General features: G+C 42.0%; 9 protein-coding genes across 13 annotated transcripts; 5 read left to right on the top strand and 4 right to left on the bottom strand.

Moving 5' to 3' along the window:
* Positions 1–2455: 2455 nt before the first annotated feature.
* cdca5 (cell division cycle associated 5) lies at positions 2456–4225 on the bottom strand (the record flags this gene model as incomplete). Its single annotated transcript, XM_084562734.1, has 1 exon — positions 2456–4225. The coding sequence occupies one exon, from the start codon at positions 4223–4225 to the stop codon at positions 3452–3454; it is 774 nt and encodes a 257-aa protein (XP_084418860.1). The 3' UTR covers positions 2456–3451.
* A 200-nt stretch (positions 4226–4425) lies between these two features.
* psmb2 (proteasome 20S subunit beta 2) lies at positions 4426–15680 on the top strand. Its single transcript, XM_084562735.1, has 6 exons — positions 4426–4620; positions 5167–5289; positions 5409–5479; positions 14537–14699; positions 15023–15072; positions 15468–15680. Exons 1-6 carry the CDS (start codon positions 4530–4532, stop codon positions 15567–15569), a joined length of 600 nt encoding a protein of 199 aa, XP_084418861.1. The 5' UTR covers positions 4426–4529; the 3' UTR covers positions 15570–15680.
* Positions 15681–22619: 6939 nt separating this feature from the next.
* On the bottom strand, positions 22620–33851 carry tfap2e (transcription factor AP-2 epsilon; the record flags this gene model as incomplete). Its single annotated transcript, XM_084562901.1, has 7 exons — positions 32950–33851; positions 30336–30779; positions 28511–28565; positions 25984–26215; positions 24075–24193; positions 23495–23633; positions 22620–22881 (listed from the first exon to the last, which is right to left on the bottom strand). The coding sequence occupies exons 1-7, from the start codon at positions 32986–32988 to the stop codon at positions 22620–22622; spliced, it is 1290 nt and encodes a 429-aa protein (XP_084419027.1). The 5' UTR covers positions 32989–33851.
* Positions 33844–39300, bottom strand: ncdn (neurochondrin). Of its 2 annotated transcripts, XM_084562900.1 has the most exons (8): positions 39248–39300; positions 38806–39032; positions 37065–38088; positions 36587–36756; positions 36040–36278; positions 35733–35948; positions 35468–35610; positions 33844–34665 (listed from the first exon to the last, which is right to left on the bottom strand). In XM_084562900.1, the coding sequence occupies exons 2-8, from the start codon at positions 39016–39018 to the stop codon at positions 34244–34246; spliced, it is 2427 nt and encodes an 808-aa protein (XP_084419026.1). In that variant the 5' UTR covers positions 39019–39032; positions 39248–39300; the 3' UTR covers positions 33844–34243. The 2 variants fall into 2 exon arrangements, with proteins under 2 accessions (XP_084419026.1, XP_084419025.1); XM_084562899.1 differs by lacking the exon at positions 39248–39300 and having other exon boundaries at positions 38806–39096.
* Positions 39301–41728: 2428 nt separating this feature from the next.
* Positions 41729–61664, top strand: kiaa0319l (KIAA0319-like). 2 transcript variants are annotated; one of them, XM_084563606.1, is made up of 25 exons: positions 41729–42158; positions 43511–43586; positions 44037–44200; positions 44590–44703; positions 46322–46590; positions 46822–46908; positions 47364–47622; positions 48701–48799; positions 49152–49249; positions 49421–49508; positions 50290–50382; positions 50473–50605; positions 50824–50929; positions 51039–51161; positions 51262–51385; positions 52383–52515; positions 52664–52812; positions 53535–53686; positions 53829–53967; positions 54419–54578; positions 54686–54828; positions 55868–55990; positions 56994–57084; positions 57187–57278; positions 58481–61664. In XM_084563606.1, the coding sequence occupies exons 4-25, from the start codon at positions 44610–44612 to the stop codon at positions 58675–58677; spliced, it is 2952 nt and encodes a 983-aa protein (XP_084419732.1). In that variant the 5' UTR covers positions 41729–42158; positions 43511–43586; positions 44037–44200; positions 44590–44609; the 3' UTR covers positions 58678–61664. The 2 variants fall into 2 exon arrangements, with proteins under 2 accessions (XP_084419732.1, XP_084419731.1); XM_084563605.1 differs by lacking the exon at positions 43511–43586.
* Positions 61665–63552: 1888 nt separating this feature from the next.
* Positions 63553–78381, top strand: cap1 (CAP, adenylate cyclase-associated protein 1 (yeast)). The gene is made up of 13 exons (XM_084562895.1): positions 63553–63719; positions 70038–70142; positions 70287–70387; positions 70722–70799; positions 71180–71323; positions 72040–72125; positions 72654–72759; positions 73721–73907; positions 74145–74329; positions 74583–74706; positions 75765–75847; positions 76148–76291; positions 77006–78381. Exons 2-13 carry the CDS (start codon positions 70040–70042, stop codon positions 77087–77089), a joined length of 1425 nt encoding a protein of 474 aa, XP_084419021.1. The 5' UTR covers positions 63553–63719; positions 70038–70039; the 3' UTR covers positions 77090–78381.
* Positions 78382–78394: 13 nt separating this feature from the next.
* On the bottom strand, positions 78395–84586 carry ppt1 (palmitoyl-protein thioesterase 1 (ceroid-lipofuscinosis, neuronal 1, infantile)). Its single transcript, XM_084562898.1, has 10 exons — positions 84450–84586; positions 83698–83820; positions 82781–82890; positions 81998–82125; positions 81724–81794; positions 81071–81173; positions 80881–80971; positions 79997–80095; positions 79830–79901; positions 78395–78861 (listed from the first exon to the last, which is right to left on the bottom strand). The coding sequence occupies exons 2-10, from the start codon at positions 83810–83812 to the stop codon at positions 78739–78741; spliced, it is 912 nt and encodes a 303-aa protein (XP_084419024.1). The 5' UTR covers positions 83813–83820; positions 84450–84586; the 3' UTR covers positions 78395–78738.
* A 332-nt stretch (positions 84587–84918) lies between these two features.
* rragcb (Ras-related GTP binding Cb) lies at positions 84919–89204 on the top strand (the record flags this gene model as incomplete). 2 transcript variants are annotated; one of them, XM_084562897.1, is made up of 8 exons in its annotated part: positions 84919–85098; positions 85693–85896; positions 85991–86190; positions 86890–87004; positions 87097–87239; positions 87329–87477; positions 88079–88244; positions 88680–89204. In XM_084562897.1, the coding sequence occupies 7 exons, from the start codon at positions 84919–84921 to the stop codon at positions 88231–88233; spliced, it is 1146 nt and encodes a 381-aa protein (XP_084419023.1). In that variant the 3' UTR covers positions 88234–88244; positions 88680–89204. The 2 variants fall into 2 exon arrangements, with proteins under 2 accessions (XP_084419023.1, XP_084419022.1); XM_084562896.1 differs by having other exon boundaries at positions 88079–89203.
* A 2352-nt stretch (positions 89205–91556) lies between these two features.
* On the top strand, positions 91557–110489 carry fhl3b (four and a half LIM domains 3b). Of its 2 annotated transcripts, none has more exons than XM_084563408.1 (6): positions 91557–91679; positions 102880–103096; positions 104950–105124; positions 106036–106205; positions 106381–106567; positions 108090–110489. In XM_084563408.1, the coding sequence occupies exons 2-6, from the start codon at positions 102941–102943 to the stop codon at positions 108239–108241; spliced, it is 840 nt and encodes a 279-aa protein (XP_084419534.1). In that variant the 5' UTR covers positions 91557–91679; positions 102880–102940; the 3' UTR covers positions 108242–110489. The 2 variants fall into 2 exon arrangements, with proteins under 2 accessions (XP_084419534.1, XP_084419535.1); XM_084563409.1 differs by having other exon boundaries at positions 91623–91679; positions 102930–103096.
* Positions 110490–111931: the final 1442 nt, after the last annotated feature.

Genomic DNA, 111931 nt, shown 5'->3' with positions numbered 1-111931 from the left:
CTGCCAAACACACCGCAGCGCCAACACAAAGGAGCCCATGCTCTCACATGAGATTCCAGAGAACCCGTGGGAGACTGTAGGAACAGACCTATTCTCATGGAACTCAGAGAACTATATAGTGATCTGTGACTACCTCAGCAGGTACTTTGAGGTAGAACGCCTAACACACATCACCACCAATGCTGTCATTCACAGAATGAAAGCAGTATTTGCAAGGCATGGCATCCCAAAAAAAGTGATTAGTGACAACGGGCCATGCTACCGCTCACATGAGTTTAAACAATTTGCAGACTCATGGGGATTCCAGCATGTCACCTCAAGCCCACATCATCCGCAGAGCAACGGCCTTGCAGAAAAGACTGTTCAGACTGCAAAGCGGATCTTCACCAAGGCCAAGGAGGACAAGAGAGACCCGTACCTCAGCCTGCTGGAGTATAGAAACACTCCAGTTGATGGACTCAAATCACCAGCTCAAATCCTGATGAGTCGCAGGCTACGCTCCATCCTGCCCAACACAACTCAACAACTACGACCTCAGGTAACCCCCCAGGACACTGTACGAGCAAGGAGAGAGAGCTGCCAACAGCGCCAAAAAGAGCACTACAGCAGATCTACAAAACCCTTATCACCACTACATGCCGGGGCACCCATCCGTTTCCAGCAAGGAGATGGCACATGGAAACCAGCAACAGTCATCCAACCAGCTGAAACACCACGTAGCTACCACATCAGAACTGGCGATGGACAGACTTTCAGGCGCAACCGACGTCATCTGATCAACAACAACACACCTGTCATACAGCAGCCAGAGATCAGTGAGGACGACGCTGGACGAGACACGGAAAATGAACAGCAACAACCTGTGTCTGTGAGTGAGCCAGATCACTCGGGGCCTTATCGTACCAGATACGGCCGTGTGATTAAGCCAAGGAAAGCCTTTGACTTATAAACTAACTTATTTGAAAAAAAAAAAAAAAAAATGTATGTCATGTTGCTGTGAAATTGAATATTGCATTTTGAATGAAAATTGAATTTGAATATGCATTTAAACGAAAATGAATGAATTTTTAACTTGTGTTTTGAAAAAAAAAAAAAAAAATGTCCTTGAAAGAATAAGACACATTTATTTACAAATGTTCTATTGTGATGTTTAGGAACATTTACGTACTAAATAAACAGGAGAGTTTTAATCATTTTAAACTTAACTTATTAAACTTAAAAAAAAAAAAAAAAAATGTTTGCACTATGGAACACTTGAGATAGCAGCATAGGCTACTGTGTTGTTTGATGTAGTCAAAGTATTTATTATATTTGTTATTTGTGACTTGCATATGCACAGCTTATTTTTTTTGTTGAAGGGAGATGTAATATTCCATGATGTTCCATGCTATGCTTTTATTCTGAAACTCCAGTACCGGAGTAGAATGTTACAAATGTATGTCCATGGTTACTGTTGCCGGAGTGATGAAGGAAATAAAGAGTAGCGGAGCTACAGACAGCTACAAAGTTACGGTGCTGGTATCCGGTTTGTCGTACAGGATAGATTATTAACAGTGTGAGTAGTCTATCGCAACAAATACTATCAACAAATATTTAAAATCACATGAACTTCACTGTCATCAGATACTGCAGAGTTAGCAGTTACTACTACTCTGCTAAGCTACGCTAGGCTAGTTAGCGTTTAGCTAGTTTCAAGTTCATATGTTTGATATGAAAAGATTCTGGAGCTAAAATATTTTTGTTTAACAAACTCAGTTACTGTAGAGCGTCTAAATAATGTCTTAATTTCAAAAAGAAATATTAAAAAGTGAGTAAATTCGCTTTAGCTAATGCTACCTCACTAGCTATAGCAGTAGCTAGCAAGAGTGCAGTTACTGCTACTCTGCTAGGCTACGCTAGGCTAGTTAGCGTTTAGCTAGTTTCAAGTTAATTTGCTCCTTAAGAATAGATTCTGCAGATAAATTATTTTTTAACAAATTCAGTTACTATAGAGCATCTAAATAATGTCTTAATTTCAAAAAGAAGTATTAAAAAGTGAGTAAATTCGCTTTAGCTAATGCTATCTCACTAGCTATAGCTGTAGCTAACAAGAGTGCAGTTACAGCTGTTTCAGTATTAACTGCTGCATCAATCTTTGTCATTTTAATTAATTTAAAACTCACTCTGTTTTTTTGGGATAATATTGTTTATGGCGGTGAAGTAAAATGTCATATGTGTACTTATGCCATGTTTGTCTTTGCATTTCTTGTGACTCTTCTAATGCTATCAAGAAACTAAATCAAACCTACTGACTGTAAATAAAGGTGAAAAACTACTTTCACTCTTTCACCTATTCTGTGAAATACTCAACAAGTTTCTAAATATAAAAGGTAAACTCAACTGGCCAAAAGTGATGTCTTAACTGCGACACAATTTGATCAGATAAAGAATACGCTTACACATATGTAAGTGTAGGTTAGTCTGTAAGCCACTCTGTGAGATATTTCAACATTTGGTGATTTGATGACAGTGCTAAGATGCAAAACCTCCCATTTTGTTGTGTTAAAACCTGACGTCTGTAAAATCTGGAGCTGTAAATGTATTAACATGTCATCCTGTAAGTCAAATAAATCCATAAATCACACCTTGACAGGTTATATAAGAAGCCCTTAGTTAGTTGGAGCAGTCCCTCCCTGTCAGTGTAAACAAATTACACTTTAAGACACTCCAGAGTCAAATGTTTTACCTGTCCACCATTCTCATTAAATCGTCATTCAGTCTGCCTCAACATAACCACAGGAGACCACCACCACTGTGTTGACAACTGGCTGGCACCTAGTTAGGCCCTGTCCAATTTTAAAGCACGTTTCCGACGGCGTCGTTGCTTAACTAGTCTGTCACAGCACTTCAACAAGATCAGTCTCACTACGATAACTAATACTGAAAATAAGGACAATATCTGAAAATGAGCTGCATGGCGACTGCATTTTTTTTCAGCATTTATTTACATGTAAAATACAAACAGTTCTTTACTCTGTTTTAAAGAAACATTATGGAAAACTGATTGGTGATGTCTTATTCCTATTTTTTTGTCAGTCAAATGTGGATGTAAATACAGTCTGAATTAATGCCCACATCTGTTATTTTTCCAACCATTGTAATAACAAGAACAACGGAGAAAATTCTTTAAAAACGAATTATTTAACATGTTCAGTAAAGAAAATCTGTATAAACATTTCTGATATAAGAGGAAATAATCTGTGACTACACTGACTACATATTAAGAGCATTTAATCAACAACCACACAAGATGAAATCAAAGAATCAAACTTTACAACATAAAAAAGGCTGGAAATATACAAAGACTTTTGAGTGTGAAACACACATTTGCAGTGTTTTTTTTTCTTTTCTCCCAGAGTCAGTGATTTTCTGCATGTCAGTGACAAAAACAAACGTGCATCAGAGTCAATATTCACTCCACCACCAGCTCAAACTCCTCTGCCTCCTCAAACTCTGCGTTCATCACGGCTGCCAGGGCGTCCAGCTCCGTGTTGCCTATCTGCTGGACCTTCTTCCTCCTCCTCTTCTCCTTCACCACAGCCACTCCGGGGATGTTCATGTCCGGCTCGGGGAAAGCTGAGCCACCGTCGTCGGCCTCAAGCAAAGACACGAACGAGTTCAGGCCAGACAGTGAGTCAGAAACATCCGGGCCGGTCTTAGATGGCCCGACTTTCCGGACCTCCGGGGTGTTCAGCTTCTCAAAGCCGAATAGAGTCTCACGAGGGTCGGGGCGGTTGAATGAGTTCTCGCCGAGCCTGCTGTAGGACCTGCGGGCTTTCTGGGACCACACCAGGTCCTCTGGATCCGCTGCCGGCTGCTGGGAGCGAGAAGGGGGCGGCGGTGATGACGGGAGGATCGGTGATAGCATAGCGGCCTTCTTCTTCTTCTTCTCGGCCGAGGAGGAGCTCTTACGGCCCTGATCAGCACCAGAAGTGGACACCCTGGGCTTTTTCTGCTGGATGTTTTCCGGCTCGGATCGCCTCGGCGTGTTCTCCTTGTTGTGCTCCGATGGTGCGACCGTTTTCCTGGGCGCTATTTTCCTCACAGTTATGGAGCGTTTGTGAGCAACAGATGCTAGCGCCATTTTGTTGTCACTTTTAGCCTGTGGAGGAGAACTCAACCGCGCCGAGCGTCTCCGCTGCGAACCGTTAAGGTCTTCAGACTCCGCCATCGTGCTCTGAGGCATCCCCTCCGTCGTAGTGAAACTTTCCCGGTGAAACAACAAGTCCTCCGCCGATTTATTTCACAATTAACACCGCAGTATCACAACCATACGGGTCCCAACTGCAACGACACAACAGCAGCATTCCGTTCAAAATTGCCCGCCCGAGTCGCGTAGAAAAGACGACAGGGTGTTTTCCGGTGACGTCGACAGTGTGCGCCACCTCTCTCAAACTTTTGCTGTGTAATCCGTACAGGCGAGGTTGACAGACGAGTGCTATTTCGGAGTAAATTTTTTTAAATAGTTCAACTCATACGTGCTACACAGAATGGAATATTTAATCGGGATACAGGGGCAGGATTTTGTCCTCGTCGCCGCCGATAATGTTGCCGCTAGCAGCATCATTCAGATGAAACACGGTATGACAACGCATTAGCTTAACGTTAGCTTCTCTGCCGGTTGATTTAGCTACACCTGCTAACATCAATTTTTAGAGTTTTTATTAAAATATAACTCTGTTCGGGCTTAAAATAAACATTACTTGAAGCTTTTCATCTTGCAACATATTACCATGTAATATTTGTCTTCCCTTGTCACCACAGTAGTGCTGCACATTGTGAATGCAACATGAGCAAGCAAAGCTAATAGCAGCTAGCATAAGTTAAAGTGTTTGTGATATTATCTTTTTGCACAGTTTCTGTAATCAATAACATTGTGGAAAAACCACGTGTATCTTTTATACAGTCTGTAATACGCTCATCTGAGTTAACTAAATCAATTATACGTTTCTGGCATTGCTATAGTTAGCATGGTTAGCATAAGCTACCCCAGCATTCAAGCATCTCGTAGCGAAAGTGAAACTCTGCACCGCTTTAACTGTCCTCACCCCGGTTGTCAGTACATGGGCACTTAAACAGCTAGTGACACTGTTTTAATGAAGTAAAACGTGTCCTTCTTTGTTTCAGATTATGACAAGATGTTCAAGCTAAGCGAGAAGATTTTGCTGCTGTGCGTTGGAGAAGCAGGAGACACGGTGCAGTTTGCAGAGTACATCCAGAAGAACGTTCAACTCTACAAAATGAGAAACGGTGAGGATTGAAGAGTTGGTTATATTGCGTGACCTTGGAGATAAAGAAGCATGCACCCACATTTTTATTATTTTTTTGTTTTTTGTCTGATGACATTTTGTTTCCTCATCTTTTCTTAGGTTACGAGCTCAGTCCAGCAGCAGCAGCAAACTTCACGAGAAAGAACCTTGCAGATTACCTTCGGAGCAGGGTAACTATCCCGATTTTGATAAAGGTTTTCATTAAAGGGGAACAGGCTAAAATGTAGTCTGTGAAGATCCTCAGTCATGCAGGTCATGGCATATCCAAAAAGAAGAACCCGTCAGTTTGCCTGTTTTAGTCTTAGACACACGGTTCGATGTATATTTGCAGTTTTGAAAAGAGAAAAAGGGTTTACGTGTATTTAACGAGGTTACAAACCAGCATTTGTGGGCTCTTTGCAGGCTACTCATTGTGATTTTAAAGTGATGAATTAAAAATCAGCTACTTTCTGTCGTCTTTAGCAAAAAAAAAAAAAAAAAATAGAGCAGCCCACTTGTTTTTGTCCTGCTCTTCTCACATGCTGAAGAAATTACAGTGTGTGTAGATAAAGTACGTCACTGAAGGGACCGATTTTAGACCGGGAAATAGTAATTCTCCAGAGAAATCATATGCTTGCATTGACAAAGTGCAAAAGACCACTTAACAAGGAGACGCAAATGTTATTCCTCTTTATATTAACATCCTCTTTATTATATATTTTTTAGTTATTTTTTTAAAAAAAATGGTTGTTATAGGTACTTATTCCTGTTGGCACTGGCTTTATTAGAGTGCTATGTTTTTTTAGTGACACAGTAAACAGCTATGATCTTCCCATAAAAAAAGCTGTCATGACCTTTATATGCGAAGTATTGTTTTCTCATGCCCTGGGGAAATTTGGTCATTTGTAATGAAGTATGTTATTAGAGATGTGACTATAATCACAACTAAAATAATGGTTTGAGTTGAGGGGCAATTTTTCTTCTTTGAACTTCATACAAAGAAAAGGTTTTCATGAACCTGAAATAACCTGAGACTATGTTCCGTCAAAATATAGCAATAGTTTTTTGATTAATACTTAGTTGTGCAGCCTTTTGATATAAACACAGATTGTTTTACAACATAATTGCCACAAATTAGGACACATTTCACCATAATGCATTTAGTTTTTCTGGTAGCCAAAACGGGTTTTCTAGATTGAGGGGGAGAGCCTAAAAAATTTACACGTCTACTTTGAAACAACCGTTCAGTCAGCAAAATATCTTTTATGCACCTGGAAGTTGTGGATCTATACGTTGTTTTTAGTCTCCAACATCAGTATCTTTGTATATTCCCTCAGTTAACAAAACAGTAGCTAATTAATCCCATGTACCAGTGGTCATCCTTGGAATTAAGTTTATTCATCTGGGAGTAATGAGTGAACATACCTATAAATATTTTAATTTCTATTCTAAATTAATTACATCCCTCCGCCAGCACTTGCAATCTCATTTTGCTTTAGGGAACAAATGATAAAATCACCAACTAATTCCGGTGAGTTTAAAGTCAGAGTAGCCGTGTGAGGCGTCCAATTTAGAAATGTGTTTTAGTTTCTGCTTAAAATTCATGTTTTTCTGCTAAAACGGAAAATTAAAACATTCTAATGGACGCTTCGCTCGCCCGGATGACATGACACTGCTGTGATTGCTTGTATGAGGTAGGATTACTCTGAAGTTCAGGTGGGAATTAAGTCCCTCTTGAAATTATACATGTGTTCGTCTCATTATCACTCCGGCAGATACATTTTGACAGAGCCAGATGCATTTGTCACCTCGCTGTGATTGACTGAGGTTTCAAGACTTTATGACAACGGCGTAGTGCACAGGTCCAAGCTGTGGTTTTAACCTTCCGTACTTAAATACCAACATTTCCCCAAACTTAACATATCAATGTTTCTTCAACATATACAGAATGTCCCAAAAGTCTGGACCCATAGGGATTACTGTTATTTTTTGCTATGGGTCCAGACTTATGGGACACCCTACACTTCTGTCGCCTTAGTTTGTTTGTTTAGGCTTAAGTCTTCAGGTCTTAGGGTCAGTTTAGTTTCAGTTAAAACATTTTTTTATATAATAATATATGAACAAATGTTTAAACACATATTTTTAATTTCTCAGTCAAGTCAGTTTTGTTTTTTTTAAAGCCACAATGCCTTAAAAGAACTTCTGTTCTTAGACTTTTGATGAAGATGCAGGGAAAAAAAAGAAGAATTTTTGGGAAATACATTATTGGATCAGTGGCTATGTTTGCATGGACACAAGTATTCCCATAACCAGTCAGAACAAACACCTCATTCAGTGAAGACTGGCCTCAATCAGATTGTGTAAACCCGTGATAAACCGTTCAATAGGAAAATACTGGCTCCTAATAACCGTGCAAACACTTGATCTCTGGTTGGAATAAATCCATTCTTTCTGCACATGTTCGCCTTATCTGGGATAGTAACGTGTTAATGTGTTAACACTACCCCACTACCCCACTTTAAGTGTTAAAGAGGATAATCTTTGGAATTTTTAGCTTCAGAAATTACACAAATCTATTATCTAAGTGATTAACTTCCTCCTGATTTACAGTTAAGTCACGATCAGTTTGTTATAACTTGTCGTACACAGTTCATGTTCATGTTTTCCAGCACGTTTGCACGTGTTTTGGCGTGTACCTCACCTCGGCTCCAGACATCTCCGCATCTTGTGCGCTAATTTGTTAAGAGTAGTGCAGCCGCTGCCTGTCACAATAGCAGAAGGGTGAAAATAATTACAAAAAACAATTAGTGTGGCAGAGATGGGAATGTGGGACACATCGAACGGGGGATAGGAGTAGAGCGGGAGGAGCGGGGGTCCCGGGGGGGAAACAGCCAGGCCCAGCAGACAACACTCTACCCAGACTGTGAGAACGAGTAGGAGTGAACATACACACAAGTACAATATACATGCGCACAGAGGGACCTATAGGATCAGGATAGTTTTATTCAGTCAAGGTTGCTCATGTTTGTGGAGGATAACATTTATATTCATGCCCCGCCATAAGCTGCGAGTGTATCGTTATTTTTTTCCTTTCTTTTGTGCCTCGCGGTCATGAATTAGGTTTTATGAGTGCAGGATTTACTAATGCTGCGTTCTCAGGAGTGCGCAGAAACTCGAGCAGTAGCAGTTTCTCCTCTGCATCCCACACCTTCCTGCAGCTATGGTCTTCTCACATTCATCAACCTCCAGAGTACATGGACATTTGCAAATTATGTTGTATAAACAGGTTTTTTTATGGTGTGTGTTTCTCCCCCCCAGAACATGTTGAGTATGTAGAATATCTGATGTGTCGTGTTCGTTTTGAGAGAGTCTCGAATCATTTAATATCGAGTAGACGTGAAGGACACTTTGTTAGTTAATGCTGTGAATTGGACCTGCTATTTATCATTTGCATCACGACCAGGCTTAACCCAGTGATTATTTTCATTATTAATTCATTAAATGCTCATAAAAGTTTAGCAGAACCAGAGGTAACATCTTCAAAATGTCCAGCTATTCAATACAACCAGAATATTCAGTTTATAGTGATTTTTTAAAATGTAATTGACAAAAAATCTCTGAAATCTGCAACTTTTTGTCACAGTTTTGCTTAAAAATGATCGACCTTTAGTGGTATGATGGATAGACATCCAAAAAAAATGCTAGCATGCAAAATACACATTATAGGGACCCAGATAGGTCAGTTTATTAGGTACAGATTAAGCCGGTTCGTAGATTAGTTGAAATTAGCCAACAGCGCTGGGTTCTCATCTGTAAAACTCGCTGCAAATGCTTGAATCTATCATTATTAATCGAATTAAATCATCACAAATTAAAGTTTAGCCCAGACGGACAGATAAAGATCTGCTTATGCACGTCAAATGTTTTTTTTTCTTCCTTCTTCTTCTTTGTCTTCAATCCTTAAATTATCTTTTAACCCCACCAAAAAAACCAAGAAAGGAAAAAAAAAAAAGCACGTGATCAAACACAGCCATGTCCAGAGCCTTAGGTTATAAACCACAGATAAATGAATCAGTGGTTTATTGTTAATTCTGATGGCCTTATTCCTGCAGGATAAATTACAGATGAGTCCTTGAGTCTGAAAGATGTCAAACCCCAGCGGCTGCAGACCTCCGGGAGGTGTAGTTAGCCAAAGTCAGCAGAGCATGTCAGCGCACAGTTAAGCGAAACCCGGCTCGCTTCATACGACTGTGTGCCTTTACCAGCCTGCCGTCCAGAAAAACAACCCCTCTAACCTCTGGAGTACTGCATTCAGTCAAGCTTCAGAGACGAGACAAAGAAAAAAAAAAAAACTCGCTGTAAGAATAATCACCTGAGGCCTCAGGTCTGCTGCATGCATATCAGTAATGATGCACATGAAACTCGCCACAGAGCAAAACAACAGGTTTTAGGGGCGTAGAAGCTGCTCTGCTTATATTTCTTTTAGCTTCTTACTATTTTTTAAATATATATGTACATTAAAGATAAACACAGATTACATTAATAGGCCTTAAATTGACAGTTAAATGTAAAGAGATGCTGCAAAAAAATTGGTTTCTGTCAAGTTTTCGTCAGTCTGCAAAGTTCAAGCTGTTTATTTTGAAACTTTTACACGTAACGACGCAGCAACAGTTAGCCCCGTCGCCGCGGAGCGAGCGCTACAGCTTGCCCCATATGGGTTTGTGAAATATTTTTTAAGCACGGGCACACAACGGGCACAAATAATTACTGCCGCCATATTGCACGCGTCTCCCCCTGCTCCCGCACAGATGAACAATTAATACAGCAGATTGAGGAGAAATGCCAATAAAGGGAACACGCCCCGGGGCAGGGTGCAACAATAGGGGGATGGATGGATGGGTGGGTGGGAAGGAGAGAGGGAGGGGGTGAGATTGGAGGGAGTGCTGGAACGTGGAGAGTTTAGGGATGAGTTTTGTGATAATAGTTAATTCGTGTCAAATCTGAGGCTGTTTTTGCAGAGAATAGTTTGACGTTTAACGTTCAGGAGGCCAAGCTAGATGAGAAGCTAAAGGAAAAAGGAAACGCGTTTGAACCATTTGCCTAAAGGGGTCACACGCCGGGAAACGCTGGCCACAACTTTGGTTCCTGCCGCCAGATATCGCCATGCCTTGCTCCGTCTATACACAACCAATATTTATATTGGTTGGAAAATATGCAAGAGTGGTTACCGAGGCGACCAGAGTCTGGAACGTCCACTAGCGACCAACTGTCTGCCACAAAGAGATGAGCAGCGAATCGCGATAAATGTGGACAGGGCTTAAACTCTGATAACAAAAACCTGCACTAATTACCCGCTAATTAACACTAGAGCTGAGCCGGTTAAATCGTTCAGATAGGCGACAGATGACGTTGATCAGCTTCCAAAACACAAACAGTTTGGAGGGTTTTTGTTGGTAGTCAGACACAAACAAAAAAAAACTCAAAGAAATAATTAGCTGGTTGATCCTAAATGAAAATAAAGTGCTTATTTTGCTAAAATGTAAAAGTTAGACCTTTTAGTTGGACCCTTTCGTAAGACAGTCAGGCTAACCGTTGGGAACGTCCCGATCAAGTCTTTTTGCCCGTGATCCGACCCCAATCTTTTAATATTCAGTCCCAATCCGCTCTTAAAAAAGACTCTTAAAGGCTTTTTTTATCGTACTTGTATTCTCCTAGATCACATCTCCACCGTGCGACTGGATTAACTCCAATAAATATTTCTGTCCAAGTTAATGTAGCGTGGACAGGAGGGGTCGCGTTAACTGAATATTTTCCGTCATTGACCGTTTTTTTTTTTTTTTAAAATGAAGGAAAAATCTGAAGGCCATCCGTCATTTTGACAGATTGCAATTCACACTCCTGACCACTTGGTGGCGAGTGACCTTATTAATTGGTCCTTGTCTCTCATCGCAGTTTGTGTTCCAAACATCGCAGAGCTCGGCTAACCATAGACATATATAAAATATATATGTATATATATGTCTATGTAGCTAACGGCTACCAAAATAGAATTTGCATACCACCGAAGTACTTCAACCCTACGGTACCGTCTAAGAGCTGTTTACGCTAGCAGTCCCGTTCCGAGTACGGACAAGACGTGTCGGCAGCCGAAACTTTTTTTTGTTTCCAGTACTGTTCTGAAAAAAGTACTTAAAGTTAATGAAACTTTAATGAAAATTAAATGCTATTGCATATGTCTTATCATTTTTAAAAAATTAAAGTGACGGGTAAAAATAGATTATGACGGGATGTTTATGACCCTGTCAGTCAAAATGACAGACAACGAAAAAGTCTAGCGCAACCTCTGGTGGACAGGGTGGCTCGTACTTCCCTAATCCAGAAATATTCCGGTCATCCAACGGCGTAAACTCCCTAACCCTCTCTGGAATATTTTTCACCTTGACGCTTGTCTCGAAGAAACTTTTCTCTTCGTGTAAACTCAGCGTTCAGTTTGTTTGTTCTTCTTCTTCTTCTTCGTTTTGTTTTTTTGTGGCAGCTTTGACGCTAGAAACGCTAGTTTAGATTTAAAAGAAATAATGTCACTATATCATGTTTGATAGCCTGATACAGATGCTGATTGTTTACAGCCTTTATGCTAAGCTAAGCTAACCAGCTGCTAGTCCCAGCTCAATCATTCCAGCTCTTCCTGTTTTAATTGTAGCAAAGTACAGGTGAAGCTTTTGTTTCAGCGGTCTCCTTGTTTGGCTGTGAGCGGGAGTCACAGCGGTAGGTGGCGGGGGTGGCGAGGGTGGGGGCCTAAAACATATGATGCGTATTGTTTGCATGTAAACCTGGGTGTGAGTTCAGGTGGCGGGGTTAACAAGGTGCCTGGTTCCCTCTGAGGTGACATGGGAAAGGAAGGTTATTTTGATGCCAAGTCCGTATTATTGTTACATTGTAACCAGTGAGACAGCTGTCTGGTGGGTGGGGGTGACGCCACTGGGGTGTTTGCAGGCTCACAGAGGAGTCAAAGCACACACACACACACACACACACACACACGCATATATACACATTAAGATATTCATCCTGAGATTCACGCCCATTGTGCACTCTCACAAACACACTGCTTCTCTTTCTCACGTGTGTGTGTGTGTGTGTGTGTGTGTGTGTGTGTGTGTGTGTGTGTAGTCAAACCTGTCGTTAACACACACCGGCGCTAAAGCATACTCCTCGGGGGATCGTCATTGCCCTCGTGGCTAACACACACACACACACACACACACACACACACACACACACACACAAGAAGTCACAAGAAATAAGCAGGTTGGCTGAGAGATAAATTGAAACGAGAGAGGGCAGGTGTGTGGATCACAACTCGCCTGGCGTAATGTGAATCATATTTGCCTCCTTGCACCACACACACAGAAAGAGAGAGAGAGAGAGTGTGTGTGCAGTATTATATTATTATTATTACTATTCTGCTGCATTTTAATCAGAGACACTGTACCGCTTCTATTTAACCCAAGAATTTAGGCCACAAGTTGTTTTGAAAAATTTAAGGGGATTTTATATTTCAAATGAGAAACAGGAGCTGCTCGCAACAATGAGGATATAAAGTTTTAAAGGAAGAGAGGGGAGAAAGAGGCTGGGAGCGTAAAAGATGTAATTTGAAAAAGAGGGAATAGGGGGTGGAGGGGAGGGGGCAAGAGAAACGACTTTAGAAGTTTTTAATGAGCCCTGGCGCTACTCCAGGGCACAGGGTGAAGGCGGCGGAGGAGAGGGGAGGAGGGAGGAGGGAGGAGAGGGGGGGAGAAAAAGAAGGAATGAAGAGGGGAGGGCGCGATGGAGGCTGTGCGACAGGGGTGCTGACTCCCAGCAGATGTCACACTGCCAGTGACACCCCGATTCCTCCCCTCACCTCCTCTGTCCTGTGACGCCCTTTCACCTCTCCCTGCTCTCCGGTTTCGCCCCTCCTCTGCTCGCGTTGCCGACGTTCCGCCGACGTGTCGCAGACGCGTCGCCGACGTGCGCGTCTCTACGCCTCTGTGCTAAGCTGGAAAATCAGAGTCGATAATTAGGCGCAATTTGTGAGAAAGAGAAGTTGTACTTTTCAAGCGGTGACACGTCTCAATCTTGTCAATGGTGCGATCTGTTTAGAGAGCAGCGAGATGAGAGGAGTTATAGCTGCTGAAACCGTCTTTATACTCATTTAATGGTGAGTTTCAGCTTATCCGAGTCCCGACGAGATTTTTTTATTGCATTTATTTTGTTAATAAACTAAAATTTTGTGCACTCTGCAGCTGTATTAAGTTCAATAAGCTTAAAAATCAATCCGCTGTAAGTCAGTATACTTGACAGCTCTCAATGCAAAGATTTTCATTTTGTTTTACAACAATTGAGCATTATATTTTCTCAAAAATTTAAATATCTGTATAACTACTGGTGAAGTGGCTTAACTTGACATTTAAGTGGTCACAACAACTCCTAAAGACCTTATCTTCTTAGACCAGCGTTATTAAACCATAACAGAAATATCATGTCAGATCTGTACAGTTCCTCCACACGGCCGCCGTTTTTTTTTACAACATTCTCCTGATAGCGGGACATCCCTAACTGATGGAAACACCAGTAAATGTAAGATTAATACCTGGCCAAACCTCTGCAGCCATTTCTCCTCCTGGCAGGAGACGCCAGACGTGAAACGGCACGGTTTGGTGTTCAGGAAGTACATGAGAACACTTTTACAAGGCGACAAGGCAGCGTCCAGAAGCCACCGAGGCTAATAGGTTAGAAAGCTAATGAATGGCTTAAATGATGTGGGAAATTGAAAGACGCAATGACAGGATGAGACCCTTGGAACTAGTCCTGGATGCCAGCCCGACTAGCCCACAAAAGTTTTGCGGTAGAAAGTCTCTCCAATTTGCTCCGGACGAAATCGTTTGTACATACTACGTTGACTTGAGTTGAAACCATTTTTATAGACTCTGGTTGGTCTCTGGTTTCCAGATGCATATATTTTTCCATATACAGATGTAAATTAAATACGTTTTCAGCTCTTAAATGTCATTTCAAACACTAAATGACTCATTTATTAATGACAAATATAATTCCTTGCATTACACCTGATTAAACAAAAGTCTGCATCAGCATTTATAAGGATGTGTTTGCATCATTCAGTGGTAGAAATCTGAATATTAAACCTTCGCTCCCTCCTCCTCCTCCTCCTCCTCCTCCTCCTCCTCCTCCTCCTCCTCCTCCTCCAGACTCCCTACCACGTGAACCTGTTACTGGCGGGCTACGATGACACAGACGGCCCAGGTCTCTACTACATGGACTACCTGTCTTCCCTGGCCAAGGCCCCCTTCGCTGCCCACGGCTACGGGGCCTTCCTCACCCTCTCCATTCTCGACCGATACTACAAACCAGGTCAGTGCAGAGAATCCATGTCTCTCTCTTTTTTTTTTATTTGCCTGTGAGACTGACTGGATGTATGAGAGGGAGAAATAAAGTGTGGATCTGCACTGCAAAGGTTAAAGTACAGACCCAAGGCTCTGTGAGGGGTGGCGTTTTTTTTCTGCTAAGTTAAAGGTCTGCAATGTAAACTGTGACTCCATATCATCAACCTCACCTCAGTTTTAAGGGGTGCCAAGCTCACTTTTCTTGAAGCCACACGTCCTCTGTTAATAAAAGATGCTTTTAGACGTCTATTTAAGTCTTAATTTATTCCCGTCACGTTTTGTGTTTTCTAGATCTGACTCGAGACGAGGCCGTGGATCTGCTGAAGAAGTGCATCGAGGAGGTGAGTTCAAGCAGTTCCTCTTTAAATTAGAATAAATTAAATAATCTGATTTATATTATATTGGTCAGTCTGTGAAATTCGTAACTTCACCCTAACTTCTGATATTCCTCTGTGCCAGATTTTCACGAGCAGACAGCAGTGTAATAGTTTTCACACATGCTCCACAGGAAAAAGTCTTATTTTATTTATTGATTTTGCTTCACAGCTAAACTGAAAGTCTTGATCAGTGTTTACACGTGGAGTTAACACAAAAACAGCAGGAGATCTGTCTGTTTTATTTTTTTTACACTTTAAAAAGCACGCCAGAGGACAAAACACTCTTGTTTCTCCTTCTCAAATTTCTACTTTCTTCTTATTTGTTCCTTCATGCTAAATATATTTCTTCCCTCTTCCAGCTGAACAGACGCTTCATCCTGAACCTCCCTTCCTTCACCGTCCGTTTGATTGACAAGGAGGGCATCCATGACCTGGAGAAGCTCACCCTCGGCGCCAAGTGACCGCTCACTGCTTGACGCCCTCCTTGTTTCTTCTTCCTTTTTTTTTTTTTGTACCATTGACCTCCTTGCTCTTTCTGTTCCAATAAAAAGTGACACACAGTTGAGATATGAGCTCTTTGTCCCTGTGGTGCTTTCTTGTTCTCTGGTCTACTCATCTGCACATAGAAAGAGAACAGCCTCCTGGCTGTGTACTTTTGCACTTGTACTCAGTGAGAGGACATGCTGGTAATGTACTCTTGCTTATGCGTGTACACACATGCGAGAAAACATGCATGCAAATACAAAACATTAAGTTTAGCTTTAGGAATCTGCTCGCAAAATGCTGCAGCTTTTAAGCGACAAGCTGTGATTTACAGATTAGATTTAGTATGTGTGAATGTAACGAGCTCAAATCATCATTTATCAATCCCCGAAGTTAATAATAGACATGTATTCTGGTCGACCCTTGAACATGTGCACAAAAATTACCAGCTTTTCTTAACGCCTCTGATGCAATGTGGGTAAATTAATGAACATAAGTTGCACACAGTTGGCATCAACAGCAGAACTAATGAATCAGGTTGCACTGTACAGGTGTTCTGATTAGGATTCAGTCTGTGCACGCCAGCAGACTGCAGGTTAGCTCCAGGAAATATGTATATATTTTTAAGTAGTGCACTTTTTTTTTCTCGCACCTTCTGTTTATTTCACTGACGAATACATAAAAAAAAGAAACGCAGCAGAGCCTGAGTTAGAGACATTTTAGATCCAGCCCTTCACACCAACACAAACCTGGAAAAAGTTGAACCAAAGTAGCCTCAAGTTATGTTTTTATAATACTGTACAGATCTGCAGATATTCACACCTGCAAGAGAAACGCTGCTGGTTTTAAAGGATTTCAACTTCTTTAACTGTACATGTCTGATGAAGTAATATTTAGAATTATATTTAAAAAATGGAGGAACATGTTATACTTGCATGCAGGAAGGTGTTGGAGACTCCGTAGGGAGCTGCGTGAAATTTGATAAAGTCGGCTACAAGTCTGAAAATGAAACAAATCTTTGGGTGTCAAGTAAGACAGAAGTGAGTTAGCTGCTACTAGCTTGGCACACCTGAATCTGCACTGAGTAAATTCTGCATCTGTTTATATCCTTTAACGTTTCCATATGAGTCCTTACATTAACATTAGTACTGTGGCGCAACTGGTGCAACTTGCTAGTTTTCCCAGAGATCTGAAACCACATTTCAGTGGGTCGTCGTTACGTAAATGTAAATCAGCTTTATTGGTGAAGTCTATGCATGGCGTTTGTTTATCTGCATTTCTACTTGGAGTAGTGGGCAGCCATGCAAGGCAGCAGGGGAGCAGTTTAGGGGTTAAGTGCTTTGCTCAGTAGGCACTTCAAGGGCAAGGCCATGTAGGGAGATTTGAACCAGTTACCCTACAGGTCCCAGTTCCATTTCTCTAACCTCTGTGATCTGAGTGTGATCATTCTAAGTTGCATATACTGTATATATATAATTTATTTATATAAGTATGTGTATAATATATAAGATTATATGTTTGGCCGCATGGTGACACCTTACGAAGAGTTTAAAGCTCCTGGAAAAGCGTCAGTGTCTCTGTCAAGCTGTCGTCGCCAAAGACAACAACTGATTTTCACATTTAACAGAAACTTTGATTTAAAAAATAAAATTTAAAAAAGGATGTATTTAATAAAGTAACTAGATTTGCGACTCAAATCGAGTCCAAATTTTCCTTTACATGAAAATCAATTGATAAACTACAATAAATTCTGCAACTAGCAACAATAATAAACTATTATTTAGTTGATTACATACTGATGGTTTTCTCTTATTTTAGGACAAACCTGTTATATTTACTACACAGTGAAAATAAAGTGAAGCTTCAGCAATAAACCGAAAGGTGCTCATCTGTTATGACCATGTACCACAAAAGGGAAAGCTCCAGGAAAATCTTTTCATCAAGTCATCATTCCCAAAGCTGGCGGTGGAGTTTCACATTTAAAAAAAATAAAAATAAAAAGCTGTTTTAGCTTTAAAACAGCTGCTGAAGATGACCATGTTTGACAGCCCAGCTAGTGTCCAGATGAAGTGTTTTGCCTGACATATTAATGAAGTTCAATCAAAATCTTCCTGTCTAATTGCACAGTTTTCAAAATAGACGACATATGAACTGAATTTAAATACTGTTAAAAGTGAAACAAGGTCAGTAAGTCTAAATGGATTCATAGGAATGAAATGAACCTTAATGAAGCTCCTGAAAGAAATTGAAAGGTATCAGGATTGTTGCATTTCTTTGAGGATGGGGCGGTCATGTTAATATTTTTGCCTAGAGTACATACAGTATAATACATAATTTATTTTCCTATGAAATACAGTTTAAAGTTTTCTGGAATAGCTTCAGCTATCGTTCCCAAATTAAACAAAGGTTTTAAATTTTCATTTATTCATTTCATTTAAATGATAATAATGATGACAAGAAAAAAAATGTTGTAGCTTCAAAAATGGCCGCCAAGTGACTGTGGTATAGGCAAAAAATCCAAGGTACATACATCACATTTAAATACTTTTAATCATGAAATTGGTTTAATACTAATAAGTTTTAAATGAACAAGATTTTCTTGCAAGATTTTCTCCTCTAAAATAAACTGACACATACAAATACAGCCCTTCTTCCCGACAGCCATCCTGACTTGATGAGCACAGGTGTGTTAACAATGGCTCAGTTCCATTAAGCACTCCCAGCATGCCATGCCAGCGAAGCAGCGTGCGAGAAAGCAGGTCCTCCTCTGAGTGGGACTCAGCCATAATTAATACACCCGCGCCTCTTCCTGCTATGACGAGTCAAGACGTCCGCAGAAGAAAAAAAGTTTGTTAAAATGGTATTTGTCTTAAACCGGGGCCAGATTTTTAACTTCCTCTCTTCAGAGAAGTCGAGTTTCGTGTGTTATAAATGTTGATTTGCATTGAAAAATGGTGAATTGAAGGCAAAATAATGTCATTGTGCATTTTGTGTTTTTATCAGAATCGATCAGAATCAGAATGCTTTATTAATCCTTCAAGGAAATTATTTTGTTGTTGTTGCTCCCATAAAGTGGCAGCTGCAAGGTCAAATACAAATAGAGTAAAAAGTAATATAAATAAATAAAAGTAAGATGCATAAAAAACAACAAATTTTGCACAATATACAGAGGTAAGTGGTAAGTCTGATGTGTTAAGAGTGTTAAGAGTGACCAACACTCGGCAGGAGGAGTTATAAAGTTTGATGGCCACCGGCAGGAATGACCTCCTGTGGCCTTCTCTGGTGCATTTTGGTAGGATGAGTCTGTTACTGTTGTCTATCTGCAGGGAGAATCAGTCCCATGCAAATCAAAAATCAAACTTTAATCACTTTTCCCAAAGTACAAGGCATGCACATCAAATGTAAATTGTGAAATTAGCAAACAGAATAAATGACGAAAATAAATTGTATGTTGTTCATCAGTTTCGACTGTGTATCAGCAGTAGATGATCACACTTGCATACAGCTGCAAAAAGGGAAAACCAGGCCAACATCACCGCTGAATGAAGAGAGACTGTAAGCCCATGTGTACAAGAGGGGGAGGGAATGAGGGAGGGAGGGAGGTGGTGGTGTGTTTGTGTGTGTGGGGGGTTCTGTCGTCGCCTCCTCTCTCCGCCACAGACAGGTGATTAATAAACATTAAACAATCCCTCCTCTCTCAAACACACCGGAATCTGACGGGAAGAGCAGCATATGTTTGCCTGGAGGCTCCGAGAGAGAGATGGAGAGCGGCCCCGCTGAGTGTCAGATAGAGGGAGAGAATGGGAGGGAGAAGATGGAGATTGGTGGGGTGGGGGGGGGGGGGGGGGGGGGGGGCTAGGTTACAGCAAGGGAGATGAAGGGATGGTGGGAGGAGGGGGTGACACGGGAGGGTAATGAGATGGGAGGAGAGAGAAAGAAGATAGGGCAGGTAGAGATGAGTGATGTTTGAGAATGTATGAGCAGGCGACACGTGTATGTGTGCATTCCCTGGAAAGCAGTGATTGTGTCGAGAGTCTCGTTCTGGTTAAATAAAGTGAAGGACGGCGCGGCGGAGGTGAGAGGTGGTCGCTGGGAGAAAACCTGGAACAGATGGTTGGGGGGGGGGGGGGTGCATGTCTTGTTGGGCGCTAGGGGTCTCACCAGTCCCAGGAACCGGGGCTTCAAGCTTTGAAGCTGTGACGCCGCCGTCTCCACACTGGAACCCTGCATGCAAAGAGGGGCCCTGGAGTCTGAGTGGACCCCCCTGGGGTGCACACATCAAATTTGTTTCAAGCACGAAATGTCTACGGCCACCATTTAGGCAGCTGTGTTAGCAAGCGTTAGCAAATTATTGAACACTGTTAGTGTTACATTAATAGTTAAAGAGTCTACAACAGCTCAGCGAGGCCTCACTTTGAGCTGATCGCTAACACGACAATGCTAACATGTGGATGATGATTACTGTATTAGCATGCTAACACATGCTAATTTAAACACAAAGTAAAGCCAAGGCCAATAGAAATGTCGTTCATTTTAGAGGAAGTCAGTCAATAATCAAAGATCCGATGGTGGTGATAGATTACAACGGTTCAGCTTTTTATTTTGGTGCTCTTGAGATGGAAAATCGAAAACGATTCATCATCTGGGGACAATGAATTCCTATTCCTTATTTTGGTGATTCTAGTTAGAAAGTCAAAAACTAGGTTCTGGGGTACTTTAGAAGGTGCTGAGACTCGGTCACTGGATAATTAAACACCAGTGGTGCTTCAGATTACTGAAGATTCATCCTCTGGGAACCACAAACGATTTACTAGTCCCATGATGGCAATCAATAAATCAGGCTTGGAGACGTTTATTTGGTGGCTCAAGATGGAAAGTCAGAAAATCACCAGTCCCAGAAGTTCTGGGGTACATCATCTGGGAACCAGGATTTATTTTCCACCCAGTTTGTTTTGAAGGTTTTGAGAAATTTGACAAGATTATTAAACACTTTGGCGGACAGATGATGAAATATGAGCCAGCGCATTACTAAAATCCATAGAAGACATCCTCTGGGGACCACAATTAATGAATGTACAAAGACTCATGACAGTCATTCTATTAAATAGATTTGTAGCCATTTATTGTCTGTTATTTTGTTTGTTTTGGAGGTATTCACAAATTTCACCTGACAATTAAAAACAGTAGCCACAGTGCTAGAAAAAAGGATTACTTAAGTTAGGTGGATTCTTTCTGTGGGGACAATGAATTACAATTTTTAATATTTTTTAAATGTAATTTTCTTTTTTTCGCCCCACTGAGTCACAAAAGAAATTCAAAAGGTCCTCTCTAAAGCCAGTGTTCGGCTTGTCTGCGCTGGATGTCGGTAAAAACTGTGTTCTGTGGAAGAAGAAGACTTCCCTCTATGGATATGAAGAACGCATTTAAGCAAATGAAAACACAACAGTTGTTATTTTCAGGTGAATAACAAGCAGCAAACTCCCAAGACTAAAAAATGAAGCCAATGTTAATGTAGCCAAGTTACAAAAAGTGTAGTTCCTCAAATGGCCACTAGAGGCTGGCTCAAAAAAACGACTCAATGCCCATAGGCCTCCATGTTAACAACAACAAAAAAATAGTTTGGTTATAGAAATTATTATTAAAAATAAAAAATAATTCAATCGTTTAATTATATCAAGGTTTAAAGATATATAAAATTCAGGGCGTGAACAAGCAGCGAACTCCAAGAATTGTAGTTCCTCAAATGGCCACTACAGACTGGCTCCAAAAGTAAGTAAATCCCCATTGACCTTTATAGTTAATTTCTAAAATAATTCAATAATTCAATCATTTAATTATATAGAGATTTAAAGTTAAGCAAAGGTGACACTTTTTTGGATATTATATTACATCTCTACCACTAGGTCCCCATAAATCCTACACACTGGACCCTTAATTATAAATGTAATATTTTCATTTTAAGCTCAGAGTCACTGTCTTGTGACATTTTACAAACTAAATAATTAACTTGATGAAGATCTTCAGTGTTAGTTGTGACCTTCGCTAACGTTCCTTTTGCTTGCGAGGAGGAAATTATAATAAAGTCAAAGGCAAATAAAAATCCCATTATCAGGTTAGCAGCTAAATGTTAAAAACACACTATGAAACTCAACCAATCTGTTCTTAATTCTTTAATAATATATTACATTTATGCCGTAATACAATAATAATAATAATAATAATAATAACAACAGTAATAACATTAAGAATAAACATACACAGAAAGTACAAAAATGATTTGTGTCATTTTCTTAAGTTACCAACACGCAGTACTTCAAAATAAAAGAAAACAAATCTCCTTTAGCTGCCTCTCACTCCTCCTCTCCCCCCGCCTGGCGAGAGAACCCAGAGAACTCAGTTTCCCATGACCACCCAGTACCAAGAACTACGCATGGAAGCTGTGCTCGTCTGGTCGGGAGGAGTTAAAAGTCTTCCAGAGTTCCAGAGGAGCAAAGAGCAGGTTGTCGTCTCGGATATGGCTTATGGCGCTTCCCGGATGAGTCCAGTCCGAGCTGAGTTAGACGGCATGACGGCAGGGGGTTTTCAAAAAACACACGCAAAAGGTGACACCGAAATAAATAAAAAGGGGGGGAGGGGGGTAATAAATAAAAGCCATATGTGGGAGCTCATCCTGAAGAGACGCCATCATGACACAAACCAGCTACTGAGAAAAGAGGTCCATGCGTCTTTTTGAGTGAGGTGGTTGTGGACACACATTACAGTACAGATATCATCATAAACCCCTCCCCTCCCCCCCTCCCCCTCGACGAGGGGGGCCGCAGAGGTTCCTGGGAGGTAAAAGTCTCAGTTTTTATCCTGAGGGCGAAGGTGAAGATGCAGAGGGGCTCTGGTCAGTCTTTTCTCCCCCTTCTCTGCTCCCCTTCAGCCTCTCATCCGTCGTCCATCCTGCCACACACACACACACACACACACACACACACACCCTCCCCCCTCACACACACACACACACACACACCTTGGCCCTCCCTCTATTTGCGGTGCTTCATCTCCTTCTCGTGGTGGCTCTTCCCTCCTCCTTCCCCCTTGTCCAGCATTTTGATCGCCTCCATCAGGTAGCTCTGGAAGGCGGACAGCGCTGCGCATATGGCGGGGGTGCCGAAGCCGTGGGTGAGCAGGCTGAAGTGGGTGAGGCTTCCCTGGACGCCGGGCTCCAGGCAGGGGGTGGGCCGACTGCCGCCGAGCGGAGAGCGGTCCTGGGACATCAGGTCCACAAACTCCTTACAGATTTCCCTGAGGAAGAAACAAGACGAGGCGTTAGGGTGCTCTTAGGGCGCAAACATTCGACTATTTCCCATGCACGTTTTTGGACACATTACACCAGACTGTTCGGTTATTTTTTCATCAACAAATGGGTCTTTGAGTTAATTTTTTCCAGAGCAACCTCTTGCAGCCTCCATCAGCGCATGGAGTTTTAGTTAAGCGTGTCTTGTGAGTTGCTGCTACAGAAAAATAAAGGCAAATTGGGCGATATGTGTGTCTATGTGAACCCTGACAACAGACTTTTACGGCAGATTAAATCATTAAAATGTAAATATGTTCTAGTAATTTAAATTTACACTGTTTATAGGCTTTTAACTCTCACATCTATAACAAATTGTCTTTAAATGTGAAGTATTATGACGTTTTAAACAGCCAACAAATAAAAAAGAAAGCATCTGATTAGTGTCTGCTATCAGCTGCAGATTTAGCTGATTAATTTTTACCTTTTAAATGTGAAAGTGACCAGTTTTGAGATTCAGACAGTTGCTTTTGGCCTGCACTGGCTTGCTGATGGTGGGGTTTTCCTTCTTTAATGAAACTAATTCCATAATAAATTGATATAAGGCAGAGATGAGCCACTCACTTGGTGGCGAGCAGCATGCTGCGTCGCGTTGGGAGCTGGTCGGGCTCGCTCTGCCTGCACAGATACTCGGCTGTGGCTCTGGCCGGGAACTCCGTTTCGCACACATAACCGAAGTCCCGCGCCAGATGGACGGCCTCACCTGCAGGAGGAGGAGGAGGAGGAGAAGAGAAAGAAAGACAGTCAAATTTAGCGCAAGGTGTGGAAAAATCAGCAGAGTTCAGTGCTTCAGTTCAGAATTAAAGCCTAATTATTATCCTGATAAACAGTGGACTCAGTGGAAGGGCTCGGCTCGGGTCAAGAGACGAGCTCTGCTGCCCTTTTTCTCACTTTCACTGCTCAGCGCTCAGACAGTTCACTGCTCTTTGGCTTCGCGAGGCAGCTGCTGCAGCTCCGGCTCTCCAAACGACACCACTCCGCACACATGCAGCCACCCGTGCCGCGACTGTTTATTCATGTGTGCTCATGCGAGGACGTTTTCTGTGTGAATACGTGTCTCTATCTGTCAGGATATATGCAGGTCACTGTATAGTGTGTGTGTGTGTTAGTAAGTGTGTGTGTGTGTGTGTGTGTTTCTCCCTACCCTCCACTAGAGATGTTAGGAGAGTGACGTTGGCTGCCTTGCGTCGCCCGGCGGGCAGGTTGAGGCCAATCTTCTCCAGACGCTCTCTCAGACAGCGGCCACCATTCTTTGACTTCGCCCTGAGGGGGGACAGACAAACAGAGAAAGCATTTTTAGGAGACGCTCCTTATGTGTGCGTTTGTGCGTGCCACAGTGTTGTCTGTTTGTCTTTATGAGTTTTGTTGTGGTGTGTGGCTCATCTCTGGATATCAATGCCTCTGTGTGTGTGTGTGTGTGTGTGTGTGTGTGTGTGCATGAAGCTGAAATCTCCCTATGTTTCCTGCCGGCACTGATAGCGTCCGGGATTTTTTCTCCGGTTTCTTGCATTTCATCCTCCAGCTTTTGCTTTTCTCATCCCTTCTTTACACTAAAAACAATTAAAAGCAACGAGTCCTGCACAGTTTCACTCATCCCACTCCTGAGAATTAAAGTAGACAAATGTTTTTGCACTAAGACTCATTGAAACAGAAATATTCCTTGGTGTTACTGCAGCATCACAAGCATTTCTTATGAAATATAGCAGAATAAAAGTAAAACAGAAATATTCCAGTTAAGTACTTCACAGTGTTGTTATCACCGTGGTGTCTGTATCTCTCTGCAGAGGAGGGCCTGGCTTTTTTACTACCCTTTAGATCTTTTAATTACGTCCTCTTAAAGTATTTCAGCCCGCAACCCAAATCATAAAGTTGCTCCCTTGCCCCGAGGCCGCGGTTCATTAAACCACATCGCTCCTCTTGTGATTCAGTCTCATGACCCATTTCAGGTCCTCAGCCCCGGCCCCCCGAACAGTAGTTAAATCAAAGCGATCCTGTTCGGTAAAAGCTTCAAAATAACGAGGCCGAAAAAGAAAAAAAAAACGCAGAGTGTTTGGCGGGGAAAGAGCGAAGGAAAAGGAGTGCGCGCAAGTGTGGTGTGCAACATTTTGCATAAATTACATGCAGATTATTCTCACAAATGCAGTGTAAGGGCCCGATCTTAATCTGGTGCTCGATAAAAATTAATAAAAGAATGGAAGAGATTATACCTCGTTGCATTTAACAGGTAAAAAAATATGGGCAAGATATTTGGAGGCTCATTTAGTTTATTTGTTATGCTATTGTCAAGAATATATGTCCAATAAAACCTGATTATTAAGCTTCATTTTTTACTCTTTAGGAGAAATAAATGGCAGATTTTTCACGATTAGAAGCTGCACATCATAATCTGTGCAGCAAAGCAGCAGCTAATGTCAAATACAGTGTAAAGGCTTTTTTTTTTTTTTATTTTGATCATGCCAAACATTGCTCCGGGTCAGCGACTCAGATCAATATTTAAATCCTCTTATTTTACCTGCTCTGAGGTCGAATCTCAATTTATGATAAGATACCTAGTTGAGATTTTTTAAATAATCCCTAAATTAATTTTCCAAATTGTCCGACTATGTTCTTCATGTCATCTTGTTCGGTGGTGCAGAAACTTTAAGCATCTTTTGTGATTGATCTATTTATTTATTTGCATTGCAATCATTAGTCCTGAATGGTTACTCCACATAGAAGCTATTAGACTCTGATATTCCACCATTCACTCATTCATTCATTCATTCAATCATTTTTTGTAACCGCTTGTCCTCTGGAGGGTCGGTTAGTTAGTGTGGAGCCTATCTCAGCTGTCACTGGGCGAGAGGCGGGGTACACCCTGGACAGGTCTCCAGTCTATCTCAGGGGTCACCATCAAGATGCTTTAATCTAAATTCAAGTCATTTACAGCTCTTGTTCAAACGTTTTCTGACTTGAGGATCCTATGACCAGCTGAACCATTAAGTGTCTCATTGGACTTTATTTTAGATGTGTCAACAGTCCTAATCCCCCCTCATTCCCCATCTTCCTCTCACCTGCGGAGGACTCCACCCAGCAGAGAGGCGTTGAGGCACTCGGGCGGGGAGAGGCGTCGCTGCACCTCCCCGACCGTCACCTTGTACTTGGAGGTGGAGCTGAGCAGCGACAGGCGACCCGGGACCGAACAGAAGACCTCGGCCGGGTTGGACACGGCTCCCATGCCGAGGCCCTCCTTGCCGAGGGACAGCGCCGACAGGGATGAGCCGTTCAGCTTGGACGGGATGGGGACTGAGGAATGAAAGGGGAGGGAGGAGAAGAGGAGAGGAGAACACATTTTATTGGCAGGGTGAAAGGTGACACAAAAAGTTTAGCAGCTAATGAATAAAGATCATCAATCTAAACATATGTCATGCGCCCGCGACGGTCGTGTTGTGTGAACGGCTGCGTGTGACGGCGAGCTCCTCCCCTCCTCATTAATCTATTCAGCGTAATGTTCTCCCCGGCGTCGACAGCTCTAATTCTGGAGCGCTGCTTGTTGATTCTGTTGTTTAAACTGCAGGTGGCTGCGTTTTAGCTGCGCATTCGCAAATAGCTTTGGTTCGCACCTCGGAGAAGAGCTCAATTTGCACTCACTTTTCTGCACGGCGGTGAACTTTTTTCACCCGTGCTGTCAAGAGGCGCATCCAGTAATGAATCAAGGCTATTCCAATCACTTCATCAGTCCTAAATCAAGACCAGCTCCCTTTGTTTGGTGGCCGTTTAAAGGTTTTACACTTAAATGACTCTACTTAGGCCTTTAGCTCCTTATCTTAAATCCTTAAATCCACCAAATCCGCAAGTGTGCGGCCAGAAATCCTCTACAAGAAGCAAATCTCTTCAGATTCAGTAGATCAGCACATAATTTTCTGTGTTTTGTGTTGTCTATATCTAAAATCTCCACACAGGCTCCTCTATGAAGAGTTTACTGCAAGGACTATTACTCAGAGCAAACGGGAGTCTGTCTTTAGACAAAGGTCTTACACTAGTTTGAGCACACGTCTTCTTTATTCTTCACTGCGCTGACGTGGGAGCAGGAATATCAAGAAGAATCTGCGACACTGTCTCGTGTTTTTACGCCTCTAGTGCAAAGAAGTCAGGGGTCGACGCGTGACAGGAAACGACGGAGAGATGAGGACTGTCTCGGGTCAGACCTTGAGGTCACCCCAAGCAGCCAGCCATTTAAAGATGAAGCGCAAAGTTGATTCAGCTAAAAAATAAAAAATAAATGCTGCGTGCAATCATAAATCTCAGATTAGTAAAATCTGAACTCTGGACTCTCCTGTTGCTCTCCTCACAAAAAACAAAACCCCTCTAAAATCCCTTCATTCACAACCGGACGATTAGCCGGGGTGGAGAGGCAGCAAGGCCACAGAGTTTCCCCTCTCTCTCTCTCCTTTTGTCATCTATCTGCCCCTCCCTCCCTCTCTCTCTTATCATCTTTCACTCTCTTGCCTCAACTCCTCTTTCTTGTGCCTCCCACTTTTTCATACCACCCCTCCCTTCTTCTTCTTCCCCCCTCTCCCTCACTCTCTCTCCTATATTCTCTCATATTTTATTATTTTTTTCTCTCTCCTTCTTCTCCCCAGTGGATTTTCTTATTCATGAGGGCTTTGGGTTTGCTCTGCTATCTGCCGTTAAGTGCTCGTCGCCGTGGAGAGCCTCGCCTTCTTGGGTAATTGATCAATTTCTAAGCGTTTGGCAAACATGTGGAATCGCTCGTCGCTTCATCAGATGAGCGGCGAGAGTCGGTGATTACATCCTTGTTCTGGTGGAATCTTTACAGTGTGGACAGGTTCAGGGTAGTAGAGAGACTTGAACATGAGGCCTGGTGCATTTAGGTGACATGTTTAGTCAGCCAGGAACGTAAATGCCCCGCTATCCTTATCTCTTCTCGTGGCAGGTGCCATTTTTTTTTTAGCTGCTCTTCCTTTCATTTGTTGAGCCTCGCCCTCCACCTGAGACAAACTTCTTTTCTAATCGTGCCCCCGTGTCTCCTGCCACTCGCACTCTGTAACATTAGCGTGATCATACTCTGCAAATTTACCCCACAACTCCTCTTTTATCATCTTCCCCCCTCCTCCCTTTTCCATTCTTTGCCCCACTTCTCTCTCCTCTCTCACTCCAAGCCCTCTCCCTCTCTCTCCCTCTCTCTCTCTCTCTCATATGACCATGAACAGTTCATTAAGAATGTGTGCCTTTGGGGTGAAGTCTGCAGCTGAGTATTAGAGGACTTCTTGACTTCAAATGAAATAGCAAAACAGAATTATTTATAGTGTGTCTCTGTGTATATGTGTGTGTGTGTGAGAGAGAGAGGCTGGTGTTAGAGTGCCCCAAACACAAAACCCCCTTCAGCATGTATAGCACAATTATATAGGTGCACACTTAGACACAAATGCACACACACACACCGAAAGAGAGAGAGGGAGAGAGAGAGAGAGAGAGAGAGAGAGAGAGAGAGAGAGAGAGAGAGAGAGAGAGAGAGAGAGAGAGAGCGAGAGAGAGAGCGAGAGAGAGAGAGAGAGAGAGAGCTCTCCTACCTCTTACCTTTTTTAATGACAGAGTGGTCGAGGATGCCCAGGGCTGATCCTTCCTCCATTCCCTGTGTCAGACAGACAGACAGTCACTATCATTTATCCACCTGGCCTCACAGCCACTACACACACACACATGTTCACACACACACACACACACACACACAAATATACAGAGCATTTCTCTGCAGGCCAAAGCAAGATGGAAGGTCCAGCATTCAGTTTCCCCCTCCTCACAGCGCATACGAACACCATCAGTATCCAAGAAAATAACAGAAAGAATCAGATTTGTGCCAATAAAAAAATAAAAAATAAAATAACTCCTAGCTGGCTATTTCACAGTTTAAATGGTGTAAACATGTTTTTTCTACTACAGCCCGATAGAAGTGGATATTTTAAATTGTTTTTCTTATTTAAGAGCCTAAAAAGTGCAAATTAAATTAAAAATAACAAACACATAATAATACTAATATAATAATAATTGATTTTTTTATTCTTTCTCTGTGTGAAAATAAAGAAAAACACAATCCAGTGATAATTGAAGCGTGGCCCAGCGACTCAGAGACTAAATTAAAGTCGTTGAAATCCATTTGATCTCTTCCCTCGCTATAAGGATAAAATCGTCTTCTCGGGTGTCTCCTTTTGTGGTGACTTTATAAGGGGAGTTCAAACGCGAAGGATATAATCCATTAATCAAATAAAGGCCCTTGTCAAGTGGGAGCGTTTAACAGAAACATGCCCGGGTTGACTCCTCGCCTTGGCGCTCCTCTCAAACGTTTCTTTTCTATTAATGACCGTGCAGATCAATTGGTCTCGGTGCGTTTTTATTTCTTGCGAGGAGGCAACAAACAGCGTCTGCAGCTGCACCTGCTGCAGCGGAGCTGACTGCTCAATAAACCATAGAAACTATTCTTCTCCATAAAAAGAAAGAAGAGAAAGAAAAAAAAACTGCAGAAGGCAAAAGGGCTGCAGGATCACTTTGTCTCTGTGCGAGACGACGGATAATACTGGATGGATGTAAAGGGGTGAATAATACACTGGAGGAGTGTGACCAAATGACCACTTACTGTTTTAAAATGAAGGCTTTTATTTTGAAAAGGTGCTATTTTTATTGTTTATAACTCATAAAAACGGATTAAATAGAAACGTCTTATATATATGTTTAATAATATCTGAACTCATTCATTTCAAACTACAAAAAAAAAAAAAAAATACATGACAGCGTCCTGATTTATTATTTTCAATATGAACAGATTAATACGCAAATTAAAAACGATTGTCAGCTGCAGAGCTTTATTGTATTTTGCACGTCTATTTATTTTATTTTATTTTATTTTAATTTAAACCTAAAACTATATTTCCACGTGCAACACTGAACGCGCAATTGTTTCTTGTTCTCCAAAATTGGTCGTCTGAATTATGGGTACATTTTATATTTATAGACAACGAATAGTTGTAAAATTTAAAAAAATAATCTAATAAAATAACATATCTGTAAATTAAACACATATAATATGAGGTATGTCTTCGTAAATTGTAACTGTTATATGAAAGAAAGAGGAAATGGATGAGAAATTGCCCCGAGGCCTTGTTGCCATCATCCTTGTATTCTTTTTATTTGGAGCAGAAATCATTTTAAATATTTTTATTTCCTCCATAATGGCTGTTAATTATAAAGACAGTTGAATTAAACAACCTGAAGAATTATCTTTAAACGAATACTTTGTGCACCTTGATCGAGTGACTTTTACGCACGGACTTCCCAATGCGCAGAGCCTACGCATCCAAATGATGGAAAACCAAAAATGGATTAAAAACAAACAAAAACAAAAAGTCACCTGAAGATCATCCAGGCCGTGATGTCCCAGGTGCATTCCGAGAGGACCGTCTCCGAGTGCGGCTGCCCCTTCCCCGAGACCGTGCAGCAGCCGAGGGACAGCTGCATACTCCCGACGGGGGTCCAGGCTCAGAGCCCGGTGAGACTGAGACAAGAGCCCCCCTTCTTCGGAGCGCGACCTCTGCGAGTGCCATGCCGCTTGCTGGTGCTGATGGATGGAGTTGATGGAAGGGTAAGGGTCTGACAGGTGGGAATACGCCGAGTCCTGGCTCTGGGAGTATGGCAGAGAAGACTGTGGGTAGGGGGGAGGGAAGTACGGAGGCTGGAAGTCGGAGGCCGGAGTGTGGCAGAGCGGGGGAGCCGAGGAGTAGGCGGCCTGGTTCAGGGAGGACAGCTGGGAGAGGCGCCCACTCGGCGAAGAGCCGCTTAGTCCGTCGGCGCGGTCCTGCAGAAAATCAGAAAGTTTGCTTCATATCGAGAGCTCTCATCAAACTGTCTCCCAATTAGTTGGTCAAATGTCAGATGGAGTCCTTAAGTTCTGCTCCGGGAGTAATAAAGAGCACATCAAAAACAGAAAAGTCACAAAAACGTAAACTTAAAATATAACTTAACTTAAAATATAAATAAAAACAACAGAAAAAAACACGAATCCATAAATTAAACGTATTTCCATTTTTATAGAATGGATGGAAATAGCAGCAGCGCTTGCAAGTGATGCGCACTGGCAGAAGACGCCCTTGGCATCGCTGCTGAACAGTGTCAGAAAGGTCACGGCCACCAAGAAGCCGCACAAAGGACAGGTAATGCACAGCAGCAGCAGCAGCAACAACAACAACAACAGCAGCACGTCGCTCCGGGAGAGGGTTCATGTAAATAATCTGCAACTGTGTCAACAAGCAACTGAAAAGTAAAAGGGTTCCCAGAGGCCGGCGAGGCGCAGGAAACCAAATGTTAATTAAATTTGACTTAACAAGTTTGACCCCTGGTATTAAAAAAAAAAAGAGAGATTCCAGCAGCGTGTGTGAACCATGTAGTCCACTAGCCTACATTTGTGCTCACACACATCCTGGTAAAATTGGATTTAAAAAAAAAAAAGAAAAAGAAAAAGCTAGGTCACTAAAAATCAATGCTGCTGTGATGGAACAATGTCCATTATCTGTCAGCCAGAAAAGGCCACGTTAATGGCACGTATCTGTCACTGAGAGGGACCGTGCGTTTTTACTAATATTTTATTCCAACAAAGTTTAGATTTAAAGCTGCACAGCCGTGACGGTGAATTAGGAAGACGAACACCCTCTGTTGCATGTCACTTTATATTTCCTTTTACCACGGCTGGACACTTCGCTGGCTGTCAGACGGTCTCAGTTGCTGTGACACTGTGCGGACGGACAAAGACCATCTCTGCGGACAGACGCGCGGCGCCGCAGCAACAAAACTCGGCGTCAGAAAGACTCATTTAGAAGTGTGAAGACTTACTTGGAGCCACATTTAGCATCAATATATTTAATCATACGCAAAAAAAAAAAAAAAAAAAAAAATCTCGGGTCTGTTATGCTTTTAAAACGGACTGTTTTATCACCGAGTATTTCTTTTTTCTGTACTTACAATGCTCTATTTTTAAGTGATGATAGCACACGTTTATTAATAAACTCCTTCTTAAGTTTTATTATTGATAAGCAGAAATAATGAGTCCAAAAACGCACAAAACACGAGTCTCGGTCACACTCACCATAGCCGAATAGGTGTGGATTAACATCTGGACAACTCTGGGTACCCCCCAAATTTAAAATTCAACCGGATGCGCAGCCTTCCAACGACTCAAACGAAAACGATGTCGCCCAAAATGCTCCGAGAAATGTAATCCAGTGCTGCTTTACCGCTCCATTAAATTCAGAGGTGCTGGTATTTACTTTTCCTTTATCCCTGTGCTTGCCTGTGTGTGTGTGTGTGTGGGTGCGTGTGTGTGTTTGACGGAGCTCTTTACGCGCAGATGAAAAAGCTGCTGCCGGATAACCACACACACGCGCACAACACACACAGAGTCCTGCAGCCTCTCCATGAGCGCACTACTTATAGGTTTTGCGCGCACCCGGCAGAGTGAGATGATGAGGGGAGGGGTCGACAGGGTCCACTTCTCTTAAAGAGATATATTCATTCAATTGGTGGTTAATTCATACACTCAGTGCACTTCAGATTTAGTGTTTGTTTCCGCTGTTTTTTCTTATTTTCTTATTTTGGAATTAAATGCCAATTGTGAATTTTACGCACCAAGTCAGGAAACAAATGTTTCTTTGGTAAGGAATATCTTAACAAAAGTCACGATTATTCACGTCCAAGTTTTAGCCATTTTTACGCACGGATTTCCACGTCTCTGTAGTAAAAAACAAACAAAATTTAAATCCTTTTAAATGCCATTTTCTGCGAAATCCAAACGATTTTATTTCAACCTGAATGTTTCACAGGTTGTTAAAAACTAAATTAAACCCTGCCTTCATATTTTACACAAAAAACATGCCTGACAAGTGCAGACTTTTACGCACACCTGAATGAACAATCTCACCAGTGAAAGAAAACAAACAAATAAAAAAACAAAACTCAGTAGGTGTTTCCTTTACCTGCAGACCGTCTGTCTTGGTTCGGGATTTCCAGAGCATGGCGGCGCCCGGTCTGGGTGTCAAGCTGCAGATGAGGGGGTTAATGTGACGCGGTGGATGGAGAGGAGACGGGCTGGAGGTACAGAGAGGAGTGAGTTAGTTTCAGAGACGGTGCAGGGGCTTGTATGGATGAGTCACAGAGGAAAGGAGACGGACGTTTGGGTAGGAGGGGGGTAGGAAGAGGGCGGGAGGTGACAGGAGTCAGGAGGAGGGTGGAGGGGTGGATGAAAACTTTTCTTTTTGTTTTGTTTGATCATAATCGGTTTCAGGATCAGAGCATCAGGGATGGAGTGGTTAATAAGAAATGATGGAAGGCTGGTGATCATCACAAGGTAACTGATCATTTGGAGGTTCATATAATGTAAGGTTTACAGCATTCAGTTCAGATTTTTGTTTTTATATATAGATAAATATCAAATTCAAGAGATTTTGTCCATGTTTGGCAGATGTAGCAGCTAAAGGAACATTTAATTTATAGTTTTATTGGTTTAAAACTACAAGTTCCTGGTAGAAATGTTCTATGAGCAGGGAATTGTCCTTTGTGTTCATGTTTTTATGTTGAAATATTCAGTTTCAGTTGAATTTATTGGTTAATCTGGTAGAAATGTGATTAAAGGAAGAGTTTGTCAGATACCAGGAACTTCATCACACATCAAATCTCTGAGCGCCATCTTGTGGCTACTTGGAGAAAAAGCATTATCTGTTAAGAGAAGATATTTTTATCTGCCATCCACCATCCATCCTGAGGTTACTGAAGGTTTGTGTCATATTTATTCCACTGGAAAATCTGTCTTCAGGCTGGCTGCTGGTAAAGAACAAGAAAGCAAAAGTAACTTCAACAACAACAACAAAGTCCACTGTTCTCTAACAAAATAATTCTTTATTTAACGCATTTACATTTCGACGTTCACATGTATGAAAAGGCCCGTGTGCTTTTCAGTGCCATGTGAGAGCGCGGATGTCTCAGTCTGGATTTACCTGGCTGCAGATCTCTCTCTGAACTCCTCTGATGTTTCCACCGATGTGTGGTGAAAACAAAAAAAAAGGCAGTTCAGTCGGAGTTTCACACAGAAAGACATAATTTGCGTTGTTTTCTGTTTATACTTGGGTATTTTCGGGGGGGGGGGGGGTTTCATGTCATTACAAAAAAAGACAAAAGGTAACACATGATCTATATTTGCCTTCAGTAATGACCCAGTTTTATTTTCTTCGCTTGAAGTTAAAAATACTTCAAGAAAGAGCACGCCGTCTGGTTTCACTTCACTCCCACCGACTTCTTCAGGCTCCTCATACTGCTCAAAGCTCCTTTATCGTTTCTCAGCATCGTGTCTCCAATCTCCTGCTTACAGACTGGGCACTGCTCCGCCATGGCACACAGAGCCTCCTCTAGCGCCTCCTTTGTGTGCTGGTCAGGTAGAGCGCTACACTGACCCAGCATGGTGAGAGTGTGTTTGAGCCAACCTTCCTCTCTGACCAGGGCGGCGATAACGGGCTGGGCGCGGACGCAGCCTCCCAGAGCTTGCAAAGCCAGCCTCCAGAGCTCCGCGGCCTCGTCCCAGCTCCCCTCCCAGCTCGGGGTCACCTTAACCGGGCCGGGGCTGGAGCTGGAGTCCAGGGCGCTGCGAAGGAAGCGGAGAGCTGCGGAGAAAAAGCGCCTCTGGCCTGCTTCCAGCGAGCCTGGAAAACAAAAGAGAGCACTTTGTTGAGTAACGGAAGCTTAGTCTATGGTTTGGGACGGGAATAAATAATAAATATTAACTGCTAAACGCTACAAATGTCCCAGTGCAAAGAAAAAAACATGGTCACATGTATGGCCACAAGGGGGCAGACAAACATCAAAGCCAAAAAAATGCCACCTGTCCCATCCCACACTCAATATTGCAGTCAATAGGTAAATACGTGACTACTAGATGAATCCAAGTCTAATATTTATTCACCTTTTATTTGTTTTCTTTTGGGTTCAGTGTACCTGGATCGTTGACTGTGTACACTCGCTGTCTGCCAATTGGTTAAAGCCGGTAAGAGCTGGCATATTGGAGCTTTTGTTTTGCTAATAAATGCATGTGTACGGATGTTTTCCTTGAGATCCTGTCTGCAACATCTAAGTTTTTTAGGAGCAAAGTTAAACATCTGCATCTGCTGTGCACCTCTTCCCCGTCTGCGTCACTAAAAGATGTTCATTCATTCATTCATTCATTAATCTTCGGTACCCGCTTATTCCTGTTAAGGGTCGTGGGGACTAAAAGATGTCCGGTCTCTAATCTCGTTGGTGTTTTTTCACAGAAGGTACTGAAAACGACAAGTGTGACTAATAATAGTAAAAGCTGATTTACATTTCTCGTTTCCTTTATCACACACAGAAGAGCTGTGATTATTACTTAAGTTACACCTGTGCCAAGTCAGCAGAAGTGAAACTTGTGTCAGTAACCACGACCAGTACTGAACAAAGTAAGTGTGAAGAGTTTAAAACTAGTTTTACCTGAAGAAGCCGACTTCAGTCTCCCAATCATCAGTCCCAACGTGCAGCAGTTTGCTGCTAAGACCAGGAGGCGGGGTTTATGCACCAAAACAGGAAGAGCTTCACTCAGGAGGGCCTCGAGGGTTCTGAAACATGGGTCTTTTCTAGAAAACAAGAACTTTATATTTATAAACTGTTGTACCATTCTTACTACAAATGACGTAATGTCAGAAAAATATCTGGAATAGAATTAAAAATAACTTAAAGAGTATTCGTAAAGAGCTACCTGACTCTCTCTGGCTCCGTAACGGTGAAGTTAAGGAGCGCTGAGCAGGCTGTCTCCATGCTGGGATCTCCTGATGACGCCGCGCCACTTTTCCCCTTCAGAGACGTCCAGCTCTGCGACAGGAAGTCCACCAGCAGGGCCGGGGTGTCGAGGGTGAGCAGCACCTTCCTGGGACCTTCCTCTGCGGACAGGTGGCACAGAGCTGGGAGGAGATACCTGCAGAGTGGAAGAGGAAAGAATATTACATTTCAAAGCCAGCGCTGGGACAGCGGAACACGTGTTTCAAAAGCTACAGGCTCATCTTTACCTCAGAGCCTCTCTGCCCGTCCAGGCTCCCCTCTCCACGGTGACGGACATCTGGGACATCCAGTCAGAGAGACCCTGCTCTGAGCTCCCGCCCTGCAGGTGGCTCCGGCTGTAGTCGACCAGGAAGGGCAACAGTCCAGTCACTTCCTCCTTCAGACAGGAAGTCTCCTCGGCCAGCCATGAGCACAGGGAACGGAATGTGGCGAAAATGAAAGGGTCGCCATAGCGACTCGGATCCACCTGGGAGGACAGGGGGTAGACGAGGAAGATGGACGGTTTTAGAAAAGGGCCGAGCTCCGAGAAACCACTGTTATTACAGCAATTCAAGATTATCATAGAAAGATTTCCAAAATTAGCTCATTACTCATTTTAACTGTATTTGTCACCTTATTATTTCAAATATCAAGTTGACAACTATAACTCAAGCTGGTTACCAGGCTCTATATTGAACTATTTATGATGTAGTCATCTCATAAGTGCTTATTCCTAGGATATATATAATAAATAACATTTCTTGGGCATAAAATAGTGTAACGCCATCCTCTCACCTGTTGCAGGTGGTACACCAAAGCAGAGAAAGCCTCCTCCAGGACCCTGAGGACCTGTCTGCTCTGCTGCAGACTGAGTGAAGAGAGGGAGCTCTGAGGAGATGGAACGGTCTGCGCGACTCCCAGACTACAAGCCTGCTCTATGGCAGCCTCCATGATTCGGTAACATCCTGGGACAGAGACGACAGATTTAGCATAAATAATAAAGAAAGGTTAACCAAGGTTAATTCAGGTCTAGCAACATGGTTTCACAGCACAATGCCAACTTAATTTCCAGTATTAGGGTAGAGAATTTGTTTCCCAGTGCTTAGTTCAAGTTTAGTGCAATATTTTTTTTCTTATGAGAGACTTTGGAACAAGAGAACAAGCAAAACAAAAGAAGAAATGAAAAACTTTCAGATGTTAAAATGTGCAGCACGTAGTTTAACGGTTAAAATGAGTCGTATTTTTATTGTACCATTTTGAATAAGTGCACTACCTGTGAGAGTATGCTGCAGCTCTGGGCTCAAGTCATTACCAGGCGGCTCTTCCAAACCCATTCGGACCTCCACGCAGGCCCGGTTCACCAGTAAGCAGCAGAACTTTGGCGGCCCCGCCGGCTCCCACCCGTACAAGTCCAGCAGACAAGCGCTGAGGACCAGGATCGGCCCGATCTGCCTCGGTGTTAACTTAGCCTGCATCATGGGTCTCAGCACCCCCCATATACCGCTCACGACCTCCTTCAGCTCGTCACTGTCTACTGCGACTCCCGCTGGGGGCAGAAACTGCACCAGCTGGGCGCACATGTCCAGCCTGGTCTGATCTTTGGATTGAGAGAAGTCTTTGGAGAGTCTGACGAGCAGAGCGAGGAGTTCAGCAGTGTGTTTACTCCACGCTTTGTCCTTGGCTTTGCCCGAAAGGAGGCAGCCCAGCAAGGCAAGACCCCTCTCATGGCTGAGAGTCAGGTTCTGTTTCACTGCTTGGCACAAAGCAGGAACAGCACCCCTGCTCAGGAGCTGGTCAGGGCCCCGTGGCAAGGCACACACAGCTGACAAAACCTGGTAGCAGTCAGAAGCCATGGCCTCGTCAAGCTTAGAAGCAGTTTCTTGAGACGCTCTGCTTGCTTCATTGCTATCATCCCCATTTTGCTTGCTGGTCTCAGTCTCTTCTAATGTTTTTGGATTACATTCTGGGTCTGAAATGTCTGGACTCTTCCTAGCTTGGTCCTCTCCCAGCGGTTCCTCTTCCTCTTGTTGGTGAGACACATGGCTGTTGGTTAAGATGCCCAGCAGGAGGGGGATGGTGGTGAGGAGCTGGGGATGCGAGGCCATGTCTGGGTCTGTGCTCAGGGCAGCCAGCAGAGCTGTGCCCAGGGAGAGGAGCTCATGAGGGGGTAACCCGGAGCTGTCATTCCCCCTGACGGCCGTCACCAAAAGCCGAGCTGGAAGATTGAGACCCACTGCCTCGAAGATGCGCCGCAGGGTGGGTTTGTCCAGTTGGTTCGCCGGGCACAGGCGAGTTACCTGAAAACAAACACAACATCAAACCTACAGTAAGTTCAACCCTGACATTCAGATTTTTAAACATTGTTTTAAAGACATATTCATCCTACTTTAATGCAGTTTGAATCAATACTATATTTACTGATGAGCTAAAAGAAAAAGTCTTCGAAAAATAAACACAAAACTGAACCGAATTCATACCAGTAATTAAATGTACATATCCTTGTTTAAACACTGAGTTGCTAGGTTATTTACACACAACAGAAAGTGTATCAGTCTATGAATCTGTCATTTTATTACATTATATTACTATTATTATTATATTGAGGTCAAAGATTACACTTTAGACATTTATTATGAGGTTAATAGTATTTTGCATGTAGCAGTTGACAACTACAATAAATAATAAGCAATAATTATGTTTATTTATGAATAATCAGTTAGTTATTTAGTAAACAGACCCAAATTATTCAGTTTACAGTAAAGTTAAGCAAACAAAAGCAACGTGTACTCATATTTTGAGATGCAATTTAAGTCAAAGTCACATTTCTACGTATTTATTGTATGTCCAAGCTTATTTTGTGTCTGTATTTGTACAAATATCAGTTTAAGGTTAAACTAGTAACCTCTATGCATATAAATGCATTTGTATTACAGGCTAACAGTAAACTAGCTTAGTCATGTTAATCCTGATGATCATTAGAGATGGTGTGCGCTTATATCAGTGTAAATACTTACCAAGAGGAGAGCAGCTAACGTGTGGCTGTCGTTTTTAGCATGCTTCAGCGCGTGAAGGCATCTGTCCAGCACCTCTCTCTGTGCATCAGTCAAACCGGCTCCTGCATCCCTCTCTGAGCCTCCTCCTCCTCCTCCACCTTCTCCTCGGCCCTGCTCCTCTTTATCCGGAGGCTGGCTGCTCACCGCGGGTGTAACGTCGGCACTGTCCGCCATGGTGACCCAGGTAACTGCAAGAAAAGAAATAAAAAACGAAGCAAACTTTAAAGGGGAACTGAAAACCATGCTGAAAATCGTGCCATATGCTCCACACCGGTGAGGAAACACCAGGTGCGGCCTAATTTAATTATTTGCAGTTAGTTTCCTGAGACATTCTTAGCAACGGTTGTCAAAAAAAAAAAACTGTTTAAAATTTAAAACCGGTGAACGTTATTATTCAACCTACTTTGTTGACAGCCCGCTCACACGCGACAACAACTCGCGAGCACTCCCCGGAAGTAAACTGTCAAATTCGACCTGCCAGTAAACCAATAAAAACGGTCAAACAAAATCCTTCGACCAATCAGAGCAGGGATTGTTGGAAGGCCGTGACGCCATTTTAGCCTTTAATGAAACGTCGGAGAGTCGAAGCTATGTTTACTTAATGAGGTCAAATGAGACGTTTTTTATTTCTTTTTTTTTTTTTTATTAAATGTGGAAAATATACAAAGAAAGTGACTAAATTTTAAGGTAGTTAAGTGTTTGTTTTGAGACGAAACTGTTCGCTTTTTTACTGCTGGTCGGTAGGGGGCGCATACCGGAAGTAGTCGGATTAGTTTCATTTAAGATGCAGCACAGGAAAAAAATAGAGTTAGAGTAAATTACTGTGTAAAATAATCAGCAGTTTAGTTTTCTGACAACATTTTCTTTTATTTAAGTAACTTTAAGTTCAACTATAGTGCTTTTATCTGCCGCAAACGGTTCCAACGGCTGTATCACCAAGCACTTTATGTTGAAAACCGTGCCACCGGAAGCTTTATTTATAACAGCTCGGCTTGACAGTCAGTCAGTCAGCGATCACACAGGCACATCAGCTGTACAAGAGAGGGGAAATACTGACCCAATTTAATGGACAGGGGATAACAACAGCGAGGAGACTACGCATCGCAGTGACCGACCGAAAGGGAAAGTGTAATAATTACGTCTTCTGTAAGTCCTTCTGCGCTTCTTCTGTCTTAAACGATATTGCGAGAGTTGCCGTTAAAACGCAATCCGTGTCCCAGCACGGTGCGCTGTAAATAAGAGATGTCAGCAGCTGTTAGCTTCAAGGTGCTTTAAACACTGGTGATCCCGGATTATACAGGTGAAGTGTCTCCGTGCTCTGAGCTCTGTATGCATATGTAAAAAAATGAATCTTAACAGCTGCAAAATGCGAATAAGAGACATTAAATAAAACGCAACTGTAATGTTGTGCAGTGGACTACGCAGGCGGCAGCAATCGGCCTGTATTAAATTTGTCTGACAGCTGAGGACAGCCCGCCTAGAATATATCCTGGTGTTTGCAAGCAAGCTCGTAAAATACATAATGCAAGAGCCCACCATTTTGTCTCAGAGATTTTTATCCCAGTGCGTTTACTCAAGCATCTCATGTGACTCACAGACCCCTCAGCCATGCAGTCAATCACCCACCAATCTGCACTTTAATCAGTCAATTACTCCCCTGTGCTCAAGAAGAGTCAGAGTGGAGCTTAGCTAACAGTTTCTTCCTTGTTTATGATTCAGGATAACACATCTGTTTGCGGTTTTGTGTTGCCAGTCAAGCGTTTACTTAACAAAGTAAAACATACACTCACTTGCCAGCACATTAGGTACACTAGTGAGTAGTCTAATATAACAACCCTGCTCTAAATCCCACTTCATGACTATTAAAATGTTATAATTCAACTTGTATGGTCATTTTACAGGATGCAGTTTGTGATGCTGGTAGACTGGAACACAAAAGTGGTTCTGTTGCTTCTATTCTAGTCCACTAGCTAAAAAAAAGGGGTGGTCAGAATAATAGAAACATGTGTCAGTACAATACAATACCTTTTTATGAAGCGAAGGCTGCAAAGCTGTTTTCTGGAGTGTACCTAATGAATTGGCAAGTGAGTGTATTTAGAAATCCCAGCAGATTTCCACAGAGACATTACTGAAGACATTGCAATTCTTTGACGTAGTGAGGCTTTCATCAGGCAGATGTTTCTTATCTATTTTATATCGATCCTTTTAATCAGTTTATTGACAATTACGGCAAAGCTGACGTGCAGACAGCAGCGAAAACACACCAGTTTATCAGTAAACTTAATCAGACATAGTGCCATAATAACAATAGTATAAACAAAGAAAGAAGAAAACAGAACTAGACAGAAAATAGATACAAATAATTAGAAAAAATAAACAACTAAAATGACAAAAAATATTTGTAAAAGCATCCTAAAACACATCGAGCTGATTTGAGTCCTCTGTTGGAAATTATATAAGAAATAATAGCAAACATGGCATTTGTAAGAGGAACCTGTACCTCATTGTGTATTCATACTTTAGTTTTGTATTATTTTCTCATATTTATGGGTTTATCGTATTCTTTAATACATGTTTTGCTTCCATTTAACTATAATTTCATATATCTGTTGCCGTCACAGCAAAACAGGAGGGCTATCGTATCATTCAGACGAATCAAAACAATTTCATTTTCCTTCCCTGTAGCAGCCAGAAGAAACTGTGCCAGGAGCTACTGTGAAAGCTTCACCAACCAGTCTGCCCAGAAACCAGTACAGAACTGACAAGCGTGCCGCTGACTGCTCTGACTGTGAGAGAGAGGAAGAGGAGGAAGAAACAAAGAGAGAGAATTTGTCCTCCCCAGATGTAACGAGGGCGGGAGGGAGGGAGAGATTTCGGTCACAGAGATCATTGTTCCGCAGAAGCCTCTCAAGGGAAACACGTTCGTCGAAAAGCGCGCAATGGCTGAGCTGTCATCGGCCCAGGTGACCGAGTGCACCTGAGCGTTTACTGCCGCAGCACACACACGCGCCGAAAGAATCACCGCTCGCCTCCAGGCTCTGGCTGCGCAGTTAAAATCAACAGGGTTGTGGATTCAAGAGGAGAAAAAACGTGACTGGATTCTTCACATTTTTTGGTGTTGGATATTTACATATTTTTTTTTTTTTTTTGCCTGGAGCTTTTGTGATAGTTTACCTGTGGTGAGGGAAAAGATGCACATGGCGCCTGTTTGGGGATATTGGATTAACTGAGCTGAAAGGAAGAAGCTGCTGGAGTTTAAGTGTGTCCATGCGCAGGAATGCAGATTCACACGTGGAACTTGAGTGACTATACAGGTTTGTGTGAGCAGCTCCTTATTGTCATTATTGTTCTATTTGAGTTAATGGATTAGAATAAAATGATGTGGCATTGTTGCAGGAGTGTATCTGCTTCTTTAACCTGTATTATACTTACCACAGTTTCTTGAATGCGTATTTTTAAATGTTACCAAACATTACTTTTAAATATGAGCTGCTATTTTTTGTTCACGGTGTCTCGAGCTCGACTGTAATGATTCTCCAGATGTTATCAGCTCATTTGCATGGGTTAAATGCTGGTTTTGGATATACTGAGAAAAGCTGTTTCGTTCCAAACATATGGATATTTAGCATCTAGCTCGACTCTTTAGATTGTCGCCACAGCAGATGCTTACGAAAGCTGCTCGATTTGTCACCTTATTGACTCACAGCTGTCTCCTGGTGAGACTTTTTTTTGCGAAGAGGCTTGGTGACGTCTTGAACTCAAGAGCCCTCAGGTCGTGTTCCCTTCACCACGCACTTTTTCAGTATCCTCATCTGCTGTAAGAACTCAAAGGAGATAGTGCATAGTGCATTCCGCAGTCCTCCTCTTCAGAATTTATCTTTCTGTCTCAAGACGACAACAAACACTCACTGTTCTTCCGTGTGCAGCGCAAAAATCTGAGTTAATCATTCCCCAGCCTGATTTGAAATAAGATGCTTCCTCGTCGCGCTTTCCGTCATGAACAGACATCAAGAATAAGGAAGTTAGCTCGAGTATCTGTGACCGTCTTGAGCATAAACGAACGTAAATGGATTAAAAAGCTTTGTATGTCAACAATATTAATACCTGAGAGGAATGCAGTTGTTTGACATAAATGTAAGTAAATTGCCGTGAAGATGGCACTCGAGAGCTGTAAGAACTTAGATGAGAGAAAGGGATATTTATTGTTTTCATACAGCAATTCCCCACAGTGGAGTATTTCCAGATATCACACTCACACTTTAATATCACAGTTATTATGAATTAGTTGGTGTGCTCAAAGCCCGGTCATGTAAGGTAATGCAGGATGAATAGCTAAAAAGCTGCACCTGTGGCTGTGACGGAGGGACTGCACACACCTGTCTCCCCTTTTCACTTCTGTGTCGCTGCAACTAATGTTTAAAATATACAGGACAGGAGCATGAGTCATTTTTTTTTTTTTTATTTATTTTATCTCCTTCAGCGTTATGTCAACAGGATTTTAACTGGAATGTTACGTAAGAGACAGTTGCTGTGTTTGTTATATATCCCCAGACAAGGATAGACAACATAATCTTATCTTTTAAAGGGCAGCTTGTGCTTGTTCCCTTGAATACTAGAAACGATAGGTCAGGCATAACATTATAACCACCTTTCTAATATTGTGTAGGTCTCCCTTGTTGCCTCCAAAACAGCTGTGACTCATCAGAGAATGGACATGGGCCTTCTGAGGGCAACAGGATCTTGTTAGTGGGTGTTTTTTCCTCATTTTTGTGTGTGTGTGCCTGTGTCAGGCTGCATCCTGCTGTGGGGGTGGCTGGTGCCTGGTCTGGTCTAGGTGGGTGGCACACATCTAAGTAACATCCCCATGAATGAATGCCAGGTCCAAAAGCTTCCCAGCAGAACTTTGAGTTGTCACAAGATGGTCAGCGTTGTTCACGTCACCTGTCATAATGTTGTGGCTGATCGGTGTACACTTAATTTCATACACTTCACGCTGCATACAGTTCAGGAATATTACACAGTTTATTTAACATCCCTCCCCCCTTTGTAGTTTCAGCAGAGTATCTCTGGTCGAAGCAGTTGAGTCTCATTTGCATCAGCCTTGCATAAACGCCGATATCTTACAGGCCGTTGAAATTATTAGCGCAGCTGCAGCTTCCTGATTCAAGGGTCTTACTGATTTCTCTCTCTAGTGTCGCGCTGGACGAGCTGAGCCTGTGAAGGCCCCCTGAGGCGGCCATGTTGGATCTCTTCCTCAGAGTGCTGGTGTTGACCCGTCTTCACCCGTCACCTCACGGCACCTTGTTACCGACCTAACTCCTTCCTCCTCTCTTCCTGCGTCTCTTCTGGAAGAAAGGTAACTCTGTCGTGTTTCTGCAAGCTGATGTTTTTTTTTTTAATGCGCTTTTTGGCAGGTATTAAAGTAAACCAACTTTAGATGTTATTTTTGAGTGGGGCGGAAAGCTATATGTTGGTTTATATTGTATTAAAATACTGAATTACCCTCGCTTACTGTTTCTACATCCTTAAAAACGATCAAACGGTTGAATTACCACCTTTTTGTTTACACAGTTTCAACATAAACTGAACATTATAACGGCCATGAAGCTAAGATTTAGTGCAAGGCTGTTTTACTAGAGTACATTTGTTTTCTCTAGTGTGTGTGTGTGTATATTTGTACACAAAATGCTTATCATTGCACTCCTTGTTGTCCGCTGCACTGAAATCATCCTGTCTGTCCACCAGGTCCTTAGTCCTCGTGGAAAATGTCCTATGCACATCATAACCTGCTCACCTGGAGCTTACCTCACCTCCTCCTCCTACCACTGACCTACCTCTGGCTCTTGGCTGCTCCCACAGGTAAAATAAACTCTTTGCTCAACAGACAAAAAAAAAAAACACTCATGTGAACTGATAAAAACAACACATCTGTTTCTTTTGCTCTGCCACCTCTACAAAAGATCCACACACCTTTAATTGCTCAGGGTGGGTCTACATCCTCCTTAGAGTCTTATCATGACACTTGGATGGTTTTTTTAGCTCGTCAGTCTGTGTTTACTGTCGCTCTAATCTGAGGCGGAGAGGCGACTGTTGGCACCCCTACTGTATGTGTTCCCACTGATGCGACTCTGCTCAGTGGGTTACAGTGTGAAAGAGGACAATAGGGGCTCTGTGTGTAGATGTTGTGTTTGGGGAGGAGGGGGGTCAGAAGAAGAGTGGACTGGTAGGATGACTAAACAGAGGCCAAAGGGAGGGTCCTTTCTCAAACAAACTGTAGTGCTTTTGTGTGTTTTTTGTGTGTGGTAAGATCTGCGTTTATCCAGACTTGAGTTGCACTGATGTACCGTAAAAGTCACCCCTGGCTCTCGTGTTGCTATGGTAGCAGCAGTTACCAGTAGTAGTAGTGTTTGTTGTTTTTTATTTCGATGCCACTGGGGATGTCCCGATTTGTTGCGACAGTGTAGAAGTTCACGTTTAGCTGTACGCCGTCTTTATAAAGATATTTTTTTTGAGGCCATTACCGCTGAAGGAAGTGCTATCACCTGACCTGACTAACCAGCTAAACATCTAATCCGTCACGACTTGTGTTTGCAGAACAACTTTGAAAAAGGTTCTAATGTTTTAATATCGTCAACCTTCAGCTTTCTTAATGTACCGTACAGTGAGGTGTTAAACCCAGAGATCGCCAAGCCTTGAATACTAAACAATCCTGCTTTCTTTTTGTGCTCATTCTTGATCCTGTGAAATGTCTTTGGATTGTTGAATGTGGAGGAAAGCGTCGCAAAGTGTGCTGCAGATTTTGCAATATAGGTGTCAGATTGAAAACTATAAGAAAAAATGAAAAGCTTCAGCGTAATTTTATTTTTAATTTCGTGCAGCCGGAGCTATTTAAATTCAGTGACTCAGCTGCACTCCGTCATCCTGACCTTAATCACTTAGCTAGTTTGGCCTGTGTCTGTAGGACATTCTCTAAACTACACCAGCTCACTGCATTGCTGATATTAGTCTCATACGGTGTGGCTTACAGGGCGGAGTTTTGTGGATAGTGCGCACTGTGCTTTGGGTTTTAATCAGTGTCTTGTTTTGTCAGGGTAAAGCTTCACTTCCTCTCTCTCCTGCTGACTTGGCTGACTGCTCAAACTGCGTCTGCCTGTCGGCTTTTCTGAGAAATGTTCAGTCAAAGCTTAACCAGTGAAAAGTCTCTCTAGCTGGGACCGGAATTCGCTGCGGGTTTCACTTTGTCCCGTTTTGGCTTTGACACCCAACAATGCCTTGATTGATAAGAACAAGTGAAATCTTGAAAAGCCTTGGAAGCGCTGCCCAGTGTGGCAGATCCACGATGCCGCCTTTGGCTGATGTCCTTTCTCTGCAAGGGCAACCAGTTCACAACCTTAAACACCCCTCTCACTGTAAAACATTTTGACATGTAGTATTGTGCGTCATCGTTTTTTTTTGCCTTCCTTCTGTCTTGACGCAGGCGTGTCAGCAAATGTCTGCCGGGTCACTGGTGGAATTCTGGGGATCCACTGGAGCAGCACCATCAGCCTGGGTTGGTTCCCTCTGGCGGATGGCAGAGGTGGGGCGACATGCTGGGAGTCCTGCTGCTTGGAGCCGAGCTGCAACGCCGTGTGGAGCCTCGGCGGCCGCTGTGTCCTTCTCAGCTGCTCGCTGAAAGGGGGCTGCCCCATCACGTCTCTGCCCCAGCCTCACGAGGAATCCCTCGGCCTTCTTCAGCTGCTCTCCAAGGTATGGTTTTCCCTGGGTGAATACGGTATAATAGAAAAGAAGTCAAGTCAAGGATTGGAAATTTCATCATCTCTGTAGAAGCTTTGATTAGACTATCTGTTATGGGCCAGATTTGGTTTCCTTAAACAGTTGCCCTGGTTAATGGATTGAGAAATGGTATTGCAACAATGATTGGTTGATGCATCTAATATTGCTTATAAAATCTGCTCTTCTCTGCATCTTCACTTTAAGGGTCCCGTCAGAATGAAACGTCGGAAAGCTCGCGAAGCAACGCATGCAACATCCAAAAGAAGGCACCCAAGCCACCCAACCAATACGGTAACTTCGAACTTTGAACGTTTGTGTTGATCTTGACATTGTTTGCTTGTAGCAGATATTTGTTCAAAACACTGCAGACAGTTTGACCCCCTTTGTGTTGTTTTGTCTTGAAACACTTCCCCCCTCTTTCCTGTTCTTATGGAGAATCTAAAAATACATTTCCATAGGTGATACACTGCCCGGCCAAAAAAAAAAAAAAAAAAAAAAGTCATATTCCAAGATGACAATGCCAGGATTCATGGGGCTCAGATTGTGAAAGAGTGGTTCAGGGAGCATGAGACATCATTTTCACTCATGGATGGGCCACCAGAGAGTCCTGGATGGAAATAAATCTTGTGTGTTTTTTTTTGGCCAGGCCGTGTATCTTCTGTTTATATGGCTCCTTGAAGCTTCCCTGAATTCTCCTCCAAATCTTCTCTTCGTTATTTACATCCTTTTTTTAATTGCGTCCACAGGAAAGTTCCAGACATAAAAAAACATCTCACCCGACTCCAACGCCACCCAGCACCTTCGCTCTCATCCAAAAAACCCAAAAGAATACGAGCCAGTTCACCACCGGGAGTTCAGACATCTCTCCTCCTTCACCACGCCAGAACTCGACGGTTGACAACGCCGTCGCTCCTGAAACGTCTTCCAATAGTAGTAGTAGTAGTAGTGATGTCAGCACAACCACAGCAGCTGCAACCACCACCATCACTGCTCCAACACCTGCCGGTAAGTGAGGAATTAATCCACAGCGGCTGTTCATCTTGTTCAGCACTATGTCTTGCCTTCATGCATTAATTATGAGCTAATTAATAATGTAACAGCGCTGCGTGGTGACATGTTCAGGTCATTTTTTTTCACTGAGTGTGCTTAAAATACATACTCGTTCTTTAAGCTAGATGTATTCTTTGTCCTGCTCTGTTTTGGCTTCGGTTTACGTGCGTAGGTGCACTCTGCGCGCATATTTTACAGCTGCTCAGATGATATTTTTCCCAGGTGAAGGCATCAGGCGCTGTGGGTGTGAAATCAAATGAGAGTAAGCAGTAGGAATGTGCTGAGACTCGCTGGTCTTCTACAAACAGGGATAACTCGTACATCCAGCTTCTCAACTTTTGAACAGACAAAGCAATGCACAGTAATAAAGATGTTTCCCCTTTACTTGCAGTAGATTCACAACATCAAATCAGAACAAGCTGAGCACGTCTTTCAAGTTAATACCGTAATTTGCAAACAGTAGCCTATTTACTCATCGAGTAATCATGAGCAAGTCGTGTTTCCATTTGGCAAATTCACATCCAATATTCGCTCTTTTTTTTTTTCCTTTTTTTTATCTGGCGGAAATAGCATTTTATTATCTTAAGCTTTTACATGCTCCACAGTGTTTACCTGCTAGTTAATCAGTTCCTTAATCGGTGCAAGGCAGGTGGTACTTTTACTTTAAATACAGTTGTGCAATGCATCCGTAATCATCCTTTATGACGGCATTGAGTGATTCATCACGACCAGCGTTGCCTGTTGATATGAAATCCTTTATTATAGCACCTTTTAAGGTTTTCATGTGCTACAGTACATCCCAACTGTTTTGAATACACTAATTCATTTCTAATGTTTCTATCAAGACTGTTTATTTAGTTTTTAGGCTTTTGTGTAAATTAGTAAGTGGTAGGAATGATAGGAGAATAATTCAAAATTCTTATTTATCCTTTTCCTGTTGAATGCGCTACTGTCTGACCTATCCCAGTGTTTTTCGATCCCCCATACTGTGACTTTGGCATCATGTCTAATCATGTGCTGTTTTCCGTGACAGTGAGGGAGCTGGTGGTGTCGGCAGGAGAGAGCGTGGAGGTGACGCTGCCCCGCAACGAGGTCGAACTCAACGCCTTCGTGGTCCCACCGCCCCCAAATGGTAAAAACCGCTGAAGTCTTTGACTGAAATATTGCAAATTTTACCTTCAAACTAACTGCAAGCTTGTCACGTAATTACGTCTGTGTCCTTCACATTTGTATTCCTGAGTCACCGTCATCATACTGTACGTCACACTGAACGCTCGCCAGAGAATTTTGAAATCCATCCTGGAAAAGGATTATACAGTTTGGAAAAGGAACGCGTGCTATTATTTTGTTAATCCCTTGATCCCTCTTCAACATGCTTCAATGACAATAAAAAAAAATCCATCTGGAAATTGTTCTTATCTGAAATAGTTTAGTTTTTCAAGTTTTAATGTACTCAAATATTTAACGTTGCTGCTTCTCTACAGGGACAAACTATGCATTTGACTGGCGTCTGATAACTCATCCCAAAGATTACAGCGGGGAGATGGAGGGAAAGCACAGCGAGACACTTAAACTGAGCAAGGTACAGATGACAGTCTTCATAGTCACGCTTCTGCTAAATATTAAAATAGTGCAGGTGGAGCTCTGTTGAATGTGCAAACAAAGGGTTTCGGTGTGTCTCGGATTGTCTCAAAAGGATCTCTCTTCCTCTTTCTGCGCGCATTATTTACCTGCTCGCTCTCGTCTTTCACAGCTGACTGTGGGTCTGTATGAGTTTGGGGTGACAGTGGACGGGGATGGTGCGCATGGAGAGGGTTACGTCAACGTCACGGTCAAACCAGGTGAGTGTGTAAATTCTGAAAATGAAGAATCTGTTCAAATAATTTTCTCCCCTGGTGAGCAAGTTTGAAAAATCGGGGGTACTGCAGACAAAAATCACACTTCATACTGTGCACGTGAGATACATAAGATGCAGCGACTCATCCAGGGCACGGTATAGTTAAAAGATAAAACAAGTTAGCTTTGTTTTTTGGACATCTCACAGGAAATACTATTTGTGAAAGTCAGATTTTTAGTTTTTGATTCCTTCGCAGCTTCTGATTAAACTCAAATTTGACTCCTCCAGTTCATGTAGCAACGTCTGTAAAATCAACGTCTGTGTGTGGAAAAGCAGCTTACTCAAAAATACATTGCTTTTGTAAGATTAATATGTATTTACAACCTCAAGAATGACTTACTTTTTTGGTTTTACTGCGATGTGCGACAAGGTTTTCAAAGTGATGCTCCCTTTTATTGCTACTGTGTGTGTACTAGTGTAGTATAAATGCTGCTTCTAATTAGCTAAGCAGTATTTTGACGTTTCTCTTCTGCTGCAGGATGTGCATCATGTGTTGTGTGGTGGTTTTGTCTTTCCTGTAAGATCACATAAAAGGAAATCACCAGGAACCAGTCATAACCTCATGCTGGCTAAATAAACTATGATCTCGCTGCCGGAGGACAAACCTGCTTTCCTCCCACGCACAGTTTATATCTGTGACTTTTCCCTGACCTGTTCTCACCGCCTCTTAAATGGCTAAGGTACAGCTCAGCGAGCGAGTTAATTCCTTGTTTTCCACCTGACAGAGCCGCGGGTAAACAAGCCTCCGGTTGCCGTAGTTTCCCCAAAGTTCCAGGAGATCTCCTTGCCGACCAGCTCTACGGTGATCGACGGCAGCCGTGAGTCCCCCCAACGTGTCGCACGCACACAGCACGAGCTAAAAAGAGAGGGAGAGACTTGTAGCCATAATATCTTGTCGTCTTTCGCAGAGAGCACAGATGACGACAAGGTGGTGGCGTGGCACTGGGAAGAGGTTAAAGGTCCCCTGAGGGAGGAGAAGGTCTCTGCCGACACCCCCGTCCTCACCCTCACCAACCTGGTGCCTGGGAACTACACATTTAGGTACACATGGACCATATAGAGATAGATAACATCTGTTAAGCTGGGGTGTTGACTCAAAACAAGTGTAATTAGCAAAACATTTGTTCCATAATGGCTACATCCTTATTTAAGCAGTGAACCATGTTTGAAACTTGGACTTTTTACACTCTTATCTTTTGTTCTAGTACGTTTTCTGTACAGTTTTGTATATTTAACTGATAAAGACTCTTATTTATCAGTTTGACAGTTACTGACTCAGATGGAGCCACAAACTCGACACAGGCCACCCTCTCCGTCAACAAAGCCAAGGACTACCGCCCCGTGGCCAATGCCGGCCCCAACCAGGTCTGACCTATTTTCCTTTTTTAACATGTCTAACCTCGTTTTTCTTTAAATGACAAAACAAAGCAGTTTACGCCTGGTTAACATTCGCTTTCCACTTAACTTCATTCAGGTCATCCAGTTGCCGCGCAACTCTATCACACTGTACGGAAACCAGAGCACGGACGACCATGACTCCCTGTCGTATGAGTGGTCCCTAAGCCCGGAGAGCAAAGACAAAGTGGTGGAGATGCAGGTAAGCGACTCCACGTAACTAAATTAAAAAAATTCTCAGCTAATATTTACGTAGATGAGATCGTTATTTCAGCGGCATGTTTTTATTTTGTTCTGTTCAGGGTGTACGGACACCTATCCTGCAGCTGTCGGCTATGCAGGAGGGAGACTACACCTTCCAGCTGACTGTGACGGACTCAGCTGGACAGCAGGACACCGCCCAGGTCACCGTCATCGTGCAGCCAGGTAAACAGCTGCACTGCTGAGTGCTGTTTAGCAACACATTGAGAAGGAAAATAAGTTAACCAGCTGCTGAGAGCATTCGTTACAGGTATTGCTACTGCCCCTCTTTATGTTTCACACCTGTTTGTTCAGCTGTGTGTCTTCGTGCACCACCTAGAGACTTTAATTAACTCCTTATCTCGACATTTAATACTTCCTCAATGCCAGATATATCTTGTGTCTTTTCTCTCTTCCTCGGTATTCGTACATATGTGCACTTAAAGCGCTAGCAGCAAACGGAGTGACAGTAGGTATTAAACTGTAGCTATATTCATTCTTGACCTTTTATAATGTGTGAAGCTGAACTTGCTGCTCATACCATGAAGGGGAGTTGTATGTGGGTGCATGTGTACACTCGGACTGATAAGGAGTAGATATACTGCAAATACACGTTGGAGAGACATTGTTCCCATGGTTGAGCAGGACCTATAATATGAACACACATGCACCTGCAAGGTCGGACCTGTCAACTATAAGAGTAATGATATCTTGAGTGTTGCTATTTAGAGACGGCTGTTCTTCGTTAGCACACTTTGGCTTTTACAGTGATAGTTATTGGAATAAAGTGTCTCAATAGCTTGACAACCATTGGCCAAAGTATTAGTTCTGTGGGCTGTAGAGTAGAGGTGTTGCTCGTATAGTGGATCCTCTTTTGTCTTCGGGGCATGGATTCAACAAGATGCTGGAGACGTTCCTTAGAGAGTTTGGTTTTTATTGACATGGTAGCATCCCGCAGTTGCTGTAGATTTGTCGGCTGCACATCCATGATGCGAATACCCCGTTCCGCCACATCCCACCGTTCGATGTGTCCAGAGATGCTCCTCTGCATACCTGTGTGGTTATTTGAGTTACTGTTGTCTTTCTATCAGCTCGAACCAGTCTGGCTATTCTCCTATTCTGTTTAGGAGCATTTGAACCTAATAAGGTGGCAAGTAAGTGTATGTTTGTCTTTTTCCTGCAGAAAACAATAAAGCACCAGTAGCAGACGCAGGACCGGAGAAAGAGCTCACGCTGCCAATTGAACAAACCACGCTGGACGGCAGTAAGAGCCACGACGACCAGAAGATCGCCACCTACCACTGGACAAAGACCAGGTCGGTCAGATCCACTGTTATTTTGCACTTTGCATATTAGGCTCCTACTTTTTGTGCACGTAATTATCCAAATTAGTCATAAAGGTGTTTTCGCCGTCTCCTAAATTCCTCCCTCTGTGTCCGTCCGTCTGTCTGTTCCTCCCACCAGCGGTCCTGACGGCGTGAAGATTGAAAACGCCGACAGTGCTGTTGCCACGGTGACGGGTCTGGAGGGCGGCACGTACGAGTTCACCCTGACGGTGACCGATGAGAGGAATCTGGAGAGCAGCGACACTGTCAGAGTCATCGTCAAGGAAGGTTGGGACATGTGCATATTATATATATATATGCGTGTGCGCGTGTGTGTGTGTCTCTGTGTGCGTGGGCTAATCCTGTTGTGTATTGCAAAATAGCTATTTGCGTTTGGAGTCAGACAGCACATGATTATGGTTGTTGTTGTTGTTGTGAAATATGGGTTAGTAATTAGGGAAGAGCTGTGAGAACACTCTTGAATCATTTTCTGGGTGTGTTTTCAAGGAAAAGTCGTTCTTATGTCAGCATGTTTTGTCCCATTTCTGTTCTAACATTTGTTCTATTTCTATACACACATATTTATAATATCCTGTGCACACACACACATATACATGATATGTAAATCCAGACTAATGCTAAGTCACGGACAGTGCAGTAATACAAAATATACAAAAGACTACAATCCATTCGTCAGCAAAAAGTACAAAGCATAAATTTGAAGTTGCACAGACACTGACTTATTTTTCTACAGTTATAAGAAGCACAGATATTTCTTCACATTAAACTTAAATACAGGGCCATTACTGGATAAAATGTCCGCTATGGTTTTTAAATCATCCACAATCTTTACGGTTTGTAGTAACGAAAAGCTGCTATGTGCAAAAACACTTTGAACATTTTCTCTAACCTCCTTTGCAGCTGGCAACAAGACGAACCGAAAGTGTCTCTGACTTTCTCTGGATCCATCTGATTGTAATAAACACACGTATTTCCTGTTCTTCCACCAGAAAAGGACCAGCCTCCAGTGGCTCATGTTGTGTCCAGCCCGTCCATCTCCCTCCCCGTCAAGACCGCCACTCTGGATGGATCTCGCTCCACTGATGACAAAGGTGGAGTCAGCTACCTGTGGACTAGAGAGGACAGCAGTCCTGCAGCTGGGGTGAGACGGCCTGTCGTAATAAGAGATTTGATTAAATAAATAGTGTTATTTGGACTATACTGTTTCAGCTTAAATCTAGTATCGGGCATCTGCAGTGTTAGATAATGACAATAATTATAAACATCTTTTCTTGTTTCAATAGGACGTGCTGAACAACTCTGACCACCAGGCAGTGCTGTTTTTGGGAAACCTGGTGGAGGGGAAATACAGCTTCATCCTGACTGTAACTGACAGTAAAGGACAGAGCAGCACCGACCGAGGCACAGTGGAGGTCAAACCAGGTAAAGCGGCAAAGACAAACCTACCATACGTGCACGTTTTTACACTGATTGGTTTTACTTTGTGAGGGAAGTCACTGCAAATGAGTGTGAATAGAAAAGCAGATGTTATTGCAAATGTCAAAACAAGATATACTGCTCTTGTTTCCCATTTATTTTTTTAGGCCTATTAAAGGGCATTTTTGGATATTTAACAGTATGCATACAAATGATTTCCACACAGCAAGAGACTCAACAACCAGCAGCAGAAGGTTGAGCAGGTCAGCGCAGCATACGGTTCACAGGCACACGCTCAGCCAGAAACTAATCCGTCACTTGGTGCTCTGGCCTCTCTCCCAGATTTCAGTGCGTCAGATGGATGGATCCTGCAGTGCGCCTGCTTTCCTCTTTCCTGTCACTTTCCCCTGGTTACTTAATCTCTCCTTGCTCTTCTTCTGCCCTCTTTCTCCGTCAGACGTGTGGGAACGTGACCTGGTGGAGCTGGTGCTGGAGGTCTCCGTATCGCAGATCTCCCACCGCCAGCAGGACATGCTGCTGCGGCAGGTCGGGGTTTTACTGGGCGTGCTCGACAGCGACATCACTGTGCGAGAAATCAGTGCTTTTAACGAGCACAGGTGAGTTAGTCTCCACCTTGTCGAATATGTAGATTTATTATTTTATGTTTTATTTCCACCCTTGATTTTATAACAAAATGTTTTTACCTGTCTTCCTCTCTCCTCAGTACTCGTTTGGTCTTCCTGGTGTCAGGCGGTCCGGGGCGCCCTCCTCTGTCTGGACGCAGCGTTGCACTTAGCCTTCGCAACAAACTGCGCAAACAGAAGAACGACTTCCTCATCTACAAGGCCCGACGAGTAGATACAGTCAGTGAGTACCTGGCAGATTTATAAGAGACGCACACGCCACCAAAGGAAGATGTTGAACCACATCATGTACAGTGGATGTAATAATTATACACACCACTGTTCAAACTGGAGGCTTTTGGCGCTGTTTCACATAAACCTGGTTAAATTACATTTTTTATTTATGTTTTTTTTCTCTGAAACATTTTATAATAATAATATAATAATATACATTAGAGCTGTTAAAGTTAACGCTAAAATAAGTTCCTTTAAACGCTAAAATGTGTGGTTAATGCATGCACATTCAATGATTTGGTATGATCTGTAGTTTGTGAAATCAAGAAGAGATGCAGCAGTAACATTGTGGATGGCTAGCAGAAAGAAATTTGCAGAAATTGAGTCTTTCAACGCCAAGGTCGGCTTCAAATCTCTGCCAGATCTCAGATTCTCTCGACAAGTTATTTGCATTTACTGTCTATGTGATTTATCACCGAAGTTGAGTCTCAATCACCACTTGCTGGCCAAGCACACAGCTGATAGAAAGAGGCTTCCCCCTCACCAAAAGCAGACCCCTCTGGGTAGTTTGCAGCTTAGACAGAATTTCTGAGCATGCTGTTCCTTTGAGATTATTTTCTGGACAGTATTCATCATTGCTTTGGATTGTTGCAATAATAATAACATACATTTGCGTAAAGAAAACATATTTGCCCCCTTCCGTACTGATAAAAGTAATAAAAACATGTGTGATTAATAGCAATTAATCCTGCATTAACCATGGACAATTAAGCAATTTAAATATTTGAATTGCTTCGACATAAATATGAGTTGAACAGTTAAAATTCTAAACTCATATTTTTTTACTTTAGGCCCAAGACCACATGCAGGTCACCAGCTCATCTGCTGTGACCTCTTGACGCCATTATTTAAGATAATGCTCAGATAATGAGCATTATCTTAAAGGTCACTTTTTGTCTGTTTTTTGTGACTCTGTAGTGACGTTGTTGTCTTATTCAGTGCAGGATCATTTTACTATTACTATTAAAGCTCTACCTGTCCTTCCTCAGTCTGCCAGCTGAACTGCTCCGGCCATGGAGAGTGTGACTCGTTCACGCGACGCTGCGTCTGTCAACCTTTCTGGATGGAGAATTTCATCAGAGCTCAGTTTGGAGACGCAGAGAGCAACTGTGGTGAGAAGACATTAATCTTCGTAAAATGAGATGTATTGTTTCAAAACTGTGTGGCCTGGGAAATTATTTACAAGCTCTAAGATGAGGCTTGTGTATTTACCTTTGTACTTTTCTTATATTCACGCCACTAAATGAATTTGTGTACACTTATTCCACACTGCCTGGCCAAAAAAAAAGTCACCACCCAAAAAAAATCCATACACAATATTTCGTTGGACCACCTTTAGCTTTGATAACAGCACACATTCGCTGTGGCATTGTTTCAATAATCTTCTCCAATGTCACCAGATTTATTTCCAGCCAGTGTTGCATTCATTTTTCACCAAGATCTTGTATTGATGATGGGAGAGTCTGACCACTGCACAAAGCCTTCTCCAGCACATCCCAAAGATTCTCAATGGGGTTAAGGTCTGGACTCTGTGGTGGCCAATCCATGTCTCATGCTCCCTGAACCACTCTTTCACAATCTGAGCCCCATGAATCCTGACATTGTCATCTTGGAATATGCTTGTGAACATCAGGGAAGAAAAAAATCCACTGATGGAATAACCTGGTCATTCAGTATATTCAGGTAGTCAGCTGACCTCATTCTTTGGACAACATAATGTTGCTGAACCTAGACCTGAGCAACTGCAGCAACCCCAGATCATAGCACTGCCCCCACAGGCTTGTACAGTAGACACTAGGCATGATGGGTGCATCACTTCATCTGCCTCTCTTCTTACCCTGATGGTCCTCAACTATCCTTCCAGTTTTTAATAATGCGTTGAACAGTTCTTAACCCAGTTATAGTTTCTTCAATCTCCTTAGATGTTTTCTCTGACCCTTCTCAAACAGGATGTGTCTTTCATCATGGTTGTTTAAGAAATGAGAAGCTACTCATTGCATCAGTTGGGGTTAAATAACTTGTTTCCAGGTGGAGACTTTTTATTTGGCCAGGCAGTGTATTATATAGTAACAGGCTTTTCCTTTGTTTCTAATGAATATTTATGTCATATTTCAGAGTGGAGCGTACTCTACGTGACCATAGCATCCTTCATGATCGTGGTTGCTGTGGCAACATTTATCTGGGGGATTGTGTGTTGCTGCAACAAGTGAGTGCATGCACTAATATATATATGTGTATATATTGTGATTCTAATAGTCTGTCGCTCCACCTGCTGATGATACTTGGTGTGCTGTTCTTTTTCTGCAAGGCGGAAGAGCAAAGCACGCAGAAGCAAAAGCCGATATAAAATGCTAGAAGCTGACGAGCAAGACAGTCTGGAGCTTCAACCGCCGAGAGCTGGTGAGACAAACTCACACCCACACACACACCCACACACTCACACACACACACCCACCCGATGTGTAACGCCGAAGTCCACTGTTATGCTGGTTGACAAGTGCACACCCACACCCACACACACACACACACACACACACACACACACTCACACACACACCACTTCTGTCACTACTTATAGTTAACCCAGACACGGGAGGTGTTAAGTGACATTCCCCGTAGATGTTTGAAGTCGGTTTGTTCCTTAATACTCACAGGACTGTGAAAGTTATATAGGTGACTTGGGAATCAAATCTGAAAACACAAAGCATCAGACTTAAAACCATGCAAAGCATTTAAAAAATATAATGGTCTCTGACTTTGTAAAAAGAGATTGTACAAAGTAAAAACAAGTCTATTTCTGTGTACTTTTATAGCAGACAAGAAATAAATCTTTTCACACTGCATACTATTTTACAATTTTAAAGGTGTTTACTGGTCATATTCTCCATCTCTACTAGTCTTAACTGATCTTAAACATCCGCTGACATGTCATACAGACGATCAGGTCTGAAAACAATTGTTCAAAACTTTACAGCTTTTATTATTAGTTTATATTTTCTTGTATCTTATTTATTTATTAAGGTTGTTATTTGCTAGTTGTTTAGACATGTCCTTACTGAGTGTTTTTGAAGACACACAGTTGCCTGCCAATTAAATTCCTGACCTGATCACCTGTAGAAGACTTGACACTGGTGAGAGAGAGCTGTTTACACAATGTGAGCTTTGAAAAGACTATTTGATCGCGCTGAAAATGTGCCTGAAGAAGAGCCTGGTGATCAAAGCATATAGCACAGAAATCATTAATTAAATACTGTTTACAGCCGTGTGCAGACCTTCTTTAATGTGGAACTGCTGTCATCTTGATATATAAGTCCCCATTAACACCTTGCGTTTGTAGTTTGACATTAATGGTCGTTAGAGAACTGCTAAATTGGAAAAACCATCCAGCTTAATCTGAACAACTTCCTCTAATGACAAGAGAGTGTCACAGATGTTCCTCACCACCCACCAGTTATTAAGAACTGAAGCAGCTACTTAGATAAGTGGTGAAACATCTTCACGAAAACTCCAGCTGCCTTTGTTTTTACCTTTCTTTGTGTATTTCTGTATTTTGTCCGTAATTATTTTAACATCCTATTATTTCCTTCCCCTCTGTCGCCCAGCCCGCCTGAAGCCGGTGACCGCTCCCACCTCCTCCGCCCTCATGCACTCGGACTCGGACCTGGACAGCGACGAGGGGCAGGGCGGTGTCCCGTGGACGGAGCAGGAGCGCGGGCAACTCCTGCGGCCCCAGAACGGCTCCATGAGGAACGGCCAGGGTCCGACGAGGGCCAAGAAGCAAAGAGAAGAGCTGCTATAGCAAGAGAGAAGGGGGGAGCGCTCGGCTGCCCTCACACGACCCTCCTCCTCCTCCTCCTCCTCCTCCTCCGGCTGTCTCACCCCTCTGTTCCTCACCCTTTCTCTCGTATTGCTCTTCAACACAAAAACCTCGCACCTCTCATCCATGAAGACGGACGGTGTGGTCCTGGAATTATTTGAGAGGGAGAGAGGAAAAAAAAAAAACATGCTGGAAACATGTTGTCCCACTGTCACAGAGGAAAAACAAACACACCACTGCTCTGAAGAAATTCCCCTGCTCCCACACTGAGCCAATTTGAAAAAGGAAAAAGAAACTATTACACTGAGAACTAGAGGTGAGCACTGTGTTTTCAATGATATAAAAATATAACCTAGAGACATTAGGAATGTACTACTTACGCCTCTTACGTGTGGATCGCTTCGATTAGAAAACTGTGTGAGAGGAAAGTAGCCTGAGCGACACTTGACCTTCTAGATTAAATAAAAACTGCTTCAATGACACGAAAACCAGCCACTTGACACGCTCACATCTTGCCTCTCGTAGACACACGCATGTACCGACACGTCACGCTGTTTCAGGTCGACCTGATGCTACCAAACACTGCCGTTTTTAAACCAATGGTAAACTCTGACGATTTTGATAGTGACTCATCAGATGGACAGAAAAAAAAAAAGCAAGCAAGAAAGAAAAACAACCAAAACAGCTATTAAAAAAAATAAAATAATAATAATAAAAATAAGTGCATGAAGAGCGACAGATTGCAGTTCTGGTACGGTCTGATGCTGGAACGATTGGCTGCATGTTTGTATGTCAGGTGTATGTGTGGATTTTTCTGCCAAAACATGTTGATTCAAAGCAGTTTGTATGTTTTTATGTCTGTTGTTGTTAACCCACAGAAAAGCTACACTGTTGTGAGACAAAGGTTTTATTCTGAAGGCTGTGGATCACTGCAGCACACACACACACACACACACACTGGAGAACACAACGTTAATGGGTTTGATCTCATCCGGGAGGATAATAAGATGGGATGGGATGCTGCTTCCTCACCTTAATACTCATCAACGTGACGACTGCTTGAACCTTGAAGACCACTGATTTTCTTAGCAGCCTTCTGGTTGTGATTCGATGTTGATGCACTTTGATTTAATGTCCACGGTGTCATTTTTGTTGTTGTTGTTTGACAAGGGAGACTTTCATCTGTGATGGTTCGAGTTGGGAAGTTCAGCCATAAAACGGCACGCTGCGAATGAAATGCCACATGATCTTGACTACAATACAACTCCGGCTTCCTCCCACCGTCCAAAGACATGCTCATTAGGTTCATTGGTGATTCTAAATTGGCCGTAGGTGTGAATGTGAATGGTTGTCTGTCTCTCTCTGTGTTTGCCCTGCGATAGACTGGTGTCCTGTCCAGGGTGTACCCCCGCCTCTTGCCCGATGACAGCTGGGATAAGCTCCAGCAGACCCCGCGACCCTTAACAGGAATAAGCGGTTACAGAATGAATGAATGAATGATTGAATTTTAATACAGCTCACGTCCAGAAGCACCTTAGTGATTGAAACTTGTACGTTAAATGTATGGCGAAATTGAGTGATTTTGCCGTTTTGGTGCAATCTGTCTCCAAATTATCACATTCATCTTTTATTTTGATGAAAGAGTTCAAGGCTTGTTTGTTAAAGGCTAGATTGACTTAAAGGAACAGTGAGATGACTGGTTTTGGAGGCTGTGGTCATTCTATCTGTTTATACTCGCCGTTAAAAATCCCTTCATAGTGTGATTTTTGATAAAGGTCAAGATCCACGATGCTTTTGTCCTGCATAAATATATTTTAAAGTGGAATGAAAGTAACAGGAAGAAAAAGAAAAGGGTTTCCACAAAAAACTTTTGAATGGATGGACTTGTGCACGTAAGGAGGTTTAGATGTTGTCCCCTATCATAATGAAGATCCGTAAAGAAAACATCTTTTAATAGATTTGCCATCATACCGTTAAACTTGTGGATTTCAAACTAATTTGACCGTGCATGGAAATAAATGATCCAGATGGAGCTGAGACTATGCTAAATCCCCCCCCCCCCCCCCCAAAACAAATCATTTCTTCCCACAAACAGGAACAGATAGTTAATCTAAAGGATGATCGCTTCCTCCCTGAGCAGATTACCATAAATATACCACAAACGGCTGAAAGCAGGAAAGGCTTTATTTCATCTTGTGTCAGCAGTAATTCGAGGTGTTTCATGGCTGAACTGCACCGAGAGAAAACTTTAAACCGGTAACTCTTCCCCGCGACATCTCACAGTGTGATGGCTTTGCATGCAGAATGTGAAACTGCCCACGTTGTCGCTCATTTCTTTTTCTTTGTGTCTTGTTAAACGTTAAACAACGGGTACATCACTGATTCAGTAGAATCTGTACTCTTTGGGAAATAAGCAATCGTTTAAAAGTCTTGCAAAAAAAAAAAAAAAGAAAGAAGTGTATTTCTTACTGATGATCACTCAGTTCTGCTGCACAAGGTTGTTTTGTTTTCTTCATCCAGAATTTTACCTGGCCGTCTTTTGCCGCACCGCGTGAGGCAAATTAAAATCAAGCGCACCCAAGTGCCGACTCTGTTTGAACTCTTTGAAATCATGACATATTCTCATGTTTTCCTTTTTGTGCACGATACAAAAGAATATTTTGGGGAGTCACAGACGAAATGTTGATTAATTTCCTGTTTAACTTTGTTCCCCAAAATCTCCTTTAAGGTCATTTTAAGTCTGTTTGGCGCCTCTTGAAGTCACCATTTCTTCTGTTACATTTGCGGCTAATGTTTTGAGATTTATGTAAGCGACGGGGATTGACCTAGAATTCGAAGAGTTCACTGTGAAGGCAGACGGCGAAACTGGGGTGGGACTGTTAAGTGAAGGGATATTTTTTTGTTTTGTTTTGTTTTAACAAGATTTAATTGAAGGATTACTTCTCGTTTCTTTCTGTGACCTGATGCAACTGGATAATCTGTAAATTAAAATAAAATGTTTTGGTTTGTTCTTGAGTTTGATTATCTGAGTAAAGACTTTGACCTTTTGTCTGTGAAGGTTTTCACTCCTCCAGGGCTTGGTGTATTCAAAAAGAACAAGCTGAAACAAGGGCAGCTGGACGTGTAGAGTTTCTTGTAGACGTTTCAATGAAGTCTTCAGTTTTAAAAGACTGGTGGGGAGTTAGGGTTCAAATAAAAACATCAGTGGATGTAGGTCATCACAAACTCACATGACTGGAGTCTGTTAATGACCAAGTAGTTGTAGTTGGAGGAAACTCATTTGATCTTGTTTTCTTTCCCCCAAGCGAATGGTGCTCAAACAGCTCATTACTTCTTGGGAAACTTCTCGAGGACAGACATTAAGGCTGTGTTGTGACTTGCAGGCACAGTATATCTCAGTCCATGGATGGGATGAGTGGTGAACACATCTTCAAGAAACTCTGCCATTGTTTCAGCTTGTTGTTTTTTTGTACTTTCCTTCCTTGGCAATAACGAGACTTTATGCATTTAGGATTTTCTCTGTGTCTTTCCACTTGTAGACGTCAGACAAAAGAAGCCCCCTGGATAAGTTATTAAAGATTATCAAACATCATTATTGTATATAAATCTCAGAGACTAAACTGTATAAAATTCTTCTCTCTCTATCTTAGAATATAGAAACATATTCATACACTTTTCTTCAACTTTTCCACTGCTGTTATTATTACATTTCTGACTACGGTGAGTCCGAAACACCCACGCATTGCCGCACTGATCGTCTCATCCGCACGTCTCCCGCACAGCCCCGGCCTTTTCATTGACTTTTTATAAGCCCATTAACCCCGGCGCCTGTCCTTTGCTGCTCCATTAACACCATTTGGGAGATAATGTAGTCCATAACAGCTGATGATTGAAGCCTTTCTTCCGCCAGTCCTGTTATTTCGCTGCATGAGGGAGCTGAGGTCAGTGACTGAGGAGAGGGTGTCTATGTTAAAGTAGGCCAGAAAATAACTTAAACTAAAGAAAATTAATAAAATATAAAGTTTTGCGTTATTATCAACTGAATATTTATGTTTTGGGGATTGTTGTTAGGAGAAAACAATAAGATCTGACTAAATTATGAATGCGTTTATTGCAAAAAACAAGCATTTGAGTTACATAATGATTAGATTATTAGATTATACTTTATTTATCCCACAACGGGGAAATTCACCCGTTACAGCAGCAGAGAGTGTAACATACACCACGGAATTTGAAAAATAGAAAAGGCAGAAACACAATAACAAGGAAAAATTCAACAATCAACAAAGGAATAAGACACAAATATACAAACAGTACTGGTTATAAAAAAAAAGCAGCCTGATGTGGGGAAGTTATAGGAGTGTATTGCAAAGTAGAGTAATCATGGTATAAATAAAAAAAATATTGTAAGAAACAGTAAAACAATTGTAGTTTAAGTAATATAAAATAATATTGCAAAGTAAGTGGTAAAAAATAAATATAAATAACAGTGCAAGGTTTTAGGGGATGAGTTGCATCCCCTAATTTGAATAAATAGATGTCGGGGCATTCATTTCTTGCACATTTGCCTGTTATATTTCAGTATTGCATATGTGGGGAATGATGCAAGCACAGCAGAGAGGGCCTTGCTGCAGATGCATTTATGACTTTTTTACTTAAAAGGACTTTTTTTTTTCCAGGATGACATATGTCTATTGCATATGTCACAAGGTCACAAGAGGAAGGAGAGTAGTAGTTTCTTCCTTTTTTTTCTTCTTCTTCTTCTTCTTCTTACACTGCTGCCCTCTGCCTCTCACACTCCTTATATGGGAAAGGAATTAGTTGCGCGAACAAGGGCGGAAACGCGGCGCGGTGACAGCTGGGTAAAAAACAGCCGACATACAGGAAGAAGAAGAAGAAGAAAAAAAAAATCAACCCAGCCACAGTCTGCTCCTCTCTGCAAACCCTGCACACTCCCCAACGGCGGAACTGACAGCGAAATAAAGGACCAAAAAGGAAAAATCACTGCTTGACCAGTTTAGCAGGTAAGCGGCATGCGAGGTGTTGCTGCGCGTCGTTTTGCGAGCGGCTCGTTTCGCATGAGCGTTAAAAAGAATGAAAAAAAAGGAGACGCCTGCGCCTCCTCTGAATCATTCAGAAATTATTTATTGAAATCGGTGTGATGCTAACGGCTAGCCGAGGTTGCTACACCGTTAGCTGCTAAGCTGACTCAGATTTTTTTTTTTTTTTTTTTTTTTAGAAAAAGAAAATATTTCAACCGTTAGTCAGCCGTTACTTCTTCTTTCTGTGAGGACAGAGCTGAAATGTGAACTTCGCTTTTTTTTTTTTTTTTTTTTTCCTCTCTGTCTTGCAGGCTAAAGCAACGTTAGCTAAAACTGGGAGGGGTGTGTGTATATATATATGTGTGTGTGTGTGAAAAAAAATCCAGGAAATGCCGAAACAGACACTCAACAAACAGGGAGGGGTAACAACAAGCCAGCAGCCACGCTAATCAACTCCATTTAAGACTTTTAAACTAATGCCGTTAAAACGTAAACGGTTTATCCGGATTTACGTTAGCTAGCTTTCCCCCATTGTCGCCCTGTGGTGTTGTGACATATTTCGTGCACCCTTTTGGAAAATGTTTCCCCCAACGGCTGCCTAGCTCAAGTTAATGCTATGTATGTCATTTAGTTTTCACTTTGAGGAACTTAAACTATATAAAAAATGCGTTATTGTTTATACTATTTAATAAAGAAGACGTTTTTTGTGGTGTCGGAGGGGGACTAAACTTGCTAGGGACACGGAGTTCTCCGCGACACCCCACCGGCTCCGCTAGCTTAGCTTTAGCCTCGCTAGCATCCACCGGCCGTTTGATTGAAAACCCAGTGAACGGATTATCATCAGCGGCTTGAACTTGATTTATTTGGAGGCCTGAGCCCACCAAACTAGGGCTGAGGGAGGTTAGACATCACAGACACACACCCTCGACCTACTTCTCAATCTTTTACGATTAAGAAAGTGTGTGTGTGTAGCTTTTTTTTTTTTTTTATTATATGAAATAAAGCCAAAAGTGTCAGAGCTGGACGCTCCCTTCTTTATGTCTGGCAGACTGAGGCACAGGCCTAACCTACTTCACTGGCCCTGCATGCTGATGGTGCACAGCATTTATGCCACATGTCCATAAAAGTAGGTCTGTGAGACCATTTGCAAAGGTTTTTACATATTATGCAAAAAAATACTAATGTGAACGAAGCAAATACAATGAATCTTTGTATGGATTTGTGCTGCAAGCTGTTGCATCTAAATAATCTGCCAATGGATATGTTTTTAAAAGGCTAGATGGTTTCCAAACCCTCTGCATCATTCATACATTTATTGTTCCTTTATTTGCTTTTCATGTTTCTAAATGCTTATACAATGAAATGACAAAATAAACAACCATTTTAGGCAAAATACTTGTTAAATTTACCCATTTAAGTCAGAAAATGGTCACTAATTAATGTATATTAGTTTAATTTTCAACTGGTCTGAAAAAAAATCCAGATTCAGACATGGTTCTTCAGTTTTATACATTAACAGTTTGGTCTATATGGGACTGAATCTGAGTAATCTACACTCATTTGACTTTTTTTTTGGTGGTCATTTTAACTGCGTGATTATTTTGGATGATGTAGTTTGTGGTGCTGTTGCACCGGATTAAATTAAACACGCGTGTGTCTTTTATTTAGCCTGGCCTTATTGACTCATTTCAGTTGTTTTTTAGATGCAAATGGGGCCGTGTGGCACAGAGGACTAAGATATAGTAACCCAACCCTGGTTAGAGTCCAGCTGCCTTACTTTCACCTTGTTTTTGATTATTGTAATAACAGAGAATCGTTTTACTGAAATCTATTGAAGAAAGGATACTGTCCACCTAAGGAAAAATGTTATTGAGGGCATGGTTTCCTGGCTCATGTCTCTGGAAAGTTGTTTCTTCTTCCTTCAGCACTTGGCACAACTTTTATTTGTTCGGTTTATCCAGGACATCCAGTTAAGTAAGATGTGTATCGCTCAGGGATTTGCAATTTGCTTGGACCGGAAACAGTTTGTTACAAACTGCACAGCTAGCCAGTTAGCTTGTTGAGTGTCAGCGTCAGTTTTCTTCCACATACACCTTTAGGTGGGCCACTCCCTTCCTGTGGTGCCACTGAGTCATGTCTCAGCTGAGACCAGGAAACGTTGAACTCGCTTATCTGCAGGTGTACGTGTTTCTGTAGCCCCTGTAAGAATATAGGCCAAGGGTAGTGAGGGTGTGTGTGTCCTGCTGTGATCTAATTCATCTCCAGGCCTCGTGGAGAAATTAATTTTGCAACTCTTGTCTGAATGAGTGAGACTGAGAAAAGGGGAAGTTAAGCCACAAATTGTTTCTGCGAGAAGAGGGATTGTCCTTCAGTCGTCTGTGAAAATGTGTTGTCACCTCATCTGCTGCAGCACCGGTCACATTGTTACAAGATTTTATTGATACAGTGGTGTTGTCTTAATAAATACTTTATTTAATACCCTTAAGGGTAGCATAATACAGCACAAAACCTGCCTTAAGGCACCTCTTACTGCTTACAACAACCTCATTACTACTGGCATCAGTAGAATGTGTGAGTCATTTGATTTCTTAAAGACCTCATACTTAATTTTGGAAGCAGCTCTAAATAAAAACTAGTTACCTGCCATTATGATAGCTGTTTTGTTTGACAACAGGTCAGATAGTTGCTTTATGGATTAATCAGACAACTTTTTCTCAGTTGTATGCGCTTTACAGTGAACTGAAATGGAGAAAACTGAAAATCCTCACACAAAGAAGCTAAAACATTGGTTATGGAAATGTGTTCTGATTAATTTAGCATCAGACTAATGGTCTCAGCTCTGGTAGCTCTCAGGAACTTCTCCAAACCTTTATAAACACAAAGATGAAGGCCTCTAAACTTTGATAATGTGATCAGACATTAGGACATTTGACTTTAACACAAATTTAGTTATGTCATGTCATTTGACAACCCTCAAAGAGAAGACAAAAGCAGCAAATATTCAACATATCGTCACCCTTTCCTAATATTCAAATTACTTTGCAAACTATATTTCCACCTCCAACTCCTTTCACGTCCTTGCTAAACCAGAAACGTGTTTACACAAACTTGCCTTCGTCTAGCTTCGTCTGTCACAGCCAAAAAAAAATAAAAAAAATTAAGTGCCGTCTCCGTTCATTAGACATCTAAAGGTGTCTCTGTCTCTGTAGTGAAAGTGAGACGTGGTAGAAGGGTTTAGGTACAGACTTCATTAGTGAGAGTGGTCCACGTCGCTCCATCCACCTCGAGCCAGGTGTGAGTACCTGAGACAGGAGGCACCCTCGGCGTCAGATTACAGCCGTTTTATGTAACGCCGGCCTTTCTTGTCAGGTGTGTGTCTGTGAGTAGTCAGGGTAAGATTTTGCTAAGCTTGGATTAAAGTCTGTAAGAGAATCACTTAAAGTTTGAAGTTGTGTAACGCACTCACTCACATAGTTGGAATAACAAGTCAGGTCTCTGCAGTGACTCTGCAGTAACTGGTAATGATCTACATTCTTCTGCTCCGCGTGCTCAGGCCTGCTCTGACCTGCTCTTCTTTTTCTCTTACTCAACCCCTCTTAAGGTGGAATTCTCTGACAAATTTCCACTTTTTTTTTTTTTGGTTTCTTTTATTCAAATTCTCAAGTGTTTAGTCTGTGTTGATGCAGGACAAGAACATTTACTACAACCGTTGTGCGAGCCTACGTGCTGCTGTGTGGTTCTTCTTGAAACTTGATTGTCATGCAGTGTCATTTGTGCTTCCTGTTAGCCAGGAAGTTGCAAGATAGACTTGAGGGGGGGGGTCACATGATTTAAAAGGATAGAAAGAGTAGAGCGGCATATCTCTTCCGCTTTACGTCCCTTTTAAATTTTGCATGTTTGTAAAGAAAGAAAGAAACACTACAGGCGCACCAGACGAACGTTAAAGAGCAACCAGCAACTAAAGCTGACTGTAACATCGCCCCACATCTCCTGCGTCTGAACCAAATGCTTCCTACAAACAAGATAAGCCTTTATTGTTATTATACAAACAATATACAACAAGATTAAGAGTGCTGTAGGGGAAACGGCTACCCGATATTAAATGGATAAAAATGAGCAAAAGATAGACCACATGCAATCATATTACGTCAATAAATGATGTGAAATATGAATATAATAGCGTAGGAGCATAATAAATAAGTAAATTATTGAGCAAGGCCTGTAGGGCAAGAGTTTAAATTGTCTTCTGTCAAAGGACAAGAACGAGATGCATAAAACAAACGCTCTGAAACTGCAGGAAAGGAAATAACTGTTAATACGAGCAAGTGGCAGTAGTCTGTCAATCATTCAGCTGGAGAAATAGGTAGAGAACCGGTCTGTCCTGAATCACGCAGATCAGCTGGTCTACCGTTTATTTATTCTGGACGTTGCTGTGAAAATATTTGTGCATTTAAATATTCCGATGAGATCATCATCATCATCATCAACCGTTTTTTATTCAGGGAGAAATTGACTGAGCATCAAGCTCTTTTACAGCAATGCCCTGAGTTACAAAAACATACAACAACAATAATCAAAATAACAAAACAAGAACAATAAAAGATAAAAAGTAATAATAATAATAATGGTAAAAGTATAAAGTAATAAAATAATTAAAAATGAAATAATAATTATAATAAAACAGAAAGAAAAGAAGAATATGTATGTATAAATAATAATAATAATATAAAAGGTCTAAATATTAGTTAAAACAAGAACATTGTACAACAGCCATATCATCAATCATACCCTTGAATTGGTCTAGAGACACAAACCTATCTAATTTTAATAATTCTTGCAATTTGTTCCATTTATTAGATGCAAAAAAAGAAGAATAGTCGTCTGTGTGCCCTTTTAGCGTCGTGCGTTTGTTTACTTTTGTCGCCACCGTTTCTCCTCGTCCACTGGTTCGTTAAAGCCCGAGCAGCCAAATCAGTTTTGTCGTCCAGTGTGAATCGGCTGTAAAGCTGCCAGCCGGCTCCGATTAGTGCCAGGGGTGCATGACACGCCACCAAAACTAGGGCTGCATCGACGTGGCAACAGCAAGAAAAAACAAAAAAGCTATCGTGGTTGGCTGGTGTGTCATAGCCTTAAGAGAATTCAGGCCAAACAAATCGATCTGTTTCTATTAAGCAATAGATGCCTTTGTCAGTCTCTGTAAACAGACACATGACGTCCATATCACCCGTCGGACAATGTCGTGCTTCATGTCATCTATTAAGGAGGGCTGCTATTTTGAATTTATGATCATAATTACCCACATTTCTCTGGCCAGAATTATGTCATGGCCTTTCAAAGTGAAACCACTGTCTCCAGGATATAAACTCCAAAATATAACCCTGAACGTTTAAATCTGATTATTGCTCGTCAACTCATACACGCTTTCCAAATCATCCAAACACAGAAAAAATGCTCAGGATTCAGAGCACTGCTTCTGCTGTTGTTGTTTTTTTAATTGCAGTGATTTCCTTCGCTACGTGTCCCAGGTGTAATCGAGTCCCCAATTAGACGGCCAGCCAGAACAAAAAGTTCCTCTGGGGCTCCAAGATTAAAACCCGCTGACCGTACAAGAAACGCATTAAACACGAGGAACAACAACAGAGGATTTGTGTCTGCTTTGAGTTTGAGGTTGGCTGTTGGAAGCGATCAAATTGTTTCTTCAACGCAGTGTTTTTACACAGATGGACACAAACCCCTCAATGAGCAGCAGAGGGCCGGTGAAGCCAGGCATTGTTATCAAAACACATTTCATTATAGAATCATTAAAACGATGAAAAATGGGTGTTTTATTGACTCTATATGAATGTATTTAAATGAAAAATCACTCCAAGTTGATGCTAAGTTTGGTGATTAATCGTTAAGTCAGCTTTTTGCTTTTTTGCTAATTTATGTTTACATCAATACGAGAAAACAACTCTAAAATATTTCCTCTTGTGTGAGCTAATGGCAAAAATTAGAAGTGAATAAATCAGAGTTAGAAATGCATTGAAAAGGGATCTGAATATCCTGAAGCGTCCGGAAATATAGACTTTAAATCAGTGCACCAAATAGCCATTATTATGCACACTGTGTCCATTTTTGTTTCTGGCAATCGGCCCCATCCTGCAGGTCATTAAAAGATGGCCAGCTGTGAGTAGCGGGCGACCGACGTGCTGTTTAATTTGACCATTTTGATTTGATGAATATCATGTAGTATAACCTGGCGTTAGTTACGATGCTTGATGTCTTGCACCTCTTTCAATCCCCTTCTCCACCTGACAGGTATGGCAGAGTTGGCGGGTCTTGTGCAGCGGCTGGAGGTGGCAGTGGGCCGTCTGGAGGCCATGTCGGTCTCTGGAGGCGGCGCGGGAGATTCGGCTGGAGGAGGTAGCGCTAACGCAGAATAATAATACCTTTCCACTGAAATTTCGAGCCTAAAGTCTGACGGACATATTTCTCCATCTCTCTCAGCTTTTACAACATTTAAATCTAATCTTTTTCGATTTGTTTTGTTTTTATTCTTCTTCACAGCTGTATCTGCGTACGTTGAGGCCTATGACGTGATCATCAACGGTCCCTTGGCTCAGTACCTCTCTCTCAGCCAGCAGATTGGGGGCGACGTCCAGAAACATGTAGGTCACAGTATCAGTTATGTTACTCAGTGAAACAGTTTATCCTGTAGGTCAGAGTTCACATTTTTAATTTGTTTAAGTCTGTTTAACTGGTGAGCAGTCATCGTCTTTGCTGCCTTTGAGAGTCAAAGAGTCGACAGGGAATTTTTAAATTGTTGTACCCTTGGTATGCCTTGCAATCTCCACTTTGTTTTTACTAAAACTGTAATAATAATATAATCTTTTGTGAATGTTTGTCACCTGTTTCCGTCGCTAAATGTGTAGTCATGAGCAAAGTACAACCCAATAAACCCCAATATTTCAGGTGAACTGAAGTCCCTCTCTTCTCTTCCAGGCAGAAATGATGAAGCAGGGTTTCTCCAGCCAGAGAAAACTCCTCGTTACAGCCTCGTCCTCCCAGAAGCCCTCTGATGTGAGTTGAGCATTTGTGGTAATTGCTCAGTCGTTAACTAAACAGGACATTGATTGATCTATTTTCATTATGTTTATCTCCTGTCTTGACGGCCCGGAGCCCCTGCACGCTAATGTAAAGGGTCTCTGCAATCGTTCCTAATGATTTACTGTAGACGATAAATACGCAAGCAGGGTTTAGACGTGATGAGAAAGGGTCAGCAGATGGGTCGTAGATCATTTGCATCATCAATAACCTTCAGAACAGTTGTTTTTACTCTTCACAACATGCTGAAAGTTGCTTTATAGTATATACGTGGTTCATTTTTACTCTGGATATTAAAATCTTTGCTAAAATCCTGCATGAGATGAAGGTTAACGTGTCGTCTCTTCCTCCTTCAGGCAGTTCTGACGACTCTCCTGCAGCCGGTGTCCAAAGCCATCCAGCAGGTCCAGGCGTTCCGCGAGCAGAACCGCACCTCGCCGCTCTTCAACCACCTCTCCGCCGTCAGCGAGAGCGTGCCTGGCCTGGGATGGGTCGCCATGGTGAGTGTTTAGCAGTTTAGCAGGCACGAAAGAGCGACATTTTTCTTTTTGTTTTTTTTCTTTTTTTTGGCGCCGCTCTCCCTTCGTGTCTTGCAGCGTGCGGGCAGATAAACGAGCGTATAATGGCCGGAAAAACAAGCCGCTCTTTGATTCTGTCGGCGCTGAATGGTGGGCGACGTTTTTTTGGCCGGCAGCAACAGAGGACGCTCTGTTACTGTAGATGATTAACTCGTTGTTTGTCGCTTTGATTCCCTTTGAATAATACATCGGCATTTCAGACACACATAATGGACGCATTCATTCCCTCTACTAATCATAAACATTTGTGACTGTCACACACATTTTTAAGGAATTAGGCCCACAGTTTGAGAAATGCTTTTCTTTTCTTACTCGTTAAAGAAGGGGTATAGTCTCACACTTAATCAGGCATAACATTATGACCACCTTCCTAATATTGTGTAGGTCTCCCTTGTGCCTCCAAAACTGACTCATCAGAGAATGGACATGGGCCTTCTGAGGGTGTCCTGTGGTGTCTGGCAACAAAATGTTGTTAGTGGGGGGCATTTGAGGGGAGGGGCCTCTGTGGATCATCCCACAGATACTTGATCAGTTTGGGATCTAGTGAATTTCTGTTTTTGTGTGTGCCTGCGTCCTTTTGGGGATGTAACCTTCACCGACGTGACCTTTTCTTTTTTCTTTTTTATCTCTTTGTCCAGGCTCCTAAACCATGCCCCTACGTTAAAGAGATGCAGGACGCTGCCATGTTCTACACCAACCGTGTGCTCAAGGAATACAAGGAAAAGTCAGTAAAGTTTCATTTCACCCTTATTTTAGTGTAGTTTTTTTTTTTTCTTTTTATTCTAAACTGTGGCATATGTTTTTGAAAATAAAATGAACAGAAGGGTCGGAAGACGTTTTAAATGCAGCCAAGCCTTTTGCTCGACCGGTCTGTTGTCCATCCTCTCAGCTCTTTTTTTAAGTTGAAGTACTCCACAGTTTTACTGAGTCAGCTCTGCCTCATGAGACGCTGACGCATGTTTCTGTTAGACTTCCTGTATTTAAACTTGAGTGTTTTGAAAGGTGAATTTGAAAAAAGAAATCCTTTAACGTTGCTTCCTGATCAGTCATAAAACTTGTAATAAAACATTATCAAGCGCTCTGCAGGGTGAAATTCAAAACGGTAGTAGTGTATGCAAATAAAAAGAAGTCGGTTACAGTGCAGTCCGACATTGTGACACTGGTTAATTTGGGTAAAGTAAATTCTACATGATCTATTTATAACCTGTAAATCTGTTCCGTTTGGTCATAAAATCCTGACTCATCCCAACAGGGACAAGAAGCACGTGGACTGGGTGAAGGCCTACCTCTCCATCTGGACTGAGCTGCAGAACTACATCAAACAGCACCACACCACCGGACTGACCTGGAGCAAGAGTGTGAGCTTTCAAAGAATTACACATCAGGGTCCAGCTAGTATTTATAAAAACGGAGGAGCACTTTAAACCTGAAGGAGTCTGCTGTTATTACGGTGCACGATGAATCACGTGTACGTCCTGGACAGGAACAGCTAATCAGTTTGACTTTGATTTAAAGCAGACTCACTGTTCACTATAATTAATTAAGAGGGATAAAGCTAAGTGGGAAAACTGAAGTAAGAAGGAAATTCCTGTGTTGGTTGATGAGGGACATTAAAAGGAAAAAATGTGTTTTCCAAGGAAGTAAAAAGTTCCTTCAGCCCTTTTGTTGTTGTGTTTCTTTCATGGGCTGAAGCTAAAATTAGGCAGATTATAAAAACGCCTCAAATAATATTTATAGTAGATTTTATCTGTGTGGTTTGCTTTCTTAAATTTCTGTCTGATATCGTGCTCTGTATAAATGAGGCCTGAACTGCACCGCCCGTTCATCCATCAGAGAATTCCTCCCTCGTGTTGTTGTCGTCGAAGCTGAACGAACAGAACATTTAAAATGCATCTTGTTTGCAGATCAGGAAGTTTAACCGAAACGTTTCCCAACACAGCTTAATTTAGACTGTGAATCCTGTGGTGCAGATGTGGTGAAGAGGCATGAAACTTTTGTTTTGTTCGCATAAAAAGCAAAGGTTGTTTGACTTTACATCAAACCCAAACATGAGGCCAAACCAACATTATTCTGAATCGCTGAGGGCATCATGACCAGTGAGGTTTTGTATTTATTCTCCTGAACTTCTCTAGAAGGATTGTGTGTCCCTCGTTGTGCTGCATTTGTTTAGGAAACACTTTTAACAGAGGCTTCTGATCTTCTTCGACGTTTAAGAAAGTTATAGTGTCTTGTAGAACCACACTCAATGACACGTTATCGAAATTCGATCTATTCTAAGTGGTTTGATTTGCTAATTAATTGCTTTTATGTCCACCTCAGGGTCCCATAGCTTCAGCTTCTGCTGCTCCACCCAGCGCTCCTGCTGGTGGATGTCCTCCTCCTCCCCCTGGACCTCCTCCTCCCGCCATGGACCTGAGCGGATCCGCCGGCAGCGGTGGCGACGCCGGTCCCGACACTCGGAACGCTCTGTTCGCCTCCATCAACAAGGGAGCCGACATCACCAGGGGTAGGCGACTAAAAGAACCGGGCGACCCCTCAATAGCCTGAGTTTGTTGTAGATTTGAAGCCTCTTATATAACGGGAATAAATTGTAGTCACCGTCTGACCTTGTGTGGCTCACTGTGTGTCAGCTGGGTTAGAGCAGCTGTCAACTAAGATGAGCTGAAACTCTCTTAGCAGATTTTCCTCTACTAGCATGTTTTGTTTGAGAGCCTTGAACGTGTCGTATTGTCCACCCCTCCAGCCCTGAAGCATGTGAGCGACGACCAGAAGACCCACAAAAACCCCAACCTGAGGAGTCAGGGTGCTCCCGTGCGCACCGGACCAAAACCCTTCTCTTCTTCTCCCGCCGCCCGACCTGCCGCATCTGCCACCCCGACCCGCACCCTCCCTCCCGTGCTGGAGCTGGAAGGAAAGAAGTGGAAAGTGGTACGTTGGCACTTCTCTCAAACTGAGCCTTTAAAAGGAAACGTATTTATAAAAGGAAAGGGGGAAAGATTAAATGAAGCAGAGTCTTTTTTTTGTTGCTTTTGGCTCCAGTAAAGCAGGGCTCTGTGAACATGGCCAGAATGAGTCACTGAACCAGAATTACTTTATCTTTTTATAGAGATTATTTTAAATATTGACTCTCGAGGCTCCACCCTTATTTAAACTGATGCTATCTTTATTTCTCCATCTGCAGGAGAACCATGAGGGGGCACAGGACCTGGTGATCAGCGACACCGAGCTGAAGCAAGTGGTCTACGCTTACAAGTGTAACAAGAGCACCCTGCAGGTCAAGGGAAAAATCAACTCCATCACTGTAGGTGAGAACAAATCCAGCTGTTAAGGCATAGAGAAGGTTTTTAAACTAGGACACGGAGAAATACAGCTGCATGGTGCATGAGTCATAGATATTATTTCTGACATGCATCACAAATAAACATCCGACGAGAAAGAAATAGTACAAAAAAGTTTCCAGAATGTGCCCTTTTTTTTAAGATTTTCTTTATTATCTAAATAATCTAATAGTTTTTTGTGGATAAATTAAAAACAATTATCTGCTAATCATTATATTTCCTCTGTAAATTTGCCAAAGCATAGCATAACTATCCCCCAAATAGAGGGGAGACAAAAAGATCAATGTGGGCAGCTCCATTGAAAACATGGGTACGTCTAGGTTGTATGTTTTCAAGGTTTGTTAATTGAGTTGAGGGGAAAAAGTTATATTTCTGGTGGTTTTTATATCCACAATGAAACTGAAGGATGTTTTATTAGGTAGTTTTATTTAGCGTCCATGTAAACGGTCATGTTTGAATCTCTGATCACAGTGATTGATCAGGTTGAAGTAAATATTAAAACAGAGATTATGTGTATAACCCTGTAGACGCACAGATAAATTGGTTGTTGGTTGTATTGCAGTTTATTTGGATTACCAAAAAACTGTTAAACATGAGATTACGCTCACTTGCCAAAACATTAGGTACACTAGGTTAATATAAAGGCATTCTAATATAGTAGTCGTGCACTAAGTCCTCCTTCATGACTGTTGTAATGTTGGGTTTATGTTGAAACGGCGTCAGAAAGGTGGTGATTAAACTGGAGGATGTAGCTTGTGGTGCTGTTAAATTAAAGTGGGGTGGTCAAAATAATAGAGATAGAATGCGTTAGTTTTCACTAGTGTACCTAATGAACTGGCATTTTAATGTATATTGTTCCTGTAAATCTATTGTTGTACGTAAATGATACAATTTTAATACAAAAGAGAAATGAATGTGGATTTAGAGGATTGGAGCTGAGTTTTACCACCTACTCATCACTAGAATCAACAACTGTTTAACACTTATTTCCTATTTGTTTTATTTTTTTTTTTTCCTTTCGACAGACAACTGTAAGAAAATGGGCCTGGTGTTTGACGACGTCGTCGGCATCGTAGAGGTCATCAACTGCAGGGATGTCAAGATCCAGGTGTGTAACAACTTAAACTTTTCACACAAAGTTCGCACAAAGATTTCTGCAGTCCTGTCAGTTGTTCTTAGCTGCAGAACATCGATGCATTTTTCATGAGCTCCCTGCTTTATATTCACGTACTTACACACTTGACGACTGCGGCCTGCTCAGTTTTTGGCAACTCCACTGTTGCAGTTTGCTCAAGGAAATCCTGCTAGAAACAAATAGTAGATACAACATGAATACATATATTTATTTATTTATTTAAACAGCAGACAAAACTAATATGACACACCGTTATTGCCTTTTTGCGTCTAGGTGATGGGCAAGGTCCCAACCATCTCCATCAACAAGACAGACGGTTGCCATGTTTACCTGAGTAAAGACTCTCTGAGCTGCGAGATCGTCAGCGCCAAGAGCTCGGAGATGAACATCCTGGTACCCAACAAAGACGGAGAGTTTGTGAGTATCCCTCAGGCCTGATTTTGTTTTGTTCTGCTACTTGACGTGTGTGTGTGTGTGTGTGGTGGAGGATGTTTAGAAAAACAATGCTGCGACTCAAACGGGGGTCTCTGCTGATAAATGGCAAATATCTCCCAAATAGTCCACATCGCCGTCCACCTATTTGTAGCCGACAGTTGGCCGCCAGTGGACGTTTCAGTGTTTGGTTGCCTAGGTAACCAGCTTGGATATTTCCCACCCAAAGCAGAAGATAAAAATATTCCTAGCGTATCAACGGGGTTAGCTCTTCTTGTCGTATCAATTTGAAAAGAAGGTGCTGTCAACGAAAGCTGCAGCTACACGTCGATTCACCCGACGCTCCCAAGTCCGCTGTCGTCATGGTGAATTTGGTGGTAGGAACCACAGTTGTGGACGGTGTTGTCTTGCAGTAAACTCAGACTCGATCGTGTCGCCTTAAAGTTAATATTGCAAATCTCTGAATTTCATGAAAATTCGTCTCCTGATGCCACATCGCTGGTATCTGTAGGTATCTGTGGTGTAGGTTTGGATCATTTGAGTGTAATTGAGCATCTGCTGCAGCTTCAGATTCATTCAGAAAGCAAATAAGCGTCCAAATATCCTTTTTATAATTGTTGCACATGTCAAATATAACGAATAACCGTGTGCCTGTAGCTGAACGTGTCCTCTCTCTCTGTCTCCGTGTCCCTCTCTTAGACCGAGCTCCCCGTTCCCGAGCAGTTCAAGACCGTCTGGGACGGCCACAAGCTCGTTACCACAGCAACAGAGATCGCCGGCTAGACAAAGAGGGGCAGCGTACTGAAACGACCACCCCCTCCTCGACACCATCCCCACCGTCATTTTTTATTTTTTTTTGCCTACCTGACTGATCGACCGCCCCACCAGCTAACTCTCTCACTGTAGACTGAGATTCAGACCTCATGAGTCGTTATCTCCTCCTCTCCCTTCCTCCTCCTCCTCCTCCTCCTCCTCCTCAGCCAATCACAGCTACAGCTGTTCCTTCCATAAGCCAATGAGAGGACTGCTCGCTTTACCTGGAGCATATCCTCCAGCCAATCAGCAGGAAGCAGCTTGTCATTCAAATTGGGTTTTCCCTCTGAGCCAGTGAGCACTTTTCAAAAAAAAACAAAAACACAAGGTTTGCCAATAGCTGGGATGCTCTGTATCATATATATTTTTATTTTTTTTTTTAAATCTACCTGGATAATGCTGAGCTTAAATTAGCACGTAGAACAGCCAATGATGATATTAATTCACTGCAACCAATCAGGCTCTTCGTCTATCATGACGCTTCTTCCTTTCATTCTCTTCCTGGTCAGGAGGGGCTGGTGTTTATGTTTTGTTTTTTTTTAAGTGGTGGCCTGAACGGTTTCTGTTCCATTATATGCAATTCAATGGTGAAGCACTTGTCAAACAAAAGCCCGATTTCAGAGTATAATAGCATCCATATCACCTCCACTGATGTTGACTGCAACAACATTAACACTCATAGTGGATAATAATAATATTAATAATAAGTGTCGGCACTCTGAGAGCACATAAATAGACGTAAAAACATGTTGTTTGTGCAGAACCACTGTCTATTTCAGATCATAATCCAAACTAGATGGTTAAAATTCCACGTTTTCCCTTGAACCCACACATAGGACATTCCCAGGAAGTAAAAAATAAATAAAAACATTCCATGTATGGAGGCATGTAAGAAAAAGTTTGCGATAAAGAGCTTTGCACAAAGTGGACGAGACAAAAAAAAAAAAAAAAGACTGCAGGATATTAATGTTTCATCTTCACCTCGGTCTCTAGATTGGAAAAACATCTGCTGTACTCATCTGTATAGATATGAATGATTATTAAATAGTCTTTAAATATCAGCTTCTCTCCACTCGCTCTTAGCCACGTCTGCACTCTTTTTGGTTATCCTCGGCTCTCGTAGCTGAGAAGCTCTTCGCTGAATTTTCTTTTTATATTGTCTCTTTTGTTTTACCTCTTTTTATTTCGTTGGGTCCAAAAAAATCAGAAATCTGCTCATTAGTACTGGAGACATCATTAAATAAATAAATAAATAAATAAAAAGTTGCAATAAAATCCGTTTTGTTGTGTCTTTTATTGGGTTTGAATGTATTAAAATGTACAGAAGCGTTAATTCACAGTGTAATTATGAATATTAGGCAATTTTATTTAAAAAAAACATCTCCGCAAATCATTTGACCTTCATCAGAGCAGCTCATATTATAAATGATATTGGGTGCAAATGAACAAATTACCTGCTAAAAAGTTACATCACAAAACGTTTGACGCATGCTTGAAGCGATCAGTGCTAAAGGAATGATTTATGTTTATGTTTGAGCCCCGGTTTAATCAGCGTTATTGTTTCCTGAATGTGCTGCAGTAGTCTTAAAGTAATTCACCACCAGGCTCGTGTGTGTGTTCTAGTGCAAATAAGGCAGCAGGTTCGCTGTGAACCACGCTCTGGTGAACTGGAGGTGGTCGCCGTCGGAGGCCAGAAAGACCAGCTTTCCGGCCTTGTCCATCGCTGCCAGGCCGAGGCGATCCTGCAGGACACAGAACGCGTGAATAAAGTGAATAAAAGATGCGACCGGATAATGGATAGATGGACGTGGAGCATCTATAGAGTGCATACAGAGCTACAACTAGGAGCTACTTAGACTAGCTTTCTAAATTATTCTCCTTATTTTAAGGTAAGAGGGTTGTTAAATGTGACAGTGTGCCCTCATCCCTTCTGTTTTTTGTTTTTTTTTTATAACCGAATGTTACAAAATATGTAAAAAGTACACCGATCAGGCATAACATTATGACCACCTTCCTAGTATTGTGCACGTCTCCCTTGTGCCTCCTTGGGACTCATCAGAGAATGGACATGGGCCTTCTGAGGGTGTGCTGTGAGAATGTTGTTAGTGGGGGGGGGCTCTGTGGATCATCCCACAGATACTTGATCAGTTTGGGATCTAGTGAATTTGGAGGCCAGGTCAACAGTCAACAGCTGAGTTGTTCCTAAAGTGTTTTTGTGTGTGTGCCTGTGTCAGGCTGCGTCCTGCTGGGGATGGCTGCTGCCATCAAAGAGTCCCTTTTGCTATGGGGCGGGGGTGCCTGGTCTGTTCTAGGTGGGTGCTACATGTCTAAGTAACATCCACATGAATGAATGCCAGGTCCAATAGTTTCCCAGCAGAACATTGTATTGTCAAAAGATGGTCGATGTTATTTACTTCTCCTGTCAGTGGTCATAATGTTGTGGCTGATTGGTGTACGTGTAATTTACAGGAGATACACTGATGTTTAACTTGGTAGAGTTACCACAGAAAAGCACTGGGTTAAGGTCACTGACTAATGGACAATATACAAAAACAGAAGTAGCTGATCCAAATAAATGAAAGGTATCTTCTTGATCAGTTTTCTGCTTCTGGTAAAAGCAAACAAGAGTGCAACAAAGTGGTTTTCAAAGGTCAACCAATCCAATATCAGCCATGCTTCCTCACTGAGCAAACATCTTTTTTGTTGTTACCTCTTTGTAGAGCACGCTCTCCTGGAGAGTCTCCATCTCTTTAGCTTGGCCGGTTTTCAGGAAGCCGAACCACTACGAGAGGAACCAGGTCAGGTTATAATCATGTGATAGTTTCAGACAGGTGATAATGCTTTTTTTTAAAACTAAAACCAATGTGGTCACGTTACCTCAGTGCCAACAGGATCCACCACAGTGTCCTGCAGGAACTTGACCATCACGAACTTTTCCAGCAGCTGAAGATTCTTCTTGTACGTCTCGTTCACGGCCTGAAAAAACACAAGTCGATTAAATCCAAGTAGAGTTCTTTACAAATCAACGTTCTTAATACTTTGACTTTCACTTCCCACTTTGTAATTAAGTCTTTGGAGTTGTAGTTAATATCTTTATTTGTGTGAATCAGTGTTAAGAAACAATTTTAGGTGACAATATCCCAATGGCTAGTGGCTTTTTTATTGTTTATTAATGGATTATGGAGAGTTTGTCATTTAATTTCAAGCTTTTTGGAGGAGATCTTGTGCAGCTCTTTTCTACAAGCTGAGCAGTTAAACAGTCCAATCATGTAAATCAAGTAAAGGCCGGGTTTAACTCTTCCTCTTTCATCGTAAACTGTGAATCCTTCCAAAGTTCAAACGGTTGTTTAAGCAAGATAATATTTACAACCTCCTGTCCCAGATCTACTGAGTCATGGAGCTTCTTTCGGTTTCATAAAACATGGCGCACTTTCTTCTCAAGACGACACGATGTGCACTAATCTCCTTTTCTTTTAGTTTCTACCACACTTTATTCTACATCACCCCCTGATTGTTTATGGCTTTATATGAAAACGTATTAATATTAATACCTATAACTTGAAAACTATTCTTAATTGCAGGTCAATTTCCAAGAGCCTTGATCAACAAACGTCTACACTGATCCCTCCATGTGCTGATGTAGCTGAGATGGAGCAACAGACCCGTGGAAAAAGTCATTAACTGGGGTCAGTTCTGTTTTTGTTTCCCCCAGACGATCATTATTCCGACTCCAGGTCTTGTCCCGTGTCCACAATACTGACCCTCTCCTGATTGATGTCGGCCAGGAAGACGCTGTGCTCCTTGTACAGGTTGTCGTTCAAGGGGTCGTGCCAGTACTGGGCCTGCACCAGGCTGATAGCACACAAACACAAACACACAAACACATTCAGTCTTAACACACATCTAAAAAAAAAACGGAATCAACGGTCGGTTTGGAGAACAGAAGCTCACTGTTTCTGAACAAAGTCGGTGTAGGCGCCGCTGTTCAGGGCGTGACGAATCATGTCACAGATGCGAGAGCTCTCTCCGGGACACCTGGGCAGCCCGTACACACCTGAGGATTTAAGAACACACACACACACACACACACACAGGCAGGATGTCAGTGTGTGATAATGATCATTCATATTCACACAGAGAGATAAATAAAAGGACAAGACACAAACGGTATTGCCACAGAGATAAAACATATTCACACATACGAATGGAAAATTCCTTAAAGACTCCAGAGAAGCTATTTTTGGCTTAACTTATTTAGTTCTAGTTTTCAAAACCACAATTCATCCTTCACTGCACAGCGCTGAAGTAGTAATATCATAAATCTACCTACAACAAAGGCACTTAAATACTTACAAATAATGAACAAATGGTTCAAATTAAAACAATAAGAGACTCTTAAACATAAAGAAAAGCTGTGCAGCAAAAAGGGTTTATGTACGGAACGTTACAGGATGATTTCAATTTAATTTAATTTAATTTAAATTTGGTATCCAGCCTTTAATCTTCATTATGTGGGTGATTTAGAGAACAGGATGAGTTCTACTGTCAGCTCTCTTAAAGGAAGTGAGCTAAAGTTGTGTTTTGCTTTTCCATAAAAATGTCACCTTGGTGCTGGCCGCCGACAGAGATCAGGTTTTTCATTGGTGGAGAGGGACAGCGCTGAGCCACAGCCCTCCTGTAAAGAGAGGAAGCAAGAATAAGAGAGAGAGCTTCCTCATTCTTATCAGGCGACGACCACTTTGAGCAGAAAACACAGCAGCTACAAAGTGAGAAGCGTTTTCTTCTATATGCAGGAGAATAACAAAACAGACCATAAGCCCAGTTTCTCTCACATTCAAGTAACAAAGGCATTCAGAGCGAGGAAAAGGAGGTACATACAGAAACTGCCCTCCCTGGGAGAAGCCCATAGCATTGTATCCTCCCTTCAACTTGGGGTCCTGAGCCAGCTGACTGCACACCATGGACACCTGCTCATTCACGTCCATGAAAAACCCATTTTCTGTGTCCTGCAGGAGGGGAAACATGAAAAGTTCAAATCACAGCCGACAGATTAGAGGAAGAAAAAACGAAGCCAAGTCTGTGAGGAGAACACACAGTCACGGCGTCGCGCCACATCAAAGGCTCGAGTCGGTTCGCTGTGAAGTGAAGTTTTAAAGGAGACTCTTTTTTTTCTGATGTAACTTTGACTTCTACCGCTGCAAATATCACAGAATAGGAGTCCTCACACATGATGTGGATGAATCAAAGCTGCTCTGGGACTGTTCCAAGAGGAAAACTGAACCTGGAAGTGTTCTTAGTAAATACGACACATAAGATTTGGGTGTTGAGCTACTAAACACCCAAATAAGTAGTTACTCCGTAGCTGTAAAAACCTGCAAGAGGTGACGCGCATGTGGACCCCACGGCCCAGCCTCTGCTCGCCAGATGCAACCCTTTCCCTTCCTTAGATCACTTCTGATAGCTACTGACCACAAGAGCCACAGTTCAAGTTGTTCAAATCCTTCCACTGGTCGTTGTTTTCCTGCTTCTAACATCAACTTTGAGGACAAAATGTTTACTTGCTACCAAATATATCCCACCCACTGACAGGTGTCAAGATAACCAGATACTCAGTGACAGTGGTCATAATGTGATGGCTAGGGTTTTTCCTCACAGACTCACCTGCACCACGTCCTTCCCAATCATCAGTGAAAGCACGTAAATGCCAGAGATCTCCTCCTCGACCATCTTCTTTATCGAGCCCATGCTGAGCGGGTTGCAGCAGTTGTCACCTGGAGGAGACACGTGCACATTCAGTTTATTATTATTATTATTATTATTTATGTTTAATCTTTACCGTGCAGACTGATCTATGCTCAGAGTTTGAAACAAGACGATTGTTTTTAGATCACTGCAGCATAAACTGCAGCGTAGGAAGATGTACAGAAATATTGCTGCCTGTTTTAACATCCGTAACATGTATAAATGAGACAAACGCTCAGTGCGTAGAGCAGCGTTGTGTTGTACCAAAACCCTGAGAGATGCGGCGTCATTGCTACTGAGGGAGAAGAGAAAGTGTTTTCTTATTTAATTTCGTCAGCTGTTATTTTCCCACCCAGCCACTTTCCAGCTAAAAGCCTTCTAGCCTTATCTCACATTACAGGTCGGGCATGGCCTGTGTCTCATCAGGGCTTCACAGTAAATGTTCAAGCTTTGAAGCTTCGCACTCAACAATAAGAAGAAGGCATCAATGTGGACTGAGGTGCATGAAAGCCGACACGCTCTCACGCTCGGTTCTGAGGTGTAGCCAGAGACAAACCAAAAACAACATCTGTCTACACACAGAGCCTTAAGATTGCAGGAGTTAATATTGCAGTCTACTTAACCCCTTGATCCAGATTTGTGATCGTATAAATCGGCATTAAAAGATGCACAAGCCATTTCATTTATTCAGTTTGACAGTGTGGAGCTCGAAAAGGTGATTTATTTCAAGCTTAAAGCAACTTATGTGGAACTGAAAGAGGGAAACTTACAGTTATACCAAACAATTTGTAAGAATAGTAATAATAATAATAATAATACACAGTGTAGTCACTCACCCATCCCATGCCACAGCACGAGTGGTACGGTCCCATTGTTGGGGTCATGAACTGGGCTGGAGGCGACCAGCACAACTGGACCAGCCAAGAGGAGACAGAGGAGGACGGCTGCCATCCTGAACCCTGAAACAGGGCATCACATATTTACATTATCCTTTTACTTTTGCAGTTTTACTTACATGAGGCATCACAAATGAACCACATAAAAGAAATACTTGACTGTGTATATAGTGTTTTTGCAGTTTTTAGTTAAACCAGTCATTTTAAAGGCAGTAGTTGTTGTTTAACCATTACATTTAAAGTCTTTCTTCAACCCATTACTTGCATTTGTCTGTATTCTTTCCACATAATGCAAATAAACTCTAATTCCATTAATAAATATGGGAATAACAACATTTAGGGGCAACTTCTGCTGAAACTGAAAATATGAATTTGCTTTCACTTCTGCACGGAAACCCCCAAAACGACAAAAAAGTAAATAATAGCCTTCAAATAACCCTAGAAAAAGAAAAAATAGAAATATATATCAATAAATCGTCGTGAAGTTAGCATAAACAAGCTAACTGACGGCTGATCTCAAGGTTTACACCCATAAAATCAGTGACGAGGTGCGTTTTTTAAGTACGCAATACAAGAGTTGAGCCCTGAAAAAGCTGTAAATCTACACGGTGTTAGTAAAAAGCACATGATTATTTTGTAATATGGCTAAACAATACTGAAAAGGTTACAAAATTTACAAAAACACTACTCACCGGTTATGTATCCTTCCTGCTCGCTCGTGGGACTGCTTGTCACATGACACTGTTTGGCGCCAGCAACCAATAAAATGAAAGAGGGCGTGGCTACGAGTCTAGGGGGCGGAAATGTCTAATTTCAGACTAAGTTACCCTTTTTTTTTTTTAGCAGTCCTTTCTGTTTCGTCTATCTTGAATTAACCACCCTTATGTTCATATTTGGATTATCTAACTTCCCGGTGACTTCATTTTTTAACCGCAGCCGGATACGTTACGGTCTGAGCTGTCATTTTAACATGTAAACTCCCGCTAATAGCTAATTAGCTTGCCATGCTAGCTCGCTGTGAAAACCCCAGACAACAACATTCCTGTTCGGATTATATAGCTTGTTTTCTGAAGGCTTAAAACAACAACAAAAAAAAAAAACAGTGGGCAGTTTAAAGAAGAGCACAAATACGAAGGAGCTGGTCGGATTTTAAAGTCCAGGATGAATATTCAGTACGAGGATCCGGCGTTGTCAGAGAGCTATGGCGTTGTGGGGTCGTTCCCTAAAAGTTTTGGCTATGGGGTGGAGGAGCCGGACATGGAGGAGACCTCCACATCAGCTGACAAACCGAGGATCCTGCTGATGGGACTGAGGCGGAGTGGCAAGTCATCTATTCAGAAGGTGGGGTAATTAATAATGATCGTAGACTGTAGCTGCCCCTAAACGCACCACACAGCTAACAACAACACTGAGACCCATGGAGATTACAGTCATCTTGTTGGGATTGTTTATTCAGCTTTTATGATCTTGTTCGATCCATAAAGTGTCAAAAAAACAATGTTTACATGTTTACTTGCTTGCGGCGTCTTGTTATCAGGCCAAAGTCCAAAGATAATATGTCTTATTTAGTACAAAAAGCATTAAATAAACCAAATGTATGGGGCTGATCTGTTAATGCAGCTGGAACGTGGTGTTTGTTAGTACGTCTCTCATCATTAACCACCTTTTGTTTGCTACAGATTTCAACAAATGTGATGCAAATACAAGTAATACTATAATTGTTACCCCAGCCACAGCGCAGATTAACACACTGGCTTCTAAATCTAGCTTGTGTACAATGACTGCAGCTCTTTGTTTCTCGTTGTGTTGTAACAACAGTTATTTCCTGAACCTCTAGTTGGCACTAATACTGACAATAAAAAGCAAATAACGTTATCATATCAAGGCTGTGAATCAGAGATGGCAGTGATCTTTGTGCTTTTCCCCCCTTCCCAGGTTGTTTTCCACAAGATGTCTCCCAACGAGACTTTATTCCTCGAGAGCACCAACAAAATCTACAAGGACGACATCTCCAGCAGCTCCTTCGTCAACTTCCAGATCTGGGACTTCCCCGGCCAGGTGGATTTCTTCGACCCCACGTTTGACAGCGAGATGATCTTCAAGGGAACCGGAGCTTTGATCTTTGTCATCGACGCTCAGGTAGGGTGACTAATGGGAGCTGGTTGCTTACATTTCAGGCCTTAATGCATCCTGTGTTAGATGAATTAACGCGTCACCTGTCTCCTGTTACCAGGATGACTACATGGAGGCTCTTGGGCGGCTGCATCTGACCGTATCTAGGGCGTACAAAGTGAATCCAGACATCAACTTTGAGGTGTTCATCCATAAAGTAGACGGCCTGTCGGACGACCACAAGATAGAAACGCAGAGAGACATTCATCAGAGGGCGAACGATGACCTGGCAGACGCCAGCCTGGAGAAGCTTCACCTCAGGTGAGTGTGTGACTTGTCTGGACAGGTTAAACACTTCAAATACACTGACTCTTGGATGAAACACAGATGTAAATAAATGATAAAAAACTTACTTTGCACAAATTGTATTTTAAGTTAAAGGCCCAACTCTCTTGGACTCATTACTTCTCAGTTAAAAGCAGACAAGTCCAGAATGGCATCAACTAGTCATGACTTGTGTACGTGAGCTCATATTAAAAATATTTTCAACTAGTTTTGTATTTTTTTGCTTCTTTTTGAGATAATTCTACTTGATAAACAAACATTGGTACAAATCAATCTCAGGAACAACAACAGAGGACTTTGTGCAGAGGAATGGGCTAAAATTCCTGCAACTTATTGTAAGAAGCCAAACAATTTAAAGGCAACGCGACCAAATACCTTTCTCAACTTTTCCCGTACAAACAGAGAAGAATTTATGAAATGAAGCAAAGCTACTTTTACTTGCACTTAATCTGGTAAAAGATTTTCCTCTAGTACTGGTCCTAGTTTCCAGTTTATTTAGTTTGGGATTAATTAAGCACTAAACTCTAAGGTGAAGCCAGTTTCTTTCGGTTGTTTCAGGTACATTTCAACACGCTCTCTCTTGAACTGTCTAGTGTTTCATCCTGGCAGTCAGCAGACAAGCTGAAACATGAGAGTCTTGCCCTGCCTTGTTTGGTAACGTTGCTTTCTCCTCAGCTTCTACCTGACCAGCATCTACGACCACTCCATATTCGAAGCCTTCAGTAAAGTCGTGCAGAAGCTCATACCTCAGTTGCCGACGCTGGAGAACCTCCTGAATATTTTCATATCTGTATGTTTAGTTTTCATTATTTCAACAACGTTAAAATATCCCCTTGTTTGTGCTTTAAAAGAAAAAAACGAACTATCCTTTATGTTTCGCAGCACTCCGCGATCGAAAAGGCCTTCCTGTTTGACGTCGTTAGCAAGATTTACATCGCCACAGACAGCTCTCCGGTCGACATGCAGTCCTACGAGCTCTGCTGTGATATGATCGATGTGGTCATAGATGTCTCCTGTATTTACGGGTGAGGAGAGTTGTTTCTTATTCGCCTTAAGCTCTGGCAAAGATTGAACGTCGGGGTTTAAAGGTGCCTTTTTTTTCTCCATCTGCCAGGCTAATGCAGGACGGCAGCGGCTGTGCCTACGACAAGGAGTCTTTGGCGATCATCAAGCTCAACAACACTACAGTGCTTTATTTGAAAGAGGTCACCAAGTTCCTCGCTCTCGTCTGCATCCTCAGAGAGGAGAGCTTTGAGAGGAAAGGTGCGTAGTGGGATTTATTTCTCAGTTGTTCTCAGGAATGACTATTTCCCAGGTTGTTAGCATTTATGATCCACAATATGATCAATATTTTATGCTTATTCATTCATCCAAGTGAGCATAAAGAGAAGAAACTAAGAGATATTTAAATTTTTTTGACATGTTGCTAACAGTTAAGAGATCTGTACAAAAATCTGAAGTGTACCAACATGCCACGAGTTTATTCTGCAGATTACTTCTTAACCGAGTGTAGTTTCTCCCTCGTGTCTTCTTGTTAGCATGAAGCTTCTTCCTCGAAGTTTCCGATCCTACCCAAGAAATAGTCAGACACATGATAAGTTGTCACTGCTGCACTTTGCTTCTCAAACAAAGGGATATAAAAGCTTATAACTCTAGATTTGGGAGTTGGATTTTGCTATTTCTAGCCTTTATGCTAAGCTAACTAGCTGCTGGCTTCACATTTTATGTACAAAGACAGCAAATAAGCTCATTTCACAAAAACTCAAACTACTGAAGCATCAACTTATTACTTTTCTTCAGTTTCAATGTGCATTGAGGAGTATTTTCTTTTACATTTTACAATAACTTTTTGTTCTCTTTGCAGGTTTGATAGAGTATAATTTTCACTGTTTCCGAAAGGCCATCCACGAAGTGTTCGAAGTCGGCGGCTCAGCCGAGGGTGCCGCCTGGAGGCCCAGCTCGTCCAGCAGCAACCAGACGGGCCGAAGTTACGCTGCGTTGAACGGAAGCGCCATTTGACGGGCGATGAGGTGAAGATGAGTGACTGTAGATCTGTGTTCCTCAGCGAGGTCGCACACCGTGAATCGGTTTGAGCGGCAGCGAACGCGACACAGTTTCAGGGACTTTGGACTAAATCCCAACCAAAATAATACCGAAGCGTACGCGCCAATAGCTTGGTTCCTCTTTTTCTGCACCTTCATCGATATTTAAATGTCCAAAAAACTCTTGTCAGCTGTGTTTACCTCCTTGGCCAGTCCACATAAAGACACAGTTAAAGCACCAAACTGACCGTCACCTCCTACAACAGCACAAGCTCCTTTCACGCCCCTGCTCATTTTAGGATGAAATATTGAGTGCTCTAAGTGGGTTTAATCCATAGTTGGTAGAAAAAAAAAAAAAAACGTCAGCAGAGCCAAGTGTTTGTTCTCTTACGTGTGTTTTGTTGATAATGACTCTCTGCTCAGGATCTCCTCCGACCAGAGCCGTGCCAGTTACACCATTAGAGCCCCGCGTGATTAACAGAGCGGCCGACAGCGTGTTTGCTCTTAACGCAGCCTGGAAATAACCGACGATGCTTTCTGCTCGGACGGCCTGCCAAAAATCGTTTGACTTTTTGTAGCTTGACGGACGCCCTGGCCAAATTCACTTCGTAGAGATCGTGTTTGTGCGAGCGCCGAGCGGGAGCCGAGTACTATTTCAGGATTTGTTTTTGTGATTGAGCGCCAGTCTTTAATAAAAAAAAACAAAAAAAAAAAGAAGAAGTTTTGTATTTGGTTGAGTCACTTTTAACTTTTTGGTCGTCACCACCTCACATGGGTCTCACTGTTAAGATTATAGTTTAACTAGTTTCTCATGAATTACAGAGCGTTTGTAGATGTTAAATCATTATTATAACATGTAGTCAAATATATCTAACTTGTTTCATTATGAGGTTTTACATTGGCAGTCTCTCATAATTACCAGAAAAGTCATAAATGTAATAAAGTTAAAGCTCCAGTTTGAAGAATTTAGGAGAATATATTGGCAGAAATTGAATATTGTGTTCTTAAATAGGCTTAAATTAGTCCAGGACACAGGACAGTACTCACATTTAACTTGTTCACGTCACAAAAACACCTGCTATTTAAATTTGAGATGTGATTTTTACTTTAAAAAAAAAAAAAAAAACAATAGGAAAATCTGAGATACTAAATCTACACTGCCTGGCAAAAAGAAAAAGTCTCCATCTGGATTTAACTAAACAAATAGGTAGGAGCCTCCTATTGGATAATTACTGCATGGGTGATTATCTTTCAGCTGGCAACAAGTTATTTAACCCCAACTGATGCAATGAGTAGCTTCTCATTTCTTAAACAACCATGTCTAAAGACACATCCTGTGGTCGTGGAAAAGATGTTTGGTCTGTTTGAGAAGGGTCAAATCATTGGCATGCATCCAGCAGAGAAAACATCTAAGGAGATTGAAGAAACTACTAAAACTGGGTTAAGAACTGTCCAACGCATTATTAAAAACTGGAAGGATAGTGGGGAACCATCAGGGTAATAAGAGAGGCAGAAGAAGTGATGCACCCATCATGCCTAGTGTCTACTGTACAAGCCTGTGGGGGCAGTGCTATGATCTGGGGTTGCTGCAGTTGGTCAGGTCTTGGTTCAGCAACATTATGTTGCCCAAAGAATGAGGTCAGCTGACTACCTGAATATACTGAATGACCAGATTATTACATCAATGGATTTTTTTAGTGTCACAGCAGCAGATGGGAAAACATAAAACCCTGTGCCGTGCCTGAAGTGGGACATGTTCTCTGTTAGGGATTCTTGTCTCACGCCACCTCCACTAGGTCACGATGACATCAAGTCAATATCTACAGTTATCATATTTTTTTTTACTACTTTTTAAACAATATTATTACATCAGTTAATAAGTCTAAAAAAAACAGAAAACAAATCTAAAACAAAAGCAATTGGACTTGAAGTTTTTCTTGAAGATGTTTCATCCTGTAATTGGAGGAATCCCTTTGTTATGTTTTGTTTTTTTGGATATGCCATGCCAGAAGTGGGAAACTCTCGTAATAATAATCACTATAAACCTAACAATTAAAGTATTTTCTTATAATAATCTTATACTATCTTATAAAGTTTAATTCTGGAGAACTTTAATGTTTGTTCAAATATCCTCGTTGCTTTTTTTCCACCAGACCATTTGGGGAAAGTTTTTACTAATTTAAATTAAGTATTCCTTAATTTATTGAAATTAAATTTTCCTAATGTTTTGTATAATTATTAAGTTTAGTTAAGTTTTATTATGTCAGTAATGTAAAACAGTCTCATATCAACTTTGTATTCAGCACGTTAAGAGTTTTATAATAGCATTTGTAAAATATGAAGTATTATTTTGATAATTTAACTGTTATTTTATGACTCTACTAGATTTAATTTTTCACTTATAAGAGATAAAAGAATAAGTTAATAAAAATCAGCTTAAAATCTGTTGTAGCTCTGTGTTTTGACCAACAGGTGGCGACAACTCTACGTGTAAATATTTACCTTACAGGGTAGTTTTATCCTCACTTACCCCGTTCAAGAATCCAAATAAAAAGTTTATTTATTTTTTATTTTTTTTCAACAAATACTAAACGATGAAATCCGGCAATCCATCAACTGTAAATGAGCTTGAACCCCCCCGCACGTAAAGCCTTCATCACATCATGCCCTGTACATCCAGACTTAATGGGTAGTGGCAGGATGGAGCCGCAGTTGAAGCCTCTAATCGTCCCCAGACCTCCTGCTCACCACTGTGGAAAATGGAGGTCAATGGGAGGGAAAATGATATCTTGGATTTTTATTTTTTTTTCCACGACCCTGCAGTTTGCTCCTAACCACAAATAAAAATGCACACAGCCGAGAAAACTCCGAGGAAACTTAATACTGTTGAGAGACACTGCAGAGAGTGTGTGGGGTTTAAAGCTGCTGCTCAGCATCTCCATCCACGCATGATGGATGATGACTGTGCAGAGAAGTGATGGAACTGAGGACCTGACTTTTATTGCGATATAAATATGACACGTAAATATGACAAGTCCTCGCGTTATTAGATTATTTGAGCTACTTGTAGTTTAGACACATAATAAAGTGGTTGAAAGTGCATCCTCTAAAGCCTCACTGATATTTAAAAGATTAAATTACACACAGGGTCTGCCGTGTTTCAATTTGGACTCCTAGCAAAGTGACAGAAATGAGAAAAGAGGGAGTGTAAGGGAGCAGGATGGGGGAGGGAAGGGGCGGTGTTTTTGGAGGAGCGGTTTGGTTTTACGCACCAGAGACGCGGGTGGTTCAGTCAGTGGAAACCCGTCAGGTTTTTGGTGCTCCACGGAGGATTTAACTATCTGTCATTTCACACGAGCGGCACAAGCGCACGGTCAGAGTGTCCTGTCAGCGTCTCCAGAGGCGGCGGACGCGCAAAGAGCGGTACGTTTACAATTTATTAACAGCTTTAAATCAAAAAAGAAGAGATTAAAGATAATATTTAGCATGAAAAGAAAGTGAATGATATGTTTATTTACGGGTATAAATATAGTGAAGCATTGACATCTGATCCACGGAGGTGTGTTCAGATCTTTACCTGTCTTCACCTGCTGCAAAACCTGAATGTTTAATTTAAAAGGCTTTAAAACAAACTGTTAAACTATCTAATTAGCCACAATTTATAAAGTGTTCATATGTTGTAAATGAAGCTTTATTGGTGGCTAATAAACTGATCAATTATGAGCTACTCATGAGGGAAATAAAAAGCATGGGTTGCCACGTTGAGAAAATAAACGCCTTTTTACTGGTGGTGAAAAAGTGGTGTAGATAATCTGGACTAAAATGTATTAATGAATGAGTTTTAAGTGCAGAATTGCTTAATATAAATGGATAATTTCACATGTTTAGTGATCTTTTTGAAAAGATTAAAAATGCAGACATGATTTTCACAACTTGGCAACCCAAATGTGCTCTTTTCAAAGGCTTGTATTACTCTCTAAAACTAGATTTTCTATTCTATTCTATATTCTTATTCATAGATATTAGAGATTGGAGCCAGACTAACTTTATTGATCCTAATCGTGCAGAAACTAGCCTAAATATATTCTGTCTGCACCAGAAAGGATGTTCTTTCTTTAGAGAGGAAATAGTGGATGTTATTTGGGGGGGTCGGGGGCCTGAGCGGGGTCCAAATGAGTAACTGATACTGTGAATAAGTGCTTTTGAAGTAGGATTTATGATAACAATGCAAGCTTTGAGGAAACAATTCTCGCAAGTATGAAATTGGCACACATGAGTAAAGCTTCAATATTTGGACAATGAACATGTTTCACACGCATACGAGTCTGTTTCATGTTAACAGACCCTTCAGAGTGATGTCATGTCTACTTTAGATTACAAAATTTCTGTTCTGGAGTCTCAGCAAACATCCCCCCCTCCTTTGGCAGCGATCATAGTTTCCATCACCGCACACACCAAACCCCATGTTCAAATCCATTTGGTCAAATTAATACATTCACCGAAACAATCAGCTCTGGTTTGCGCTCTCCCCCTGTTTTTTTTTTTTTTTTTCCACGCAGAAAGGAATTCCTGACTTTTGTCTTTTTTTAGAAAACAGAGGGCAGAAGTGAAATGCCACGTTTTCACCACAGACACATTCCTGTCAAATTCTTGCGTTGGGTGAAGGCTGGTCCGGCCCGGCCACTGGAGGCCGGCCTCGGAAGAAATAAAAAAAGGTTGGAGGGATTTTAGATTGCCGAGGTCACAGTGTCAGACATGTGTCATGAGCCTTGCACACATCATCGTCTTTTCCATTTCCTATTTCTGTTTTTCCCGGGATGAGTCTTAAATGAGCCGCTGGACATTTTGAGAAAGTTTTTTTTTGGGCGCCACTCTTAAAAAAAAAAAGTTGGCCTAACAGTTTGTAAGGCTTTGTCCGAATATCTAAGTAGCCTAGCATTTCTAAAACATAAATAATAAGCCTTTGTTCTTTCTTGTTTTGTTTTTAACACCTGGAAAAAGTATATAAACACAAAGCTGGAATCAGTAGGCGATTAGGTTAGCTTAGCATAAAGCTAGACAGTTAAAAAATACTTTAAAAGCTTAAATCTTCAATTCTATAGAAATATAAAAGTGAAATGTGCAATGTGTATCACCACAAAATCAATATAGGTGTAAGTCACACATAAATAGCACATTTTGTTATTGTTTGCTAGTGGTAGGCTAGTTTCCAGTCTTTATGCTAATGCAGGCTAACCGATAAGCTAACCCTAATGTTCCGTTTTGATCTTCTGGATTAATTCTTATACAAACAGAAATTATATGTTTTTTGAAAAACATTTAAAAAATCAAGACATGTATTAATCACATATAAATAACCCATTTTGTTATTCTAAAGCACCAGGCTAGTTCCCAGTTTGTACGCTACCCTACGCTCACTGCTAAAGTAAAGCTGGAACCCAGAGGTGATTAGCTTAGATTAGTATAAAGCTAGCCAGAGTTTTAATAATATGCAACAACAACAAGATATGTGTTTATTGTGATCTTTAAAGTTGTTGGTAGACAGATTTTGTTATTGCTGAGCTCTAGGTTAGATATCTGTGTTTCCAATCTTTATGCTAACCTAGGCTAACAAGAGGCTCTAGCTTCATTAAAACGTACTTTTTGACGCTACTTTTATGAAATAGCTGAATTTGCACCTCTAAAACTAATGAATTAGCTGTAGTTCTTTGTTGTTTTGTTTTTGATTAGTAAAAAAACTCAACGGCAAGAACATTAAATAAAAAGCTGGTGGTTAGCTTAGCTTAGGAGAAATACAGAGAGTGCATGTCTGTCCAAATAAGTCACTCAACTTTGGAATATAAGGCCTTTTATGTCTTATTTAACATATAATTTTTACTAGCAGATCTTTCCTGTCCTCCACTCCAAACAGTTATCTGTCAGCTGAATAATTCCAGCCCTACAACACGGAGGAGAAGCTCAGAACAAATAAATCGAGCAGCAAGTATGCAACAGAGACAACCGCCAAAGTAGTCTCTCAGAAAACAAACATTAGTTGCCATTAACACCCAGGACTTGAACTCGGCTGTCGCCTGCCAGCTGCTAGCTGGCGGGAAAAAATGTTTACTTGTATATTTGCTTTGGAGAACAGTTTTCTGTATATCTAAGATCAGGGTCACGACTTATCTGCTTTGATCAGTGGTTTCCTGCATCCCAAGAGCAACAGCTGCTTTGCCAAAAGCAATCTGTCTCCTCACATTTATTGTTTTTTGTCTTCATTTGCCGTGATACTAAATTTATTTTTAGCCGTGCTAGCATTATGTCATGTGCGGTGCAGAAATTCATTTTCCCCGGATGATGAATCATCAAAGTGTTCATGATGATGTCCAGACTTTTCCTCTTGCGCCACTGTGAGTTTGAGTTTGGGATTTTAGTAAAATGTCTCAACAGCACTTAATTGTCAATATATACACACGATCACAGATTTTTTAATGGCTCAACTGGCCCAGAATGTAAATGTTTGTATTCTTACTTCATCTTAGGACCCTTCCCCAGTGCACCACTCTTCCACGTCACCCCGGTATGAAGTGTGAGCGGCAGTGACGTATTTAATTGTTGTTTGACTGAGCGCTGTTTGTCAGTTTGTCATTCGAGCGGCAGCAGCTGCAGCCCACATTGTTTCGCTGGGCAAACAAACAGCCAGCTGGAGACTCGTAAAACAAAGCCAGGCACGTACTCCCATCTTTAATCCAGCAGGTTATGTCTCATTAACATGTAAAGTTACTTGATTGTATTGTTGTTTCCCTTGAATTCAGCCTGAGCTTCCTTTTAGATTTAATCAACCAAAATCATGTATCTGCGACTCTCTTTAGCGTTCAAGGAGCTAATCATGTTGATGAGAGGCTTAATCAGCAACAACAAAATGCGCAATGATTAGTGTGGGTGCAGCTGAAGTGTGCTTTGTTATATGCAAGAGGCCCTGCAAAAACATATCTATGAAAAGCCCTTTATTACCAGATGTTATCAGCTTAATGAGGCATATCATAGTTAATTAATATCCAGTGACAGTAATTGTGTTATTTCAATGGAGCTTGGATAAATAACACATTTATAACACATTTTAATCACCGGCAACGATTTTGACCTTGTCGGCGTTTAACTTCCAAAAAGTTGCAGCAATTCTTCTCGTGCAGTTCACCAAAATAATTTCACCGATGCGTATGTCAAAATATCACCCAAGCGTACAATAGCGAGGAACAATTCGTGCCGATAAGATCTTTGATCAGAGACCACAAAAGAGAGAGAGAAAGTGCATTGATTTGTGTGCGTGGAGCTGAAACTGGCTCTGTGATCTGCAGGAAGCCACAGCACATTGAACGTCTTTGTGCTGGGGATGAAAGGGAGCGCGGTCATCTGACGTCCGTAAGAGACCGGCCTTGTTTCTCTGCTGCGGAGGTCTACGGCGGCAACCGAGAAGGGTGTCACTTTCCTCCAGTGCTGCTGCAGGGCTCGTCTGCTGGTAGCACTTTCCACACACCATTGTGTGTGCTGTCAATATTCTCCTTCACCTCACCCCGAGTCCAGGTTGTGTAACCGAGGGGCTGCACAATGTGAGGCCTGTTCTGAGCCTTGCGGGCCGTAAAAGCACCCTAATCCATTTCAGGGGAAATAAACGGTAAAGGGCGCTGTTAATTAAAAACTAACTTTGTCGCACGCTTTCCTGTTTTCACTGAATTCGTGCAGTTTTTAAAAGGTGTTACAGTAAAGAAGAAAGCAGTTATTGTACGTCCAGATGGAAAACACGGTGAAAGGCTACGTCTGACGTCACCTTTTAGTCTTTAAAGTGCAATATACTGACTATATGTTGTTTAATTTAGGAGTCTGAATTCTGAGTGCGGCATTTTCACAGACACAGACCTAAATCATACTTCTGATTTATTTCAGACTGACTCATTATTCATTAATGTGTGACACTGATCTCTCCATCACCAGTGCAGAAATTTGGAGATGTCAGTGCTTCCTGCAGATTCCCAAAAGAAATGACTTTTGTCACGCATCATATCAACAGAAATCTGCAGAAAAGCGAGGGAGACCTGTGCAGTATTTACCTCTTTAACAGGATTCATTTTCTCAAAGCGACTTGGATGAGCGATGAAAGTCCAGCTGCCTTTTGTTTTAGCTTTGTTTTAGTTATACTATGACCTGGATGGCTGAGAATCTTCACAGAAACCACAAGCTGCTCCTCCGTACCTGCCTTTTATCAAGCAAATAGATTTTTTGTTGGACCAATCTGTTATTTTACCACTCTGGTAATTCATAAACTCACAAGAGCCAATTTCCATCCATTATTTTAGTCCGGGCGGTGCTTAGCGGTGATTATTTCCTGTGCACACAAAGGCCAGCAGGACTTGGATTAAACTCCAAGTAATTACAAACTGTAGAAATTGATGTAGAGCTGTCGTAGCATGCCACGTAAACAATAATCAAGTTATTGTGCAATCAACTGAATGTGGACATCTGTATAAGTGGCTCTGTGAGGTTAAGAATTTGGGCTGAATGCCAACATCAGCAGACGAACACTGTGACCACGCCAAAATGCTGATGTTTGGCAAGTGTATTGTTTACAACGTTTATCATCTTAGTTTAGCGTGTTAGCATGCTAACATCTGCTAATAAGCTCTAAAAGCCTCAGTAACAGGAACAGCCGAGGCAGTTTTTTGCAGGCATTTCATAAAAATGTTGCATGCAAGAACATTTCAACGTGATAATGATGCGAGGTGGAAAGTCTGACGATCATCGAGTTTTTACAATTTCCCCCAGAGGGGGAGGGGTATTAACGTCTGCACCAAATGTTAAGCCAATCCACCTTAAAGGGGAATTACTGTTTTTTACAACCTGGACCTTATTTCTGGCATAAAATACAATCGTTTACTCACCCATATAACTTTTGTGTAATCTGTAGTCGTTCGGGAGATATTTAGATCTGCGTATATCCATATAGTGGGAGTGACTGGGGCACCGAAAAGCAGCCTCTAAATAACGCATTATCTGCCGTGAAACTCGTTCATTTCACCAATACTTTGTTATCGTACGCTAGAGCTATTCCCCGTTGGGTCCAGAGTTACCTGTTATCTGTAGATTGACCGACAGACCCCGGTCGGCTTGTTTACCTGTAATTTGCTACTGCCATGGTTCGTCCACAACCTCAGAATCGGAAAAATACTCAGCCATGTTGCAAAAAACTAGCAGTAGCAAATTACAGGTAAACAAGCCAGGTAACAGGTAACTCCGGACTCAACGGGGAATAGCACTAGCATACGATAACAAAATATTGGTGAAATGAACGAGTTTTGTGGCAGATATTGCGTTATTTAGAGGCTGCGTTTCGGTGCCCCAGTCACTCCCACTATATGGATATACGCTGATCTAATTATCTCCCGAACGACTACAAATTACACAAAAGTTATATGGGTGAGTAAACGATCGTATGTTATGCCAGAAATAAGGTCCAGGTTGTAAAAAGCAGTAGTTCCTCTTTAAAGATGTCGAGACATTTGACCACAAATTCAGATCAGCACATGACAAGAGCGAATTTAGATTCATTTTCTGGGGTGTGACATTGCGTTTTTTTCTAGATGAGTGAAACTTTGTTCTGGTTGTGGTACTAGGAGAAAAGACAGGGAAGTCAAGAGCAATTCGTCCTCTAAAGATCCTGAATATAAAATTTAGTGACAATCCAATGATTTGAGACAGGCTCTGTTTTAAATGTGTACTACAGTACAAGAAGAAGCCACGACTGTAACTTTAAAAAACAAAAAATAAAAATTAAAAATGTCTTTCTTAAAAGAAGCTGCAGGATGTGCAGCTCAGATTCAAGATGCAAAAGTATCCAAAAAAGGCACTGAGGCTGTTTTATAACGCGCAAATTACTAATTTATGACTGTGACGGCTTTAACACATACCTTCATGTATGTTTCACTTGATTTTATTACCTGTGACGGCAGCTTAACATCATGGAATCATCTGGTTAGTAAACCCCAGACACACGTCTAAATTCCTCCTCTGGGAAAATAAACACTAACACCCAGCAGAGCTCTCACGACTCGCAGAAAGAGTTCCTGGCCGCTGTCGTAAGAAACCATCAGCTCGTTGAGATGTAAAACAACAGCAGCGAGCCATGAAGAGACATGAGACAGGAGGCCGATCCTGGGAGACAGTTGCCATTTGGCTGCGGTTACAAAGCGCTCCGAGCCAAATGAACGCTCTAAATCTCTCACCGTGGGACAGACAGTGCATCAGACAAGAATTCAACATGTCCACTCATCAAGGTGAAATGTGGACTTAAATAGTTTTAGCGGCCGTGCTACTAGGGAGACTACTTAGACAGGATGGATGACTGTTTGGTTTAATGTCTCACGAGGAGAGCCGGGGTGACAAGTACTTCTGGGAGCGGTCCAAGACGACACCTGTAGAGTGAAGTGAATGCCTCTTAAAAGTGAGCCAGTGTTTCAGACAGCTGATATCAGTGACAGTCAGTCCAGACGGCGTGAAGACAAACAGGCTCACGTTGAGTCTTGTTTTGATGATACATGTTTGTACCTTCAGTTTACAGCTCTCAGCTTAAGCGTTTAATCCATTTGCTTTATTACGCCCCAAATTTTAAATCCATAAATGAAAATTAGAGTAAGTGTTTAACATTTATATCACCTTAAAGTTACATTTGAGACACTGAACGGACCGCTTCTGGTGTCAGGCCGTCTGTGAGCATCTGTAGCCCGAGCCCATGTAGAGATCTGGGATGTGAGCGCAAGTAGGGGCATCATTTTTAGTGCATGTTTGGAACGTTTGGTTACAAGCTTGAAAGAAATGAGCAGAAAAAAGTCGGTCAGACAGATCTCACTGATTTTCTGTTTAGTTTAGAGAACCAGTGCACGAGAAGAGAAACCAACAAAAGTAAACAAGATGATTAAGGTCAAAGGGCACACAGAAGACTCGTCTCATCTGAACATTCGAATATGATCATCTTGGGTAATAAACTGTGGACAAATTTGGTCAGTATGATTCAGGAGAGACCAGCCCTGTGAGACAGAGTGTAGCTCTTCCTTAGCCTCCTAGCCTCCTAGCTAATAGCATCTCTCATGTTTCCCGTTTTTAATAACAAACGCAGACTACTGCCACCTGCTGGTACGAAGAGTTATTTATTTTCAAGCAGTCGTACGTGCCAGCCGTCTGCTGGATGCAGTCTTTGTGCTGCGTTCAATTTCAACTTGTTTTTATCCAGACTGAGACGGCTGCAATTTCTGTTGGTTAGATGCGTCCTTATGCTAAGCTAGGCTAATTGTGTTTCCAGCTCCTTGTGCACACAGAGATTTATTCAAATACCAGTCATTGTTTGTAGCAGAGCTGACTGTAATGAGATGTCATACTGGAGCCATAAAACACTGGATTTTAATTAGTTGTGTTGCATTTTGGCACCGGTCCCACATGAGTTCCCAAGAGGAGGCCAGAACGGAGGATTTGATGAAAGACAACAGCTGGAGACCGCAGAATGTGTTTGCAGATGTTGCGGTCCAGGAAGAGAAACATGAAGCACAGAGAGCGAGGAGAGACTATGTCCGGAAGGAAAGCCATTGTTCTATCACTGCATTCATCGCAGACATGCACGGACGAGAATAGAAACGGGAACGTCTGTGGAGATTCTAGGGGGGAAGTCGGGCCCAGTTTTCCCCCCCTGTTCAGACGGCAATCTGACAGAAAACAGACATAGGATGTGAAGTTTTGTATCAGTTTGGTTTTCCTCCGTGTTTTGTTGACCCAGCTTGGTGCCCTCAAAGAGGAAGCGGCGCTGTTATCTGCAGGGAGTGCTGCACTATGAGGGATGTCCTCGCTGTTAGCTAACATGACACTGGGAGAAAATGTCCTGGAGGAGTTTCAGCTTCTGGCATCGGCCGTCTGACATGACTGAGTGCAGACTGTGTTTATCCTTTTTATGTTTATCTGGAATTGCCGCATCATTGGTTATTAGAAACTAAATGTTTGATAGCATCGAGACACCAGGAATGTAAACTACACTTTCAAGATGACTCCTTAGCAGACCAGATGCAAATACTTGGAGGTTGCAGAGCATGAAGCCACCTGTATAAAGAAAAAAAACACAGCTCTAAGGAGGGAGAATCCTTCGCCGTGAATAAGCAGCTTCCTAACACGTTACACGTTAAGTATTCCTTTCTGGGAAGCCAAGTGGTCTTCATTAGCTTGTACCGAGCTCTGGGTCCTCTCATCGCTTCAACCGAGCCGGTGATGAGGAGGAGGAGGAGGAGGAGGAGTGTGGGGTGGAGGGGGGTTCTCGGCTCATTCCTCGATTCCCTCAGGGACATTTCAAAGCCACACAGTTTCTCAGCTGCACTTTGCTGAACCCACCTCCTCTTTTCTGACATTACAGAATCACGCCAAAGCCGCTCTTTGCCCAAAATAGGGGATGAGAGAAAGAAAAATAATTTAAAGAACGACCGCTTCCAAGTGAAATATTTAAGTGTCGGCCCTTGTCAGCGCGGCGTTCCAGATGTTGTGATCCTGAGCACGACCATGCGGCTCTGCAGACGTTTCCTCGTCCGTAATCTTCACCCACATACATCTTTCCGAGGCCGTGCCTGACTTAACTGTTCCACAGGAGGGTACTTTAGCCTCCCACACTTAATTTCCGCGCTCATTTCCCTTTTCTGCAGCGAGAACACGGGGGTCACATGGCCGGCTAATTCTTCACCGTGTTCGGTAACGAGTGCTGGATGATGTTATTGTCTGTGAGTCCAGCCTTGTTTCCACCTGTCCTTCCTCTCCTCCTCATCCGTCGTTTGTTAACTCCAGCGTAGCAGCCATTAATACTGCTCTAAGCAGTTAGACTTCTACCTTTTAGTTTCATGTAACATGCAGCTGTTTATATGTCAGTGTTAATTGATCCAAAAAACAACTCAATAAATAGTTGTAGGCATTTTTGTTTCCCTTTGTGGTTGTTTCTTTGCTGCTCTGTCGTCTTATTGGCCCCGTTCACACCTTGCATTAACATCTGTCCTGATCCCAAGTGACCAGCTTTAAAGTGCAGGGGTGGCACCCAGGACACATTTGAGGGACCACATTTGGAGGCAACACCTGGACGCATTTGACCTCATTAACTACGCTTTTAAGGCTCAGTTGTAATCAGAGCTTTAAAATAACTAATTAATGAAATACATAAACAATAAGTCACTGTCTTTCAGTTCAGAGAGAGAGACTTTGCAGCTTGTTCAAAAATTTGCATCATTCCATCAAATCATGACATGGACACTCAACAAACAGCTGTTCTTGGTTCTGAAACAGCGGTAGAGATCCATTAAAGACACTGTTGAAATAGTTTACTATGCCCCAAATGATGACTGAGTTTACTTACATGATCTGATCTGAAGTGGTATAGCTGGGGACGCATGTAGAGACAAATTTTAATGCAAGGTGTGAACACGGATATATACAGCCCACTCGTGTCCAGGTTGAACGCAGATGCCAGGTGTGAATGGAGGTCTGCAACTTTAAATAAAGGCTCTTGTCCGGGGTACACAGGCCTGTGCCCAGTGCGTTCATTCAGCAATCCTTCCATGATGCATCATCAAACAATGTGGTTTGACTTACAAATGATGGCGAAACCCCAATTTTAGTCATAATGTTCAATCATCGCGATTCATTTTGTAAGGAGTGTTTTTATGTTGCACTTGTTGACATGTGGCTTTTAAGAATAATCCTTTAATTCCCCCCCAAAAAAAATCTCATATGAATCTCATTTAGCTCAAATAAATCAAAATTAGTGATTATTATTATTATTATTTAAAGCCATGCCCTTCTCTGACTTTTAACCGGAAGACTTGCTCAGTCATTAACCAGCATTTTAACAACATCCCCAGGGTCAGTATGATGAGAACGACATGTTTGTTCCCCAGGGGGATTGCGTGTTGTATCATGTGCGCCGGCAATCAAGACATAAAAATAATCACGAGGCCGTTGAGACTTTGGGACACAGTTGGTCCTCTTTGGAAGATTTTTATGAGAAAATCTGCCCGTTTCTCCGAAGCAATAGAAATCTGCTTTACGCTTCATGTAAAATGAAAACAACAACAGCGGCTGCGGGGAGAACTTATAAAATCTGTGTGTGATATCAGTTCAGGAGTTGAGGACTTCGAGAACAATGTTTCTCTGGAAACAAATAGGATGAGATGAATGAGTTGGTTTTGTCCTTTAAAAGCGAGAGAGCCTTTGAAACTGAGAATGCCCTTTCAGTCCGCCTCCCAACAATTAATATTGTTTAGTTGCTCTCATGTCAATGCCAAACCGCCACAGGGGGTTTCGTACAGGAATGCGAGGGAGGGGGGAGACTTTACAAGCTTTCACTCTTGGTGAGCAATGATGAAATGGGAGAGGCTGTTTTGTCATTACAGTGCTGACGCTCAATAAATCAGAATAAACTGTGTCTTCATTCTGTTCTGGTTGAGGGATGTGGAGATTTACGCTGCAGTATAACATCATTTCAGCATGCTATCTCTATTTATTTATTTATTTTTTTTGTGGTTTCCTGACTCCCTGCTCTCTGCTTTTTCTAATCTCATTCCTCTTTCCTGTGCAGACTTCTTCTTGCTCACTCTGACACTGTTCCTGTGAATCTCCTTTGACCAGAGGAAGACATCATGAGCGACCAGTTCGACTGCAAGAACTGCAACGAGTCCCTGTACGGGCGCAAATACATCCAGGTGGAGGAACAGCCGCACTGCGTCCCCTGCTACGACCGCCTCTACGCCAAGACCTGCCAGGAATGTAAAGAAATCATCGGACACAATGCGAAGGTACGCCCGATTTACTGCGCAAGTGCTTTAATTTCAATGAAAGTCTTATCTTTCATATGCAAAATATGAAAATTGTTAATTCACAGCTTCCTAGTGTTCAGTATGAGGTCAACAAGTTTTTTTTGTGCAAAACACATTGATTAAAGAAACATTTACGCAATGAAGAGCAGCCAAACCTCCTAAAACTAGACAGTAGATGTACAAATAATAGCTAAAAATGATAATTAATCAATTATCAAATTAGTTGCACATTCATTTTCTGGTCTATTAACATAAATAGATGAAGAAAAACTCCCCAAGAGGACATAAAATAGTTAAAATTTACTGTTTACCATTAAAAAGCTGCTAGTACATTTACATATTTACACTTTGTGCATTTTCCTCCACTGAAACTCTACAGGATCATTTTTCCAGCTGCTATTCCTGGAAAACATAACTCCACTCACAGACCATCAAATTGCCCCTAATCCCGTTTAAGTTGCTCAAAAGCCTTAGCTGGGTAAAAAGTGAAATCACTGTCCTGGAGGAAACACCCACAGACGCCACGGGGCCTTCAAGGGTCCTGTGAATTATGGACTCCCTGTGTGGGAGCACAGTAAATTACGCTCCTGCTTGCTTTGGCCGTCCCTCCTCCTCCTCCTCCTCCTCCTCCTCCGCACAAGACGTAACGGCGTCCTTCATCCTTCATCCTTCATCCGTCCCTACTGTTAAAGCCCACGCCACAAAAACAGAAGTTTTTCACCCGCCGCTCAATGGAGCTATTTGTCACGGAGCTCGCTTGAACTGCACGTGAACTGGAATAGAAGCAGCTGATTTTTTAAGAAAATAGAGATGGAGGAAACAAAAATGTACAAAAAAAACCTCCGCTTTGTTTGGAGATCAGCGGGGCGTCGTTGGGGAAAAACAAGGACACTTTAAGTTTAGACTTGCATGTCTGCAAACGGGGAGGGCAGCGAAGAGAAACTTTCCCCATGAGAAACACTAACAGACCGGGTGTTTTTATTAACTCGCAGCTTGTTTTATCTGAAAACAGCGAAAAGCAGCTTTAATTCTAAACCTAAAAAAATTGACAGCTTCATTTTTTAAAAAGATTAAGTTCCTAAAACAGCTGGGCGTGGTCATTTCAAGTAAAAGTCACAGATTAAAGCTCATTTCTTGGCGTGGGACGTCAAAATGATCCAAGATTTAGACCATACAATGAAATCCTAACTTTCTCCTTTACTCAAGGTGCAGGGGAAATCAGTCAAACTAAAAGCTTAAAACCCGAGTGTGAGAAAGTGCTCTGTGCCTTGTGCTACAGTTTCAGTCGGAGTGAGTGATGGGCAAGTGAGGCAGTGTTATGTGAACTGTTCGAGAGGCTGGTGGCTTGAGGGTAGAAACTGTTTGTGAGGCTTGTTGTCTTTGATTTCAAACTCCTCGTAGCGTTGTGGTCTCTCCTGATAACCCAGTTTCTGTAAATGTCCTAGAGTGCGTCTACCCTGTTGGTGTTTTTAAGGGAAGGTTGAGACTATTTGTGGTTGTATTAATGTTCACAGCGCAGGACGATTCAGACAAATTATATCTGGTTCCAAATGAGATAAATCCACTTTTGTGATGCCTGTATGTCAAACTACAGTAATGTCCACTTTTAAAGTGCATATAAGGTATAAGAATTCATTTCAGCCTAATTTTTGCAAGTCTAATATAACCTAGAGTAGCTTTAAATCAACATACTGTTTTGGGGGTATTTCATTGAGTATTTATTTGTGTTGCATGTCTTTGACAAGCTACTGACTGGATATTCTTGTGCCAGTTCTTATGTTTTTAAGATTTCAGATCCATAAAAGGCTTTTTTCCCTCTCCAATTTTTCCAGGAACTCTTCTACGAGAACAGACATTACCACGAGCACTGCTTCCGCTGTTTCCGCTGCGACCGCTCTCTGGCCGACGAGCCCTTCACCTGCCAGCAAGACTCGCTGGTGTGCAGCGACTGCTACTGCAACGAGTTCTCCTCCAAGTGTGTGGCCTGCGACAAAACCGTCATGCCAGGTAATCGCTGGCTTTATCGCCTTTTTATTTTACCCCACATCCGTTCTCGAATCTCCTTGACGTCAGATCCTCGACTCACCACCCAAACGGCCTGCGCTGCTGAGGGCCGATACCAGAAAGTTCACTTCACACCCCTGTACCCTGCAGGAATGAACAGGCTAAAGAGTTTTTGTTATCCAGGGTGTGACGGCTAAGATGTGACAGAATGATTGTTTCCGTGCTCGGCTGAAAATATCTCCCAGCAGAGTTTTCAGCTCTGGCCGCTGCGTCGGAACAGCAGCGGTGTCAGATGACTGAAAATTACCCGAGCTTGTGGGTTGTGTGGGATATTGTAAGACACCAGTTCTTTTCTTGAACCGAGCGTTGAGTTTTCTGCAGTTTCCGATCAGCCTGGAGTGCCTTCAAAAGCTGCTGCCCTCTTACCCTGCGTCTTAAGAGTGCAGCCAAGTTCAAGTTCAAAACACCGTCATGCCCCATGAGCCGCATTTCAGGTCCCAAAAGTCGTAAAACAAGGTTGGTGATTAAAGGATCTAACGTCCCATTTCATAGGCATGACTGGCCCCCGGCTTTTGTATACCTCTGCAGTGAAGCGTGCTTCTTTTACATGTGGGATTGGACCATCAGCCCCTTATGAAATGGATAAAAACTGTAAAATAAATAAAAAGGGCGCCGTGTTTGTAGCTTCAGCATTGCTCCGTTGCGGCTTGTCACTTTGTTTTGATGAGCCGAAGTAGTTGTCACACTGAATCATCTCTCGTTTTCTCGGAGTTCGCGTGAGCCCTATCAGATTTCTTTCCAGTTTATAGTAACTGCACGGTAGAGCAGAGATTAAAGGAAAGCACATCGTTTAAAAAAACAAAAACAAATCTTGTTTCCCATCTTCTGTTTCTCCCTCTCTCTCTCTCCGTCAGGATCGAAGCTGCTCGAGTATGATGGCGCCACGTGGCACGAGGACTGTTTTGTGTGTCACGGCTGCGAGAAGCCGATCGGAGCTGAGGCCTTCATCCCGGACAAAAACAACTACTACTGCGTGCCATGCTACGAGGGCAGGTTCGCTCCTCAGTGCAGCCACTGTAAAAAGGTGAGCCGGGAACTAATGATGTGTTTGCTTGTCCCGCAGGGGCTGCACCGGACCATGCACCAAATTACAGATGTTTAAATAAATTCAAAGCAGCGGAAGCTTTGTACCAAAACAGTTCAGGAAAGCAGGATCTTAACTTGTCAAGGGGTGTACTGATTCAATTTGTTTCCCACAGCCTCTGACTAAAGGAGGGGTCACCTACAAGGACGAGGTGTGGCACAAGGAGTGCTTTCTCTGCACGGGTTGCAAAGCACCGCTAGCTGGGCAATCCTTCACCTCGCAGGGAGAGAGTCCGTACTGCGTGAAGTGTTTCAGCAGCATGTACGCTAAAAAGTGCGCCGGCTGCAACACAGCCATCACAGGTCAGTAAAAGGCTCCACAGAGTCTAGGACGTGTAGAAATAATTTACATGCAGTATTTGTCTTGACTGTCTGCTGTGAACAACAGCTAAAACGATTACCTGCAGCAAACAGGTTCAGGCAGTCTGGTGACTCAGGTTTAAAATGTGTCCTCTCCTTGGGCTGAACGCATTCAAATTCAGTTTGACATGGACGCGACATTGCCTCATGCCGCCTGTGTCTGGCCAAAAAGGTTTCACCTGAACACACCTGAAGACAGCTGTTTTTTTCCATTAATCTTCTCACACACTGGTTCGCTAAGCTGAATGGCTAATCACAGTGATTTGTTCAGCCGCTGTCGACCGTACTACGACTTTAACACACCAGTAACTAGTAGATTATTTACACATCTACAGCAGCAGTATCACTGGATTGGAGTTGTGTTTGTTTCCACAACATAAAATCAATTGCTTCTTAGCTCTGTTTTTGGTCTCCACCGACCTTTGAGCGGGAAACATTTAGCTGCTACATGCTACGCTATGTATCTATCCGCCGTTTGGTTCTGAGTATGTATTTCATTAGTCATGTGTTGTTGTTTTTTTCTGAAAGTGAACAGTGAAATTGTTGTCGGACAACTAAATGATAATATATTCACTATAAGTCTTTGTAAAGCCTTGGAGAACTAAAGATTTAGGAACCCAACAAGTCTTTGTTTTGGCATTGTTCTTCTCAGGCCTGTAGATTTAGGTGTTCATTCATTCATTCATCTTCTGTAACCGCCCGACCAGGTGTTAATTATCTGTAAAATCATAACAATTGTTAAGATAAATGGTTGTTAGTACTGATGCCTCACAGCAAGAAGGTCCCGGGTTCAAATCCATGGGCCGACTGGAGCCTTTCTGTGTGGAGTTTGCATGTTCTCCCTGTGTCTGCGTGGGTTCTCTCCAGGTACTCCAGCTTCCTCCCACCGTCCAAAGACATGATTGTTAGGTTCATTGGTGATTCTAAATTGGCCGTAGGTGTGAGTGTGAACGGTTGTCTGTGTTAGCCCTGAGATAGACTGGAGACCTGTCCAGGGTGTACCCCGCCTGGGATAGGCTCCAGCCCCCCGCGACCCTTCACAGGACAACCGGTTACAGAAGATGAATTAATAAGGAAAATACCGTCAGCGACCCTCTTTATCAGTTTGCCCAGTTTTTATTTGGTACAAACTGACATGCTACACGTGCATGAAAACAAGTACACACTGTGTCTTTAAATGGACATATAGGAAGGACAATGTGGCAGTACTTGTTCTACAAAACAAAGACAGACAAAGCTGCCAGAGTAAAATGAGGAAATAAACTAAATGCTTTTGACCACAGCTATGAAGTCAAATTCCTTGCGTTGCATAGAACTGCCAGTACTTTCTCAGTGGCTGCCAACTCCTGATGTTATCTATTATTATTTGCGTTATTTCCACAATGGTAACAAGGCCTGGTATGAAACCCTAATGAATGAAGCGGGCTTTGATTAGTTGCTCATGTGCTGCATTCTTGTCTCGCAGGGTTCGGAGATGGGAAGTACATTTCTTTTGAGGATCGGCAGTGGCACCAGCCGTGCTTCAAGTGTTCGCGCTGCTCCGTGTCGCTGGTGGGCTCCGGCTTCTTCCCCGACCGCGACCAGATTCTCTGTACAGACTGCAACAACGACGACTGACTGCCCCTGCCTGCAATGGAGACAACCAGCAACAACAAAAAAAAAACTTCTAAACCTCAGCTTTGCACATGAACACTGCAACATTACTTATTCGCACACAGCGTAATTTAATTCAGTATTTACAACTCTAAACTTTTGTCGGCCTCTCGCGCACAGAAATGTATGTATTAACTGCGGACAAAGTATTGTGATGTACGTCTGACTTTTATTTTTTAGGTTTTGCACATAAAATGATTCATGAAATATACAAAATATAATAGTAGACGTTTAAATTAAGGCGGTTTCTAAAAGCAAACAAATGGAGAAATGGTCATATTTTCTCTCCCACTATTTGCTTTGTTCACATCTTTGTTGAACTTTTAGCCTAAATGTATTTTGTTTTCTTTTTTTGCTTACATGCAATTTTTACTGCCGTACATGCAATAAAATGTCATCAAAGAAAGAACGGATGATAAACGCCGTGAATTCATACCTGAACACACTTAGTTGGTGTCAGCTAGCCTACTGCTAGCATTTTAGCATGTTCACAAAGTAAATACAAAACTATTTTAACGCAGCTCTGCCCAACAAAACAGAGAAAACAGCTAACTTAGCTTTATTCAAACTTACATGTTTTTGTTTAAACAATTGAAAAACCAAAGCCTTCAAGCCACCGAGGCTAACAGTTAGCTAGCTAACAACTTAATGTAGGAAATGCATGTCAACATGAGAGGCTGAGGCCAAATTTATACTATTTCTGAAAATGTAAGCAAACAAGTCACTTGTGAAGTCGGACCTTAGAGAAAGTTGTTTACTGACGCTTTCTGAAACAGAAACTCAGTAATGTTCTCAGTACCCGCTCGTTAGCTTGCTAACCGTTAGCCTCAGAGGCTTCCAGACTCCAACGGTTGCCTAGCAGCGGCGTTGTCACAACTTACGACTAATGTTCCCACTTGAGTGCCAAACATTATATATACACAACTTCCCATGCCGTAAACACGAGCTAACAACTTTCATTCGAAGGCAGAAGCATTAATCTGTTGAACCTAAGTTGCATATTTACCGTGCAGAGAGTGCTGCTGATCCACTTATCTAACTCTTGGAAACAAGGAGAATACACACATCTCCTAAAAAAGTCTCTTTGTGAAGGTGGGGCAGCGTTCCAGTTTAATGTGGCTGTCAAACTCCGAACACAGAGCAAGGAGCTGAAGGAATATTTACTTTAGATCAGCTTAAACTCAAATGACAAATGATTTCTTAAAAAAAGCACGAAATATCAGGGAAAAAGGTTTACTCTGAAAAACCTTTATCCCGCTTTCCCCAAAGAAGGTTTTTGTGCCGGGCGTCCCATGAAGACTTTCCCTTACTGTTATTTACATAATCTACATAAACATTTACAGTTCAGAACCTCTGTACTGATCCGCTCCGGTTGTGTTTATACAAAGCCTGTGCCAGGCTAGTGTCCATGTCAGGAGGACGGGACAGGACACCGCCATGCAAAACTGATTTTGGACTGGTACTTCACTTTTTTTTTTCCGGCTCTAAGGATGCTTACAAAAACACTTTTGACGTGGTCTTTAAAGTGTCCTGGAATTATTTTAATAGGGCAAACATAAAAGAGTTGTTAAAGCAGTGAAATGTGAAAGTTTATTTTGTTTTAACTTGAAAAGTGTATTTTGACAAAATGAAAGTCCGGGTCCGCAGACAAAGACAGTAAATTAAGAAAATATACAAATACAATGTGTATTAACAATATAAGAAGGATATGAAACCGACAAACTATATGGATTTAAGTGTTAATATAAGGTGCATTCAGCCCTTACAGGTGATTTACATAAAAATAAGACCATCCTTTTCTTTCCAGGACTCATGAACTGAGAAGTTTAGCTGTCACTTCCTGCTTTCAGTCTTTTTGACTTTCTGCAACAAGTCTGTTCTTTAAATCTTTAAAATACAAAATTGACTCCAGATGAAAAATAAAAGGACCACGCGGTGCTGTTATTTGTTTGAGCTTTTCCCATGACTCTTCCTGAAATATGTTTGACCTTGTTTTCGGGGATGTCTTGTTTGGTCCCAGGAGAAAAGAAGAAGGATGGGGTTGAAGCTCCTTTGCCAATATTGGAGATTTCACATCATCCTGCTCGGCATCTGCGGGGACTTGGGCTCAGCTGGTGTCTGAACGTGGAGGATGTTGAAGTAATTAGACGACATTACGCTGACAGATGGCCCACAGAAGAATTGAGGGAGCTAGATATCAAACAAGATCCCGCAGCTTCTAAAAATTTTTTCTCCTTGACTGTGTGCAATATCAGCAGATTCTTATATTCAAGTACACTGCCTGGCCAAAAAAAAAAAAAGTCGCCACCTGGTCTTAACTAAGCAAATAGGTAGGAGCCTCCAATTGGATAATTACTGCATGGGTGATTATCTTTCAGCTGGCACCAAGTTATTTAACCCCAACTGATCCAATGAGTAGCTTCTCATTTCTTAAACAACCATGTCTAAAGACACATCCTGTGGTCGTGGAAAAGACGTTAGTCTGTTTGAGAAGCGTCAAATCATTGGCATGTATCAAGCAGAGAAAACATCTAAGGAGATTGAAGAAACTACTAAAGCTGGGTTAAGAACTGTCAGTGAGGCTAACCTGAAAAAAAAGGTTAGACTTCAGTTTGCTAGAGAGCATAAAGGTTGGACACTGGAGCAATGGAAGAAGGTCATGTGGTCTGGCGAGTCCAGATTTACCCTGTTCCAGAGTAATGGGCGCATCAGGGTAAGAAGAGAGGCAGATGAAGTGATGCACCCATCATGCCTAGTGTCTACTGTACAAGCCTGTGGGGGCAGTGCTATGATCTGGGGTTGCTGCAGTTGCTCAGGTCTAGGTTCAGCAACATTATGTTGCCCAAAGAATGAGGTCAGCTGACTACCTGAATATACTGAATGACCAGGTTATTCCATCAATGGATTTTTTTCTTCCCTGATGTTCACGGGCATATTCCAAGATGACAATGACAGGATTCTTGGGGCTCAAATTGTGAAAGAGTGGTTCAGGGAGCATGAGACATCATTTTCACACATGGATTGGCCACCACAGAGTCCAGACCTTAACCCCATTGAGAATCTTTGGGATGTGCTGGAGAAGGCTTTGTGCAGTGGTCAGACTCTCCCATCATCAATACAAGATCTTGGTGAAAAATGAATGCAACACTGGATGGAAATAAATCTGGTGACACTGCAAAAGCGTATCGAAACAATTCCACAGGGAACGTGTGCTGTAATCAAAGCTGAAGGCAGTCCAACAAAATATTAGTGTGTGAACTTTTTCTTTGCCAGGCAGTGTATTTGCCAGTTAAATATATTACCTGTTTCCTCTGGATTTACCCTGTTGCGGCTTGAACTACGGTGTGAATATTATCCCCTGCTGTGAAGTTACACACATGAAATAATGCATCCAAATTAACTCATTGCGGATAATGAATCCCAATAAATATCTGATTAAATTATTTTCTTGTGAAAGTATTTCAAGCAATCTATGAAAACGGAGCAAGCAGCAAGTCTTAGCAGTCAGTTAAAATGCTGAAAAAATCAGATAAATGCTGTGGTCAAGTAGAAATCTCCATGAGAACAAATGTGAGGTCCGTTAAATTTGATTTGCCCCTAATTTAAAATAGGTAATTCAGTTATATTGGGACAGATTTTGTGATTTAAATTAAA

The sequence above is a fragment of the Chelon labrosus genome (genome assembly GCF_963514085.1).
Source record: "Chelon labrosus genome assembly, chromosome: 16".
NCBI lineage: Eukaryota > Metazoa > Chordata > Actinopteri > Mugiliformes > Mugilidae > Chelon > Chelon labrosus.
The sequence above is the reverse complement of the archived record's forward strand: the minus strand, read 5'-3'. Positions and strand labels throughout refer to the sequence as shown.

Bases quoted from the DNA above. Each gene is read 5' to 3' on its own strand.
- kiaa0319l (XM_084563605.1), top strand. From the start codon at position 44,610: ATGTCCTATGCACATCATAACCTGCTCACCTGGAGCTTACCTCACCTC. The intron at 48,800-49,151 runs GTAAAAACCGCT...GCTTCTCTACAG, and splicing joins GGTCCCACCGCCCCCAAATG to GGACAAACTATGCATTTGAC. The intron at 57,279-58,480 runs GTGAGACAAACT...TCTGTCGCCCAG, and splicing joins GCTTCAACCGCCGAGAGCTG to CCCGCCTGAAGCCGGTGACC.
- psmb2 (XM_084562735.1), top strand. From the start codon at position 4,530: ATGGAATATTTAATCGGGATACAGGGGCAGGATTTTGTCCTCGTCGCC. The intron at 4,621-5,166 runs GTATGACAACGC...TCTTTGTTTCAG, and splicing joins CATCATTCAGATGAAACACG to ATTATGACAAGATGTTCAAG. The intron at 14,700-15,022 runs GTCAGTGCAGAG...TGTGTTTTCTAG, and splicing joins CGACCGATACTACAAACCAG to ATCTGACTCGAGACGAGGCC.
- cap1 (XM_084562895.1), top strand. From the start codon at position 70,040: ATGGCAGAGTTGGCGGGTCTTGTGCAGCGGCTGGAGGTGGCAGTGGGC. The intron at 70,388-70,721 runs GTAGGTCACAGT...CTTCTCTTCCAG, and splicing joins GGGGCGACGTCCAGAAACAT to GCAGAAATGATGAAGCAGGG. The intron at 70,800-71,179 runs GTGAGTTGAGCA...TTCCTCCTTCAG, and splicing joins CCTCCCAGAAGCCCTCTGAT to GCAGTTCTGACGACTCTCCT.
- ncdn (XM_084562899.1), bottom strand. From the start codon at position 39,087: ATGGTTTTCAGTTCCCCTTTAAAGTTTGCTTCGTTTTTTATTTCTTTT. The intron at 36,279-36,586 runs GTGAGAGGATGG...CTGTCCTCCCAG, and splicing joins TGGTGTACCACCTGCAACAG to GTGGATCCGAGTCGCTATGG. The intron at 35,949-36,039 runs GTAAAGATGAGC...TCCACTCTGCAG, and splicing joins ACGGGCAGAGAGGCTCTGAG to GTATCTCCTCCCAGCTCTGT.
- ppt1 (XM_084562898.1), bottom strand. From the start codon at position 83,812: ATGGCAGCCGTCCTCCTCTGTCTCCTCTTGGCTGGTCCAGTTGTGCTG. The intron at 81,174-81,723 runs GTGACATTTTTA...TTAAATCCTCAG, and splicing joins TGTCGGCGGCCAGCACCAAG to GTGTGTACGGGCTGCCCAGG. The intron at 80,972-81,070 runs GTGAGCTTCTGT...GTGTGCTATCAG, and splicing joins ACCGACTTTGTTCAGAAACA to CCTGGTGCAGGCCCAGTACT.
- fhl3b (XM_084563408.1), top strand. From the start codon at position 102,941: ATGAGCGACCAGTTCGACTGCAAGAACTGCAACGAGTCCCTGTACGGG. The intron at 106,206-106,380 runs GTGAGCCGGGAA...TGTTTCCCACAG, and splicing joins AGTGCAGCCACTGTAAAAAG to CCTCTGACTAAAGGAGGGGT. The intron at 106,568-108,089 runs GTCAGTAAAAGG...CTTGTCTCGCAG, and splicing joins CTGCAACACAGCCATCACAG to GGTTCGGAGATGGGAAGTAC.